The sequence below is a fragment of the Nomascus leucogenys genome, chromosome 14, assembly GCF_006542625.1.
Source record: "Nomascus leucogenys isolate Asia chromosome 14, Asia_NLE_v1, whole genome shotgun sequence".
NCBI classification, from domain to species: Eukaryota; Metazoa; Chordata; class Mammalia; order Primates; family Hylobatidae; genus Nomascus; species Nomascus leucogenys.
In genome coordinates this window covers 20,569,405-20,680,915 of record NC_044394.1, presented here as the reverse complement: position 1 = coordinate 20,680,915, position 111,511 = coordinate 20,569,405, and the positions used below count along the sequence as shown (strand labels likewise).

Here is a 111,511-nt window from a genome sequence, read left to right as displayed (position 1 = left end):
AGTTTAAATGCAATGGAAGTAATGACAAAGAAAAGATCTGTGCTATAACTACCAAAAAATTTTATACATGTATATTTTAAAAACACTTGAGCTATAACTACCAAAAAATTTTAAACATATGTGTATTTTAAAAACACCGAAGCAAAAATTGGAAGAAAAAAACTAAAGGAAAAAAACCCCATTTAAGTAAACTGCTCTAGTAAGAAATGGTTTTTTTTTTTTTGATTAGCAAGAGCAGGCATCTATTCAAATGACTTCCCTGTGAAAAACTTATGGGGAACCTGACTGAGACAAAGTATAGGAAGTATAGCTGTATCTTATGAGAATAGGAAAATGGTTAGGCAGCTACTGTCTCCATCTCCATTCCTCACTGGTCCACATGGTCTCTCTTCTCTGGCCCTGCACACACTTCCTTCTTTCTTTCTCCTGAGGAGAGAAAGAAAACCATGCCTGATCTTCCTCTACAATTTTAGTTTGCATGTGGCTTTGACTGGCTTTAGCGCCAAATCTGGCTCTAGAACCCAGCACCATCTTATTGACCCAGTCCTTCGAGGCCTTAGTCCCAAACTTCTGGGAAGACAATATAATAGGCCCAACTTGGGTGAGGTGTTTACGTATGGTTCAGTTAGGTGTGAACACTGGGGAAGGGGTTGTCCTGTGGACATAGAACTGGTAAGGCTTACCTGCTTCTCAGCAGGTCTGGGTGTAAAGCATCTTCAGTGAATGGGTGTAGGAGGAGCAGACAGCAAAGACACTACACATTTCATGGAATATAATGAAGTTCACATGGAGCTTCATCATAAGAAGTTAAGTAAGAAAGGCCTACTGTAAAGTCTTATGGTCAAAATTCTCTCTGATATGTGGTATGCTAGCCATACTAGACAAGAGTGACTTTTGTTAATCTGATGTATTGCATTCATTTGTACTTTCCAAAGTTTTTGACACAAACATGCAGAACTCTGATAATCAGAAAAGAAATAAAGTAAGAGGCCAGAGGAAGAAAAGTCAAAAGTGTGAAAACTAAGTGCCAAATATACAATTTAGGTTGAGTTCTCAGGTCATTTTTTGTGACATGTTGCAACTTTCAATCCCATTACTCCCCTCTACACTTATGGCTGGACTCCAGACTCAGTTAATGACAGACACTTCCCTGAAGACCCCACCAACACTCACTCCACCGTTCTTGTGGCCATGTTGACCAGATGTCCTTCCAGGCTTTCTCTGTTCAGCGGCTGCTCCTCATCCCTCATGGCAAGAATGAAAGTCAGCCTTCCTCAGTTGCCATTACCCCAACCCAACTCCTTCTCCTCTGTGTCTCTCAGCCCAGTCTTCCTTGGCTGTTTATGCCTCTGTCCTTCCAGACATAGTTGAAGCTGATTTTAGGGAGATAGTCAGTCATATGAATGTTGCTTCATAAAGCAGCTAGCACAGGACATGAGCAAGAGTAGGTTCTCAATGAATGTTTTGCTGAATAAATGTTGAAAGTTTAAGGAATTATTTCTGAATTTCAGACATTTCAAATTGTCTTCATACTAGAAAAGCATTTTACCAAAAAAAAGAATAAGTTTGTGGCATACTGAAAAAATCATGGACTTCAGAGCCCAGTAGATCAGTTTTGAATCCCAACCTCAACTCACTAGTTGGGTAAATTAAGCTTTTCTGAGCTATTTCCTCATCTTTAAAATGCAGGCGACAGAGTGGCATCAGAAACATGATAGAAAAGGAAGCTCCTGACTCTCCCTCTGCCCATGGATGCACCAAATAAACGTCTACCACAGACCAATTCCCTTTAACAAAAGGTCTGGCTGGGCACAGTGACTCACACCTGTAATCCTAGTACTTTGGGAGGCTGAGGCGGGCGGATCACTAGGTTAGGAGTTTGAAACCAGCCTGGCCAGCATGGTGAAACCCCGTCTCTACTAAACATACAAAAATTAGCCAGGCATGGTGGCACACGCCTGTAATCCCAGCTACTTGGGAGGCTGAGGCAGGAGAATTGTTTGACCCTGGGAGACAGAGGTTTCAGTGAGCCAGGATGGTGCCACTGCACTCCAGTCTGGATGACAGAGTGAGACTCCATCTCAAAAAAATAAAAAAGAAAGAAAAGAAAGAAAGAAAGAAAGAAAGAAAGAAAGAAAGAAAGAAAGAAAGAAAGAAAGAAAGAAAGTCCAAGACCAACAGAGAGGCTCCCACCCACTGACAGCTGAGAAAACATCTACACTGAAGCTGAGGCACACTCAGGCATGGACCTGATCCCAGGCACTGCACCATAAAATTTGGAAAGGAATCCCCAACACCCAGTCTCTCCCTATGGAGAGGAGGATCTGGACCCCCAAAATAGGGCTCTAACAGTAAGTTTTCCCATGGTTTGACTCTTAATTTACCAACTATGGGAGCAGAGGGGATTATACACACACATCCCTCTAGACTTAAAAAAAAAAAAAAAAAAAGAGGCAAGTGTACACCAATTCCAGGGACTTCAAACAGCCCTCCAGCAGCCACCTGTTGGCCCTGTTTCTAACTAACTTACATTGGGCAGTTAAAGGGACAGTCAATTATTAAACCACCACCAGCCTAGGATAAGTCTGCATTCACACCAAGTATCCTAAATTTTTTTTTTTTTTTTTTTTGAGACAGGTCATCACCCAGGCTAGAGTGCAGTGGTGCAATCTCAGCTCACTGCAACTTCTGCCTCCCAGACTCAAGAGATCCTCCTGCCTCAACCCCCCAAGTAGCTACGACAATAGGTGCCTGCCATCACATCTGGCTAATTTTTCTATATTTTGTAGAGATGGGGTTTCACCTTGCTGCCCAGGCGAGTCTCAAACTCCTGGACTCATGCAATCTGCCGGCCTCACCCTCCCAAAGTGCGGGGATTATAGGTGTGAGCCACTGTGCCTGGCCTAGCCACCCTAACTCTTATAACATCTACCTAAGGGATTGCATCCTAAATCTCCTAGCTCTGGGAGCAGAAGAGACTGGCATATACACGTATCTCTAAACAACAGGAAAAGAGTTGTGTTTTTAAATGGGTATGCAAGCATCTCCAGGGATTTCATCTCCTTGCAGAGAAGGGGCTTAAGACATAATAAAACTCCCTGTTTCTCCCCAGAAGGGGTTTAGGATGCATATTGAAAGCCCTAATTTTTAAAGCTATCTCCCAAAGGACTCCACCTAAACCTAGTTGCTCTGACAACAGAAGGGACTATGCATATGTGAGTCTCCCTTGATCATGGAACAAAGAGGTGGTTTTAAACAGGCATTCAAACACTTCTAGGGGCTATACCCTCTTGGAGCAGTTCAGAAAAGGGGCAGGAAGGTACAGCTCTCACTTTCTCTTCAATAAGGGCTTATAGCACACACTTTCAGTGGCTCCTTGAGGACTTGGTTTCTAATCAACTTGCATTGAGAGCTAATGGAGCAAACAAAAAATGGCCTTTAGGTAGCCAGAGCCAGAGCATGGTACTTCACAAGACCTTCCTCTGGCTCACTCCAGAGACAAATCCAGGCCTACTCCTTCCTTCTGGAAAGAATTGGCCATGTGGCCAGCCCACAACCTCCATAACTCCCACTCAAGGGACTGTCTCATTAATGACCTAGCTACAGACTTTGCAATTCTAAGTGACCCAAGACCACAGAAAACAAACAAGTGGATGTATAATTTCCCAATATTAGCAACTATCCCTCTAGGATCGGAAGGTAAAGCCTGACTGTGAGAATAGACATTTGCTGCAGATCCTCTCTTCAACTTACTGTACCTGCACCCAGTCACACCATGAAGATACAAAGAACTGGGATACATATCTAACACCCTAAACTTTCCAGCTACATCTTAATAACCTGGCTCCTATCATACCAGTCTCAGGTTACTATCAAGATGTGGCACATCGTAAGCTCCAGCGAGCCACCAAAAACAGAGATAACAGTCTGGACAAACACAAAGATTTGAGAGGCACCTTAAAATCTCTGGCCAGACAGATTGGTGAAAACTCATATACAAAGTCAGTCTAATAACATGAAGAGAGAAGTAGTTATCTAATGCTCAGAAACAAAAACAGAGAATCAAGGAAGTGAAGAAACAGAGGAATATATTTCAAACAAAAGAACAAAGTAAATCTCCAGAAACCAACTTGAATGAAGGGAAGTTTTATGATTTGCCTAATAGGGATTCAAAATAATGGTTATAAAAATACTCACATGATCAAGACAGCAATAAAAGAGCAAGCTGAAAACTTCAAGAAGTGACAGAAAGTATAAATAATTACCAAATGGAAATCATAGATCTAAAGAGTGCTATAACTGAACTGAAAATGTAAATAGAGGGGTTCAAGAGGAGACAAGATCAAGCAGAAGAAAGGATGAGTAAACTTGAAGACAGATCACTGGAAATCATCCAATCTAAAGAGCAGAAAGAAAGAAAAAGAATGAACAAGAGCAAATATAGCTTAAGAGACTTCTAAGACACCATCAAGCAGAACAACGTATGCATTATTGGCATGCCAGAAGGAAAATAAATAGAGAAAGGGAACGAAAACATAATCAAAATAATAATTGCAGAAACTTTCCCAAGTTTGGGGAGGGAATTAGAAAGCCAGATGCAGAAAGCCCATAGCACACCAAATCAGATAAACTCAAAGAGACCCACACCAGGACACATCATGGATAAATTGTCAAAACTTAAAGACAAAGAGGGAGTGTTGAAAGCAGCAAAGGTAAAAGCAAATTGTCACATACGGGGCAGTCTCTATACAAATTGTTACTTACAGGGGAGTCTCTATAAGACTATCAGCAGACTTCCCAGCAGAAATTTTGCAAGCCAGAAAGAAGTGGGGTGACATATTCAAAATCCTAAAAGAAAAGGACTGTCAACCAAAAATATATGCCCAGCAATCCTGTCTTTTGGAAAAAAAGAGGTGATAAAGACTTTCTCAAACAAAAGCTGAGAGAGCTTATCATTACCAGATCTGCATTACAAAAAAATGCTAAAGGAAGTTCTTCAAGCTGAAGGAAGGTATGCTAATTAGTATCATAAAAACATATGAAATTATACAACTCACTAGTAAAAGTAAATACACTGTCAAATCCAAAACACCCTAATACTGTAATGGTGATGGGCAAATCAATTATGTCTCTAGTATAAGTGTCAAAAGGCAAAACTATTAAAAACAATTCAAGCTTCAATAATTTGCTAAGGGATACATATTACAGAAAGATGCAAAGTGTGACATCAAAAACATAAAACGTGGAAGAAGGGGGAGTAAAAATGGAGAGTTTGTGTATATAATAAAAATTAAGCTGCTATCAGTCTAAATAAACTAGTTATACATATAAGATGTATTATGTAAGCCTCAGGGTAACTACAAACAAAAGCCTATGATAGATACACAAAAGAGAAAAAGAAAAAACCAAAGCATACCACTATAGAAAGTCATCAAATCACAAAGAAAGCAAGCAAAAGAGGAGGTAGGGAACAAATGATCTACCAAACAATTAGAAAACAATTAACAAAATTGCAGGAGCAAGTCTTTATCTATCAATAATAACCTTGAATATAAATGTATTAAATTCCTCATTTAAAAGAGATAGAGTGACTAAATGAATTTTTAAGAAGACTCAACTATATGCTACCTACAAGGATACTTGTCTCACTTTGTAAGGACACACAGACTGAAAGTAAAGGAATGGAAAAAGATATTCCATGCAAATGAAAACCAAAGACAGCAGGAGTACCTATACTTCTATCAGATAAAATAGACCTTCAGGCTGACTGTTAAATGAGACAAAGAAAGATATCATACAATGATAAAGAGGTCAATTCATCAAAAGCATACAATAATTACTGGAGCACCCAACTCTATATAGCAAACATAAATAGACCAAAAGGAAGAGATAGACTGCAATGCAACCATAGTAGGAAACTTCAACATTCAACTTTCAAAAACAGATAGATCATCTAGCAGAAAATCCACAAAGAAATATCAAAGTTAAACTACACTCTAGAATAAATGGACTAAGTGACATTTATGGAACATTTAATCCAACAGATGCAGAATACACATTCTTCTCATCAGCACATGGAACATTCTTCAGGATAGACCACATGATAGGCCACAGAGAAAGTTTCAATACGTTTTTAAAAATTAAAATTATATCAAGTATCTTTTCTGACCACAATGGAATAAAACTAGAAATCAATAACAAGATAAACTTTGGAAACTGTACAAATATATGGAAACTAAACAACATGCCCTTGGAAAAGAAATGAGTTGAGTCAATGAAGAAATTAAGAAGAAAATATAAAATTTATTAAAACAAATTAAAAAATGGAGACACAACATACCAAAACCTATGTAGTACAGCAAAAGTAGTAGTAAGAGAAAAGCTTATAGCAATAAATGCCTACATGTAAAAAGTAGAAAAATTTCAAATAAACAACTTAATGATGCACCTGAAGGAACTAGAAAATCAAGACCAAACAAAACTCAAAATCAGGAGAAAAAATAATGAAGATCAGAACAGAAATAAATGAAATTAAGACTAAAAAAAATAAAAGATTAACAAACAAAAATTTGTTTTACTGAAATAAATAAAATTAGAGATGAAAAAGGAGAAATTACAATTGATACCACAGAAATAAAAAGGATGATTAAAGACTACTATGAACAATTATATGCCAACAAATTGGAAAACTTAGAAGAAATGAACAAATTCATGAACACATATGATCTACCAAGGTTGAACCACAAAGAAATAGAAAGCCCAAACAGGCCAATAACCAGCAATGAGATTGAATCAGTAATAAAAATTTCCCCAAGAAAGAAAACTCCAGGACCAGATGTCTTCACTGTCTAACTCTACAAACTTTTTAGAGAATAACTAATACCATTTTTTCTCAAACTATTCCAAAAAATTGAAGGAGGGGGAATTCTTCCAAACACATTCTACGAAGCCAGTATTACCCTGATAACAAAACTAAACAAGAACACAAACAAAAATGAAAACTACAGGCCAACATCCCTGATGAACATAGATGCAAAAATCCTTAACAAAATACCAGCAAACCAAATTCAACAGCACATCAAAAAGATTATACACAAAGATCAAGTGGATTCATACCAAGGATGCAAATATGGATCAACGTATACAGAATCAATAAATATGATACATTACATCAACAGAAAGAAAGACAAAAACCATGTGATCAGCTCAATAGATGTAGAAAAAGCATTTGATAAAATTCAACATCCCTTCACAATAAAATCTCTGAACAAGTTAGGGATAGAAGAAACAAACCTTAAAACAATAGAGGCAATATACGACAAATCCACAGCTAACATCATAATGAAGAGCAAACAGTTGAAAGCCTTTCTTCTAAGATCCAAACAAGACAAAGATGTCTACTTTCACCATGTTTATTCAACATAATACTGGAAGTCCTAGAGAGAGCTATTAGGCAAGGGAAAGAAATAAAAAACATTCAAATTGAGAAGGCAATAGTCAAACTGTTTCTGTTCGCAGAAGACATGATTTTATATTTAGAAAACCTAAAGACTCTCCAAAAAAAAAAAAACTACTAAAAGTAAAAAATAAATTGTATGATACAAAATCAATATACAAAAGTCAGTCCACCTTTCTATGTGCCAATAGTGGACAATCTGAAAAAGAAATTAAGAGAGAAATCTATTCTCGGGCAAGATGGCCAAATACGAAGAGCTCCAGTCTGCAACTCCCAACAAGACAAACACAGAAGGCGGTGACTTCTGCATTTCCAACTGAGGTCCCTGGTTCATCTCACTGGGAATGGTTAGACAGTGGGTGCAGCCCATGGAGGGAAAACAGAAGCAGGGTGGGGTGTCACCTCACCCAGAAAATGCAAGGGGTAGTGGAACTCCCTCCCCTACCCAAGGGAAGCCCTGAGAGACCATGCCATGACGGATGGTGTCATTGAGCCCAGATACTATGCTTTTCCCACAGTCTTTGCAACCTGCAGACCAGGAGATTTTCTCGGGTGCCTACACCACCAGGGCCCTGGGTTTCAAGCACAAAACTGGGCAGCTGTTTGGGCAGACACTGAGCTAGCTGCAAGAATTTTTTTTTTTCATACCTCAGTGGCACCTGGAGCACCAGCAAGACAGAACCATTCACTCCACTGGAAAGGGGGCTGAAGCCAGGGAGCCAAGTGGTCTAGTTCAGCAGAACCCATGCCTATGGAGCCCAGCAAGCTAAGATCTACTGGCTTGAAATTCTTGCTGCCAGCACAGCAGTGTGAAGTTGACCTGGGACACTTGAGTTTGGTGGGGGAAGGGGCATCTGCAGTTACGGAGGCTTGAGTAGGCAGTTTTCCCCTCACAGTGTAAAAGCCTCCAGGAAGTTCGGACTGGGTGGAGCCCACTGCAGTGCTGCAAGGCCTCTCTAGCCACACTGCCTCTGTAGATGCCTCCTCTCTGGGCACGGCATCTCTGAAAGAAAGGCAGCAGCCCCAAAACTCCCAACTCCCTTGGACACAGCACCTGGGGGAAGGGGCGGCTGCGGGTGCAGCTTCAGCCGACTTAAACGCTCTGCCTGCTGGCTCTGAATAGAGCAGTAGATCTCCCAGCAGAGCGCTGGAGCACTGCTAAGGAACAGACTGCCTCCTCAAGTGGGTCTCCGACCCCCATGCTTCCTGATGGGGAGACACCTCCAGCAGGGGTCGATGGACACCTCATACATGAGAGCTACAGCTGGCATCTGGTAGGTGCCCCTTTGGGATGAAGCTTTCAGAGGTAGGAGCAGGCAGCAATCTTTGCAGTTCTGCAGCCTCCGCTGGTGATACCCAGGCAAACAGGGTCTGGAGTGGACCCCCAGCAAACTCCAGCAGACCTGCAGAAGAGGGTCCTGACTGTTAGAAGGAAAACTAACAAACAGAAAGCAGTAGTATCAACAAGAAGGACAACCACGCGAAATCTCCATCCAAAGGTCACCAACAGCAAAGACCAAAGGTAGATAAATCCACAACGATGAGGAAAAACCAGTGCAAAAAAGCTGAAAATTCCCAAAACCAGAATGCCTCTTCTCCTCCAAAGGATCACAACTCCTCGTCCACAAGGGAACAAAATTGGATGGAGAATGAGTTTGACAAATTGACAGAAGTAAGCTTCAGAAGATGGGTAATAACAAACTCCTCCAAACTGAAAGGGCATGTTCTAACCCAATGCAGGGAAGCTAAGAACCTTGATAAAAGGTTAGAGGAATAGCTAATAGAATAACCAGTTTAGACAAGAACACAAATGATCTGATGGAGCTGAAAAACACAGCACAAGAACTTTGTGAAGCATACACAAGTATCAATAGCTGAATCAATCAACTAGAAGAAAGGATATTAGAGATTGAAGATCAACTTAATGAAATAAACCATGAAGACAAGATTAGAGAAAAAAGAATGAAAAGGAATGAACAAAGCCTCCAAGAAATATGGGACTATGTGAAAAGACCAAATCTACATTTGATTGGTGTACCTGAAAGTAATGGAGAGAATGGAACCAAGTTGGAAAACACTCTTCAGGATATTATCCAGGAGAACTTCCCCAACCTAGCAAGACACGCCAACATTCAAATTCAGGAAATACAGAGAACACCACAAAGATACTCCTCGAGAAGAGCAACCCCAAGACACATAATTGTCAGATTCACCAAGGTTGAAATGAAGGAAACAATGTTAAGGGCAGCCAGAGAGAAAGGTAGGGTTATGCACAAATAGAAGCCCATTAGATTAACAGCAGATCTCTAGGCAGAAACCCTACAAGCCAGAAGAGAGTGGGGGCCAATATTCAACATTCTTAAAGAAAAGAATTTTCAACCCAGAATTTAATATCTGGCCAAAATAATCTTCGTAAGTGAAGGAGAAATAAAATCCTTTACAGACAAGCAAATGCTGAGGGATTTTGTCACCACCAGGCCTGCCTTACAAGAGCTCCTGAAGGAAGTACTAAACATGGAAAGGAAAAACTGCTACCAGCCACTGCAAAAACAAACCCCAATGTAAAGACCATCAACACTATGAAAAAACTGCATCAACTAATGGGCAAAATAACCAGCTAGCTTCATAATGACAGTATCAAATTCACACATAACAATATTAACCTTAAATGTAAAGGGGTGAAACACCCCAATTAAAAGGCACAGACTGGCTTATTGGATAAAGAGTCAAGAGCCACTGGTGTGCTGTATTCAGGAGACCCATCTCACATGCAAAGACACACATAGGCTCAAAATAAAGGGATGGAGGAAGATTTACCAAGCAAATGGAAAGGAAAAAAAAAGGGGGGGGGTTGCCTGATAAAACAGACTTTAAACCAACAGAGATCAAAAAAAGACAAAGAAGGGCATTACATAATGGTAAAAGGATCAATGCAACAAGAAAAGCTAACTATCCTTTAATATCCCACTGTCAATATTAGACAGATCAATAAGACAGAAAATTAACAAGGATATTCAGGACTTGAACTCAGCTCTGGACCAAGCAGACCTAATAGACCTCTACAAAACTCTCCACCCCAAATTGACAGAATATACATTCTTCTCAGCACTTCATCACACTAATTCTAAAATTGACCACATAATTGGAAGTAAAACACTCCTCAGCAAATGCAAAAGAATGGAAATCATAACAGTCTCTCAGACCACAGTGCAATCGCATTAGACCTCAGGATTAAGAAACTCACCGAAAACTGGACAAATACATACAACAAATACAAATAAACAACCTCCTCCTGACTGACAACTGGGTAAATAACTAAATGAAGACAGAAATAAAGATGTTCTTTGAAACCAATGAGAACGAAGACACAATGTACCAGAATCTTTGGGACAAATTCAAAGCAGTATGTAGAGGGAAATTTATAGCACTAAATACCCACAAGAGAAAGCAGGAAAGATCTAAAATTGACACCCTAACATCACAATTAAAAGAACTAGAGAAGCAACAGCAAACAAATTCAAAAGCTAGCAGAAGACATGAAATAACTAAGATCAGAGCAGAACCGAAGGAGATAGAGACACAAAAAACCCTTCAAAAAAAATCAATGAATCCAGGAGCTGGTTTCTTGAAAAAATCAACAAAATAGATAGACCGTTAGCCAGACTAATAAAGAAGAAAAAAGAAAAGAATCAAATAGATGCAATAAAAAATGATATAGGGGATATCACCACTGATCCCACAGAAATACAAACTACCATCAGAGAACATTATAAACACCTCTATGCAAGTAAACTAGAAAATCTAGAAGAAATGAATAAATTCCTGGACACATACACCCTCCCAAGACTAAATCAGGAAGAAGTGGAATCCCAGAATAGACCAATAACAGGCTCTCAAATTGAGGCAGTAATTAATAGACTACCAACGAAAAAAAGTCCAGGTCCAGACGGATTCACAGCCAAATTCTACCAGAGGTACAAAGAAGAGCCAGTACCATCCCTTCTGAAACTATTCCAAACAACAGAAAAAAAGGGAATCCTCCCAAACTCATTTTACGAGGCCAGCATCATCCTGATACCAAAACTGGCAGAGACATAACAAAAAAAAGAAAATTTCAGGCCAATATCCCCGATGAACATTGATGCAAAAATACTCAATAAAATACTGGCAAACTGAATACAGCAGCACACCAAAAAGCTTATCCACCACGACCAAGTTGGCTTCATCCCTGGGATGCAAGGCTGGTTCAACATACACAAATCAATAAAGGTAATCTATCACATAAACAGAATCAATGACAAAAACCACATGATGATCTCAATAGATGCAGAAAAGGCCTTCAATAAAATTCAAAATCCCTTCATGCTAAAAACTCTCAATAAACTAGGTATCAATGGAACACACCTCAAATTAATAAGAGCTATTTATGACAAACCCACAGCCAATATCATACTGAATGGGCAAAAACTGGAAGCATTCCCTTTGAAAACTGGCACAAGACAAGGATGCCCTCTCTCACCACTCCTATTCAACACAGTATTGGAAGTTCTGTCCAGGGCAATCAGGCAAGAGAAAGCAATAAAGGGCATTCAAATAGGAAGACAGGAAGTCAAACTGTCCCTGTTTGCAGATGACATGATTGTATATTTAGAAAACCCCATCTCAGCCCAAAACCTCCTTAAGCTGATAAGCAACTTCAGCAAATTCTCAGGATACAAAATCAATGTGCGAAAATCACAAGCATTCCTATACACCAATAACAGAAAAACCGTGAGCCAAATCATGAGCAAACTCCCATTCACAGTTGCTACAAAGAGAAAAAAATACCTAGGAATGCAACTTACGAGGGACGTGAAGAACCTCTTCAAGGAGAACCACAAACCACTGCTCAAAGAAATAAGAGAGGACACAAACAAATGGAAAAACATTCCATGCTCATGGATAGGAAGAATCAATATCATGAAACTGGCCACACTGCCCAAAGTAATTTATAGATTCAATGTTACTCTCATCAAGCTACCATTGATTTTCTTCACAGAATTAGAAAAAACTACTTTAAATTTCATATGGAACCAAAAAAGAGCCCATAAAGCCATGACAATTCTAAGCAAAAAGAACAAAGCTGGAGGCATCAAGCAACCTTACTTCAAACTATACTACAAGGCTACGGTAACCAAAACAGCATGGTACGGGTACCAGAACAGATATTTAGACCAATGGAACAGAACCAAGGCCTCAGAAATAACACCACACATCTACAATTATCTGATCTTTCACAAATCTGACAAAAACAAGCAATGGGGAAAGGATTCCTTTGGGAAAACCAGCCAGCCATATGCAGAAAACTGAAACTGGACCCCTTCCTTACACCTTATACAAAATTAAGCCAAGATGCATTAAAGATTTAAATGTAAGACCTAAAACCATAAAAACCCTAGAAGAAAACCTAGGCAATACCATTCAGGACATAGGCATGGGCAAATATTTCATGACTAAAACACCAAAAGCAATTGCAACAAAAGCCAAAATTGACAAATGGGATCTAACTAAACTAAAGAGCTTCTGCACAGCAAAAGAAACTATCGTCAGGGTGAACAAGCAACCTACAGAATGGGAGAAAATTTTTGTAATTTATCTATCTGACAAAGGGCTGATATCCAGAATCTACAAACAACTTAAACAAATTTACAAGAAAAAACAAACAACCCCATCAAACAGTGGGTGAAGGATATGAACAGACACTCAAACATATGAAAAAAAGCTCATCATCACTGGTCATTAGAGAAATGCAAATCAAAACCACAATGAGATACCATCTCATGCCAGTTAGAATGGCGATCATTAAAAAGCCAGGAAACAAAAGATGCTGGAGAGGATGTGAAGAAATAGGAACACTTTTACACTGTTGGTGGGAGTGTAAATTATTTCAACCATTGTGGAAGACAGTGTGGCTATTCCTCAAGGATCTAGAACTAGAAATACCATTTGACCCAGCAATCCCATTACTGCATATATACCCAAAGGATTATAAATCATTCTACTATATAGACACATGCAAATGTATGTTTATTGCAGCACTATTCACAACAGCAAAGACTTGGAACCAACCCAAATGCCCATCAATGTTAGACTGGATAAAGAAAATGTGGCACATATACACCATGGAATACTATGCAGCCATAAAAAAGAATGAGTTCATGTCCCTTGCAGAGACATGGATGAAGCTAGAAACCATCATTCTCAGCAAACTAACACAGGAACAGAAAACCAAACACCACATGTTCTCACTCATAGTGGGAGTTGAACAATGAGAACATATGGGCACAGGGAGGGGAACATCGTACACTGGTGCCTGTCGGGGGTGGGGAGCAAGAGGATGGATAACATTAGGAGAAATACCTAGTGCAGATGACGAGTTGATGGGTGCAACAAACCACCATGGCACATGTATACCTATGTAACAAATCTGCACGTTTTGCACATGTATCTCAGAACTTAAAGTATAATTAAAAAAAAAGAAAGAAAGAAATCTAATTTACAATAGCTACAAAAAACAAGATAAAACATCTAGGAATAAATTTAACCAAAGAGGCAAAATATCTCTACAATGAAACCTGTAAAACATTGATTTAAAAATAATCGAAGAGGACACACACAAAAAATAAAAAGATATTCCATGTTTATGGATTGGAAGAATTGATACTGTTAAAAAGTCCATAATACCCTAGCTGATCTACAGATTCAATGCAATCCGTATAAAAATACAAATGACATTCTTCTCAGAAATAGAAAAAACAATCCCAAAATTTGTATAGTACCACAGAAGACTCCAAATAGCCAAAGCAATCCTGGACAAAAAGAACAAAGCTGGAGACATCCCACTACCTGACTTTAAAATATAATACAAAGCTATAGTAACCAAACAGCATGGTACTGGCACTAAAATAGATACATAGACCAATGGAACAGAATAGAGAACCCAGAAATAAATCTATGTATTTACAGCCAACTGATTTTCAATGAAGGCATCAAGAACAAAAATTGGGGAAAAAACAATCTCTTCAATAAACAGTTTTGAGAAAACTGGATATCTACATGCAAAAGAATGAAATTAGACCCTTATCTCCCACCATGTACAAAAATCAACTCAAAAATGCATTAAACATTTAAACATATGACCCAAAACTATAAAACTACTAGACAAAAACATAGGGGAAATACTTCAGGACATTAGTCCGGGTAAAGACTTCTTAGATTCATTTCAAAGCACATGCAACAAAAACAAAAATAGGCAAATGGGATTATTTCGAACTAAAAAGCTTCTGCACAGCAAAGGAAACAACCAAGAGTGAAGAGACAACCTAAAGATTGGGAGAAAATATTTACAAACTGTCAATCCAACAAGGGATTAATATCTAGCATATATAAAGACTCAGACATCAGTAGCAAAGACAAAAAAATCCAATTAAAAAATGAGCAAACACTCTAAATGCACATTTTCTTAAAAGAGGCCAACAGGTGTATAAAAAAATGCTCAACATTTTTCGTTGAGGGAAACGCAAATCAAAAACACAATGAGATATCTTACCAGTAAAATGGCTATTATAAAAAAGACAAAAAATTCAAATGTTGGCAATAATGTGGAGAAAGGGGAACTACTATGGACTGTTTATGTGAATGTGAATTAGTACAGCCATTATGGAAAACAGTATGGCTGTTAGCCAAAAAACTAAAAATAGAAATATAATATGATCTAGTCATTCCATTACTGGGTGTATATCTAGAGGAAAGGAAATCAATATGTCAGAGCTACCTGCACTCCCATGCTTATTGCAGCACTATTTACAGCAGGCAAAATATGAAATAAACCTGTGTCCATCAATGGACAAATGGACACAGAAAGTATGGTATATATACACAATGGAATATTATTCAGCCACGGAAAAGAATGAAATCCTGTCATTTGTGACAACACAGATGAGCCTGGAGGACACTGTGTTAGTGAAATAAGCCAGGCACAGAAAGACAAATATCACATATTCTCACTCATGTGTGGGAGCTAAAAAAGTGGATTTTATGGAGGCAGAAAGTAGAACAGTGGTTACGAGAGACTGAGAATGGAAAGAGGAGAGAGGGATAAGAAAAGATTGGTTAACAGATACAAAATTACAATTAGGTAGGAGGAATAAGTTCTAATGTTCTGTAACACAGCAGGGTGACTGTAGTTAACAATAATTTACTGTATATTTCAAATTAGCTAGATGAGAGAATTTTGAATATTCCCAACACAAGGAAATAATAAATGTTTGAGGTGATGGATATACCAATTACCTTGACTTGATCATTATACATTGTATGTAGGTATCAAAATATCACATGTACTCTATAAATATGTACAATTATTATGTGTCACATATTCTCATTTATGGGATCTAAAAATCAAAGCAAATTTTTTAATGCTGGTGATAACATCTTGCAGAACTGGTTTAAGAATTATAGGTGAAATATATACAGGCAAAACTCATTTTATTGCTTTTTGCTTTATTGCACTTTGCAGATACTGTGTTTTTTACGCAGAGGTTTTTTACAAAGAGGTTTGGGGCAACCTTGCATTGAGAAAGCCTATTGGCACCATTTTTCCAATAGCATTTGCTCATTTCATGTCTCCGTGTCACATGCTGGTAATGCTTGCGACATTTCAAATGTATTATTATTATTATTATTATTATTATTATTATTATTATTATGATGTCTGCTTTGATGATGAGTGATCCACAATCTTTGATTTTACTATTATAATTTTGGGGGTGCCACAAACAATGCTCATATCAAGTGCACCATATTAAGATGGAGAACTTAATAAATACATGCTGTGTGTGTTCTGATGGCTCCACCAACTGGCCATTCCCCTGTCTCTCTTTCTTTCTTTGGACTCCCTATTCCCTGAGACACAACCATATCGACATTAGGCCAACTAATAACTCTCAGTGATCTCTAATTGTTCAAGTGAAAGGAAAAGTCACATGTTCCTCACTTTAAATCAAAAGCTAGAAATTATTAAGTTTAGTGAGTAAAGCATGCTGAAAGTCAAGATAGACCAAAGCTAGGCATCTTGCACAAACAGTTCTGAATGGAAAGAAAAAGTTCTTGAAGGAAATGAAAAGTGCTTCTTCAGTGAACACACGAATAATAGGAGAGCAGAGCAGCCTTATTGCTGGTAGGGAGAAAGCTTGAGTGGTCTGGATAGAGGATCAAACCAGGTACAACATTCCTTTAAGCCAAAGCTTAATCCAGAGCAAGGTACTAACTCTCTTCAATTCTGTAAAGGTTGAGAGAGGTAAGGAAGGTGTAGAAGAAAAGTATGAAGGTGGCAGAGGTTAGTTCATGAGAGTTAAGGAAAGAAGCATCTCCATAATATAAAGTACAAGGCGAAATAGCAAGTGCTGATATAGAAGCTGCAGCAAATTTTCCAGAAAAACCTAACTAAGATAATTGATGATGATGGCTACAATAAACAACAGATTATCAACATAGGTAAAACAGCCTTCTCTAGGAAGAAGGTGACAGGTAGGATGCTCATAGCTAGAGATGAGAAATCAATGCCTGGCTTCAAACCTTCAAAGAACAGACTCTCTTTTTAGAGGGCAATGCAGCTGGTGACTTTTAAGTTTAAGCCAATTATCATGTGCCATTCAGAAAACCCTACAGCCCTTAGGAATTATGTTAAATCTACTCTGCCTGTGCTCTATAAATGGAATAAAAAAGCCTGGATGACAACACATGTGTTTATTGCATAGTTCACTGAATATTTTAAGCCCACTGTTGAGACCTACAGCTAGGAAAAAAAAAAAAGATTCCTTTCAAAACATTACTCGTCATTGACATGGTCATCCAAGAGCTATGATGGAGGTATACAAAGAAATGAATGTTGTTTTCATGCCTGTGCACACAACATCCATTCTGTAGCCCAGGGATCTAGAAGTCATTTTAACTTTCAAATTTTATTATTTAAGAAATTCATTTTGTAAGGCTATAGCTGCCACAGATAGAAATTTCTCTGACAGATCTGGGCAAGGTACATTGAAAACTTTATGGAAAGGATTCACCATTTTAGATGCTGTTAAGAACATTCATGATTCATGAAAGGGAGTCATATCAACATTAACAGGAGTTTGGAAGAAGTTGACCCAACCCTTATGGATGAATTGGAGAGGTTCCAGATTTTACAAGAAACACTGCAGATGTGGTGGAAATAATAATAACATTAGAATTAGAAGTGGAGCCTGAAGCTGTGACTAAATTACTGCAAGCTCATGATAAAATTTTCACAGATGAGGAGTTGCTCCTTATGGATGAACAAAGAAAGTGGTTACTTCTGACAGAATCTTCTGGTGAAGATGCTATAAAAATTGTTGAAATGACAAAGGATTTAGACTATTATGTAACTTATTACATAAAATTAGTTAATAAAGCAGCAGCAGGGTCAGAGATGATTGACTCCAACTTTGAAAGAATTCTACTGTGGGTAAAATGCTATCTAATAGCATTCCATGCTACAGAGGAATCTTTCATGAAAAGAAGAGTCAATTGATGTGTCAAACTTATTTGTGGTCTTATCTTCAGCAGCTACCACACTGATCAGTCAGCAGCCACCAACATCAGGACCAGGCCCTCCACCAGCAAAAAGATAATGACTCATTGAAGGCTCAGATGATCATTAGCATTTTTCAGCAATATTTTTAACTGAAGATGTGGTCATTATTTTTTTAAATATAATGCTATTATGCGCTTAACAGGCTAAAGTATAGTATAAACATTACTTTTATATGCAATTGGAAACCAAAAAATTCATGTGGCTCGCTTGTTTATAGTGATCTGGATCCAAACCCACAATATTTCTGAGGTATGCCTGTAAAGTGACTGGTGCACTGGAGGCACTTAATACATGGCAGCTATTATTCATATTGGACCTACTAACTTAATTGATGAAATAGCTAGGGAATACCCAGAGAGTCACGTACTTGTAGAAAATGTGTGATATTTGAATTACTTCTCAATGATGATTTTTAAAAATTTCATCACCAAAAATAACCAGTATATTTATGGATGTACAGAAAAGCTAGCACCTCTACAATGTGCAGGGCTAAAAATATTATGTGAAATCCTAGAAACACTAGGATCTATAAGGGCTATCTGACTACATTTTAGCATTCAACTCATCATTTCAGATTATCTTCTAAAGCTGAAAGGCCATTAATCCATTAAAACACATTATTTTAAACAAAACTCCGATCATCAAACTGCACTACTACTGTGCCATTCTGGTAAGCGGGGTCTGATTTTTTCCTTTTTTATTGGCCTTTTTTCTTGGTTGCTCCAAAATGAAACATGACTATAAAGTAAGATAATGGGCTTCCTTATGTGATGGTAAACAAGTTCCAAAAAGTTCCTAAGATGTCTCACTCAGTACCAGCACAACTGAAATGGAAGCAAAACTTCCAAGAATGACGACTCATGACTTAGTTGTGGAGGCTGGAGGTTCTCACATGTTCATTTTTAAAGACCAATTTCAGCACTTTATAGTTCCATTAACTCGAAATAGAGTCTGAGAGACTCTATTTCTAGAGTGGATCTTATGGAGGCAGTGGGTCTTATGGAGGCAGGTGGGGCAGGGGATTGTAGGGAGGCCTCCTCTAAATTATTCTGGACAGTCCATCGTGCAATAGATTGACCTTCATGTCAGCCTGCAAGTAGACATTTTGAGGGTTCACAGATACAGAGGAAAGTACTTTCAGATGTTAGGAATTAAAAATCCTCAAGATATGCATGTGAATAATACATGCAGACAAATCTATCTTGGTTTGATGGTTTTTTCTCAGAGTCCCAGAAAAGAAATTACTTAGTAAGAAATCCTGGCTTATAATGTGGTCTTTTAGAGTAAGAATATCTGAATCTAATCCTCCTGGAGTCAAAATTGTGCTAAGCACTGTTTATATCTAACAATATCATAAGTCTCTAATCTTTTGTATATGATATTCTATTGCCAGGCCAATTCAGTATTTATCAATTAGAAATTGGGAAGAAGCAGATTTTATTTTGCCTTTAAATGACTCTTTGCATCCAGTTCTTCCTCCTCAACAAAGCTTTGCACTTTGGGGTTAGTTACAAGAAGTATTTCCTCCCTAAAGCTCCACCAGGTTGCCTTCTGGTAGAAACTGTTTTTTCACGTGCCACAGACCCTGGAGGGCAGAACATCCAAGTTACAACAGTTCAAGCCAAGTGGCTGCAGGACCCATACAGCTGTGACTTCTGTCAGCTCTTAAATAAAACATTAGATGTGTGTCTATTGTTTGTGAACTGTCCATGGTCCCTTTTCAGCTGGCTAGGGTTAAAGGGCATGTAGATTAGTAGGCCAGCTGTTTGGTAATTGTCAGAGCCAGTTACTCGGTAACCTATAGGATAGCATTCTCTGGAGGTAACGTCTTTGTTGCTAAGCAATGAATTCAGGTAAAATACCTTTCCCTGGTTCTTTCTGGTCTAGTTTTAGAACACAGGGTATGGTTACATTGTCTTCTCCCACAGCCCATTCACACCTCTTTTGTTTTTCTACCCAGGCCATGAAATGAGTGCGGACAAGTTGGGACAGCCCTGTTTACTGGGACTTATCTACTGCTAATGCGGTCCAAGAGTAAGCAAATGGCTGGGCAGCAGTATTTCTTGGGATGTGCTCTAAGGTAGCCACTGTCATAATGTCCCTTCCAGATCTTAGTTTGGGAATTGGCCAATATATCCAACAGATGGGCACAAAAAAGAGCAAAAACAATGGCAGGAATGTGATGAGAAGAAAGGTAAATGGATGCCTAGTGATGTGTGCCCACATCAGTTACCAACTTTATTTTTATTATTATTTAGTTTACATTTTGAAATACATACTTGCCCTCAATACTTAAGCATAAATATTCTGTTACAGAGACCAAGAGCACTGGGTAAGAGGGGACTCTGGCAGGAAAACCTCAGGTTAGTACCCTCAGAATAGGTTGAGCCATCTTCCTCCTCTAAGGAGTTTGCTGCAGACAAGATCAACAACCAGCTTCTCAACTACATTTCTTCCTACCTTAAAATTTTGAAGCCATTGGGACCTGATGTTACAGGAGATCATCTAAGGTAAGCCCCACTCTCTGTGTTGTTTCCCCGGCAGTGTTTCGGTAGAAGAGATAAAAGAAAGAGTGGTGTTTGTGTTCTCAAAAAAACCTATTAATTCAACTGAGCATTCTTACCGCTTTCTGTGGAAAATCACGGTTCCTCAGAGCAGGGTGTGGGTTCTATCTGGGACTCTCATGTGCTGGGGCCCTGCCACCATCACTTCTTCCATGCATGAGCCTCACATTAGCTAGACCACACCAAATAGTTAGCAGGTAGACATTTTCCTCCCAAAAATGATATTCATGTTCAAAAGTGTTCACAAAGAAATTCCTTTCAATGGCAATCGCCACTAGGAAATTTTAAAGATTTCTTTTTTTTATGGTGAACCAACGTATACACACAGAATATGAAAATCATGGGATACAATGTGCTTCAAGTCCAGCACAGAAGCTATGCTCTTGCTGAAGCTCTTGCTCAAGACTCCCAGCTGGCCAAAAGGGCCGCTGCCAGGCAGCCACTGCCCCACCTCACTGGGTGATGGTTAACAGCAACAGGGTCTGAAACACAACTCCACCTTTGATTTGCAAGGTGGCCTTCAGCAAATTACCCTGCCTCTCTCAGCCTCAATGCCCTCATTTTTAAAATGGGCATAAAAATAAGGTTGGTTAAAAGCAGGGTTGCTATGGGAATTACATGAAATAATACATGTGACCCCCTAAGTGCATAATAATTGCTAGCTTTGGTTATAGTTACCTCTCCTTTGGAGCCCACACTGTACCAAACTAAACAAACAAATGCCTGTTTAGTGTCCACTGTGGGCAAGGCTCTGCTTGTCAGTTAAAATCTTGTTAGAGTGAATGAAAATAAAACATTGAAATGAAGAGCACTTTTGGTATTCATTACTTAAGGTTCATATATGATTTTTCTAGAGAAACGGACCTATAGAGAGTACTAGAGTTACACAGCAGAAACCTGTACCGTGTGTGGCATGCACCTCTGCTTGCGCACAAGTTTTTATGCCTGTGTGTTTGCCCAGTGAGCCCACTGCCTTTGGAGGAGGCATGGGCATTTAGCTCTGCAGCTTCCCCTCGCCCCAGCGAACCACTGGCAACAACTAATGGTCAAGAAACATGTTCAAGTTGTTGAGTTAGGAAAGGATGAGGTAGAGAAAAAGAAAAAAGGTCAGGTTCAAAGTGTTGCCTACAGTTTTTGTCATTTTCTTGTCCGTTTCCTTTTAAATTCAAAGTGCTCAAAGTCCTTTAGGAACTCTTTTGCCATCTAGGTAAGTTGACAGGCAATCTTACTCTTCCCAGTACATGGATATGAGATGACTGACAAAATAAGCAGTGGGCTGGAGCCCCAAACTATAACAAACAAACAAAACAACAAAACATTAATATCTACAAAATTCCATGCAGGTTTCCTAAGGCCTTCTCCCAAATCTTAATTCATGGTTTCCCTTGAAATGGCAATTCAGATAAACCAGCACTTAAATATAAAAAGAGAAGCTCTAGGTGCTTCAATAAAAGGGATTGATAAACAGAAGACAGATGAGTAGTATTCTGTGCATTGAGAGGCTAAACAACCAAAGGGCTGGCCACAGCTTTACCCTGGGTAGCCCCTCGCAGCTCAACTCCACAGAATCCTCTGTTGGGCAGACCTTACCATAAACATGGATTAAGGACCAAGGGCCGCAAAGTAAACTGACAGAACAAAAAGACAAAAAGAATCCTCCAGCACAACTTTTGTGAAGAAAAAAAAGGAGAAATCATAGTCTGACTTCTGAGGCTAGTGACAGTTTAACTTCAATGGACTCTGTTTATGTAAGGAGTAAAGGCTTGGGTTTAAAAGAAATGTTTTAACCTCATAAAGTAGGTTAAAGAAGCCATTGCACTTCTCACTTGCAATTTTTGCATGGTAAATTTATTAGCTGACAGCTCTAAGTAGAACACAAAATACCCTGCCACCAGAGGCTGAAGCGGGCAGATCATGAGGTCAAGAGATCGAGACCATCCTGGCCAACATGGTAAAACCCTGCCTCTACCAAAAATACAAAAATTGACAGGGCGTGGTGGCTCACGCCTGTAATTCCAGCACTTTGGGAGGCCGAGGCAGGCAGATCACGAGGTCAGGAGATCAAGACCATCCTGGCTAACACAGTGAAACCCTGTCTCTACTAAAAATACAAAAACAAAATTAACCAGGCGTGGTGGCAGATGGCTGTGGTCCCAGCTACTCGGGAGGCTGAGGCAAGAGAACAGCGTGAACCCGGGAGGCGGAGGTTGCAGTGAGCCGAGATGGCGCCACTGCACTCCGGCCTGGCAACAGAGTGAGACTCTGTCTCAAAAAAAAGAAAAAAACACAAATACCCTGCCACCTGTGTAACTCACTGAATTGTTTTGTCCTTAAACTTCGCCCTTTGTTAGATTAATAATCAGTTGTAACATAGGTTCATAAAATGAAAGTGGGTTTTTACCATTTTGTCACATCTTATATTAGCACTATCACCTTATAATGATTTCCTCGTTATAACAATTTCCTCATATATTGGGATGCTCCTTTGGACAGCGTTACCTCATAAAGAAGTCATTTTGATATTTCAGGAATAAAACCCCTTTGGATAGAGTCCAAGAGCCACTATCACTTTAAAACAAATGGCTCTTGGTGACAAATATTAAGACTCCTGTGTGTTTTAACTTAGGTTCTGAAGAATTAAATGTCAGAATCCTAAACTAAGACACATTTGCTTTTTTGCTATCTCCCGCCCCTGAGTATTATAAGACACAGTATTTTGACAGTGTTTTACATTTATACTTCACACAAACAAGGCACAATTGCACATTTTATCACCACACAAAATAAACCTAGGCAAACATCTCTTTCTTCCTGTCTTGCATGTTGTCATTTGGCCATGAGGCATCATGTTTGCCTCTTTATTCCTGTTTTGTGAGTGAGTTGTGTTTTAACTAAACTTTCTTTTTTTCCTGGAGTTAGCGGTAATCAATTAGTTGCCTCCTTACCCTGAACAATTAGACAGGATCTCTCTCTGTGTGTATCCTTCCTACTTCCTTAGCCCAGAGCTCTCCACCACTAGAAACAATTCTTATTTTTTTTAATTTTGAGACAGGAGATATTGGGAACATGCAAATAGACAGGAAAAGGCCTCCCAAAAGTATGCTCTTTTTAGAACGCACTTATCATCAGCATGGTACACATCTACCTGATTATTTCTTATCTAGACAAAACTCTGGTCAGGGTTTTTTTGTTTGCTTTGGTTTGGTTTGGTTTTTTCTTTTTCTGTCTCACAAAAACCAAGTGTTCTCCAGCAATGAGGCAACGGAAAAAATCAATACTTGCCATGTACCATGTAACCAATAGAATAAGGGGAATGATTTATGTATGGTTGGATGCAGCCTGAATCAGCTGGGGCCTCGTACAGAGAGCAAGAAAAAGAGAGAAGAAGAGACACAGAGAGAGAAAGAGGGAGAGAAAAAACAGGGGGAGATAGCAGGGAGCTCAACTGCAGTGATTATTTCTACAGTGTGGCCAGATTTTTTTTTTTTCCTGCAACAATAATCCCCCTTTCCGGCACTACAGGACACAGGGAAAGCCTGCAATTTGTGGAATATCTGATGGCTCAGCTTTCCCCTCCTTTCCTCAGAGTCATGATGCCATGTTCATACTAAGGTGCACTGAGAAAGGGAGAATGATGTATGGCCTGCAGTCCTTCAACCTTCCAGTCATCTCCACCCTAAGAAAGGCTAGTGATGAGTCGGCAAGCATTAGTTGACAGAGAGTCAAATTATCAAAAGGATTAAAAATAAATAAATAAAGCGCTCCAGCAACGCTTCCTAAGAAGACCAGCGGGAAGGGCTTACAGACGAGAACTACTCTATACCCCAGGAGTTTCTGCTGGAAATATAGTTTGGTTAACTGGAAATCCAGGGCGCTGCAGCATTTAAAGGTATTTCATCCCGAAGGTAACTTTTAGGGTAGCTGATATTCTTACTCAAAGCTTAGATGTGAACTGTAGTTACGTGCTTGTGGTGGGGAGGTGGAAGTAAAAAGCCCCAAGCCCAGCTACTTCACAGCTGGATACCTGGTACTATTGTATATTGAATTCTAGTAGTTGTGACTTTAAACTGGGTTAATCATTTGCTTCAGGATGACATAATATATATGGAGATATATATATATGTTTATTAAATAACATAATCATTTATAAAATTCCTACTCCCTGCTTCAACCCAGGATGAATCTTGCAGGACTTGATGAGAGGCAAATTTGACTATTTCTTTGGAATATCTTTGTTTTCTGTGGTGTATTTAAATGGATCTAAATTTGTTTTCATGAGTTACCTTCTTTATACATCGTGCTTGAAAATGTAGAAAGGTTGACAGCATTTCATTTCCATCAGTCTGTTGAACAAGACTGAATTATGTCCTTTTATGAGGAACACTGATGCCATATAATTTTTTATGATGTTTTCACATTCTTTAACCCAGACACAGTATTAACACCACAGTTTGATATTCCGCTAAAATATCCTATATTCTATATATGATTCATTACACCACAAATAATCCATGGAAAGATATTTTAAATACTGAGTATGTCAGAATAATGTCACGTCGTTAATGTTTGCTTAATTTGGAGCTGGTAGTGTTAACATCCAAAAACTGTTAAAATAGTTTTTCCCCTTTCAGTTGAAAGTGTCTATTCAACCCAATATTATCATAAACTCTCTTGACAAAATGCCATGCAATTTTAAAAATTTGTATGTTTATCTTATATAAATTATCTTAAACTCTATTGACAAAATAGCATGCTGTTTAAAATATGTAATGTTAACCCTATAAAAATTATCTTGAACTCTCTTCACAAAATGCCATGTTGGTTTTTTAATACGTACATTCAAAGTATAGTGGTTGGCAATTTTTGGCATTTTTCCACACACATATTTATCATCTAATTTTTGCTTTCATTTATGACATAATTATTTTTGTGATTCTTACATTCTATATTTAGCTCCTCATTTACACTGAAGAGTTTGTGGATTTATTTCATAGTTAAGTCTGCACGCATAGAATAAAATATTAAAAATAAAGTGCAGATAGCTACAAAAATATAAAAAACTCTTCTCAGTAGTCCTTGTCTTTTAAATTGCTCATCACACTTTAATACCATTTTTATAGGTGTCATTGAAGAGCAGTTAAGTTGAAGCTTTATTAGTTATAAATCAGTAAATATTCTCTTGTCTGCACTTAAATATCTAGTCATTGAGAGACTTGATCTACCCTATTCCTTACAAAATTATTTTGGGAAGATTTCTATGTAAACTTCACTAAATATATATAATTTTTTTCCTCTGAACAAAATTGAGAACAATAAAAATGTAGTCCATAAGTAAACTGGACATAATTAAATATCTTTCCATAATTATAATACAGAACTGATTATCCAAACCAGCAGAAATTATGCATAATCGTTTTAAATGGGGGAGACCAGGTAGATATCTGCTGCCTCTCTCTATGTAAGGAAAGATTAGCACTGTTTTTTACATTTTGATCTTGATCATCATTCTCCCTTTCATTCTTCTATTGGCCCAAACAGGTAAAACAACAGAAACCCATTACCATCTTTACTTTTGGTTCTGCTGCCTCAGCCAAGCCATCCAGTTGAGGGTTAATAAACAGAGAAAACCTGGAGAGGTTCCAAATAAAGTGAGAACTATAAAGACGAAGGCCAACGCTGCAAACATCTCAGCCAGAAAGAACACTCTTAGCACCCTACAAGCAGGTATGTGCTTACCAGCAAACTAAAGCAAATGGAAATTAAGAAGCATGATCGCCACCAGCAAGGTGCTGCTGAACTATAAGGTAAGTACAACTAGGACCTTATTGTAGATGTATTTTTAGAGCTATGTTGCTGCCACTTAAGAAAAACTATTATCTATAGCAGAGAAAAAGCTTAAAAACCAGCCAAAGGCCACAGAGAGAGTTCAATGAGTCTGGCCAAGTCTATTATATTATTTGAGATGGGCCTTCCAACCACAGGTACCTGGGGGGTTAGCAAACAGAATCCTGGCCCTAACCATACCAGAATCGCACCAAACAAGTAATAAACTAACTGCAGGGAGCAGATGGGTAAATAAGAAGCCCAAGAGCTGGATTTCATTGTTAGTTAACAGAATTTCCAACACATGTCCCTTCATTTAAAAAGTTTATTTCTACTAAATGTAAACTTCCCAAGTTCTAATGAAAGCTGATAATGCTCCCCAGTATAAGATTAATTTCCTATCAACATCTGGAGTTAAAATAAGTTCATATATTCATGGATGAAATGTTGGCATCTTACGCCGTGACAGAAAAACATATCTTCTCATTGTAAGCAAGAGTCTTCAGTGAACGCCTACTATGGTTTACATTCTCCTTCATCGGTGGTTAAAATTTCACTGATGAAATACCCATTAAAGAGAAAATCAATGTCTGAGCTTAACCACCTGCTTTGTTTTAGCACCACAAATTATTTTAAAAACTGATTAACATGAGTAACTCACTATTTAGGAAATACAGCAAACAGTGTTTCATATTGCTATCTGTCATGCAAAAAAGAAGTTAAGTTGACATACATCCTTTGCTCAATAATTATTTAATCCACTTAATACAAATAAATGAAAGAACTGATCAAAAAATCCACATTTTTAAAGTCTAATTTCATGTTCGTATGATGAATAGAAATGAAAACATTCTCATGTTAAAAATAAAAATATTATTACTTTTAAATACGTCTGCTTCTACCTAAGAGATAACTTGTAGGCTCTCCATAAAGGAACTATTTCTCACTCTATTTCTTTTTTCTGCGATTAGTCTATGGCACCCAGAGCATCATGGATTAGTCTAGTTTAATCTGAACATAATTGGATAGCAAGTTTCTATTTTCTAATCTAAACAAGCTCACGTTAAAAATACATAGAACTTGGATTCTCTTTAACAGAAAGGCTAAATAAGCAGAATAAAATATGACAACACATTTCTGTACTGTTAAAATATGATTACCTGTACTTTGCAGACCTTGCCAAGGCATGAAAGCACAGGCAACAGTCTACTGAAAATATAAAAAAGACGTATGTCCAGACCCACACTTCAGCTGGTTCCCCTGATAGAATGAGGTTCTTTGGCCCTCGTCCTGGCTGTTTGCATTTGCATCTTTATAGATTACGAGGAGATATAGATCCTTCCGTCTCTCACAAAGCTGTCCAATTCTCGTCACTACTTAGAATGGTTTTACTATATGGGCTGCTTCATTTATGCAAGTAGAATTTTCTCTGATAAGATCCAATTGAGAACACATCTTCCCTCCCTACCCCCAGGGAATAATCCAAAAGATGGGAGGTTCTTAATAGAACAATTAATTGTGATAAATTTCTGATTTTTGCTCCTTCGTCCAGGGCTATTTCCATGGCAACATCCTCTCATCCTATTGTTGGGTTGTTCTTCATTCACACAGCAGGTTAAGCCCAGGGCAGCCAGGGCAGGCTGATGGTCAGCTTTTATTTTCTCTGGCCCTTCAGCAAAGGTTAGTTGAGGTCACCAGAAGCCATAGGGTAATTACTTTTCCTCCTCAGGGTTAAAGGTACACAGATTGCTATTGGGACAACTGTATGGATGACCTTCAGCTTTTAATGTTCAATCTTCTTTTCTTTCATCAGAGAACGAATAAGTATAACAATCATGATGCAACTCTCATGCCTAAAATTTCAAGTAGAAAGCCAATTTTTTATCGTGTAAAATTACTACATATTAGAATAATATACTCTTGAAATCAGTTTGGAAAACCGAATGCATAAAAAGGTTTCCTATCACTTAAATTTAAAAAAAAATCCATGATAGAAAATTGCAGCTGTTCACTGGTTTTCCTGTTCAATTAATCTGATATTCATAATTTCCCAGGCTTCAATCATTTCCTGAGGGTGTGTTAAGGCTGAGAAGAAAATGGAAGCCTTCCTGGCTCCACTTGGGGGTCTATTTTTTTTTCCCTTCAAACACTAACTGTGGCCTTAGCCCCCTAAACTGACTAAGAGTACATTAGATTAAAATGAGTTTCCTCTCTTTGCTTCTCTATTCTCAGAGAAAGTCAGCCTCTAAAATAATTGGAGGAGGTGAGTGGAATCTTTTGAGATTAAATGCTTAAAACACACTGCCCCACTCACTTGAAGAGCCACTTTCAGATTTCAGTTCTCCATTTCAATCTGGAATTTTAAAGGAATAACTGTTATGAGTTCCAAAAATGGAGCCAGACATCAGCCAGAATGCATGTGTCATTGTTGTACCAACAGGCAAAAGACTCAGCTCCCTGAACATGATGGGTTTCATAATAGTTCATCTCAAAAAAAGATGCACAGAAGGGAGCCTGAGCCCCTTCTGCAGGGAGGGGCAAGGGCCATCTGAAAAGGACCACCTGACCCACTCTAAAGCCTTACCTAGAGGGAACCATCCCACCAAGTCTCTTCATCTTTATCCAAGAAGTTGCCTAGATGAGGGAAATGAGAGCAGACCCTCCACACTCACCCTGAAAGAGGTGGAGACATTATTTCTGCCCACTTTGTCGGACTCACCTGTGTATGGCTGGAGATCAACCAGACACTTTATTTCCCTCCAGTCCCCTGTCTCCCTCAACAGCCCTGACCCAGCTGTCCGCCCAGTGCCACCTTCACAGTCGTTATATGGAGTCATCCTTCTGCCCAGGAGCTTACTGGGAACCCTCCAGATCCACACCAAGGCTGCCCCTACAGATTGCGTGATCAGCTGCTCCCTCCACCTGGCTTGAACTTCACACCCCTAGCCTCGCCTGTTTGGCCACTGTGCCTTGTTCAAGCAGCCTGTAGCCCCCTCGTGTGTGGTTTCCCCCTCCATGAACTTATGCCATCCCCTCTAAATGGCAATTTTCTCTTTCAATACCCGCTTCTTCGAAATGTTGGTTTACAATCCAGTTCCTTCAGAAATTCCTCCATTTTTATCCTCTGCTATATCTAAATTAAATAAATACATGTAATAAATATACATATTTATATGTCATATACCTGTTACATATAACATATATACCTATATACACTGAAGCTATAGAAAATGCATCTAAATATCTGAATCCTATTAAACAGCAACCTTAAAGAAAAAACCAAATACCTTAAATTACTCCCATTTACAAATTCTGGGGCCTCTTACAACACTACTCTTCTACATATTTTACATACAAGAACAACTTAGTATTCATCTTGGTAAGTTTTTTGTTTTTTTCACTTTATTTTTTATTGTCCTTTCTACAGCTCTACAAAGTCCTCTGTGAGCAAAATATTTTGGCGTCTTTGTATCATAATATTCCCAAATTGTCTCCTTTTTGCTCTCAATGACCATCAATTAGTATCTGCTGAATTATTAAGTCATGTTTAAGGAAGATAACAGAAAATAAAGTATGATCACATGCAGCTATATTTCATGTTATAAGGGATTTCTGAAGTCTTCAAGACTCATAGAGTACAATTACAAATGTGGATGGTAAGTGATGGAGATATTTGGAAAAGGAGATCAGAAACTGAAGGAGGCACATGTCAGGGTCTGGCATGTGACCTGGCTGCATATTACCAGGTGAAGAGAGGAAGATCTAGCATTGCCCACAGCTGGTTGGCAGCAATGGCCGACTGGTAAAAGAAATTGCCCTTTCCTCAATCACAGACCAAAGTCAAGGGGACCAACTGTGTCTCTGCTCAGGGTTCTCTGACCAGGGGCATTTGATGAAGGCAGGGCTGTCAACTCTTAAAGCTGGCTCTGGGCTGGTTAGCTGGAGCTTCACAAAGTGTTAGAAAGAGTGATGGATTCACACAAGGTAAACGTTAAGAAAGTTATTATTTTCCTTTCTGCAAAGCTTCCCCCTTTCCAATCTCCACCCCAATATCCCCACATGTTCCAGTTCTCCAGAGTCCCATCTCACAATGGGATTTTAATGTCAATAGGCCGTATTTCCCCAGATCTGCTAGGAAAGATGCCTGGATGAAACATTTAGCCATAAGCAATGCATCTCTAACAATGGCATTTCAGGCATTTTAATGACAGAGATATCTAGAAGTAATTATTACCATTACATTGGTGGGAAAGTAATTGCTGTTTTTGCCATTAAAAGCAATGGCAAAAATCATCTTCCTGGATTCTGCCAGATCACCTTATGAGTGCTCTTTGAGTCACCAACAAATTAAAAGCATAGTACCTGGGATGTATTAGGTCAAAACATCTGGCAACACAACAGGTTGTATATTTTCACTCATTTCAAAGTGGACACATACATTCTTCCTCTTTAGGCGAGAGACTAGACCACCTGCCCTTGGCTGCTTCTGTTTTTTAAAGCTCCTTTCTTTTCCCTTGAAATCCAGAGACATGGAGTTCTGTGTCCATAGTAAGCTTCTCTCTTTCCTATTTTGTAGTAAAAGTGTTACTGGAAGGTTTAACATAGAGGTATTTTCACAATTACAATTGATTCTTCCTCATATTCCAGAAATAGACGTGACTTGTCATCCCTTCTGATCATTGTCTTCACATGCAGAATGTAAGGCTCTTTCCTAAAGAGCCTGAGAACCTTCTTTAGCAGTTGTTGAGTGGTTACAGAAAGTGGTAGGGAAGTGGCATGGCCCACAGCATCAGGCCCCAGTGCCAAATAAGTGATAAGTGCTCAGTTCCTAGCATCTCTGTCCTAAAGCTTGGGCACTTCCAGGGCTAACACAGAATGGGACTTGGGAAGAAGGCTTGTACCACAGTGCTGCTCAAATTTTTGCATGCAGAAGAAATACAGATTTATTGACTAGAGATGTTGAATCAGTAGCTGGGACTACAGGCACACGCCACCATGCCTGGCTAATTTTTAAAAATTTTTTGTCGCGGGCCAGGCGTGGTGGCTCACGCCTGTAATCCCAGCACCTTGAGAGGCCGAGGTGGGTGGATCACAAGGTCAGGAGATCGAGACCATCCTGGCTAACACGGTGAAACCCCGTCTGTACTAAAAATACAAAAAATTAGCCGGGCGAGGTGGCGGGCGCCTGTAGTCCCAGCTACTCAGAGAGGCTGAGGCAGGAGAATGGCGTGAACCCGGGGGGTGGAGCCTGCAGCGAGCTAAGATCGCGCCACTGCACTCCAGCCTGGGCGACAGAGCAAGACTCCTTCCCAAAAAAAAAAAAAAAAATTTTTGTCGAGACACGGTCTCACTACTTTGCCCAAGCTGGTCTCAAACTCCTGGCCTCAAGCAATCCTCCTGCCTCGGCCTCCCAAAGTGTTAGGATTATAGGTGTGAACCACCTTACCCTGCCTTCATTTTTAAATAAAGATAATTCATCTAACCTCCAGGATTGTTATGAGATATAAAAATAAAAATATATAAATTTAGCCAATGACTACTACAAATAGTATTATTATTTGAAATATTGCTTTTTATCCAGCTGTGATATGGAAACTCTACATTTGTTCCAAGTTAGGATGCTATGAAGGCTATTTGAGAGATGTTGTCAGTGAAAGACCAGTGAAAGATCAGACGTTCTCTCCTCAGTGGCCCACGTGCAAGTCAAAGGGTCTTTCTGAGAGACCCTTCCTTCTCCCTGAAGTTCCATGATTTTTTCCCCATTGAAAATACCTGAAAGATTTTGGCATACTTTTCTTCATTTAAACATTTTTACCAAAAGCAAATTATGCTGACTGAATCAACAGAGGACACTGAGAGGAAGTAGAAAGATACTGACCTGGGAGTCAAGAAACACCTTCTAATGTCCTGGCCCTGCCACTGGGCAAATAATTGCCTTGAGCTGGTCAGTTCACCTCACTAGATTTCTGTTTCCTCAAGTGAAAAACAAGTCAGTCAAAGCAGCTATCACGGTGCATATGGTACTTATTACACACAGGTGCTGTTCTCAGGGCATCACATATACAAACTCAAGCTCACAACAATTCTATGAGCTAGAGAGCATTTTTTGCCCCCACTTTATAAATGAGGAGACTGAGGCACAGACAGGTTAAAATAGTCTTGTTCAAAATCATGTAACTATTAAGTAGTGGAGATGAAATTTGCATCTGCTGAATCTATTTCAGCATCTACACCCTTAACCACGATGGTGTGCTGCCTTTCAACAAGGGGAGTTTAGATGGTACTAAAGTCCCTTTCAGTGTTTACATTCTATGGATCTATGAGTTTAAAATAACTCCTAGAGTCTCAGATTCTATATTTTAGACCAGTGGAGCAAAGAGCTTATAAAAAAAACCTGTAACTTATGACTCACACTACCATCTTACACCAGTACCAAAAAAAAAAAAAAAAATGTTGCAAGTGCTTTCACAGATATGAGCACCTTAGATTGTAATTGGATCTTGTGTATATAGGGAAGGTAATAGCACCATGCACAAGACCAGAAAAATGAGGCCCAGATTGGTCAGGACTTGACTATGTCACTCAGTAAAACCAGAGATGAGTCTTACTTCTCTAGTAAGACCAGAGGTCTGCAGGCTGGTGCTCTGGGGTCCATCCAACCTGAGTCACACATTTTTCCTGGGACTTCCTCTTGGACTCAGCAGAGACTCACTAAATTTTGAGGTGTGACAGAGAAAGGAGCCTTCCCTTCTAAGGTTCTCCTCTGTTTCCCCCTAGTCTAACCTCTCATACGGACACCAAGATGTCTGGCCTGATATTAAGGAGGTCAGCTCACACAACCCTTCAAAATTCAGAAGAAAATACATGGGGGTTGCTGCAGAATGAGCTGCCCTGTCCTTCAACCCCATTTCAGGCCTTCTGAAGAGCCATCTGACCTTGCAGCCTCTGCCAGTTCTTTTCCTCCTCCTTCCTTCACTCTTACAGGTGCCTTCTGCCCTGCACTGGGGGAAAAAAAAAAAAACTGCTCTCTCAAACATCACCTGTAACTTCCAGTTCCCAGAACCAGCTGCTTGTTCCCTGGACGCACCTGGTGCTTTCCCACCCAAGCCTCTGCTCACATACTTCCCTCCCTCTGGAATAGGCTTCCCACCATCCTGCCTTCAAATCATATGCTTGTTTACAGGCTTATCTCACACGTCACCTCTTCCAGGAAGCCTCTCCTACTCCTTCCAATCAGATGTTATCTACGTTTCTTTGATCACTCACAGTACCTTTCTTGTGCCTTTCTCATGGCATGCTCAAGTTCTGCTTTTTCCTGCCGTTGGGCTTATACTTTCTTATCTCCCATCAGCTTCTTGATACCCAAACTGCTTTTTACTCCTCGGCAGTGCTGAGAGCAGTGCCTGGCACTGATAAACATCTCCTTGACCTTCAATTAATCTTCAATTAATCTTTTATTCTGTAGGATTCACTTTGTGAGAATATATAGCAAAGAAGCGAGATCATTAGACTCTAGTATCTTTCCCAAATTTCACCAGTTGTTGCAGGAGGTAGGGGGTAACTGTCTTAAGTAAATTTCTGACTGACAGAGCTCATCCCAGAGGCGAGAACATCCTTTCTGTAACTGCCATGTAGCCTGTCTCCAAAGAGGTTTCCAAGTGTGAACACATCAGCCCGAGCCTCTGTTAATTGGATCTTCAGCTGCTCAGGGTCCTCACTGCACAGCTGCTGTTTTAGTCCAGAAATGGAGAGCTGGGGATGAGGAAGCACAGGAGACGGCCTTAGGAAAATCCTCACTCTTCCAGAGAGCTCCATTTTCACTTCTGCTGGTCCTCACCATGGGAGAGTGTGGGATCAAGAGACCAAGGAAAGGCCAACTGATGTGTTTCATTCTTCTTTTTCCCCTTCCACTTTAACATATTAGAGGAGTGTTATTTGGAATTTTGACATTTACAAAGAGTTTAAGGTTAAATTATTCTGGTGGAAAAGAAAAATGCCAATCCTTTTCTCTAAAGACAGCAAAACTGGTTAGCATGAAAATGCTCCCAGGATGTTCAAGTCTTTTGGAGTTTCTCCTTACCAATAACCCTTCATGAACACCCCTCTGTGAAGTAGCTCAAAACACTGCAACTGGTGTCCGAGTTTTTTTCAAATAGGCATATGGATCTGGAGAACTGGAGCTAGAAGATGCCATCTACGAACCAGTGCTTTAGAGATTAGGTTTGGTGGAGAAGAGAGCCTGAGTTGCCCAAGCCTCCCCCATTGCCTGCAACAAGGCAAACACGGGCACCTTTGGGACCTAGACGTGATCTGCCAGCACTAGGGTGTCCATTGTTCACTTGGCCAAATCGGGGGCTTTGGAACGGTTAAGAAAAAAGGCAAAGGGGCCCTCCTTCTCCATCACACAGCAGTATATCTCAACTTTTTAAAAATTATATCTCCCCTGCCTTGAAGTCTTTTTAGCCTTTTTTCTAATTGCTCCCCCTTGAAGTTGTAATGCCACATTGTTTATATATCTGTTTATGTACTGTGACCCTTTGAAAGGCCACAAGCCGTTGTCATGACTCAGATTATTTTGCTCCTCAAACACTGATATTTGTATCCCTTCCCCACTCAGAGGTGGGTGGCAGGGGCAATATCCCTCCATGAAGAATGCATGTTGCAGGCCCACCCAGAGGGTTGACAGGGCACTTCCTGACCACCACCCAGGGTTTCTTTTCATCTTTTCTCTCACTCCCCTTCAGATTTGGTAGGAGCCTGTACCTTGTAGAGCACAGAGCTAGAAGGCCCAGGTTGAGCAGGTGGCTGCTCTATGGAATGCCATGGCAACGTGACAGAATCAGGGCAGAGAGGCTGACAAAAGTCTCGGAGAAATGGTGTGTTTCATGCAGTGAAATATTAGGTTTCACAGTAGTAAGTGTTGAGCTAATAATTATTATAAGACATGGATTTTATGGGTAAAATTTTCAGCAATAAACGTATCCAAAGAATAGCATTATAAGAGTTCAGAAATTAGATATTCCATTACCCCTTTTACCAGCAAAAGGGTATGAAATTGGATTTTTCCTTCAATATAATTCACTTTTCCAATATTATAATTAACTTGACAAATAGACCTCAACTTCTTCACCTTCCCTTTTGCCTGAACACTTTATAGGCACAACATAATGATTCTAGTTATTAGCTCACTTTAGGCTAAAAATAAGAGGACTAACAATACATTAACATTTCCATTACCAATCAGAAAATGGTAGGTCAGCTCCTTGAATGATATGTTGCTCAGCACATTAAATCCTTGAACTCAGCAAAAATATATAAATACTTATGCTCCTAAAGTTATGGTTTAAGAGAGTCATGTGGCAGGATAAATTGGAAATGAGGAGGACAATCAATTTGGATTGGTCTAAATGGAAGAATAATGGATTGCTATTATTTTTTCCTTTATTTAGTATGGAAACTGAGTGCCCATGCTATCAGTTTGGTATCAAAGAGGAAGCAATGAGTAACCAGTCAAAAACAAACTTCTACTTGCTTTTGTGCTGGTACCATCTGCTATACACATATCACCTTGTGACAGGGCCAATGGACATCTACCAACTGATACCATTAAAACAGAGTGAAGAACAAAGTATTCTCCTTTCACTTGGGCACCAGAGGACCTGGTTTTTCTGCTTAAAGCTAGTGCCAATGCTATGTTTCAGTCACTGCAGATTCCACAGATTTATCATCAATCTCCTCCCACACATTCATTACTGCCAACATTTTGAAACTTCAATAGTGCCTCCAGGTAAATCTCCTCCATAACACTAGCTTAATAGTGTCTATAACTGGAGAAAGAATCTAAGAACTGCAGACTAAATCCAATCATGCCCATTTGTCTCCATCTTGTCTCTGGCTGTTTTCCCTACAAGGGTAGTGCTGAGTAGTTGCAACAAAAACTGGCTTTTTGAACTGCCAAAATGAAAAATAATTACTGTCTGGCTCTTTACAGAAAAAGTTTTCTGACTTTGGTAACATGGATTTAAAAAATGAAAAAGAAAAAGAAAAAACAAAAAACCCTTTTCTTCTACAGTTTTCAGAGTTTTCTTAGATAGAATTGAGAGTTTAATATTACTTTTAGAGCAAAATAATATATACTTGTTTTTCTACTCCTAGGAATGAAATTTGGAAATATAAACTCAGAAATGTAGTAAAAGCATTATTGATAATGATATGGATTTTATATTGGCCATCTGCTATTTTTATTAAAAAGTAATATTAAATTTTCTCTTCAAACAATAACTATGGATGTTCATTATAGAAGAGGCTGGCATTTCTCCAAAGCACAGTTTTCTTAAGCAAGGAAGCATATTCAAGAAATGGACGTAGGCCAGGCGCCGGTGGCTTACACCTGTAATCCCAGCACTTTGGGAGGCTGAGGCAGGTGGATCACGAGGTCAGGAGATCAATACCATCCTGGCTAACACGGTGAAACCCCATCTCTACTAAAAATACAAAAAAAATTAGCCGGGCATGGTGGCAGCCGCCAGTAGTCCCAGCTACTCGGGAGGCTGAGGCAGGAGAATGGTGTGAACCCGGGAGGCAGAGCTTGCAGTGAGCCAAGATCGTGCCGCTGCACTCCAGCCTGGGCGACAAGAGCGAGACTCCGTCTCAAAAAAAAAGAAAAGGGAAGAAAGAAATGGGCGTAAAATAGAATTTTCATACATGAATATAAATTTAACACTAATATCTCAAATGACCTCTTAAAGAAGAGTAAGGCAAAAAATGTAATTAGTGCTATATGGTGCCTGAATGTGATATTAGTTAAGGAGAACCAGAAATCAGAGAACATGAATATGGCAATTAGTGATTGCTCTCACCCATATGATAGTATGTTTATATCTAAATTTTTAAAATATATCTGCCCAGGCGCTGTGGCTCACGCCTGTAATCCCAGCACTTTGGGAGGCCAAGGCGGGTGGATTGCTTGAGGCCAGCAGTTTGAGACCAGCCTGGCCAACATGGCAAAACCCTGTCTCTACTAAAAACACAAAAATCAGCCATGCCAAGGTGGCACGTGCCTGTAATCCCAACTACTCGGGAGGCTGAGGCACGAGAATCGCTTGAATCCAGGAGGCAGGGATTGCAGTGAGCCATGATCATGCCATGTACTCCGGCCTGGGCAACAGAGTGAGACTCTGCCTCAGAACAAACTAAATTTTAAAAATGCATCAACATATCAAATCTACTAATCTTTATTAAATAACTACTATCAAATATAATAATGATATTAAATATAAGTAAGTATATAAAATTTCTACTATACAGTACTGAGAAATAAAGCTGTAAAATGCATAGCCCCTGCTCTCAATGAACTTAAAATCTATTAGGTATAATAAGATTTGCAAACAGACTCCTTAAATTCTGCTTTACATAAATTTTTAAATTTCAATACATTATTGAACATTCAATACATTATAGAGGTAAGAAAACCTTCATGCTCGATTTAGACAATTATTTGATTATTATAACTCAAACAGCATGAAAAAAGCCGACTGCGTGCACCTCCCAAAAAAATTACCTTCCCTTCCCAGGTATCGCAGTGACTGAAATTCTACTGAATTTTAGGAAGTCATCCCTTTAGGTTAAATATTGCCCCAATTTCCTTCCAATACCAATGGGTCATTATTTAGATTTTCCTAGGCATATTTAACTGCTGGTATTTTAAATTTAAATATAAGAATCACTTAAATAAATTACTATAATAGATTACTTTTATTTTTCTAGTAATTTTAGAACAGGCTGCCCAACATGGAGAAACCTTGTCTTTACTAAAAATACAAAATAACCTGGGCATGGTGGCGCATGCCTGTAATCCCAGATACTCAGGAGGGTGAGGCAGGAGAATCGCTTGAACCGGGGAGACAGAGGGTGCGGTGAGCCAAAATCACGCCATTGCACTCCAGCCTGGGCAACAAGAGCAAAACTCCATCTCAAAAACAAACAAACAAAAAGAATTACCCCAAGATGATTTAACATGTTGTCATATCATTTATCTGTTAGATCACTTTCCACCATGGGAAATAGTACCCCTTCCCCATGAAGGCATGAGGAATTCGGTGTGAAGGATCACTGATTGGGGACCATTAAACAAAGAAGGAGGGAAATCCCACAAGATAAGCTTAAACCCCTCACAGTCTATCAAGACTGGGCATGTGTAAGGAGTTAATGTTTCCAAGAAAATCGAGAATCAACAACAGAGAGAAGGTGGTCTTCTCAGTTACAGCCACACTCCTAAAAATCAATCACAGTCAATAGTCACATCGAAGTGAGATGATGGCGATAAAGGGAAAGAGAAAAAAGAGATAGTTATTTCCCATAAATTCTGCGTTACTGATGACTGACCACACAGAGGCTAATGTTCACAAAAAGAATGAGCATTAATAAACTCGTATGTTAAAGCCCCGTTACATTCTAATGCAAAAACAACCCTTTGTTAACTTGAGATTTTTATGTCTTGATCATAGGGAAAGCCACATGCAATTATTTACTTTCTATTTTGTTTGCTGTATTTATGCATAGTTGACCTAATACATGTCATAATACATAAATATCTTGCTGTGATTGCTTTTCTTTTGTGTCTTTCTTTGTGTTTAGTTCTGTCCTTGCGTTTGTGTTTAGTTCTATGAAATTTGGTCACATGTAAAGATTCATGTACCTATCATATAGCTATCACAATCAAGATACAGAACTGATGCATCACTACAAATAATTACCCGTTTACCCCTTTATAGTCACACCATGTCCCTAACACCTGACAACCAGTGATCTTGTCTCCGTTTCTATAATTTTGTCATTTCGAGAATGTTCTATAAATGGAATCAAGAAGTACGTAAAATGGAATCATACAGCATGTATCTTTTGAAGATTCATCTATTTTTTTGAATACATATATGGCTCATATACATACAATAACATACATATGTTTAATTGGTATATTCTTGCCTCAAATTTTATAAAAATGTTTTAAGTTCAGTTTGATCCAATCTATAAGACATTAGAGAGAACCCCGGGGGTAAGTTTGCCAGAATGCGAACTGAAGGGTGAATCATTTCATGATGACAGCAGAGCTCTGTGTGTTTAAAAGGGCTCAATAGCTCTTAGGGCTGAATTCCATCTTGAAGCTCAAAAGTAGTCAATATTAGAGTATTTTGGAGCAAATCTCTGCAGCTTCAAACTCTGTCTTTGGGAGGTGTCACTGTAGAGAATGCACAATGGGAAGAAAGGCATCTTTGCTCTCCAGCTGCCACATCCACCTTGCCTTCACTCTGGTTCTCTAGCAACAGAGAAACCCCAGGAGGGATTTTGCTAGACAAGATAAAGTTAAAGAGTTAATGACTCCTATCCAGACCATAAATTAACCTGTATTTTTAAAAATCTGAAGGAAGAGGTGTTCCAGAGGACTAATGAACACGTATGTCTAAAAATAACTCCTTGTTTAATTAACAGCACACTTCACAGTCACTCTAATTAAAACTGCTGGCCAGACTGAGGATAATCATCCACATCTTTCACAGGCATCATAAAGTTCAATGAAATAATTTTAGCTTTATGGGGAAATAACACGTAGGCTACTGTGGAGAAGGGTATCAGAGGGGGATATTAACTTCATTTAACCAAGGAAGAAGCAGTAGACAGGAAGTCAAGCTGTGCAAAAGGTCAGGTGAGAAAGGGAGGGGCCAAGGACAGAACCAGAGTGGCAAAAAGCTGATCTCCGGTTCCAAGTAATTTCTACAGTTGATCTATGAAGTGAGGAGGGCCCCCCACCCCCTATCCACAACAGAGAGAAACCACCTCTGCCTTTGGTAGGCTAAGCCGGGAAGAAGAGTAGTCAGCTGTCTGAAATGGAAGGATTTCAGGACCTTACTCTAAATAACAACAGCCAACACATACTGAGTACTTATTTTGTGCCAGGAATTTCTAACACTTATTATTTTATGTATTACCATAAACCGTCTTACAGATGATAAAACTAACGCTTATAAAAGTTTAGTTACGGCCGGGTGCTCACGCCTGTAATCCCAGCACTTTGGGAGGCAGAGGCGGGTGGATCACATGAGGCCAGGAGTTCGAGATCAGCCTGGCCAACATGGGGAAACCCTGTCTCTACTAAAAATACAAAAATCAGCAAGACGTGGTGGTGCGCGTCTGTAATCTCAGCTACTTGGGAGGCTGAGGCATGAGATTCACCTGAACCCGGGAGGCGGAGGTTGTAGTGAGCCAAGATCATGTCACTGCACTTCAGCCTGGGCGACAGAGTGAGACCCTGGCTCAAAAAAAAAAAAAAAAAGTTAAGTTACCTGCCCAAGGCCCCAGAGCAAGTCAGCAGAGAAGCCAAAAAAACAGACCTGGGCAGACTGAGACACCATGCTGCCTCACTGAACAGGGACAAAACCTACTTCACAGGACTGCTGTGACAGCTCAAGAGAACCTGACACCTGCTAGGTGCTTAGGATATATTCCCCAATAATCTCCCCCAGTGGCCTGCATCAGACCTAATGAAATCTACCAGTGAAATATCTTCTCTTTGGGTAAGGCTTCATGTCTCTAGGAGTACTCTGAAAAATAAACAAACCAACAAAAATACAGGCAGAACATTTTATACGCATATAATATTCCTGAAAACTTCTAGGAGATTTGAAGATGGAAAAGTGGAACAATAGGCTGATACATTCTAAGAGCAGTTCCATTCTGAGAAAGCTAAAATGTTAGAAAATATACTTACTTTTATGGACCTGGCCTTTGATTATTTGTTTCCTGCATTTGACATATACTCTTTAAGTTTCCAGCTTAAATCCCAGTGAATGACTGAACGAGACTAACAAATATTACACTGAGTGACATCAAACTTTGTAACATTGATATTAGCACCTTTCTCACCTCCGTTCATTTTTATAACATTTGAAGTAGAAAAAGCAAAAGTCAGATACAGATTCAAACATTACCCAAATACTGACATACAAAAAGATAGTAATACTCCCAAGTCTACACTGGCAAATAGTACTACTGTGCATCGGCTTGAAATGTCTGTTCATCGCCTTAACCCAGCATGAAAAAGGCAGTTAATGTATGCTAATGCTTAATATATGGGGAATGTGAGAAAGTCACAGGCTACATTAAGCCACTCCACCAATTACTACCTTTTGGGATTTAAATTTATTAGGTCACAAAAGTAAATGATTATAGGGTCCAGACAGGAACGCAAATAATATGGCAGCCTGGTACAAGGCGTGATGGGTGAGGATTATGGTGAACTGGAGCAGCACATGCCTGTCTGGAGAGGACAGCTGCTATTCAGCTAGTGACTGCCATTAGGAAAGGTACGGCCCAAAGACACACACCATTTCTCAGTGTGTGTGTGGGTATGAAATTTCCTGATTTTTAAAACTAAGTAACTAATACTTTTTTTAAAAAAATTAAACATTGTGCCAGTCAAAGACAATACTTCTGAGGCTGGAAGCAACCTGCAGACCAGGAATCTATACCCTCTGGGTAAAAGGCAGCAAAGGGTAAATTCTGATTGGCTGAAAAGAAAGTAAAGGGTCCAGGGAGTGGGAGCCTGAATAGGCAGAGTGGGCAGTGCCAGAGACACAAGCACGAATGTGAGGATATCCTCACTCAGTGTCTCCAAAGAGGGACAGAGAAGGTGAAAGAAATAGGTGAAGAGACAAAGGAAAGGGGCTTTGCTTCCTTCACATTGTGTAAATTGTTAGCAACGGCTTGGGATGTGGAAAGGAAAACACGGAGCAAAAAGGCCTGAGATGTGCGTAAGCGTGTTCAATATTGTGAGACACAAGTCGAACGACTGTGAGTAAGCACTCACTTTCACCACCCTTTGGCGGTGAGCTGACAACAACCACAGTGGTCGATGCTTCTAGACATCATGTGCTGTGTGGTTTACAGGGATGATCACACATTTAATCTTGACAACAAAATCAAATAGTTATACTGTCCCCACTTTTCAGATAAATAAACTGAGTGTTAGAGACATTAGTATCTTGCCCAAGGTCATAAAACCGGTAGGTAGCAGAGAAGGCATTCAACCCTGGACTATCTGACTCCAGTGCTGAGTTCTTAACCAGTGTCCACTGTTGTGTTTCTGCTGCGCTTGATATGGGGCCACAAGTATGAAAAATGAAGTCCTTCGGAAATGTCATGGGTGCTCAACCTCCAGGAGTTTCAAACTCTAGAGAGAGCTAAGGAAGCTCACGTTCTCCTTCTGCTGACAATGGCCTTCTAGTGGTGGCAGAGTAAGGTGGTGGTGAGAACGGTGGACCAACATTTGTGTTCCATTAGTCTCCACTGCATTTTCTGTGCTGCACGTTAGCCAAGTCACCAAAGCTCTCTCTGAAGCTCTCCAGGATTCAGTTCCTCAACTGTACAATGAGGACAATACTACTTCAGCTGCCAAAGAAAGGAAGCACCAAGAGGATTTCTCAAAGCCCCTCCTAGCACGTTTGTTTTCAAAAAATGTTTTCTATGCAATGCCAGCATTGCTAGATTCCTTCAGCATTTTTCTTTTATTCTTGAATGTCCCAGAGAGTTCACTGCAGTGTTCTCAATTCTCAGGCTTATGATCAAGAGCCCCCAACCCAGTCTGTACACATCTCTAAATATGTGGGTTTTAGCTTTTCCCTCTTTTAACCAGAGGAATGGTAAAAAGTTTTACAGAGAAAATAAAATCCCAAGGTCCATGCCCTAAAGATGAAGGCTAACAATAAAGACACATATGTAAAATTGGTTTGTAAAAGTTCCTTTTAAAGTTTTTTGCTATCACACTAACCAACAGCGAAATATTCACTTCACCACACAATGTTTGATGTAAGGGAATGAGATTTTCAGAGAAAATCACTCTTAAACCTTCACAACTGGACCTCAGTGGTAACCGAGAAAAGTGACAAACCTGAGTAAACCCCAAAATAGGAGAATTCTGATAAATGTATGTTGATGGCAATTAGGATAACTAACTCTATAGTTTAATTAATATTAATATATTGTGTTGTATTTAAGCTTGAGTTGAATGAAAGGTCTTGAAGGGAATTGCACAAACCACTCTGAGTGCCTCATGCCAGCCCCATACGTGAAATGACTCAGGCTCACCTATCCTGCTTTGCATTTGGGAGACTTCCATCCTGCAGGCACCTTTCTTCTACATATGGTTGTAATACGCAGATGTGCTGCTGAGTTTTGGAATGCATTACCCTGATTCCTGCTCTTCAAAATTCTGAGACATCTGGTATATTCAACAACATCAGCAGTTTTGGGGAGCCAGATGTATTCAGCACTGCAATTTTAAAAGTGGCTTTAAGGAGCAGAGCCTCCCTTCGAGCCTCCATTCTCCTATGCCTGACAGATGCTGAGCTGCAGATGCTCATTCACAACAGCCCACACATGCATCCCCACCTGAAGGATGCTCTGAAGGCAGAGCCAACTCACCTCCAAAACTGGGCTTACCATTTTTCCAACCAAAACTACTTCCCATTATTTATCTTAGTTATCGCCAGCCCTAGCCACCCACTGGCCCAATCTATAAACCTGAGAGTCATGTTCAAAGTCCCCCATCTCCCTCAATCCTCACATCCACCTACTTGTCATGACCAGTCAATTCTAGGCCAGAAAGCCCCCACCTGTCAGCGCATCAACAATGAACTGGCCTAGACTCTGAGAGCTTCAGAGGAGAAAGGGAGGAGCAAAGGGCCTGCTCCTCACTCAGCCACATCTAAACAGCCGAACCCAGTGCAGAAAGGTGCAAGGACAAGAAACTACAGGGGAGAGCATATCATGGGAAGTATGCCACTTCGAGTGAAGGTATCTCTAGCCTCTCTGAGGGCCATGGAACTATAAGACCAGGTTGAGCATAAGCCTAATACCATCCACCAGGCAGCCCAAGCACATGGTGAGAATGTCTGTCAGCCAGAGAGGAAAAAACCTATCCCACAATAGGACCAAACCACAACCTGCAGACTCCCAAAATAGAAGAAAGAGAAATGCTGAGCTGTTCTAATGGCAAAAGCAGACACCGACAAAATGTAAAAATAACAAGGAGAATAATAGTCATAACTTAATTCCTGCCCACAAACACCATCTGAATCTATGTGACAATGCTACCCATGACTCATCCCTGCAAGTCAAAGTTGGAGCCAAATGGGCAAAAGAAAAAAAAAAGGCATTTGATGGGAAAGATGCTTGCAACACAATTAATTTTGCATAAAGAATGTATAATTTTCCAAGGATTTGACCTAAAGCATTAAGCCAGACCGTATATTGTTCGAATCAATTAGGCCTCCCTGCATCAGCACTTTTGCCTTGCAAACAACTGAGGCCATTATGCTCTCTAATCAGGAGGAAAAAAATCATACTGATTCATTTATTACCATTTGTGTTTATTATTTTTCTAGGGAAAAAAACAGAATAACTCTAAAATAGATTTGAAGGTCTCTGCAGCTGAAAAGCATGTTGTCATAAAATTATACCCATGCGAAGGGAGAAATAGCTAGACGCTACTTAGTGTTTGTCTTGGGGCTTTTTACCATTTTGAGATTTTAAAATGTGAATTTCCCTATATGAGAAATGCCATTCAGAATTATCCAAGTCAAAAATGGAGTCTTCAGTACTGTTCTACTATCTTAGATTTATCAAAATTACAGAAGTGTATACTGTATAGCTAGAATGAGCTTGGATATAATATGTCCCATCCTTTTCAATCTCCCTATGGAAATGTAGCAACTTCTGTGATAGGATCTTTATAAATAATGATAATACTATTAATTGACTATTTATTGAATACTTAGTTTGTGGCAGGCACTATGCAAAGCTCCTTATATATTTTATCTCATCCAGTCATCACCAAATCCTATGATATCGTCACAATTACTAACCCAGTTTCACGGATGATAAGACTAAGGCTACCAATTAACGCATATTCTATTGACTGCCTCAGTGGATGTAAAAGTATAAGGGCACTGAAATAAAGATTCCAGTACAAAATCTTTAGAGAATTGCCTTAGTCCTATACCCAAAAGGAATAACAACCTTCAAGTTTCCATCTCTTAAGCCTGCAGAAAATATCTCTATTTTTAAAAAAGCTGGCCGGGTGCGGTGGCTCACGCTTGTAATCCCAGCACTTTGGGAGGCCGAGGCGGGCGGATCACGAGGTAGGAGATCGAGACCATTCTGGCTAACATGATGAAACCCCATCTCTACTAAAAAATACAAAAAAAAATTAGCTGGGCATGGCGGCGGGTATCTGTGGTCCCAGCTACTCGGGAGGCTGAGGCAGGAGAATGGCGTGAACCCAGGAGGCAGAGCTTGCAGTGAGCCAAGATCGTACCACTGCACTCCAGCCTGGGCAACAGAGTGAAACTCTGTCTCAAAAAAAAAAAAAAAAAAAAAAAAAACTTGCATCCAAATACTTTCCTAAGAAAATTATAATTCAGCATCTTATTCAGTGTTTAGGTTACTTCATTACTTATTAGACTCTCCAGAATGTAAAAATACAAATTTGACTGTTTGTTTAATGTGGAGTGTCAATTATACTAGATATTTTGTGAGTTATTCTATTTATTTTTCACAAGATGATCATGAGATGCTTAGTATCTGTCATATTCCATGGGTATAAACCCAGAACAAAGAGATAGACAGCTGATAAGGGTTGCGACTGGGATTTAGATGCAGGTCGTCTAATTCCTAAAGGAGGGTTAATGGACTAGGAGTCCAGTTAATTGGCTTGCAACTGTGGAAAACATATTTTGTGACAAAAATACATTGAAACAAAGAGCCAAAGGGTAGATAGTTTATTGAAAGCTTTTAAATATTTGTTTGATTCCTGGATCCAGATGACAACACAGTGTATTGTCATGGTCCCACATTTCTTTTGAAAATTTCAACATGGACCACATGAGAAGTAAACCCCTGGAAATAACTGGAAACCCAGTGCTCTTGCCTTCTGAACATGGAATCATCTGCTCCTTGTTTCCATCCAAATCAGCATCAGGAGCCATAGAAAATGGGCCTCACATTTAAAGCAAAGAAAAAAGAGAAGTGGGAAATCACACAAATGGGAACACTCACAATTCTGTTCATCGTTTTTTAATCTGTGATTGTGCCCAACACTATTATCGTGGATTTATAATTCAACCAATGAAGTCGGTAATGCTGGATGATTTACATTCTTGACAATTTGTGGCAATTGAATTCAGCATTCTGCACTTCCAATAGCAGTAGCAGCAAATACTCAGAAACGTATGGCATGAATGTATTCACTAGTATCTTCTCATTCTGAATCCCCTGAATTGCTCTCCCAGTTTCAAAAAGTGTCCCTGAACCCTAAATAATAGGTGAACCATGCAATGTAAATCAATAGATTTTTCACGTGCAATAATTGTTTCTCTCTGGGAGATTCCCATTAGTCCCAGAAGGAAAAATATTTTGATTGACCTCAAGGAACACAGCAGATGTGGATAAGCTGTGTGTGTTTCTGACCTTATCAGAAGAAAACCAGGCCTTGAAAATCACAGGGGAACACCCTGGACATGTGCATATTGGCTGTGGGAAACCAAGTGGCTGGTCAAGTGTGTGTTCTCCTTCAAAACCAACGAAACCAATACATGCAGACTGTGCAAGGGAAAGGACAAAAAATGGTGTATGAATTAACAACATTTCTTTATGTTTAAAACAGTCTCATGAAATAATAATATCAAGGGAAAAAACGGTATGTTGTGAGCATCTGGGAATCTTTGACCCATTAGTAAAAAGATTTTCTACATAAACTTCTGGAAACCGAGTTGCTTAAGCCCCTGGGTACAGAGAAGAAGTTTACTCTGTTACCTTTGAATGCCACATTTCCTGCTCTGCTTGGGGGTTATATGGCCAAATAAGATCACAAGAAGAGGGTGAAAAATCAGCAAAATATGTTTTTCATGGAGCGTTCCAACCCACGGGAACAGGTTAAAATACTTGAGAGAGAGAAGGAAGAAAGGGAGGTAGAATTTAGGGGATACTCGGAGAAGTCTTTACTTTGAAATGGAAGGAGTTCTTAGTTCCACTAAAATCACTTTCTAGCACCAATAAGGCCAGATCAGCCTGGGGTGGGAGAAATTCCTTGTCCCCTGCCAAGAACTAGAATAGAGCACATTGCTAGTATAAAGGAATCTCAGGCCACTGCTCCCTGACATTTCTGAGAAAGCAGCACACTACTGGGCAAAGCACAGTGAGGAGAGTTTGTGAGGTAAGTTTTTACAATCTAAGGTTTAAATTACACCTATTGTGCATCAAAACCAGTGCACTATTGGACAAATGGAACAGATGCAGGAAAATAAAGATAAGCCTCAATTCATATGCCAGGAGAGGACTTAGAAGAAACCCAGGATGCCACCTAAAAACCCACAGCAGGTGTGGCCTAGGGGGAAATTTTAATTATCAATGTTCCTCATATAAACTTCTCATAAATTGGTTAAAGGCCTAGAATAATTTTCATTTATTCATTTATTCAACTAGTATTTAAGTCAAGCCTCCTATGTGCTGAGTCAGTGTAGCTAAATCATTGCGTACAAAGTGGAGAGTGGACAGATGGGCTGGACTGATAGACAGGAGCTAGATTGCGGTGGAAGCCTGATGGCTGGGGGGCCAAATTTGGCAGAAAGGAGAATTTTGCTGACCAGCACAGTGTTTATTACAACTTTGATCATGAATGCCTCCAAACAAATCGTGCACATTTTTCCAGCAAGCACAGGGCATACCATTCCAAATTCCCTTACACTGAGGCAGGTTAACAAATTTATGTTATCTGGCTGGCCTCTGGCATCATAAGCATTTGAGTTTATGATCCCTGAGCCAGGTCATGGCCAAGGGAAATACTACCTTCCCTTACAGGTCTATTGCAAACACATGAGGATGTTTTGAGTCATTCAATAACTGGCAGGTACTACTGGAAGTTGTGACCCAGAACCAAGGAAGCTCAACATCCTGGAATGTCTGTGTCCCCCAAATACTTAAAGCACCTCCTTTGAGAAACACTGGGCCAAGTAACGTCATGGTACAAAATGTGCACTTTAAATCTTAATATTTATTGTCTGGTTGATAATACTAGCCAGTATTATCAATTCAAGTAGAATCCTACTTGAATTATTAACATTTCTAAATTATGAACAAGAGAACACAGATTACAAAAAGAATTCAGAAAAGAATCTTGATTTGTAATTGATGCTGAGAAAGAGGCAACATGTTTTGCTATATTTTAAAAGAAGGCGGTATTTTCTTCCTTGAAATAGTAGCAGTATCTGGCTTCAAAATAGAGTCTCTGTAAAAACAAGATGTTCCTTCCACTGCGATTTCATACAAGAACCTAATTAGAGAAACCATAGGGAGAGCTAACCAAAACCACCTTAAAGGGGTTTAGCTTTTAAATGTGAAATTTCCGTATTACCTTCCTTCGGATGGTAGGAAATGCTATTGGGATGTGAGGGGCTGCTTACTGCACACATCAAGAACCAGAAGTATGTCATGGAAATATTTCCGGTTGGCCTCGCAGGACACAGACCACAATGGGGTGGTTCAGCGCCACCCATGTCAACACACTGACTCTTTCTTTCCATGTTCTCTATCCTGGTGTAATGTCCAGGAAAAGAAATTATAATGCTATAGGCAACTTCAAAGAGTGGTTAGAAAAGGACAGAGGACGTGTTTCCTGGGATTCAAAGCCAATTTGCTGGTACTTTATAGGCTTTCTGACTCCACAGATATTGACTAGGAAAGGCCTGCTCCCCCAAGGATGATCCTGGGAAATTACTACCCAGGAGTGCACACCGGGTGAAATGCATCACGGCAGATGATAATTCTGTGGTCAAACCATTACTCTGGTGTTTAAGCAGATAAAATCGATGAGAAAATGAGCCAGAGATGGGTCTTCACATAATAATAATCATTAAAGAGGAGCAAGGGGGCATTCTTCCATTGCAAAAGAGGAAGGTTCCTGTTAGGTTTTCTGATGAAAGCATAAAACCTTAATTGCTATTTCTCCTGCCCCTGCTTTCCTTACTGTCAACCTTCTTGAAAACTGAGCCTACTTGATGCCCCCATTCCCTTATTCCCACTCTCATCAGTCAGGCTGGTAAGAAGATTCTCCTACCACATTCACCAGGGAGCCATCCTCCAACCCAACAGCCTGTTCCATTTTCACTGTCCCTACTGCGTTTTCTCAAATTCATTCATTCATTCACTGAAGTTTTATTAAGAAACCACTGCATGCACCATTACTCCAGACCTGAGTGGAAAAGGCAGTGAGCAAGAGTCCCTGCTCTCCCGGACCTTAGAGTCTAATGTGGCAGAGGGGTGATAGGCAGATAATAAGTGAGGGGAAGAAAATGAGTTGGATCATTTCAACTAGCAAAACAATGCTACAAAGAAAATCAAATAGGCACAGTAACCAGGAAGCAGAGTATGAAGGAAAAAGGAGACTATCTACTGGGGACAGACCACCTGGGTTCATTTCCCTACTCTGACACTAATTGGCTATAGGGAATTGCATCACCTCTTTGTGCCTCAATTCCCTTGTCTGTGAAAGAAAGGGAAATTGAAATAATAATAAAATGTACATGCCTCATAAGGTTGCTCTAGGGTTAAATGAATTAATAAGTGCTTTCTATACGTGTATAGAACAGAGTCTGACATTAATTAAGAGCTTCTTCTGCATCTGTTGATATGATTATATGATCTTTAAGGCCCTTTCCAGTCCTGCAATTTTGTATCTCTATTGAACTGAATTTCCACTACAGGTGAAAAATGGATCTAGGCCAGTGGAGCTACAATATACTTTATATAAAGCCATATCCTTTCTTTCTTTATCCTGTTAATGGGTCTGCTAATTAGAAAATAGTAACCTTCTCAAGCTACATTGCTATGTTAAAGTAAAAACAACAACCAAAACCTGTCTCCTCTTAAGACTCAGATTTTACCAAAAAAGAAATCTCATATTCTGATAAATATGAGATTCACCTGGGAGGCTTTTCACTCCTTTCTGCGTGCAATTAACAGCAACACCTTGTCACAAACATTTTTGAAAGGTCAAAGATGGCAACAATTTTGCTAAAGAGACAAATAGTCAAATAAAACCCTATCCTGGTAATTCCCAGGGTTCAAAGAACAGCATAACTGATCAATAATGAGACACACAAAAGAGATTGTGGGATAAAGGGCGGGTCTAATTTAAAGTATTAAAAACTTGTGGAAGTCCTTTTTACCCCCAGCTTATCATGTGTTACACAGCAGATACTGAGGCTGTTAACAGTAAATTCATGCTTACAATGTTAGAAAATTCTGATTATGAAACAAAAGGTTGTTTTCAATTGAAGAAGTAAATAATAGTAAGAATAAGGAATTTTGCAAAAGCCAAGGTAAGAATGTTTTGCCTCTGTAATAAGTCAATTATTGAGTTCAAATTTTGAATGTATTTTAATAATATTTTCATTATTGCCTTTTACCCTTATCCTAATGCAAACCGTAAGTGTTTAAAGAACACTTATTTCTAAATATACGTTTATATCTTTAATGTGCCTTAGAAATAGCATTTTTTATATATTTGCTATTGTCATTGTCTTGAGAGTAAATTCAACTTTTCCTACATTGAAGAGACAGGTTTCCTTTCTAAAATTTTCATTGTACAGTTTAATTTTTTTTAATGCAGGCATTTCCAGCCCTTATGGCAGATTGTATATTCCTGGCAAAAGTATTTTATCACTTAAGTTGCATTACACATTGATTATCTATTATCTGCTCATATTAAGAAGCCTCTATCATCAGTTAATGTTTACTAAACAATCAATACAATCTAAGTGAAACAAGAATAGACTCAAATAAGTGGGCTGAAATTCAGAGAAAACTGAGACCGTGTGCACTTTAGAAGAGCAGTCTTTGTGAGAACTCGTTTCTGCTTAAAAGATTTAATTTATCTGTTTTAATGCCATCAAAGTTAATAATGGATGACATGTCTTATAGCTTCAATGATGCAGCAACTTGTCAATAAAACAGAGAATTTAGAAAGCAATTCATCAATTCATGATTTTTAATTGGACCGTGGATGGTTAATTTTAAGTCATTAGACTCTCCAATAATAAAACCCTAGAAAGGGAGAGTTAATTAATACAGAAGTGTGTAACTGTTTCCTGTCTCTTCAGTGAAGAACTGAGTTCCTGTTCCACCCCTATAACAGTGGCACTTTTTAATTTAAGCACCTTTGCGTGGGATGAGGATTAGGTGTATGGAATAGGAAGGAGTAAAGTAGAGAAAGAGAGTGGCCTACGTGTAGTGTGTGTGTGTTTGTGTGTGTGTGTGTGTGTGCGTGCACGTGTATACTTCCCAAATATCTTTCTTCCAGAGACCCAGAATAAGTCCAATATACTCTAGGCAAATAGGAAAGAATACAAATTTCCCTTAAATCTTTCTCTGAATTGTGGGGTAAAGTGGTCAAAGGATTTCCCCACTTCTCAGTCTTGCACTTACTGGTAGGGCTGCATGTTGCTCATGTGTTTGTCTATTGATATTCCATTATCCATTGACTGTCCAAGCTAAAAGGGATCTTGGTGATTATCTGGTCCACCTGACCCCCTTTTACAGCTGGGGAACCAGAGGTTCAGGAATACTTAGAGACCTGTCTGTAGTCACACAATTACAGACAGCTCCAGTCATTCTTACAATTTACACACCCAGCAATTATTCCACTCCACCGCACTTCTCTGATCTCTCCTGCCTAAGAACACAACTTCTCATGCTCACAATGGAGAAATTAATCGGTCTGCAAGTTAAAGATTCATTTTAAACAAATTGGTTCATTATTATTTAATTGAGGAGGCTTTGGAGCAATAAAAGCCTTGCTCACCAAAACTGAATAAGCAGCTCATGAAACATTGAGCTCAAGAAATGCAAAAACTGTCACGAGTCAATATGTTCTGCCTTTCTGTTTGATAAATGCCACCCAATACTTCAGAAGTATCAGAAACTAATGGTGTCCCAGCATTCCACAGGCATACATTAATGGGATCAGGAGCATAAAATATAAACAATAATGTACATATCGATTGTTCTGGACACTTGAAGCCCAACAAACATTTGAAAGGTCAGTCATTTTACTTGCATCAAATTACAGATAAGTCATTTGCTTGAAGCTGGAAACTTGCCTCTCTGTGTAAATTTATCTCATGACCTATAAACTTAATCGTGCCATACTTCCACTAGCTTCCGTAGGTTGTCTGATGTGAAAAATGTACCAGAAGTGCTTAACCCCATAAAGCATATACAAATAAACAATATGCAGGAAGGATATAGTGTAAGAGAAGTCCATTCTATAAGCTGAATAAATACAGTGAAACAGCATTTTACTCTGACAGAACATGTTTCAAGATTTCTGTAAATTACTACATGAGCTTAAAATGAATATGTACGCTTTCAGAATGTTAAAAACTACAAGTTTATGAAATGCAATGTTACAGTTATTTTTACTTTGTTTTTTTTTTGAGACAGAGTCTCGCTCTGTCACCCAGGCTGGGGTGCAGTGACACGATCTCGGCTCACTGTAAGCTCCGCCTCCCGGGTTCACACCATTCTCCTGCCTCAGCCTCCCGAGTAGCTGGGACTACAGATGCCCGCCACCACGCCCGGCTAATTTTTTATATTTCTAGTAGAGACGGGGTTTCACCGTGTTAGCCAGGATGGTTTCCATCTCCTGACCTCGTGATCCGCCCTCCTCGGCCTCCCAAAGTGCTGGGATTACAGGCATGAGCCACCGCACCTGGCCAGTTATTTTTACTTTTACCTAAAAAAAACTAAATTTGGTTTGTCCAGTTTGCATTGGAGTTTATCTTTGGGCAATTTTTTTCTCCAGAGAAAGAATTCTTTCTTTTCAGAGCCCCTCCAAAATAGAATTTAAAAGCTCATTTGAAAGTTGTCTGGATATCCATGTAGAGATGTTTCTTTGCTAACATTCAACACCAAAGGCACCTCTCCCCTAGAGTTGGGCTTCTATCTAGCAGCCTCTCTGATGCTCCTACATATGGACGAACTGGATATCAGGGGATAGTTCACAATCCCACAGCCCCAGTTCCTTCCCTGAAGTGACAGTGTTACTCTTTGAGTCAGTATCCCACTATTGAGTTTGAAAAGGGTGAGTAGGACACTGAAGGGTTGAAAGAAAAGCTTGCAATTTATGTCCCCTTTATGAGAACAGCAATTTTTCCTTTCCTCTGACAATGCCTCTAGCCATCCTAAGCTTGGAGAGTTCCCCCATTCACTACTAAGTAAGACTATCAGAGTAAGAACCAAGCTTGCAGAGATGTCACCCACTGAATAGCCAAAGCAGGCAATGTCCTTCATTAAGAGGGCTTACAAAACACTTAGTAGAATTTCCTCTGGCAGAAGGCATTCCTCTATGTGTAAGTGAATGAAAATACATCTGCCCTTAGGTTGACAGCTTTAATCCTAAGCATTTTCAGCTGTCTTGGTTGAGAGAAGGTGACCAGATATCCTTTTTCTGAATTTTGCATTATAGATCTTTTCCAAGATTCTGCAACAGCTAAAACTAGCCATTTTAAAAATCAGATTTCTTTACTTGTGAATCATAGTGTTTTGAAAAACACTTTTTAAACTCTTGTTCCTTTAGTTTAACAATTAGTAGCCATTGTAAAATCATATACTTGCAATTTACTTTAAAAGACCATAATTGTAATAAGGAATACAACAGAATTAAAAACCACAAAGGAAAATAATGATTTATTTGGTAGCCAAATGACCTGAAGTTAATGTTAAAAATATCATTTTATCATTTTCTAAAAAAAAAAAAAAAAATCTATGGAAAAGATTATTCTACATTATACTATACATAGAACTTTAAATGGACTAAAATAATAAATATCATTTTAGACAAAACCTAATTATTACACTTGGTCAAAAGAGGAAGACCATTTCAAAGACAGACAGCTTGGATTCTTGTTTTTCTGCAATTTAAATTTTTAAGAGCTTCAAAAAGTGGCTCAGACATTTTTTATCACAATCAAAACTCAATTTGGTCAATAATATTAATATTTTGAGTGAAGAAAACTCAGGACCAGAATAGTGATTATGTCTTTGATAAATAAGTTTATTCCAAAACCCAGACTGTAATTTCATTTTGTGCTAAGCTGTTAGGAAGAAGGAGTGTTCATGCTAAAGAAAGACAGAGATTTTTAATTGCAAACACTATATTTTTGGCATATTAAAAATGCACCTTTTATTGTATTAAGTTTTAGTCACATAAGATCTGCAGGCTAAACATTCCCTGAAAAGTAGTTCTCTGTATTTCAGAAGCTATTTTCTGACTTTAAATTTTAAACTGAGACTTTGATGACCAATAAACAAGAGACAAAAGAATCCTACTTCTCTTCTGCTTATAATAAGACAAAACAAAAAAATGTTAAAAGCCATGTCTTTGTTACATTAAAAACCGTTCAAGCATCCTAAAATGCAAGCTTATGGTGACAATTAAGGGCAGAACTACTATCAAGCTGAAGTAACTATATGCAGCAATTCTATCAAGGATATCTTCAGAGCAAAAATAAAAGGACATTTATCGTATTCTCCCTTTGACTGTTTCCTTGAAAGCTAGGCTTTCAAAGCTGAGGCCTAACACACAAACTACTTTTCTTCTACTACTAACCTAGGATTCTTTCTTTCTTAAAATGTACCATCCATCTCTCTAGACAATAACTCCAGAGGACCTAATGATTGTGTTCCAAATCCCACTCGTGGCATTTCATTTTAGAATAATGAAACTAGGCTATCGATGTCACCTGAGTTTCAAAAGACTGTTCTCTGCCACAGTTCCTAAACTCAAAAGATTTCCTTTTGACATCAGGTGTGTGGTGATGTGAAAGGGGAAATGAGAGTCCCTACTGGGATGGTGTATATCCTCACATTTGTGAGACCAACCGCCACACTCCCAGCTTTTCTTGTTCCCTGACAAGCCTTGTCCCGACCCTCTCCTGGGACGCTTTTGACAGCAATTGCAAACAACAGAAGCCAGCAGGAATATGTAAGAACAGGTGCTGGGGCCTCCTGGGGATGCCTGTGCTCAGAAAAAGGGCCTCCACAGAGCTGTGCCAAGATAGCCCACTTCCAAGTTGCCCTCTTGCCCTTCACCATTGCAGGATTCTTGCTCCTTTTCATGCAGCAGATGTTTGGAAAGATTTGCCACAAAGCATTATGGCTTCTAAGGTGCTTCTGCCAAATTTTCTTGGTCAGCTTTTAAGGGACCTTGGTTGGAATCTCTGAGAATATAAGAATGGAAAAGGTCACTCTTGGGTTTGTGTTCAGATAAGGGAAATGATAATAAAAGGCCAGTGCTTTTCCATATTACTCTATTATTCCAGGTGGCTGCTTTCCACTTCCTCCCACATCTCAGGAAAAGGGACATTCCTAGGTTCAGAGGATCTCTAGCATCAAAGAGGAAACAGATCACATAATACTTCCTCCACAAACAGGTCACAATATTCGCATACTCCTGCATATTAGACACCACTTTGGGAGCATCTGGCTGACTACTGTTAATCCCCATTCTTTATCCACTGATTAAAATTGCTCTGTGATTAAGGGTGCTCTGTACCATGGGGACAGTCATCCATGCAACTCAACAACCACTGATACTCAGGGTGGCTGCTTCTAAAAGCATGGTCCCTGGACCAGCATCATCATCAGGATTACTTGGGAGCTTTTTAAAAATGCAAAATCTCAGGCCCACCCCAAATCTGTTGAAACAGAATTTAATGAGATCCAGAATGTAACAAGATCGTGTCTAAGAAGCTCTATGCTACAGCTTCTTAGAGCAACTCAGTGCTCAGGATTCAGAGAGTGAGACACTGCCCTTCTCCAGTGCAGATTTACACTGTTTCAAGAGCACTTTGGTGCATTCTCTAAACCTCAGACTCTCCAGGAAATATGGGCAAGAATCAATGAATCTATGTTATAGTTCATTATTAGTGGTAGCAGGACTCGAACTCAGAACTCCCAACTGTTAGACTTCTGCAGTTTCTGCTACCTCAGCAGAGGAATGCAGAGGAATGGATGATTCTTCCACATCTTAACGTTGGGAAGTTTTTCCCGTTCGCATTATTATTATGGTGTAGTAAAAAGAGGGCTTCAAGTCTTGGGTCTGCCATTACTCATCCCTATGACTTTGAAAACAATCACATCTTTAAAAAAACAGATTAGAAGCCCAAAGACATTAGGCCAGACTCTGTAACCCATGCCTATAATCCCAACACTTTGGGAGGCTGAGGCAGGAGAATTGCCTGAGGCCAAGAGTTTGAGACCAGCCTGGTCTATATAGCCAGATCCTGTAACTACAAAATAATAATAATTTTTAAAAGGACATTTATAAAATAAGGTTAATTAAATAAAAATAGAAAAGTGGGGCCATCATTTAGCAGTAAGTAGCAAATACTACAAAAATATACAAGTTCTAATCTAATTTGTAAACTAATTTCTGAAAATGTTACCTAAAAAAACACCCAAAGAAGAAAATGTTATATGTACTAAAATGGTCACCGGAATATTATTTATAACAGAAAAACTGAAAGCAACCAACAAACTCTGTCATCAGGATATGGCTAATTAAATTATGGAACATTTACTCATTTAAAATGATATTCACCAAGAACTGGTAGCCACATGAAAAATTCTGGTACGATGTCAAGAGGAAAAGCAGGATATAAAATTGTAGTACATTATGATTCCAACTATGTAAACAAAGGTACATATCTAGAAAAAAAGAAAAATATTTGCAAGATGCATCATATTTTATCAAGATAAGTAGAATACAGGTAATTGTTTTATAAATTTTCAGTAGTTGTTAATTGTTTCTATTAGCTCCTTACAAGAAAAAATTTATGAACAGGAAATGAAAACAAATTAGTAACCATGAGACCTAATACAGTTACTATAAATTGTCACTAAATCTGGCTCTGAACTCCATGGATGATGATAACAAAAATGAACAATTATTGAGCACTTGCTCTGTGCTCAGGACTTGTACTAAAGGCTTCAACATTGCTCATTAAATCCTCTGATGTCTGTAATATTATCGCCTGTATTTTACAGACAAAAAGACGGGGCTTAAAAAAAAATCAGGCTTTGGATAAACCACGGAGTAGGCTTATCTGGGTCTGTTTCTTCATCTCTGTAAGGAAGGGTTGGACTAACTGCCCCTTAACATTCCCCCAACTCTGAGATTCTGAGATTCTGAAAATCAAAAGCATAACAATGACAATCAAGAAAGTCTACACAGGCATTATGCAAAGCAAGGCTATGCATGGACACTTCAAGCAGCCCTCCTTAGGTAAAACCTTAAGGAAGACCAAGTTTGCCTCCCTGTCTTCGCCTCTTCTCCATCTGGAGATGCCTCCCGTCCTGCTCTCCTTTGCTTCTCTTTGCTTTCAGAATGACTGTCAGCAAGATTAATTTAGATCCACGTGTTCCCTCTCCCTGGGGCATTTGCCTTTCTTTGAATCTTCTCTCAATGCAGTGAAAGTTGTGTCCTGCCACCTTAAGAAAGGATTTCAGGCATAAGCACACTGGTGGAAGAAGTGTTTACCAACAGGGACCCTGTCTGCCAGCAAAGGCAGCTTCCTTCCTCAGCCGCTCCTGGGCTGAAGGGCAGATGAGGGAAACCAGGAGAAGGAGCAAAGCCCCAACTCAAATAGTACCTATTGAGACTTCTTTCAGATGCATTCACGCATATATACAGCTGAAGTTGTCTTGCAAAACTGATGGACAAAATTCAACCTTGTGATATTAGAAACTATTACTTACGAGTCTAGCCAGTTTTCACATTGCAAATAAACCACCTGGTCACTTTAAATAGCAAAATCACCTTCTGGATGTGCGATTTATAAAAACTATTTCACATAAAGCATTTCAGGTGTTTATGCACAAGGTCTCTCAAATCCCTGCAAAATCTGCACACATGGAACATTCAGCAAAATGTAAAAAAAAAGTACACATTCGTATGAATACAGTAATTGATTAATTTAATAATACTTCTTCACAGTGTCTTCTTGACAATGTTATTAACTACTAAACAATAAATAATAACTTGCTATAGTATATCTAGTACGTATATATAGTATTATTCTCATGAAGTAATATTTTATAACTTTTCAGCATTTGGGAGAATTGGGAAAAAGAAACATTACTATTTCAAGTAGAATAACTAAACATTAAAATTAGGAATAATTCTGCTAAAAAGATCTCAGCTTTTTTCAGCGTTTTAATTCTAAGCTACTTTTTTTATTTGTGTTTATGGAAATGTTCTCTACATTTTTTAAGGAACTGTGTGCTAAAAATGGTATTCCAAATTAATGATTTTTACATTAATATCTAAATTTTTTCATTAAATATATAAAAATTTTAAATGCAAGAAAAATAAATTTGTACTTTAAAAAATATGTAGCATTTTGGTAGTGCTTAGTGGAAAGGAATGCCTTTGTGAGCTCCTTTATGTTTCAGTTGATATACTGTCTTCTACAGAAGTGCAGCATGAGCTATACCACACTTGATTTAATTGATTTTATTATTATTAGGCCTGTTAATGTTTTAGAATTGATTATGCCAGGGAGGAAGGGAAAGAGTGTTTGCTCTGAATGAAATTTATTTTATAAAGCACAAGTTCAACTCATCAAAATCTCTATTTTTTAGAAAGAAATTAATTTGTTGTTCTTGCACATGTTTAATTAAACTACATTAAGAAAAAAAAAAAAAGGCGTTAGAGTTGAGAACTTTCCAAACCATTTATTTTAGCTACAGAATTGGCAAAAACATACAAGATGATGTGCAATTTCCTTATTTTGGAGGATTAGTTGTTTGGAGTGTGGTTATGGAGTTTCTCAACCCACACTTTTTCAATGTTGATAACCATTAAGAAAAAACATAGAATACTCAATTCTGTTCACTCAAATTTGGTAGACTCCGGGAGTGAGTTTCTTACCCCAACATTAGTGTTACAACGCACACGAGTTTAACTGTAGTTAGCTACTTTCATTCAGGGCTCTTGTTAGCATCTTATAGTAAAGGCGTGGATGAGGAGGAGGGAAAATAAAGCTTTGACAGATGGTACTCAGCGTTTGACTCCTGCTGAGCTCAGCAGGACCTGTGGTTTCCAAGGTTAGGGCTGTCAAAATGGCTCTGTCTATCAAGTGAATAACAAAGTGTAGACTGCCTGTCTGTTTCCTATACAAAACTTAGATTTCATTTGCCATTATTGTCAGCCTTTCTGCTGATTTAATAACTTCTAAGGAGAAGAACTAGGGGTTCTGATGCAGCCTCACTATTTAAGAAACTACTTGGAAAGGGAATTCTCAAGGGCTGAAAGAGGTAGGCCACGATCTGATCTCTTTCTGTTTGGTTTCTCTCTAAGGCTTCAAGACTTAAAAAGGATTCAAAAGACACCAAGGTTCACTTTTGGCTAAAAGCTAAACGCGAACCTTTCAAAATGAACTCATTGCTGTCTTCCTCTCAAAAGGGTAAAATTTTTTTTTTATTAAGAATCCTTGGGGTAGTGAATAATTATTCAACTAGAAATATTGAGAATGAAAAGGGAACTGTTTCTATTATGAAATACATGGATCTGTTTAGACGTGTTTGTCAGGGCCTGTTTTTCACCTTTCATAGCTCTTAATATTAAAAATTCTCCCATTTTTTTCACCTATTTCTAAAGCTTTCAGATGGTCAGATAAAGTACCTGATGCTGAAAAACAGGAAATTGAATCATGTCTCCAAAATGTGCCTTTTGTCATGCACTGTTACAGCTATGTTTCTTGGTAAGTCTGATGTTCTCCTTTATGTGTATTTTGTGATTACAAGATTGTTATTGACCTCTTGGGATTTTAATAAAAAGCCTGTGGATTCATAAACCCAGGCTTTCTATTAAGATGATGCTGAAATTAGGATTGGGGTTTTGCTTCTGAATAAAGTAATAATTATATTTCAATATTTATATTAAATATTAATACACTTAAATTTGCTACACTTAAAGTGAAACATCTGATTGTTATTTCAAAAATGTGGCATTTAAAAGTGACAGACTTAGACTTTTGTCCTGTCCCAAAACTAAGAATTTTAGTTGTCATTTTTGAGAAGCTGATAAAGGGAAATCTCGTCTCTTTTTGAAGCTGGCTTGAGCAAACATTTCCACTAGTGTAGTGATTATTCCCAACCAGCATATCTGAAAAGATGACATTCTCCCTACAATATAGTTGAAGAAATTTCTTCTGCAAATATTTAGTTTATATAAATCCCATAATCATAAAGGGAATGTTATTTGGAAGAATGGCCATTTATTGTGATTTTTAGTACAGTTCAGTATTTTGAACATTAAACTTAAAAAAAAAATTTAAGCTTTAAAATATTTACCTTCTTTTAAAACTTATTTTAAAAACCCTAACCCAGTGTTTTTTTGAGACACAGGGCCTATACTACATATTAGATATTCAGTAAATGTTATTGAATTGAAATAAAAAGGATATTGACTATTGAGTAAAAGATGAAAGGAATTCTTGAATTGAAATAAAAGAGAGACAACTTTTATGTCAGATTATTGTAAGAAATTATCAAATGCCAATTTAGCATAAATCCTTTTCCATTTGTGCTTGGGTTTTATCCTGGAAATGTCTGATGCTTTTAATCATCTCTGTAGACAATAATGATAATTAAACAGAAATTTCAAAAAAAATCTAAACTAAAAACCAGTTTTCTTCTCCCATTTTATCTCTTTGCCTTTAGCTTGCTTTCTTCAATAGGGCAGTTTCTAAGCTTCTTTCTAACAGCCTATACTATCACTACACCATCCCTGCCCCCAAAGGAGGTTTTGTTAATGGTAAACTTGCTGAATCAAATTTGCTTTTTATTGTTTGCATTTTTTGAAGAGTCTCTGAGGGGTTTCTTCATGTGTCTATGGGGAAAGTGTGCTTCTGTATTTTCATCCAAGTTCATAAACTATAAGGCTCTGGAAATTAAGTACATCTCTGGCAGGAAATCAGCAATCCTGGAGGAAGGAAACAGAACTAAAACAGATACAATGTTTGAGCACTATGATCACATACCATGCTTAGTCTCCAACCAAATCGTTTCTGGTTCTAACCCACAGCACTGGCCCAGAGCTCTGGGACCAAGAAGTCAAAATATCCACGGCTAACTAATAAAACTAATATGTTCTAAGTGCACTAAGCCCTTCGATCATTTTGTTGTTGTTGTTTTTAACTGTAGTAAAATATACATAACATAAAATTTATCATCTTAATCATTTTTAAATGTACAGTTCAGTAGTGTTAAGTACATTCACATTATTGTGCAGCTAATCTCCAGAACTGTTTTGATCTTACAAAACGAAAACTCTGTACTCATAAACAACACCTCCCCCATTTCCCTCTCTTCCAGGCCCTTGGCAAACACCATTCTATTTTCTGTCTTTATGAATTTGAGTAGTCTAGGTACCTTACATATAAATGGAATCATTACAGCATCTGTCTTTCTGTGCTGGCTTATTTCACTTAGCATAATGTTTTCAAAGTTCATTAATGTTGTAGCATGTGTCAGAATTTCCTTCCTTTTTAAGGCTGAGTAATATTCCATTGTATGTATATGCACCACATTCTGCTTATCCATTCATCTGTCATTTGACACTTGGATTGCATCTACCTTTTGGCTCCTGTCAATAAGGCTGCTATGCACATGGGTGTACAACCTTCAGTCGTTTCAGAATGTGATTACTACATGCTGCAGAGTAAATTAAGACACACTGGAGAAAATACTTGAGAAAAATAGGCAGAAAATTACAATAATAAAAATAATAGATAACATTTATTGAGAGCTTTCTATGTACCGGGCACTGTGGCACACACAGCACTGATCTTAACTTTCTGAGATATGCACTCTTATTACCCTCATTTTGTAGAAGTGAAAAGCACAGAGAGGTTGGTTAACTAATCCAAAGTCACTCACCAAGTAAGTCACTGGAATGCAAATCCGGGAAATGGGGCCAGAGTTTATTCATTTGGAGGAGGAAAGAAATTACAGAATCCGTATTCATGGAGCCACAGCCAAGTACCCTTAGGGAAGAACTCGTTGACCACTGCACAGAGCATGACCTGAGCAAAAGGGCACTTTTGAATAAGAGCCAGAGAAAACAGCTCTGTCACCTGCTAGCTGCAGGACCCTGAACAAGACAACTGCCCTTCTGGGCTTAATGTTTCGTCTGTGAAAGGAGAGACTGAATTGAGTGTTCTACGGCCTGTGATGTTCAGCATCCCTCATTCCACATGAATTGTTATCTAATACTTTATGACTTGGTTATTTTACCTACTCGAAGATAAGAAAGTAATTTAAAATTTTCAAATATATGCTTAAGTCTACAAATTTTGATAATGACTAATTTTCTGATTCTCATTTCACTATATTCAAATTATTCCTTGATATAAAAAATACCATTTTTACTCCTCTAATGAATCTAAAAAGAAAGAATACAATGACATGGTACCAACAGAAGTGTGTGAGGTAAAATGTTTCTCCTTCAGAGGGCCCTGAGCTATGCCTACCACAACAAAAGCAAAGTAGAGAGTTGCAAACAGTGCTCTTTAATATATATTCAAATAATTAGGGTTATGTGACCCCCTCCCCTTTCACCCTGCCACTGAGAGAAACAAGAAGGGTGAGCCTGAATTAATGTTTTCCTCTTCACAGTAAAATTGCATCACTTTATTGTATCTCTAGAAACACGGACTGTACCTAAGTATCCTTATTATAAATAATTCTACTAGCTCTTTTGGTTCTATGGTTATGAGTTTAGGTTATGATTTTTTTGTGTTCACTTTCAGAGCATAACCCTAATTCTGGGTGTAGTGATTGAATTGGATCCAAGGAAACAAAGGAAAAATATTTTTCAAAGAAATGTTTTAAATTTTTTTTAAATTCTGAGTTCCTGGAGAAGAGTATTTGAATGCCACTGATCTAATTTATAAGTAGATGCATGTTTGCAAACCAATGAAGAACACTTACCAGAAAGAACCTTGCAAATCAGGCTAAAGAGAAGACTTGAGTTGCACTTTTGTTGGAATGCTGTACAAATCAAGTGGCAAATGCTTATTTGACAAAAGTCCAAGTGTTTCAAGTAGAGTTCAGTCAAGTGATTGATCAGGTCTGCATTTTTTCAGGGATGTCTGCAGATAAAGTTCAATATTAACTTAAGGGAATGTTTTCATTTTCTTTTAGCCAGCATTTATGGCAAGATAGACAATTTTATTTTAAACCAAATTATTACTAAGCGCCTTCCATATTCCAATACATGAATTTGTTATTCTTCATATAGTAACTACATTCAGCCTCCAGCCAAGATAAAGAATTATGTGATACATACTTCATCTTCCATCTCTGCTTTCAAAAGATGTGAATTCTGCAAACCAGACAGAAGAGGGAGCTATCCATCTGGAAATTAACCAATCCTTTCAAAAACATGTCAAATAAATACAGAAGAAAATTCTAATATAATCAAGTCTTATTTAGTCTTGTATTTTATAAAAACACTATAATTTTTCTGGTGCATTAAAAATGACAAAGAAAACGACCAGTAAAGGGAAAAACATTGAGTTAATTAATGAAGAGGCAAAATATACAAACGATTAAAAGGCCAATTAAAAATACACTCACATTTTATGGTTTGATCTCACATTTTATAGCAAAATGTAGAACCAGAACACACCTCCAAAAAGGGCAAAATAATACTCTGCTGCTATACATATTACTAATATCACCTTCCTATAGATCCTGTTCTTAAAATGGAATGCTGACTTTAAAATTGATAACATCTGGAAATAATGGCAAAAAGGAAAAACTGTTGGGCTGCATCTGCCTTGAAAATGCTATGTAATAAGATTTACTTAATATATTTGAAAAAGGAAAAATGTTTTGTTCCCCAATTTGTTGCAACATCTGAAAGTTCATGAGGTTATGACCCCTCTTTAAGAAAGCATCTCCCACCACCTGCAAATACCCCAGGAAAAGCAGTTGGAAACAATAAAACACGTGCTAGTTAACTGTTACCAGGGAAACGGTTCTGGTTCACCAATCAGAGCGCCTGTGCTTCCCAGTGGCTTTGTCCGGGGGAGACATGCGCCAGCTGTTAGTGAATAACCATTGTTATAGATCATCAGGAAATCACAGTCAGCAGGCAACCCAGCCCCACTGGAAGTTTATTTCTCATATTTGTTCATCACCAGGGCAATTCTCCACCTTTAAAACATCCCCTTAGGCTGGGTTAACTAAATAACACCCTACACGGGTAAGGTCATTTAAAAAAGGCAAGTTGCAAAATGGTCTTTTTGCCAGCAAACAGATTTCTAACTTTGATTCCAAATGCATCACCCTCCTGTCCCCTTCACTTTCCAGTGGCAATTTTAAGATTGATATCTAAAGTCTGTGCTCCTTTGAGTGCTGTTCCTCCTTCACCTAATTGGCACTCCAGGCACCAAGAGCTTTCACACCATACCCTCCAAGACCTGTCAAAGATCATTTGGCAGTTCCCATGCTGGAAAGACCAATGTGATTTGCAAACAGGGAGTTCTGAAGAGGCTGTTTGGGCTGTCATAAGGAAAGGGGCTGAGAGGACAAAACCCTGGTTCCCTCCCTCGCTAACACACACAATTCAACCAGAACAGCCCCACTTTATCAATTTTATTATTTTTATAAATTTATAAATTCATATATTTTTTGAAATAAGATGGCATTACTTTTTAAAGTTTAAAAACCAGCTCTCAACCTATCCAATCATCAGACTCATCTTAAAAAGTAAAGTCATCAAGAGTTTTAGTTTCAGGTCCAGCATGTTAGGCTCTTAAGAAGTCGCCACTCTAACAACAAGTAAAAAAGCCAAACAAACTGAAAAATCAACAACTCTTCTGAGATCTGTCAGAGAAGTGAGGTCACAGGACAAATCACTGTCCCCCAAATTGGAGAGACAGACAGACAAATAGAGAGAATCACAACTTACTGGAGCAGAAGTCTATGAGCAGTCTCTTTCTCAGGAGTCAGTGCCAGGGTTAGAAAACCAGAACTGCATTTGCTAGAAGATCAGTGTGGACAAGTTTAAGAATTAAAAACTCAGGAGGACCCAGACATAGTGGGTCCATCACACGTTACCAATAGAGAAGCAAAAATAAGAATTACACCTGACTGGGCCTCAGAACATGCAAGCAAGAAGAGAGTGGTGTAAAATATTTAAACTATTGAGATAGGAACTACCAGCCTAGAACTCTATACGCTGTGAAATTATCCTTCAAAAGTAAAGAAGAAATAAAGACTTTCTCAGGCAAAAATTGAAAGTATTTGTTGGCCAGTAGTCCTGCCTTGCAAGAAATTCTTCAAAGAAGTTCTTCAGAACAAAAGAAAATTATATAGGTTAGAAACTCAGATCTACATAAAGAAAGGAGCAATGGAGAATGAATCAGTGAAAGTGAAATAAAACTTTTATTTTTCCTATTCTTAATTGATTTAACACAAAACTGTTCAAAATAACAGCAATGATATATTCAATTAGGTACACTTATATGTTTTATATATATGTGCACACACATAAACATACATATGTATGCTAGTGTATGCTTATATGTAAGTGAATGAATAATGGCAATGATACAGAAGAGAGAACAGAGGAGTTAGGAATATTTTGTTATTATAATGTACTTGCACTGCTCATAAAGCAGTATATTGTTAATTGGACTTGAATTCGTTATAAATGTCTATTGCAAATTTTGGGGAAAAACTACTAAATTTTTTTTTAATGTGACTTATGTCCTAAGAAAGAAGAGAAAATGAAATCATATAAAATGCTCAATTAAAACTACAAAAGCAGAACAAGTGTAGAAGACAAAATAGGAATGAAGAGCAAGAAGAACAAATAGAAAACAATAACAAATATGTTACATATTAATCCAGCTATAATAATAATCACTTTAACCTTCAATGGTCTATATATGCCTATTAACTGACAGAGATTGTCAGAGTGGATTAAAAAACAAGACCCAACTACATGTTGTATACAAGAAGCCCACTTTAAATATAAAGACACATAAAGATTAAAAGTAAGCCAGGCACGGTAGCTCACACCTGTAATCCCAGCACTTTGGGAGTCTGAGGTGGGTGGATCGCCTGAGGTCAGGAGTTCGAGACCAGCCTGGCCAACGTGGTGAAACCCCATCTCTACTAAAAATACAAAAAAATTAGCTGGGCGTGGTGGTGGGTACCTGTAATCCCAGCTATTCGGGAGGCTAAGGCAGGAGAATTGCTTGAACGCGGGAGGTGGAGGTTGCAGTGAGCCCAGATCACGCCATTGCACTCCAGCCTGGGCAACAAGAGCAAAACTCCATCTCAAAAAAAAAAAAAAAAAAAAAAAAGTTTAAAAGTAAGGATATGAAGAAAAAAATACCATGTAATATTCATCAAAAGAAAGCAGAAAATCTGTTTTTAAAAAAGCAGGAGTAGCTATATTAATTTCAGAGAGAGCCAACTTCAGAACAAGGAAAGTTAGGAGGGATAAAGAGAGCTATTCCATAATGATGGAGGGGTCAATCCTCTAAAACAACATAACAATTTTTAATGTGTATGCACCCAACAGAGGACCACAGCATGTGAAGCAAAAACTGATAGAAATGCAAGGAGAAACAGATAAATCCACTATTATAATTGGAGACTTTACCACTATCAGAAATGGACAGATCCACGAGGCAGAAAATTAGGAAAGACATAGTTGAACTCAACAACACTGTCAATCATTGGGATATAATTGACATCCATATTATTTCATCCAACAACATATTACACATCCATCTCAAACTCACATGGAACATTTGCCAGGATAGAATACTTTCTGAGCCATAAAATACATCTTAAAATATTTAAAAGGATAGAAATCATACAATGTATGCTGTTAGAATGTAATGGAATTAAAGTAAATATCAATAACAGAATGACAACTGGAAAAGCTCGAAAAACTTAGAGACTAATAAACTTTTAAATAACATATGGGTCAAAGAATAAATCTCAAAAGAGAAATTAAAAATATACAGTTTATCGAAATTTGTGGAATGCAATGAAAGCAATATTTAGAGGGAAACTTATAGCATTGAATGCATATATTATGAAAGAAGAAAGATCTGAAATAAATAACCTAAGCTTCCACTTTAGGGAACTAGGAAAAAAAATTAAATCCAAGGAAACCAGAAAAAAATAAAAATTAAAGCAAAAATCAATGAAATTGAAAACAGGAAATCAATAGAAACATGCAACAAAACCAAATGCTGGTTCTCTGAAAAGATAATAAAAGTGATAAATCTCTAGCCAGGTTAAATAAGAAAAAAAAAGATAAGACTAATAACGATAAGCACTAATATCAGAAATGAAGTAGAGGACATCATACATATACCACAGGCATTAAAAAGATAATAAAGGAATATTATGAACAACTCTATGCCCACAGATTTGATAATCTGGATTAAATTGACCAATTCCTAGACACAACTTGCCAAAAGTCACACAAACAGAAATGGACAATGTGAATGGCCTATATCTATTAGTTAAATTAGATCAATAATTAATAACCTTCCAACACAGAAAGCACAAGCCCCAGATAAGCTTGCCCATGAATTCTACCAAACATTTAAAGAAGAAATTATATTAGTTTTCTACAATCTCTTTTAGAAAATAAAAACAGAGGGAATACTTCCTCACTCATTCCATGAGGCCAGCATTACCCTAATACCAAAGTCAGACAAAGGCTTTACAAAAAAAGATTTCAGACCAATGCCTCTCATGAACAGAGATGCAGAAATCCTCTACAAAATATTAGCAAGTCAAATTCAACAATGTACAAAAAGAATTATACACCACGACTAAATGTGATTTATCCCAGGTATGCGAGGATGGTTCAACATTTGAAAATTCATTAATGTAATCTAGTATATCAGAAAACTAAAGAAGAAAAATCACGTTATCATATCAATGGATGCAGAAAAAGTATTTGACAAATGCAACGCCTATTTATGGTAAAAAAAAAAAAAATCTCAGCAAACTAGGAATAGAAAGGAACTTCCTCAACTTATAAAGAATATCTACCAAAAAAACTACAGCAAACATCATACTTAATGGTGAGAAACTCAAAGCTTTCCCACTAAGATCAAGAATAAGACAAGAATGTCTCTTCTCTTCACTGATTTTTAACACCATACTGGCAGTTACAGCTAATGCAATAGAAAAAGAAAAGAAAATAGAAAATATACAGATTGGGAAAGAAGAAATAAAACTGTCTTTGTTCACAAATGACATGACCATATATATAGAAAGCCCAAAATAATCAACAAAAAAACTCCTGGAAATAAGCAATTATAGCACGGTTGCAAGATATAAGGTTAATATACAAAAGTCAATCACTTTCCTATATACCAGCAATGAACAACGAAATTTGAAATTAACAACACATTGCCATTTATATTAACACCCCAAACATGAAATACTTAACTATAAATCTAACAAAAGATGTACAAGATCTATATGAAAAACTACAAAGCCCTGATGAAAGATATCAAGGAAGAACTAAATAGAGAGATAGCCCATGTTCCTGAGTAAGAAAACTATATTGTCAAGATGTCAGTTCTTCTTAATTTGAACTATAGACTCAAAGAAGTCCCAATCAAAATCCCAGAAAGTGATTTTGTGTATATTGACAAACCAATTCTAATGTTTATGTGCAGAGGCAAAAGATCCAGAATACCAACTCATTACTAAGGAGAATAAAATTGGAGGACTGACACAACCTGACTTCAAGACTTACTGTATCACTACGGTAATCAAGCCAGTGTAGTATTGATGAAAGAATAGGTGAATAGATTAATGGAACGTAATAGAGGGCCTAGACATAGACCCACACGAGCATGGTTAGCTGATCTTTGACAAAGGAGCAAAGGCAATACAATGGAGCAAAGAGTCTTTTCAAGAAATAGTGCTGGAGCAACTGGACATCCACATGCAAAAAAATAATAATAATAATCTAGACACAAATCTTATATCCTTCACAAAAATTACTCATAGTGGTTCATTGGCCTAAATACAAAATGTAAAACTATAAAACTCCTAGAAGATAACACAAGAGAAAACTTAGATGACTTTTGGCATGACATTGACTTTTTAGATATGACACCAAAGGCATGACCTATGAAAGAAATAATTGATAAGGTGGGCTTCATTAAAATTTAAAACTTCTGGCCAGGCGTGGTGGCTCACACCTGTAATCCCAGCACTTTGGGAGGCCGAGGAGGGTGGATCACGAGGTCAGGAGATCGAGACCATCCTGGCTACCACAGTGAAACCCCGTCTCTACTAAAAATACAAAAAATTAGCCGGGCGAGGTGGCGGGCGCCTGTAGTCCCAGCTACTCGGGAGGCTGAGGCAGGAGAATGGCGTGAACCCGGGAGGCGAAGCCTGCAGTGAGCCGAGATCGTGCCACTGCACTCCGGCCTGGGCGACAGCGAGACTCTGTCTCAAAAAAAAAAAAAAAAAAAAAATTTAAAACTTCTGCTCTGCAAAAGATTATGTTAAGAGATACTGAGTAGATAAGCCATAGACTGGGAGAAAATATTTGCAAAAAAAAAACATCTGATAAAGAATTGTTATCTAAAATATACAAAGAACAGTTAAAACTCAACAATAATAAAATGAACCCAATTTAAAAATGGACAATATACTTGAATGGACACATCACCAAAGAAGATATAATAAGTAGCATATGAAAGATTTTTGATATTGTATGTCATTAGGGAACTGAAAATTAAAATGAGGTACCACTAAACACCTAAGAGCGTGGCTAAAATCCAGAACACTGACAACACCAAATGCCGATGAGGATGTGGAAGAACAGGAACTCTCAGTCATTGCTGAAGGGAATATAAAATGGTACAGCCACTTTGGAAGACCGTTCATCAGTTTCTTTAAAAACTAAACATACTTTTACCTTACAATCCATCAATCACGCTCCTAGGTATTTACCCAAAGGAGTTGAAAACTTATGTCCTCACAAAAACCTGCACATGGATGTTTACAGCAGCTTAATTCATAATTGCCAACACTTGGAAGAAACCAAAATGTCTTTCAGTAGGTGAATGGATAAATAAACTGTGATACATCCAGACAAAGGAATATTATTCAGCACTAAAAAGAAATGAGCCAGCAAGCCATGAAAAGACATGGAGGAAATGTAAATGTATGTTACCAAGTTTAGAAGTCAATCTGGAAAGGCTAAATGCTGTATGATTCCAACAATATGACATTCAGGAGAAGGCAAAAACTGTGGAAACAGTAAAAACCTCAGTGGGTGGCATGAGTTAGAGGGGAGGAAGAGATGAATAGGCAGAGGATTTTTAAGGCACTGAAGCTATTCTGCATGATACTACAATGGTAGATACATATCATTATACATTTGTCAAAACACAGAGAACACCAGGAATGAACTCTAATGTAAACTGGATTTGGGGGTGATAATGATGTGTCAATGTAGGTTCATCTATCATAACAAATGTTATCACTATGGTGGGGGATGTTGTTAGTAGGGGAGATTGTACATGGATGGGGATAGGGTATATGGGAACTCTCTATACTTTCCACTCAATTTTGCGTGAATCTAAAACTGCCCTAAAAAATAAAGTTTACTAATTTTTTTCTTAAAAAAGAGACTTCTCCAGTCCACATCTTGTAAGTTCAGGTTCAGGAGGTAGGTCTTGGTTGGGGCTTGGAAATCTGTCTTCTCCATAAATTCAAAATGTTTCTGATGTACAGCCAGGGTTGAAAATTACTGGGTAGATCTTGGCCTCTGATATTTTAAGATGTAACTGTACTGTTCAATTTTTTTTCAGGTCTTTACTGTCTGCTAGAAATAATCTTATAAATTCATCTGTACTAATGTTAATGGCAGATAATGCTTAGATATTAAAAATTTGCATTTATAGAGGGGTCTTTTTCTACCTAAGTGCTTAAACTAACAAGAGCCCTATATTATAGGCTGGCAGCCTCTAAACAGCCTAGTCATAGAGGCAACCAAAATGAGGATTCTGCCTCAAAGCTCTGTTCCATACATGCCTTCCCATGGAGCAAAGGAACAAACAAGATATCAACAATTGGAGAAATGGCAACTATAATTCCATCATTCACAACTTCAGTTTTCCTTCAAGAGAACAAGTGACACTGTTAATCAGGCCCTGCAAGCACAAATAAACAAAAATTATAATTTGAGAAAAGAAAATGAACGATGGCATAAAGAAGTCTAGTGTTTCTTCCATAACCAAGGTATAGTAGTCTCATTCTTTGGAGCTTTAGATGAACAGACTGGGGATCATAGAGTTTCTAACACAAGCCCCTTCTTTCTATGCAACCCAGAATGATGTAGTTCTCTATTTTTAAGAGCAACAAAAAGGATGGAAATGTTCGCCCTTGAAGCCCAGATGTTTTCTATCTTTCTAAGCTGCAATTATTTCAACACATTATTTTAGCTACACTTACATCAGATCAGAGCCACCTGTTATATCCTCTGCACACTTATGAGAGATTTACTGTTAAGTTTCTATTTATGGTTTATTTAGGAAAGTCAGAATGCAATTGAGAGGATGCTTTTAAAGTCATCTTGAGGTCCAAGGATGTGTGTATAGCAGATTAACAGATAATCAAGACACTGTGTTGTGTAGTGTAAACATAATCAACCCTAATTTTGTGATTCATTATTACATAAATTTGGATGTAACACAGGACTAAAAAACTCATCATCTGAAATTCAACTACATGCCTGAAAAACATAATATAACATTGTTATACTTTAAGGAAGTTATTAATCTACTCCTAAACCAAGTATTACAAAAAATTGTATTATAATGCATTTTATTGTAGGAGGAATCTTTATTACCAAGATTTACATATTTAAATATTCTCTCATTTTATCTTGTCTGAAATTAAATGTCACTCTCATATCAATAAAATATGTGAATATATATATCTCCTTTCTAATGGTAAACAAACATTTGCAAAAAACATCCCAAGTAATAGCCAATCATTAATAAATGTTTATTGAGCACCTACTATAGGCCAGGAATTATTCTATGTGCTGGGATATAGAAGAGAGCAAAATATATGAAGTCCCTGTTCTAGGAAAATGTTGGAATAAATTTATAGTTGACATTGACCCAAAAACCGACATTGTAATGTTAATAATATCACAATATTCACAAGTTAGATTTTTGAGCTCTAAAGCAAATATTGCATATTATGCATTATTCCAGCACTTTAAAGATTAGCAGCAGGTGATGGTATTATCATAAGACCATTATTAGGCAGAAGAAAGATGGAGAGAATAAAAGTAAAAAGCACATCTCCTCATTCTAGTCATCTAATCTTGTTATTACTTAGGCATAACTAAATTACAAAAGACTGAGAAACTCAACTGCAAAGTCTAACATTCGATAAAATTGCTTGAAACGCAAGGATATTTACCTGGATTGACCATAAGGCTTTTGGTGTGACTAAAACACTGGTAAAATAAGTTCATTTGAAACAAACAGCATAATTTGAGGAAAAAAAAAATGAATGATGGCATAAGAAGCCTAGTCTTTCTTCCATGACCAAGGTATACTAGTCTCATCCACTGGTTGTGGCTTGGGAAACTTCACTTTTCATCTTTTCCTTCATTCTCTATGGAGATGTGTGACAAAATTAGGGAGTATCCATTCTCATTTATGCACTTATCTGAATCCCAACTATAACTCCTACTTCCCATCCAATTTTAAACTTGAATAAATATAGTTTTAAAATGTAGCAAGACCAGAAAGATCACTGTAGAACAACGACAACTTTTTTCCATCTTAAATACAACTTCAAAGTGGCAGACTGGAAAATCTCTGCAGGCAAATGTGATGTCACTGAAGAAATCACACACTTACCCGTAGAGATTCTACAGTCTGACATCTTCAAGCATCGAACCATTTTATCAACTATGCTTTTGTTATAAGCAGTTCTTTGGCCTGGAATAAATCTAGCATGGCCAAAAAGCCAAGCTATAGCCCACTTACTGAACTTTAACTTCTTCTAAACCAAGGTGACTATATGCCTCGTGATGGTTGAATCCCACTAAATTAAATTTGTAAAATAAGAAGGTTGTTCGTAACATGGCTTAAAGCAGTTGTTGTCAAAGTTTGATTCCCAGACTAGCATCAGCAGCGTCACCTAAGAACCTGTTAGAAATGCAAATTCTTGCACCCCACTAGAGGCCTCCTGAATCAGAAACTCAGAATGGGCCCTGCAATCTGTGTTTCAACAAGCTTTCCAGGTAATTCCGATTCATGCTCAAGTTTGAGAACCACTGGCTTAGAGAAAGCAAAAGATTATAACTGGAACACTAAAATAATCAGACAAAATAATATGTATTCATAAAAATATTGTCTAGAATACATTTCTAAAGTAGTGGTCTTAATAAGTATAAGCATTAATAATAATGGAAAGAAACATTTTCATTTAACTATTTAACTCTTACTTTGCCAATAGAATTGCTCAGATGTACTGATTTCCTTAGAAATAAGGAGTTAAGAAATCTTATTTAAGAGGAGAAAACGTTTTCATGTTTGGGAGGATTAAAAGGGTACTGACATCATTCAAGTCATGAGCCATAATTCTTATTAGATTTTATTGCTACATTCTTCGCACAGCCTTGGAAAGTTATTCCTAAGAGCACAAAATATGCACTTAGACTGCACACAGAGAAGGAAAATGCTTTCACAATGAAATTATTTAGCCTGGCCCAATAATATTTGAAAGACTCAAGACTTGTTCTCTCTGAAACATATCCTGTCAAAATAAGAGATGTTTGTTTAAATTTATATTTTTCAACATCCTTTGTGGTTTTCCCTCTAAACAGTTTAATTTGTCTATAAGCAATCCAATTTCTATATATCAAAAAAAATTATTTTCCCTTCCCCTCTGATATGATAAAAATGTCATGACTAAAAGGTAAAACAAAAAATAAAAAGTATTAAAAATTATTATTGAAATTGGTCTTTAATGACAATGAATAAAAGCCATAATTTGATTTTTATATATTCATAATATAGTATCTGAAACATTGGTATGCCTGTTAGTCAATAACTTCTGGTAGCATGTTAAAAATTCATCTTCAGTGTCATTCTTAGTGAATTCATTTGGATTATTTCTGGACCACACCAATTTCCCATGATGTGATGGAAAAAATTGTAACATTCAAAAATTGAATTAGATCACACACAAAATGTCAACTCACTCAGATTATAATAATAAGGTTTGGCTTGTTCATTGAAAAGTGGAGCCCAACTATGTCCAGAGTCTGTAAACTCAGTGCTGGAGATCAGCAAGATGTTTTAGACACTTCACCACTTCAGGTGACCTGAAAGAAGTACATTTCATTAGATGAGGATAAGAAGGCCCTCCAAATATCAGGTTTCTTTGCTTTCATTGGATTTAAATCAACTCAATATTGATGCAATTGCTAATCAGAAGCTCCAACTAACAGTCTAAAATGCCTTTGATAGTAACAAAAGAAAAAAATTATTAACGATATATGCAATTTATTACACAAAATATTTCAAAACATGAGGTTTCATTAAAGGAAACAATAAAAACATTGCTAGGAATTTAGCAACCTCCCAGGCAGTAGGGGTGTTTTAACTATTTGATAGCAACGACTAATAGTCACTATTGCATGAAGCACTCTATACGTATTGTTTAATTTAGTTTTCTCACAAACCCAGTGAAGAAGGAATTATTGGCACTCCCATTTCATAGTCCTTTTTTTCTCCTAACAAAGAAATTGAAGTTCAAAAAGACATAAATTGGAAGGAAATAAATTATCTAAATGTGCATAATTCTACATCTCAGACAAAATAGCACAAAGGAACAAGCACAGAACTACAAGTCAGGAGACTTAGGTTTTATTTTGTTTGTTTTTGCTTTTTCAAATTTTTATTTTGAAAGAAGTATAGACTTACAAGCAGTTGAAAAGTAATAATACAGAGGTTCTATGTACCTTCACTCAATTTCCCCCAATGGAACATCTTACAAAACTATAGTAAAATATCTAAACCAGGAAATTGACATTTATACAACCCATAGATCTTATTCAGATTTCACCAGTGTACAAGCACTCGTGTGTACATGTGTATCGTTCTACGCAACTTGCCACATGTAGATTCGTGTAGCAACTGCCATAGTCAAGATACACAATTATTTCATCACCACAAATATCCTGGTGTTACCCCTCTCTAGTTACACCTATCTCTTTACCCTCTTGATGCCCCATCCCTAACTCCTGGCAACCACTAATCTGTTTACTATCTCTATAATTTTGTCACTTTTACAATGTTTATAAATTTAATCATATAGTAGGTAACCTTTTGAGATTGAATTTTTTTACTCAGTTTAATTCTTTTGACATCCATCCAAGCTGTTGCATGTATCAATAGTTTGTTCCTTTTTACTATTGAGTAGTATTTCATGATATAGATGCAGCATAGTTTGTTTAATGATTCACCCATTGAAGGACACTTAGTTTGTGTCTGTGTCTTGGTATTACAAACAAAACTACTACAAACAATATAGTCTAAGATTTTTGTGTGAGCATAAATTTTCATTTTTCTGGGATAAATGTCAAGAGATGCAATTGTCGGGTCATATGATAAATGCATGTTTACTTTTTGATTGTTATTACTTTTTTAAAAAATTATTTTAGATTCAGTGGTACATGTCCAGGTTTGTTACATGGATATATTGTGTAATGCTGAGGTTTGGGGCTTCTATTGACCCTATGACCCAAATAGTGAACATAGTACCCAGTAGGCAGTTTTTCAACTCTCGCCTCCCCACTCCTTTTGGGGTCCCCAGTGTCTATTGAGGAAATGTAGGTTTTCAGTATCTGATTCCCCTACTTAAATTAAGCCTCTCTAATTTTCCTGATCTTTACAACAGGCAAATTATTCACTTTCCTGCTTACTTCTCATGGCTGGTAAAATATTTGTCAATAATAAAGAATTGGAAAGATGTAGGATGTAGTCATTATGCTTAGAGTGAATGGGCAAGCTTTGAGGATAGCCTAGTCTCCTGCTGCTGTTTCTCACCCCCACAGTCTTCTCCCATCGCTGTGGAAACTGCAAGAGAGAGGATGCTGGTGGGAGGACTATTTTGCCTCCTAATCGGCCCCTCCTAAGGACACTGGCCATGTATCTCTGATCATTTTCCTTCCCGGGTGCAGCCATGCCTCTTTGCCCTAGCCTTAGTGATACTAAAGACACAACCCTTAATTAAGGCAAGCAAACAGCTTCTCTTGAAGGACTATGCTAGATGAGTCCACATGGTCTTTCTTTCTCTGATGGGGTAACAGGGTTCCCTCTCTTTTCTTTCAAAGGATATCAGGGTTTTCAATAAATGTATAACTAAAATACACCAATGCCCAATGGCCCATGCAGAAGTAAAGCTTGGCTACAATGTGCCATCTCTCAAGGACCTGAAATTCCTTTCTGGATACAATCTTGACAGACATTTCAGAACCTCCACCATTCTCAGAAATCAAATCATTGGATTTGGAAAGGAAAATAGTGGCCACTTATTCCAGCACTCTTATATATTGAGCACTGACTGTATACTGGGCATTTGACATACACGGTCCCATTTAGTCCCCAAAACAATGTTATATGAAGTCAGACTATTACTGGTCTCATTTTGCAGATGAAAAAAAAAGCTGAAACTCCTAGAGGCTTAATAACGGCCTTGAACCAGGTCTACTTGACTCCAAAGCCCACAATTTTAACCACTAGCTGATTTTGAGGCCCAAAAATTAAGTGGCCCCAGGACATATAGCTGGTTAGTGGTAAACCTGAAACTATAGTCCAGTTTACTTTGTACCACATGACACTTATCCCTAAATAATTAACTTGAACAGTCTACATTCTAATAAAAGTGCCTGAAAGAGTTACTCAATTTTTCATGTAAGCCAAATGGTTGACTGAAAATCAAAGCTACTAAATTATAACCCATTGGCTAAAGTAGATGCCAAGGAAGAAAGATTTATATAAATTTGACATCTATTTATACTTTAACCTCAATGGGTAAATGCCAAATGCTGTTGCCGAGAACACAAAAACAACATAAAATGCACATAGTCCTATGAAATAGATGCTTCATCTCTTCCTAATTGTTACTGCCAACCTAAAAATCAAGGCAGAACAAGTAATTAATATATTTTTAGCATAGCAGGGATCATTTGGGGAGTTCCTAAGACCGAGCTTGAGTTTGCATTCACAAACAGGTAAATGTTACCGTATTCATTATTCATCATCAAATGTACATATCATGTCAACTCTGTATCCTGTAAAGTTTCAACTAAAGAATCCATTAAGGATATTATAGTCTGTAAAAGTCAGATAACCCTCCTATTTAGCAAATGTCTTTTTATTTTCTTCTTATCATCACCCACCATGGTGGCTGTCATGTCAGTTCACAAATGACTATCCACTAAAGTACAAATATGCACATAATGGAATCTGATCTAATAAAAGGTGTGGTTAATTGCTATACTAAGTTGTAATATTGACTCCTTGAAGCAAGGGCGTGGTTTTAACTCAGAATTTGTTTTCCTCTGTGATACTTCTGTTTATCTTCTTTCCTCTTTTGAGACAGGGTCTTGCTGTTGACCGAGCTGGAGTGCAGTGATTGATTGTAGCTCACTACAGCCTCAAACTCCTGAGCTCAAGCAATCCTCCTGCCTCCTAAGTAGCTGGGACTACAAGCATGTGCCACCACACCCAGCTAACTTGTTAAATTTTTTGTAGAGATGAGGACTTGCTATGTTGCCCAAGCTTGTCTACAACTCCAGGCCTCAACTTATCCTCCCATCTTGGCCTCCCGAAGTGCTAGGATTACACATGTGAGCGACTTACACCCAGCTTTGCCGCTTATTTTCTTTCCTTATTGATATCTGCAAAACCCAGAGTCTGTGTTTGGTTGTGGAGAAGGATAGAGGTAAAGGGCAAATAATTTCAATCAGTGTATAAAACACACCACTAATACACAAAGAATATTGTCTCTCCTGAGGCCCCAAGCAACAACTGCAGAGAACTAAAAGTCATATATCTTTGCACATATTTTTGCTTTGGGGGCCAAAGATCACCATGTATTATATAAAAAAGGTAACATCACCATTGTCATTATCAAGAAATATTTGCTAAGCACACAATGTGCTTGGGACAGTGCCAAAAGCTGTAATTTCTTGAAGGCTTTAAGCAGCATAGAGCTTTTAAAACAAAAAATGAAAAAACAGGGATTCCTCCTTGGATCTCAATTTTTCAGTACCCTGTTGGATTTGGAAGGTGTATAAAACTGTCTCTTATTTCAGGTTTTAGTTATAATTTATGCAGATTTCAATAGATTGCTTTTATAGAATTGGATGGATTTCAAGTATTTTCTCCAACTCATTTTTCGAACAAGCCACTTTTCTCACTTTATGCATAAAACATCCTAACTGGCCACATTTTACTTTAAATGTCTATGTTAGAAAGACACAAATTTATTTAAGAAACTAAGCATGTGAAAACTCTGAGTAGTAAATATTTATAAAGATAGTAATGTTCCCTTTCTTGACCTGGGTGGTGGTTACGTGAATGTGTTTACTTTGTGATAATTCATCAAATTGCACACTTACGATTTGAGCATTTTTGTCTAAGGGTATTTATCTCAATATAGTAACTTAAAAATAAGTATTTATGAAGACTCCTGGCATTCACTCCCCAAACATATGCAAGCCAATCAGAATAGTTGAGTATGTACTGTCCCTGCCTGAGGGACGTGCATTCTTCAATCTCCATCCTAAAAGATTGTTTTCAGGACCTCAGGCCTTAGGCATCATGTATTATGCCCTTGGCCTTTTTCCCCTATGGGCTTTCTTCCCTAAACTGAGCCCCTGTCTTCTCTAATTGGTCCTGAATTTCCCTTACTATCTCCAAAGCAGTGGAGAAAATATTTCATTCATCTTTTTCCTCACAGTACTATGTCTAGCCACCCTTGCTGTTGCCCTATAAAGATCCAGGTGTCCTTTTGCAGGTGTTTCCTAGGTGGCTTTCTTAGGGTCCTCTTCAAAAGGAGCTCTTAAAATTAGAGAATGACGCTGCCTCCTGGTATCTGTCTCTTTCAGTCTCCTTTTCTCACTATATTGCTGGAACTCATATTTCTGAAAAATGAGTTCCATGTTGCTTTGTAACTCCATGGAAAGGTATTGCTATTGGTTATTCTCCCATATTCAGTTTGATTTCTGTAACAGCCTTCCTGATAGGGTCATTGTCAAGATTAAATGAGATAATCTACATAAAATGCTTAGTACAAGACTAAGAACATGGTCATCCCTAATTAAATAGCAGCTTTTGACACTGTTATTAGTACTGTATGGTTCCATGTCAGGCATTGTTAGGCATTTTATGTAAATATTTTTATTTAAACTCCTAGCAAGCCTATGAGATAGATACTGGGATCCTATTTTTTAGTGAGAAAACTGAGATTTTGTAGGGGTTATGCCTTTTTCCTGGGTCACTAGCCAGTTAAATTGACAATGGGGATGCATTTGCTTCTAGAATAAACACCTTCTTGTAGGATGTGAATCCTGCCAGATTGTGGCATGGCACTCAACTCCTCAAAGAAGCCATTGGGTTCCAGTCAGGCACTGAGAGAATTGCAGAAGAAATCTCAAACTTGGCCCCTGCCTCCAAGAAGCTGACAATGGGTAAGTCAACCCTTTTGCAATCTTGCCCAACATTCTGTCGTGGAGACTTTACAGGCTTACAGGCTGCAAGTATCTACTCATCTTCCATGCTTTCATGTTTGTTGCCTTTAGCATCACTTCCATCTTCCCAAACCAAGTATCCTCTTAGAAAACTCTGACTAACGGCCAGGCGTGGTGGCTCACGCCTGTAATCCTAACACTTTGGGAGGCTGAGGCAGGCAGATTGCCTGAGCTCAGGAGTTCGAAACCAGTCTGGGCAACACGGTGAAACCCTGTCTCTACTAAAAATACAAAAAAATTAGCCAGGCGTGGTGGCAGGTGCCTGTAGTCCCAGCTACTCAGGAGGCTGAGGCAGAAGAATTGCTTGAACCCGGGAGGCAGAGGTTGCAGTGAGCCGAGATTGTGCCACTGCACTCCAGACTGGGCGACTGAGCGAGACTCCATCTCCAAAAAGAAAGAAAAAAGAAAACTCTGACAAACTTAGACTGACATTTCTTCTCTGTTGCAAGAATCTTCAGAGATCTGGATTCTAAACACTGTCTCCTAAATATTTCCAGGAAAAACTTTTCTCCTTCTTTTACTGTGGAAGTACTCTACCAGAGAAGGTAGGTCCAAGCTGATTCAGCCATTAAACTTCAATTCCATGGAGCAGATCAGTGGCTCATGTCACTGAAGTTAATTATTATTATGTCTCTTGTCTGCTGAAAGAGCACCCCCAAAATTTTCTTTTTTTATGAAAGAGAAGGTGGCATAAGTTTAGTCTTAAGGGTTGCAACCCAATAACATATAGGCAGCCCCCAATGACTATTCTAACAGAAACTACTTTATTTCTCTCCAATTACTCATACTATTATCATTATCCAACCTACTAATAATGGCTTTCTCTGAGGAGATTACTTATCCGCTTGGGTCACAGGGATGTAGAATGCACCATGTCTCTTGAAGTGGAGCTGGCTTCTTTTTAAGGCTTTGCAGAAGCTTGAACTAGAGAAGGATAAAGCCTTTTTATGGGAACCATCCTTTGTATCAGTAACACTTATGTTCTGCTGTTAATTGTGACTACCTATTCAAGAATGTCTCTACCATTCAGAATGTGGAAAACATGCCAGTGGGAAGCTCAGCTCAATGGCAGTTCCGGCTTTGGCTTTGGACTCGACACCCACTTATGCACACTATGACTCAAATTCCCTTCTCGTAATGCCTTATCTCTAGACACCACTCTCCATGAATCCCTTTCCCTGTTCGTAATCACTTCTAATCCTCATGTTCCTCTGTCTGACCTTCTTTTCCCACAAAAATCCAGAAAGTATGCACTTAATAAACAAACAAATCCATTGACAAAGATAGATGTATTCAGGGCAGCTTTACCAAAATTCAAACTGGTATTTAACACAATTCCAGCCAAAATGCTCATTTGTAACTCCAGCCAACTATTTTATTGAAATCAATTTGAAGCCAAACATTTTCCAAATGCCTACAAGTCTACAAAAATAATAAATAATGTTTGGCTATTTTTCAAACCTTGGAGGATACAGAGTCCCAGTCCCAGAAATAACAAAAAGACAAGGTAAAAGGAAGCAGACTTTAAAAGAGTTATTGCTTGGATAGTGACTCTTAACCAGAAATCAAAGAGCAGAAGTTCATTTAGGGAATCTTCAGGTAGTTATCATAACTGCTAGGAAATTAGGATACAGAGGAGAGTAACATTGAGTGGATTCCCATGGGTCCTCTCATCTACCAGCACTTTTTCAGTTGATTTATATATATTTTCTACCTTTGTTTTGAGTTAATTTCCAAAAAGTAGGATGCAAAAGATACTCAAATATAACAAAATTAATACTACTTCAGCACTAGCTTGAGTTCGAGTATCCAAAGACTGAGATGTTTCAGAATTCAAGGCTGAAGTTTGAGGGAGGACATGTCTCAGATGATGGAGAGAAAGAAGAGAAAACTGAATTGCAAATACAGCTTGTATCAACTCTAGATACCATAAGGTTCTGAGGAATCAATAACATCATGTAAACTCAGAAGCCCTCCAACTTAGAGGTTGAGATACCTCTTGACCTCTTGACCTATATATTAATTACCCTAGTACATTGATAATAAATCAGTAATTCAAGCAAGATACAGAAATGGATATGAAAAAATTCTAGGAAGGAGGAAAATAACAAAAAAGACACAAGCATAAAAAATGAGTGGGATTCGGATAACGTTCGTAAACTCTGGAGGTTGAAGATTTGTAAAACTAACAGAAAAAGTAATTGAGTTAACCAAAGGTTACCAAAAGTAATTGAGTTTACTCAAAGGAGTAAAATTAAAACAAAATAAAATTAGCATTTATGGAGAATCTGTGTATCAGATTCTGTACTAGTTAGACACTTTCACAAACACTGAATTTAGTTCTAAATCTCATGCACAAGTATTACCAACACAGAAACAGAGGCTCCAAGAAATAAAACAATTTGCCTTAAAGCCCACAGGTAGTAAGTAGTAGAACCAGCAGTCACACCAAGGTCCACCTCACTCCAAAGCTCATATGCTTCCCGACACCCCACACACCATTCCACAGCCAAGATAGCTGCAGGAAGGGGTAGTCCTCCAGGTTTTCAGAAGATATCCAAATAATTACAGCTTTGAATAAATAACACTAGTCTTCAGGAAAATAGGAAAATTGCCACCATCTGAACAGACCCAATGACCAAACTGAAATTCGTTACTCTCAAATACAAATCTATAGAGAGTCTCTAATAGAACCAAGATCACAAATGCATACATTGCAGTGCAACCAAAAGATGCATATAGAGACATCTTAGATAATATCCTCAGAATACTTGAACAGAATATATAGATAGTGTTAGAAACAGCTTACTCTTTGATACTTTGCTACTGTATTTCAGTTTATCTGGCCTGTGGACTATCTATCCACATTAATATAGCTTTGTTGCCAAAACAACTTTCTATCAGTTTCTTCCTTTTTCTTTTTAAATGCCCATCACAGCAACCCAGTAAGGTAGGCAAGGCAGAAAAGTATATGTAAGTATATGTCTTTGCTTCCGTTGAGAGCCTACCTCCCTGTGCAGTTGTGGACATGACAACTTAAGATTAATACAAAGCTGTCTCATCTTCCACATCAACATATGATGTTTCCATTTATGACCTTTTCTTAATGTTTTCTAGCAGAGGGAAGAACTACATACTCCTGTCACTTCTCTATAGTAACTTTTCAGTCTTAAACTTTCTAGAGAGAAAGGAAAATTAAATCTAAGATTAAGAGAAAAGAAAAAACTGAACATCATTCATGTTGCTCTGAGAAGGCCTTGTTTTTTGATTAAGATAAAATCTACTTATTTTTAATCCTGAGCAACTTGACTCCAGAAAATAAACTTAGAACAATATTTAAAAAGTTAAATCCTAATGATGAGACATTCTTATTTTACAAAAGTAGCCTTGTACTTAGGAGTCCATATGAGGCACAAGATTATATTCAGTTGTTCTTTCTCAATTGTTTTGTAACTTTATATTTACCTGACTTTTAAAATGAAAAGCCACTTTTCTAACTCAGTAAATTATCACTCTCTTAATTGTGTCAAGTCTCAATTATTTAAGGACAAGTTATGAGCTGAAATCCATAATTCTTTGCTTCAACAAACATTTGATTTAGTTTGACAAAATTTTTTTGAGCACTTAATTGAACATCAGATGCTAAACTGAGAATAGTATAGTTGAGGATATAAAGATGAATAAGCATGGTGCCAACACATGGAAGTCTGCAGTCAATGAAGGAGAAAGCATGTGAGTGAGAAAACACCATTGTGTATTACAGGTGCCAAAAATGGGAGACTGGGGAGAGAAGGCAGTGTGTGATAGTTTTCTAAGATTCAATGTGTGACTGTCACACAAGGGGTGTGTGTGTGTGTGTGTATGAAAGAGAGAGAGAGGAGGGAGAGAGAAAGAAGAAATAATTCCAAGTATGGGCAAATACAGCTCATTGGATTCTCAGAACTTGTTAGAGCTGGAGTCTACAACGTAGAGGAAGAAATGGTCTAGTATGAAATGAAGCTGGAGAAAGGCAGTGGAAAATCTCCACCCAAGTGCAAATCACAGCCACCAAAACCAGACCTACTGAATCAAAATCTAGAGGTAGGTCCTGGGGATCTACATTTATAACAAGTTCCCGGTGTGCTTCTTACACTCACTCAAGTTGAGATGCCATCCACGGCAGATGGTGGGGAAACTCTGAAGGCGTTTCCTCTTCCCTCTGTTCTTAATTATTATTCCTACCATTAATTAGCCCCACCCAGTGGACTGAGGGGCTTAGATCATGGCTCAGTATCACTTAGCCATGACAGTGACATGGGCAAGAGGGGAGGACAGGAACACCCCCATCTATGAAAGGTAACAGCCACCGCTATTGACACATCTGCCCATTTGGTGAGTATACAGTCATTACTTTTTCAATGTAATTGCTGGTTTTCTTGTCTGAGGACAAATTTTAGAGTGTTTGGCTTTGATGTTTCCAAGTTCTCTATAAAGCTTGTTTAAAAAATCATTTTTAGTGATTGGTTTTACATTCACCTGTACTCCTACTTGACTGTTTCTTACTGTATATGGATTAGAGTAAATCCTTTCTAAATGCAAAGATTATACTTTTATGACGTTACATGCGATATAGCATATGCCAGAAATCTGTGAAAATGAGGTTTCAATTCAGCAAGAGGAGTAGCTTGATAATGTCTCATCAAGAAAAATGCAGAGGGGTACATCAGGGCTTCTGCTGGTGCACTCGATGTATGAAGATGTGCTTCCACCTGAGGCAGCCACGTGCCTCTGCTCATATGCTTTCTCTTGCAGGTTTAACACGGATGGCTGTGAGTTGGCTTAATCTCAGCTGGCAACTGTGAGACGTTCATACAATCCCTCACAGTGGTCTCTGGGATTATGCTAAACAGAGCAATTTCCTTGCCCTCACGAATCAAAAGACTTGCATGGCAAACAAAATTAAATACCAAATTTCTATTTCATGACCAAGGCGGGGGGAAAAGTTTCGATGGTTACTGTTTCATGCTCAACGGCTTTTAATCTTACTAAAGTCTTTTTCTAAAGTGCTGTTGTACTGGAAAGGAAACCAGCCTTGGGAATTAATTTGCCTTTATTGGATTCACTTGCTACTTACTGCGCTCCTTCAGTGCTACTTGGTTTTTTAAAAAATTGCAGCCAAGGGAGTTTGGGTGTTAGAAGCTGAACCCAAAATGTTTTCCCTCTGAAAGCTCCTCCCACTCTCTTTGTGGGTGCTACTCCATCAAATTCCAAACAGTCTAAAAGAGGACGATCTCCTGCCAGGCCCTCCTCAAACTTCAACTCCCCAGATTATCACATTTAGTCGCCCTTCCTCATTCCTTCTGTAAGTGTTTCACATTCATCTGCCCTAAATAATATTGTACTTTAGAACCAACTATGGCTTAGGCTGAGGTTGCCATGAAACTTTTGAGCTGTACCCAACTCTAATTCTCGGTAATCCGTGGAAACAGATAATCCTTTTCCACAAAAAGAATAAGAACAAATGTAATTCTTCAGGGCGAAAAATCAAGGCCAGTTATCTTCCTCATTCACCCAGTAACACAAAACAAATCAGATGAACCAAATTTATAATTAAATGTGGGCTAACTTTAACAACAAAAATTATTAAAATGCTATTTCCAAGGTCTTGACTGGCACATATCCCCTCAGGTATCCTCAGAAAGAGAAGTCTGTATATCTCAGTTTGATTAAATTACATTTCTGGGCCGGGCGCAGTGGCTCACACCTGTAATCCCAGCACTTTGGGAGGCTGAGGCAGGCAGATCATGAGGTCAGGAGATCAAGACCATCGTGGCTAACACGGTGAAACCCGTCTCTACTAAAAATACAAAAAATTAGCCAGGCGTGGTGGGTCACGCCTGTAGTCCCAGCTACTTAGGAGGCTGAGGCAGGAGAATGGCGTGAACTCAGGAGGTGGAGGTTGCAGTGAGCCGAGATTGCGCCACTGCACTCCAGCCTAGGCGACAGAGTGAGACTCCATCTCAAAAAAAAAAACTAAAAAGTAAAAAATAAATTATATTTCTGTATCAAGGCACATTAGTATGACCTATTAGATTTCCTTGCTAGAAACTGATGTTGAGCAGTAGGAGGTAAGTTTGAGAACTAGTTATTCACATACTAATAGCACAAATACTGAACCATAAGCCAGGAAATAACTTACCTCTGGTAAGGAGAGGGCTTCGTATTAATTTTCAGGACTCATTAAAGGCTCTTTTAAGCTGCTGCTGAAACTTTCTAAATGTTGTCTGTATCCTCCTGCTGGCTGAAATAACCATTTTTTCAAACATGAAAAAATTCCCAATTCCAATTTTTGGTGACCATTTTTCAAAAAGAGAAGAAGATAAATGTAATTAAACAGAGTAGGAAATATTTTTTGAAGAGCTGAGTACATATGATGCATCAGGAACCATGCTTGTTGCCTTGCTTGTGTGTACACTCAGTGCACTCTTGCAGTCTCCAGATGTTCCTAGGGCTCTCTGCACATAGAGGCACAGGGAGCTTTTGAAAATGTCAATATCAAGGGCTGTGCCACTGATAAATCAGAATGCCTGGGATGGGATCTGGGCATCACTGTTTAAGAGGCACCCAGGGGATTGTAATGTGCAGCCAAAGGTGAGAATCACTGTATTTGAGCTCAACAGGGAAGCTGTGGTTGGAGTGCAGTGAGAAAAACTGGAAGGAGAGGATTAGAGGGTATAGCTAGGTAGACTATGGTAAGAATTTGGGGTTTTAATGTGAGGGACTCCAGAAGCAATTGGAGAGTTTTAATTAGAGAAGTGGCATGACTTATTTACCAGTAACATAGTTTAATAGACTTTTCTTAGAATCTAACCATGTATAAACTTTAAAGAAAAATAGTTATTGTGGACTGCAAATAACTTCCTTGTCATTTAATTTTAGGAATGTAAGACCACAGGATAGGCAGATTCCAACCAAGAGGAAAGCTAGTATGAAAGAACAAAAAGGAAACTAGCTCAGAAATCAGGAGCCCCAACTCCTTTAGGCAACAGCTTGAGTCACTGTTTCAAGAAAAAAAGAAAATCACTTATCCTTTCAACACATAGACTCTGACTTTTCTTTTAAAGCTTAATAATTTTAGAATTACATCCTGGTAGTAATTAGCATCAAAATAAGTGAAGGATTTGGCATCTCTGTCAATGAGACATTCAAAATATCATTTGTTAGACTGGGTTTATGCCAGTCTTCAGTAAAAATAGAGTACAACAGGATTCCCAGCCTTTTACTAAAGAGGCTTTGTCTTGCTGATGACTGAAGACCTTGTTAGGGCTCCTGGGAACTAAGTCCTCAGCATTCCTAGTTCATCATCTCATTCGCCAGCACCTACAGCATGGCACTTATTATCCCTTTTCCACCTATACCATGAAGACTGTGAAAGTCAAGGTGGAAGCAGCCAGCCTCTTAATCAGAGCAAACAAGCAGAACCTACTGCCAGTCTGCAGGACTAGACCTTAGATGTCTGCTGAATCTGTGATCCTGAGCTTTCATTGAAAACCTGAATTATATTTCTGCCTGGTAAAGATGGCCCCAGGCTCAAAATGTTTGTCTTCTGTGGGAATCCAGATTAGCGTTTTCTGTGGCCCTCCCCCATGCTGTACCACTAAATGATGAACAGTTATTGAATGCCCAGAAAGTCCCACTTTGCCCTCCTTTGGCAGCCTGCCCTCAGCCCAACCAAAACAATAGCAAAACAAAATAAACAAAAATGGCTTTTTTAATGATCACTGCAAGATTCACCATGAAACTCCTAAAGATGAGTCTCTATAACCATCTTATCCAAGCCAGAGCTGTCTATCATTAAGGTAGAGCAGGACAGAAAAGATCTTTTCTGGTTATAGACTTAATTCTATATCAGATAAGCCCCCTCAGGACCAGTAACCCTGCAAGGTACCCAATTTGGGCTTGTCACCTGGCATGGACATACCAGGAGGATCTCTCTGGAAAAACCCTTGAAATACCCTGGAAAGGGTGATCTCTGCTTTTTAGTTCTATTATACACACTTCAATTACTGGGAGATACTCTTCAGTATATACGATGTTCTAAAGATTGCTCAAAACTGTGACCTGAATTTTAGGATTCTGTTTTATAGTGGCCAATCTCAGTTGTATTGCTTACTATCATTTTGCATTGTCTACAGGCATGTTAGTTATATTTCCAAACTCGAGTAGTGATTAGTTGGCCAGAGAAAAGCAGAGTTTCTGTTCTGTGATTTCTCTGCAGTGAAAGGAAATGAAAACAGGAAGTTACAAATGTGCTCCTTAAAGACCTATAATAATATAGAGACATTCAACAAGCAACATTCTTGAACTACAATAATTACTAGGACTTGAACTTCTATAGGTGCTTAATTCTGGCCTTTTTCCTTCTAGATCATCACATTCACTTACCAAGGTCCTGTTTAAGATCACCTGTTTCCAATAACTCAAATAGTCTCTGCCTAGGGTAGGGCACTGGTTCTAAAATTATGGCCCCTGGACCATATCACTAGAGAACTTGTTAAAAATGCCAATTCCTGGGCCCCATCTCAGATTTACTAAATCAGAGACTCTAGGTGTGGGTCTCAGCAATCTATATTTTAACAAGCCTCTGGATTATTGCTCAACTTTGGAACCACTGGCCTAGAGGACTTTTTCACCCACCTTGATGAATCTCTCCTTCCCCATCTGATTCCCTGCAGTAGTTTGTAATGAAAGATGACATTTTAATATCCAGTTATCCCAGCCAACTGTATCCCAGTCCTTGGGACTTTTAAAACTTGCAGTCTTATGCTGGACACTCCAGATAATAGCCAAAAGAAGCCTAAAATTATGACAAGGCTCCTGCCCTGTTATTTTTAATTAATGACACTACCTGAGAAAGATCACATAGAGCATATTTGCAACAATCAAATCTTAAGAAAGCCTATTCTTCACCTACTTCCACTTTCTTATCACAATTCATCCCAGCACACAAACGACACAATAAAAACTGGTTTCCCAACCACCACAAGAGTTGTTAACCCAAGTCCCTAATCTGTCAAATCTTGCTGCAAAACTCAGAAACTATAACTACAGAGAGACAAGGCTAACTAGAGGGGAACATCATGATGAACTGGCTTCTCAGGTGCTCCTCCTGGGGTTCCTTCTCCAGTAAGGAGTCTTTAGGGTTTCTAAGACCACTCTGCTTACAAGTCCTTTGGCTTCATTTGAACACCCTTTAGAAAAGACATACAGATTTTAGGGAAATGTCTGGTAAACAATTGAGATACTGTATTTGATCATATATAAGACCTCTAGAGAGAGAAACAATAAGCTAGAAATTATGTCCCTAAGATACTTCAATGTACTCCAAATTTTCACTATCTGTAAAACGAAACTACGATTAACACTAACTCTCAAGCCTATATGGAATCCAGATAAATGAGACAGAAAGCCAAAAGTGGATTCTTCAGTCTCCATTTCTATGATCTTCACCTCTCAGCTCCACCTCTATTCTACTTCTGAATCCCCTACCCAATTATTTCCTACCCCTTATGTCCAAAATAGCCCATGTAAACTAGAAGTCCCACTGGACAGAATGATGAATTTGCTAAGTAATATTAGAGTCCTTCACTCATTCTATATTTGGGGGCATTCTAGAGGATCAACTAGAATTTTCTAATGAGAGATTCTCCAAAAGATGACCCGCAAAATTATTAATAAGGTAGAAAACCAGTAACACTCTCAGAATTATAGGTTTAGCCACCACATTCTTCAAGTTGTTACGTGCCTCCCAAATGTACTAATTCTAATTCTAACTTTATCATTTCAGTGAGCTAGAATTGTAGTGTGGTTAAAGTAATATAATAAACAAGAAAACTTTTGGACGTGATGAATGTGTTTATTAACTTGATTGTGATAATGCTAATATAAGTGTATATATATATATACACATATATATGTATATGTATATATATACATATATACACATATATATGTGTATATGTATATATATATACACATATGTATATATATATATATAGGGAGGAAAACATAATAAACTTATCTTGAAAATGAAATACAGTGAATCTAAATTTACTCAATGAATCTAATCTAAATCTAATCAACTAAATCTAATCAATGAATCTAAAATTAAACAATTCATCAGAATTTTCTCATTCAAATCCACTTGAGGGCTTTAATATTTTTTAAATTATCATTTAAAAACAGGACTGAGTGGCTTAAGAAAAGCTATTTTTAGGCTTGGCACAGTGGCTCACGCCTGTAATCCCAACACTTTGGGAGGCCAAGGTGGGTGGATTACTTGAGGTCAGGAGTTCGAGACCAGCCTGGCCAACATGGTGAAACCCCATCTCTACTAAAAATACAAAAATTAGCTGGGCATGGTGGCAGGTGCCTGTAATCCCAGCTACTTGGAAGGCTGAGGCAGGAGAATTACTTGAACCCGGGAGGCAAAGGTTGCAGTGAGCGGAGATCGTGCCATTGCACTCCAGCCTGGGCAACACAGCAAGACTCCGTCTCAAAAAAAAAAATCTTTTTTTAAAAAACCCTTTATAAATGCTTATTCACACTAGCACAATAGTTTGCCATGAAATAAATGTTTATGCTAAGTTAGTCATACACATTATATTGTAATATATCTCTCTTGGTAAAATGGGAAAATTATTTGTTAGTATGACTTTGGATTGCTTTATTAAGTGACATTAAAGAGTTTTTTAAATTGCAAATTTCCCATGAAGGAACAAAAGAGAATAAATTTGCTGCATTTGGAAATAAATGATATTTAATATAATTATTACATAGTTTTTGATGTCGCAGATACTGCATCAGGAACTGATTGGATAAGAATCAGTCACCATCAGTTCCTAATGCATTGCCTTCAGCATCTAAACAAGCACCAGTAAATGCCTCAAGTTAGTTTTGCTGTGATTGTTCATGGTCATCCAATAAAATACACAGTCTTAATTTAACCCTGAAGAGAAATGTTTCTTCAAGGGAGGTGATCCCAAGATGCTAAAACACCTATCATTTACCACCATTCTTGTGGATTTATCACTGAAACCAGAAGTACAAATCTAGTTGCATGTTTATGCCTATGATACATTCGTACCTTCCTTGCTAAATACATTACTAAGTAAAACAACCTAAAAGTTGCTGACCATTTTTCTATTTTGGGAGAAAAATGAATAATTTTTTGTTGGTTTATCTTTGCTATTTTTTTTAACTTAAGTGTTTATGGAGATTAAATAGGTATTGCTATTGGAATAAGGATTATTTCCCACTTGTAGCACTAAAATAAATGTTACTATAAGAAAAAGTGCTACAAAGTAATTACTATTAAAAAATACCATAGTAGCTGGGCATGGTGGCTTACTCCTGTAATCCTAGGACTTTAGAAGGCCAAGGCAGGAGGATTGCTTGAGCCAAGAAGTTTGAGACCAGACCAGCCTGGGCAACATAGCAAGACTCATCTCTAAAAACATAATAATAACCAGGAATGGTGGTGCATGCCTATAGTCCCAGCTACTTGGGAGGCTGAGGTGGGAGGATTGCTTAAGTCCAGGAGTTAGAGGTGTCAGTGAGCTATGATCATGCCACTGCACTCCAGCCTGGGCAACAGAGTAAGACCCTGTTTCTAAAAAATAATAATAATAACATGTTAAATTCTACTTTCAATGAGTCTAAATTCACATATATTTCTAGAGTTTTCTGATTGGAAGGTCAACGTGGCTTGACTAGTAGGTTCATTATACTTCACTCACTAATTCATTTATCAAAAATTTATTGAACACCTATTATGTGCTAGGTACTATTCTAAGCACTTGCGATAAAGCAGTGAACAAAACAAAACAGGTACGGTGGCTCACATCTGTAATCCCAGCACTTTTGGGAGGCTGAGGCGGGTAGATCACCTGAGGTTGGGATTTTGAGACCAACCTGGCCAACACGGTGAAACCCCGTCTCTACTAAAAATATAAAAATTAGCCAGGCATGGTGGTGCACGCCTGTAATCTCAGCTACTTGGAAGGCTGAGGCACGAGAATTGCTTGAACCCAGGAAGCAGAGTTTGCAGTGAGCTGAGATCATGCCACTACACTCCAGCCTGGGCAACAGAGTGAGACCCTGTCTCAAAAAAAAAAAAAAAAAAAAAAAAAACCGAAGTCACTTCCTAAGGAACTTTACACACTAATAAAGGGAGTAAACAACTAAAAACTTAATTTATATTATTATTCTTCATAAAATCAAGAGTTTTCAGAGGAGCAATAGTCTTGAAATAAATATGCTTTGACATGGATTGAACATTATTGGATACAAGTAATTATATAAATTGTGTGGATACTTAACCATATAATATTGTTTACCTACATAACTCTCTGAGAGTTATGTAGGTAGGCTCTCTGAAAGAAAATGATATTTATTCAGAAATAGAGCATTGCAATGAAAATACATGTGCCATTGTAAACTATGTGCATATTCAGGGAGGTAAAGGAAGACAAAGGTTTGTAAAGGAAAATTGAGGAGGGTTAGATAATTGTTTTAAGATAATTATCCTTGGCTACAAGGATCAATAACAATGGTGGCACTAGTCCAAGGTTGGGCAGGCACTTATTCGGCAAATGTCTTTAAAGAATTATTTTTTTGTGCAAGTTTCTGGTTTTTGCAAAGTCTTTCATGATAGTTTTTGTTATTAGGCATTTATGAATGAGAATCTTCTCTTCATATTTTTTTCCCCAGCTCTATTTGTCAGGGTAGTTTTTTTTAACATGAGCTACTCTATTTTTATTCTGACAACTTTTACATTTCCCCCTTTTTGATCAATATCTTTCTCCAAAAACAACACTGATCAATTATCCTATATTTAGATTTTGATATCCCTCAGTGCCTGGCCTGGCTGGATCTGGCCCAGGTTGCTGGTCTGGTCTTGTATAGGAGGGTGTGAATGGCAGCTGGGAATCCACGTTAAAGCCCTTTTAAAGCCACATTTGAGCAACAAAAAAGGTTTGAAGGGAGAGGCTCTCAGCCTAAGTCTACCAGGAGTCCATTATTAAGTTCAATTTTGTCTGTTTTGTGGCCTTTGGCTATTACTTCAAAGTGCCGGGACAGCATTATTCTGTTAGAAGTTGTATTTCTGAAAAAATGTAATGAGTAACAGATACAAAATCCGAGAAAGGGAAATTCAAAGTAAGATTAATAGTAATATGACAATCCCAGTTTGCATGTAGTTTAAAGCCATGAAACCTATGCTTACAGGCAACCAATCAAATAAATCAAATGACCATTATCCTGCCAAAAGAAAAAGGTAGACATTAAGAGGGGTAAGAGTCTCATCATAATATGGAATCTTGTTCTGACATCTTCGGAAAAGCTCTCTGTGGTGTAAAAACTTCAACTTCTTGTCCTGGTTTTCAGTTTAAATATCTCTGTTTAAGGAATTGGAGAGTTTGGTGAACTTTTTCTGGGACCCTTACATCAGGCATGAGACTTGTTTCTTAAAATTCATCTAGTTTCAGCTTATGAAGCTTTAGGAACAGAAGTTCAGTTTTTAATAATTTCAAGGAAAAAAGTTGAATTGGAGGGATCTGGAAGAATTCATGATCTAGTCTAGTTTATAGGTTGATAACAAGGACTTAAAATGATACACAGAGCTACAATCTAATAACAGGTGTATTATAACTCTCCTTTAGAAACATAACTTTTTCTTTCTAAATTGGTCACTTAGGAATCTCAGATTTAAAAACCTCTTGAGGCTAGGAAGCCAAGCCAAAGCAGACTTTAGATTTTATCTACAGTCTTCAGGTGCCTGGACCTGTCAGGAAGTGAAATTTTTAATCTATTCACTTTAATGCTGAAAACCCTTGAAGCCAGGCATTCTATGTGCATTTTCAAATATGATATTCCAGTCAAAGCCTTAGTAATATAACTAATGTTGCCAGCTATAAAGAGAAAGCAGATTTTTATTGGTTTAATTTATTTGGAAATTTTCATCAAGACATGTAATTTATGTCTATTAATTCCACATAACATAACTTTAAAATCTCAAGTTATATGAAAATTTATTTATAAACATTTATCTCTTTAACATTACCTAATTTATTTATTTTTAACAATTTTATGAAAATTACTTATGAAAACTGAGATATTAGAAAAAGCTCTAGTCATCATTTCAAGTTATTTTCCTGTTAACCATTGTTTAGCCTGTGAATATCAGGTGCTCACCTAAATAAGAATCTTAAAGTTAAATATATGGATATTTTACTGATAAATACAGCTGTTTATATTAAGCCAACAATATTAAATTAGTCTTATCAAGCAATTACACAAACAAAGATCATTCTGTTTTAGGCTGTGTCAAAACTTGAAACCTTAAAACGTCTAGCAGAGACAAATATGAAACTGTCTGACCAGTAGACCCTGGGAAAAATGTAGTCAGACAATTTTGAAGACATTTTTATTTTTATTTTACCAATGATTTTAAAACTAGCTTATTTAAAGATTTTCTTAAGTCACATGAACTAAAAGGCATTTGGGTTAATTACCATATATTTTATATGAGTGCTCCATTTATCTAAGCCAATCTGAATAGAATTTCCTAAGAGATGTCTGCCTATACCAGATTTTAAAATATAGACACAACATATAACATGATATATACACATATGCATAAACATACCTAAACACATATATACACAAAGATCTTATAGCTTTCATTTTAGAATTTTAGTCACAAGACAGTGAAACATACAAAGTCACCGGTTTATAAAAGACAATTGGATCCATATTACGTTCCTGACAAAATGTAACCCATTTATGTAGCTAAAACTATTATTTCTCTTGATAAGTAATCTAATGAAGTTTATGGACCAAAATTTTGGGTAAAGCAGTTTCTGTAGTAGTTTGATTTATTAAAAAAAAAAAATTTATCTTTTTTTAGTTTCAAATAAGTTTAGGGTTAAATTTTCAATGTTTATATTTTGGCTAGAACTGGCTGAATTGTACAAGAAAAACGGATCTCCAAGTGGCCTTGAATTTTTAGTAACAAATTGCTCTTTTCATTTGCTCTTCTTGTTTGCTTGACTAGTTAATGTGGGTAGAGAAGCATTTTAGCAAGGTTGTTTTTTGTTTTTTTTTTTTGGCTTTTTCTTTTTGGCCCCTGCATGTCAGGCAATGAAATATTTATGCCAGACAGAGACACCTTATTTTATTGCTCTGAGCTCGAGATTTTGACCTGTTTGATCTGAGAGCCTAAGTTTTATATACATTTATGTAGTTACAGACTATCAATCCTTCAATTAACTGCTCCATTGCCCTAAGCAATTGTTAGTCAGACACACCTAAATGTACATTAAAAGGGATTACTCTTAGGTTTAGATTGTTGGTTACCATGAAGCTGTTGTAATTTTTGAAGTCATTAATTTGAAAACCCTCTAAGGTTTTTTTTTTTTTCAGTGTTGTCTAGAATGCTACAATCATTAAGTTTTATCTCAGCACCTGTAGAAAAGTCGGCATATTCAAAATAGGCAGGAAAAAAATAGAGAGAGATAGATAACTTGGAAAGTTCTACATGTTAACTGCATAGTTCTAGAGGTTTTTAGACAGCTTGAACAATGACCATTTGGGCTCTGAATCTTCCCTGATGTAATTTGCTCATCAGTTTAGAAATGTGCACAAGTATAGGCCATTTAGAAACGTGCGTAAGTATGGGCCATAACATAGCTGGCTGGGGTCCCAGAAGACCTCGTATACCTTAATGTTTGAGGATCCCATTCTGTTTCTTATCAGTCTCTGATGAGCAAAGAACATCCTATAAATCCTGTTACAGAATGTCACCAGTTTGGACTGATGTTTTAGATGGTGGCAACTGCACTAGGGGCTTTTAATTAGCTATCCAGCACACACCATTTAGGATGTTTATTTTTGCTCTTGGAAGATTTTTAGAAGTAAGCAAGGGAAAGGAGTGAAATAATTTACAGATGCACATAACCAAGCTAAAATGAAATTAAGATAAGAGTATTCACTAAAATGTTAACCCAGGTGTGCAGATGAAACAAAATATTCAATTAAGCATACAGAAAGAACCAAAAGTAAATTCACCAGGTAAGATGTGCCTCAAAGACAGAATGTAAACTCCACAGAAACAAGATTACTCAAACCAAAAGGACACTTGTCTTTTATACCAAAAATGACTTGTCAGAAATACATATATATATATATCTTATTATCGTAGGAGGCATGTAAGGTCTTTTATGTAAGGTGGCCTTGTAACCAAACCAAATCCTGAATAAAGTCAAGAGTTTCTACCAAAATGAGGGAAGCTCAGCCTGAGAAAAGACTTACCAGGGCAGAAGTAAGCCATGGAAGCAGAAAGCTCAAAGGTCTCAAATAAGAACTGCATACCAGTCCCAGAAATCACCTGTTCCTTCTGATAGTGATCCTTTCTCAGGTCCCACTTCTGGATGCCGTTTATATCAACTTAAATGGCAATCAGAGAGAAGCTTTCTTAAAAATATGATATGAATTTGGGAATAAGTAATTGCATTCCAATGGGAATACATGTGCCATAGTAAACTATTGCATATCCAGAAAGGTAAAGGAAAACAAAGATTTTTAAAGAAAAAATTAGGATTACCTAATTGTTTTGAGATAATATCTTTGGCTACAAGGATTAATAATAAGAGTGACACCAGTCCAAGGTTGGACAGGCAGCTACTGAGCAGGTTGCAGTTTTTGCAGTCTTTTGTGATAGTTTTTGTTTTCTGGCATTTATGAATGAGAATCCTGTCCTCATGTCCTTTCCCAGCTCAGTTAGGCAGAGGGGTTTTTTTTAGCACAGCAACTCCATTTTGATTCTGACAACTATCACACTATATACTGTACAGATGTTATGTATATCTATTTTATGGACTTAGCTGAATATGTTCCCTGAAGGGAGAAAAGGCTACTATGCAGGATCTCTGTATTCGCTTTCCTGCAGGTAATGTGAAACATAAATTTAATGTTTATTATATATAACTCAAATATAAACCATATGGCCCAGTTTCAGTGGAGTGTTGCATTAAAAAGAAATACAGGCCAATGGCCATAAGTCATTCAAAAAATAGTTTCCACTTCTATTTACATCTGAAGAAGAGCATAAGGAAAAAACAATTTATAATCTTCAGCACTACTTCTAGGAATCTCTTCTGGTTCTTAATGCCCCCATATTTGCTCAATGTCTATTTTCTAACCCTTAAAAGCCCCAGCCCATTTGGCTTATCTGTATCTCTTTTCTTCCTCCTTTCCTCCCACCTCTCTGGTTTTCTCTCTCCCTCACTCTCGTTTTTCTCTCCCTACCCACCCTTACAGATCAGACCCTTAGCTTTTCATTCTGTTGGTTCCTTCCATTCTTCCTTGCCTGCCATACTCAACTCTGTTTCATTCTCTAGACATTTACATAGCTAGCTCTTACTTTGTCTCCACGCTTTTTAAGAAACACCTTCTCCAACTGCCCTATTTAAAATATCCCATCCAATCCATCACTTTCTATCCCCTTATCTGGCTTTTTCTTCATAGTATCTAACACTACTTGACATTTGGTTACATATTTGTTTGTTTGGAGTTTTTTATTGTCTGTCATTTCTACCAGAATAGAGGTACCTGAGAGCTGGAACTATATAGTGTTCACTATGTTATCCTTAGTACCTAGACCATTTCCTGGCACATAGTGGGCCGTAGAAATTATTTGGATAGTAGTGGATTAATGAGAAATGAGTGGTTTGTATTGGAAATCATCATTTTAATTCTCCTTTCCAGAGAAATAGTATATATCTGAATATGAAAGTTTAGAAACCCTTCTAGTTAGGTCTTCAGGCCTTTTCTCCATCTACAGTCTCTTCTGAGGGAAAGTAGAGATTGAGTATTTAGTTTCATATCTTTAAATACTATCTATATGTTAATGAATCGCAAATTTATATCTCTAGCCTGACTATTCCTTGTGCTCCAGACCAATATATGCAATTCTTGGATTGGATTGATTGAGAAGGAAGGGGATCCTGAATGTTACAATACCCATACGTAAGAAGACAGTGATAAAGCTGGGGACATTCAGCCTCTAAGTTTTGGTGAGTTTTTGTCCTCTCCACTCTTATCTGAAGAGATTAACCCTGCAGTGCCTGAGGAAAGTATAATGACCTCCCCTGAGGCAGTTGCCATGCAAGACAATGCTGAGTCTTCTCACCACTCACCGCCCCTCCCACTCCTCCTTGCTTCTAGACCTATAATTAAACTTAAGTCCCAGCAGGCATCTAAAGATGAGGTACAAAGTGTGGCCCATGACAAGGTGTGCTGTACTTCAAAAGAACTACAGTACTTAGGTTTTCTAACTTACACAGACAGAAATCCATGGAACATGTGTGGAAAGAAATATTAAGGGTATGGAATAATGGTGGAAGGAACATGAAATAAGATCAGGTCAAATTTGTTGATATGGGCTCACTAACCAGAGATTCTGTGTTTAATGTCTTAGCTTGGGGAATTAGAAAGGGCTATAATTGTTTGACTGGTTGGTTGGTTGATTGGTTGGCTTAAACATGGATCAAAAATAGCCCACCATTAGCAAATTTGAAATGCCCCATATCCCTCAGTTTAATATAGTGGAAGGGGTGGAAAGGCTTAGGAAAATTGGAATGTTGGAGTGGATTTTTCATTTAAGACCTACTAACCCATCCTAGAATGGTCCAGTAAACATATCTTTCATCACAATTAAAAGAAATAAATTTGTGAACAGAGCCCCAGCATCCTTGAAGAGCTCTGTGATTGCTCTTTTCCATAGGCCAGATTTCACAATGGGAACTGCAGTTACTGAACTGGGAAACCTAAATGCAATGGGAATAATTCTATTCTGGGATGGGAGGGGCCAAGTGGCAGCATTCAACCCCCAAAGGCACAGTAGGCATGATTACCAGAATGAACAGCAGAGTCAAAGCAGCAGTTAAAATAACGTGGCTCACACAGACCTATGGCATTGGCTATTTGATCATGGTGTTTATAGACGTGAAACAGTTAGGATGCCTGCTAAGTTCTTACTTGATCTGTATAAGCAGAAAAGTTCTACGTCAAATGAATAAAAGTCAAACCTGAACCATGAAAAGAGTACAGCCACTCAATCGATTCCCAGACTTAAGCTGGTTTACAGACCCAGAACCCCCTGAATGAAGGGGAAGCCAGGTACTCTTGAAGAAAGACTTTGATACACTGCCAAAAATTAATAATATTTCTCTCAGCCTACCCCAAACAGATCCATGGCCTTTTACCAAGGGAACTGTGAATTTGGGAAAAGGAAATAATCAGACCTTTAGAGGATTACCAGACATAGGCTCTGAACTGACATTAATTCCAGGAGATCCAAAAGTCACTGTAGCCCACTAGTCAGAGTAGGGGCTTAAGAGAAATCGGTTTAATTCAGGCCTATCTCACAGTGTGTCCAGTGGGTGCCCAAAGCCATCCTATGGTTTTTTTCTCCATTTTGGAACGCATATTTGGAATAGACATACTCAGCAACTGGCAGAATCCCCACGTTGGTTCCCTGAACTCTGGAGTAAGGGCTATTATGGTGGAAAAGGCCAAACAGAAGCCACTAGAACTACCCATACCTAGGAAAGTAGTCAGCCAAAAGCAATACCACATCCCTAGAGGGATTTCACAGATTAGCACCACCATTAAGGACTTGAAAGATGTGGAGGTGATGACTCCTACCACATCCCCATTCATTTTTCCTATTTGTCCTGTACAGAAGACAGATGGATCCTGGAGAATGACAGTGGATAATCATAAACTTGACCAAGTGATGACTCTAACTGCAGCTGTTGTACTAGATATGGTTTCATTGCTTGAGCAAGGTAACACATTCCCTGGTATTTGTCATGCAGCTATTGATCTGTCAAACACATTTTTTCTCAATGCCTATTAGTAAAGACCCCCAAAAGCCATTTGCTTTCAACTGGCGAAGATAGCAATACACCTTCACTGTTCTACCTCAAAGGTAAATATCACAGTAGTTCATTACGTTATACCATTATGCTGATTGGACCTAGTGAGCAAGAAATAGCAACTACTCTACCACTTATTGATAAGACATTTGCATATAAGAGGGTAGAAAATAAATCTGACAAAAATTCAGGGGACTTCTACCTCAGCGAAATTTCTAGGGGTCCAGTGTTGTGGGGCATGTTGTGATATCCCTTCCAAGGTGCATCTGACCCCACCTACAACCAAGAAAGAGGCATAATGCCTGTTGGACCTCTTTGGATTTTGAAGGCAATATACATTGCCTTATTTGAGTGTGTTATTCTCACTATTTACTGAGTGCCTTTTTGTAAGATATCCCTGAAGGACAGTGGTGAAGGGAAATCTGCCCAGTAAGAAGAATACCTGGTTGTGCACTTTGCTTAGCAAGAAACATGGCCAGATGTACAACTATGTACAATGTGAATGGCTGTAGCTAATGGTTTATCTGGATGCTCAAGAGCTTAAAAGGAACATGCTTGGAAAATTGGTAACAAATTTGGGGAGAGGTATATGAATAGATCTCTCTCAATGGGCAAAAATATGTAAAAATGTTTGTGTCTCATATGAATGCTCATCAAAGGGTGACCTCAGCAGAAGAGGATTTTGATAATCAAGTGGATAAGATGACCTGTTCTACAGACACCAGTCAGCCTCTTTCCCCAAACACCCCTGTCATCACCCAGTGGGATCATGAACAAAGTGACCATGTTGGCAGTATGGGGGTATGCATGGGCCCAGCAACAAGGGTTTCTACTTCCCAAGGGCAAGCCAACCATGGCCACTACTAAGTGCCCAATCTGCCAGCAGAGACCAACACCGATTCCCCTATATGACACCTTTCCCTGAGTAATCAGCCAGCTACCTGGTAGCAGGTTGGTTACACTGGACCTCTTTCTTCATGGAATGAGCAGTGTTTGGTCCTTACTGCAGTTATCACTTACTCTGGATCTGGATTTTCCTCCTCTGCCTGCATTGCTTCCATCAAAACTACCATCTTACAGAATGCCTTATCCACCCTTATGGTATCCCACATAGCACTGCTTCTGATCAAAGAAATCTCTTCACAGCCAATGAAGTTAGTCACCACCGGTGCCTTTCAAATGAAGTAGCAGAAAAAGGGAAGGAAAGAAAACAGTTAATATCCAAACATTGTTCTGTTCAATTGGAAGCTGAGACTCCTTGGGGCTCCTAATACCAGTAGCAGGCAAGGTGTACTGGGCAAGGCCATTGACCTCAGTTACCAAGGGTAAATCAGATTGCTGCAGCACACAGTAGGGGCAAGGAAGACTGTGTCTGGGAGCCAGGGGATTTCGTGGTACACAGCTCAGTAGTCCTATGCCCAAAAATACTGATCAGTGGGAAACTGTGGTAACTGAATAAAGATAAGACCACTAAGAATTTGTATCCCATAGGCATAAGGTTCGATTAACCCCACTAAGTAAAAAATTCTGACCAGCCAAAGTTCTGGCAGAGGGCAAGGGAACATGGAATAGGTGGAACATAGAATTAATGTAATGATTATCAACATAGGACTTATGACCAGCTACAGAAGCAGGGACTACAGCAGCCCTGAATTTAACAGAATTGTGACGTATGTTCCCTGGTAGAAGTCGTCCTCTCTCAGACACCAGGACCTCCAAACCCACCCAGCCCAAGGTTTTAAGGAGAAGGAACAGCTAATTAGTTATTATTATTATTAGGTATTTATTGTTATGATGATTATTAGGTATAACTGTGAGAGAGGCAATTTCCGCCTCCACCCCTCAAACATGAAAACTGCCTGTATTGCCTGAAGAATAAACAGACTCCTCCTCTATAATGTTCTTTCTTCAATCTTTACATTGGTTTGTTTCTGGACTCAGCTCAAATGTGACCTCTTCAAAGTAGCCTTCCATGACCACCTGTCACCTAAAATAATGCACTCTCTCCATCCCTACAATCATTATCTTACTGCATATTTTATTTCCTTCCCAGTATTTCACAGGCTCTGAAGTTATCTTTTTATTTCTTTGTCTAACCCCTTTCTTCCCCCACTCCACAAAGCCTGTGACTTTGTCTTATTTCTTCAGTACTTAGAACAGTTCCTGGTACATAGAAGCTCACAAAATATTTCTCAATAACATAAGGACTTCTGGCCTCCAAGAATATAAGGCAAGAGAAAACCATGTACCAAAATTCAAGTATGAGCCCTTCAAGTATGATTCCTGCCGAGGGGACAATTCTTTTGCTACAAGGAGAAATTCAAGAGGATAGGTGTAGAACTGACAACTATTCTAAAATATTCTGTAATTACCTGTACTTTCTATCTTAAAGTGACAATAATGGAATAGGATTCAGAAGGGAAATATTTAAGCCTGCTGCTTTGACTTAATTGTAGGCACAAAATGAAAATTTGGATTTTTGAGAGAAAGAACACTAGAAGTGGCCCATACTGGCTCTAGTATAGCCCCTCTTTGAAAGAGGCAAAATGAAATTTGGAATGTGTAGTTTCCGAGTGCTGTGTTGGAAGGACTGTAAAGAAATTTGGGAGGACTGTAAGGACAACTGTGTTTTATTCTCTATATCATGCCATCACTCAGCAAAGCTCACAGCATTAAGGATGAGAGGTGGAAGCATTTGAGGAACTTTAAAAATGGTTTTGCATCCACATCGCAGAAGTGAAGCTGGGCTACACCCAGCAACTAATTTCCACAGTGGAAAATGCACCATCTGAGGTGCCTTTCATTTCCTGGGAGGCAAATGACAAATCACAATGTAACTTCTCACACATCTGACGCAACAATCCCAATCCTGTTGTGTTTATCTGGACCAGAGGCACAGGATGGGCATGTCTGTTCCCCATTACTACCTCACTGAACTGGACGGAGGAACAACTTGGGAATGGGGACCATGGCCCATGTCATGTCAATTACAGATAGCAAACCACCCACACAAGTACCCTAGTTTATAAATAATAGGCCCTCTGAGAACCCACATGACATCCTAAGTGCTGGATGGTACATCTGAAAGCACTGAGAGAGCTGAAAATCACAGACAGCCAAGTAAGTCCCTGCTGAATACATATCTAAGGAGCTTTGCATGCATTGTTTATTCCAGCAACTTTATGGAATAAATTACGTACAACAAATTAGTTTCAGATGGTAGGATATGAAGAGCTGATGTGCTGTATAAAGTAAGGTGAACTCCCACTTTTGACCCAACCACTTCCCATCTCGGGCATCTCAGACTCAGAATTCAGATGCAGCTCATTTCTGAAATCCAGTGGAGATCAGAAAGTTAATAAGTGATGAGGTTTAGAGATTTCAAAAAGAAATTTATGAGTATTGTTAACTCATTATATTATCCTATGATTTCTGGTTGTTATATGTGAAACCATAGGTAACATTGAACCCATCCTTCCTTCATTCCTTCGTTATGCACAGCAAGCAAAAATAAATGTCTTCCTGACATTTCCAACGTGCACAGAAATTCCACAATAGATTCAACTCAACACACGTTTAAAACCTCACTGCCTACCATACTGGGATGTCATTAAATTCCTGAAAGAGACATAATGTCTTTCTCTATTCACCCTGAAATCATAGATTATTTTTTAAATTAACACAGTAAAATTGACTTATTTTGGTGTATAGTTTTATGAATCTTACTACATGTATAGACTCATGGAACCAACACTGCAGTCAGGGTAATAATTCTAGCACCCCAAAAATTTTCTGACATTACTACTTTATAGTCCCTCTCCTACTTTAAGCACTAGCAAACCACTGGTCTGTTCTCTGTCACTGTAGTTTTGTCTCGTCAAGAATGTCACATAACTTTTGTCATGTAACTTTTCACTCAGCAAAATGCCTTTGAGATTCATCTAAGTTGCTCCATGTCTCAATAATCTGTTCCTTTTTATTGCTAGGTGATACTCTGTTGTATGGATATACCACAGTTTGTTTATCCATTCACCCATTGAAGGACACGTAGTTATGTTCAGTTTTTAGCAATTACAAATAAAGCAGCTATAAACATTTATGTATGAGTTATGTTGTGAATGTAGCTTTTCATTCTCTTGGGTAAATACCTAGAAGTGGGATTGCTGGGTCACATGCTACACGTATGTCTGTAAGAAATTGCCAAACTTTTTACAGAGTGGCTATACATAATGTCTTTTTGATAAGTAAAAATATAAAAACTACTAAAGTGACCCCCCAACAGCTTGTTTACTTGTGTTGAGGGGATTCCAATAGTTATTCACCATGATAAAATATTATTCTTAACATAATCAGAGGCATTTGACTTCATTTCTTTCTTTTTACTTTTAAAGCTTCAGTTAAGTCTTTCATATTTTAATGTGATTTTTAAAACAAAATTAGGTGCTTAACATTGTAGAAGCATAAGGCCTTGAGGAATCTACTTATACATGAAGAGATTTTAGTGAGAGAGAACCAGGAGAAAATTTCATCATAGCTAGTTTAAGCAATATAACCCAGTGTCACATGTATCAAGTCCAATTTTCAATTCATAAATAAGCCTCCCCCTCCCTTCCTCCAAAAACGTCCACCCCAAGCTAATTACAGAAGAAAAAGGAACATGAACACCAGCCAGAAAAGATTCACAGTTGCCACTCTTTAGTTGCTACTTTAATGGGAAACACATGTGCAAGATACCACCCAGGAGACAACTGACCAATGTGCTCTGAAAAATGGAATATCACAAAAATGAGCCACACAAGATGGCTTACTCTCTTGAATAGGCTGAACACATAAAAATGTTTGATACCATTTTGTTCTTATATAAATATGGGGAGGTCCTGAGATGAGATGCTGAGACAGAAATTAATTTGTAGCAACAAAGTTGAAAGGCAACGACTTAAATTAGCCCTCGCTTCTTATCTCATCCACATGCACCACAATAGTTGACCATCAGGTTTGGAAAGTACTTAGCAAAGTTTACATGAGGAGAAATCCTGCAAAGAAATTGGAAGAAAGGACAGAGTGGCGATTGTCCTTATTAAATAACAACACTAACACTCATTCGCTACCATCACTACAAGTAGCCAGTTCTGTTCTGAGTGCTGTATGCACAGCATCTCATTATATCCATAATTTACAGGGTAGAATTATCTCCACTGAATTAGTCAGCTAGAATTGCCATAAAAAAATACCATAGACTGAGTGGCTTAAACAACAGAAATTTATTTCTCATGGTTCTGGAAGCCAGAAAGTATGAGATCAAGGTGCCAGCTGATTTGGTTCCTGGTAAGGGTTCTCTTCCCGGCTTGCAAACAACCACCTCCTCGCTGTGTCCTCACATGGTGGAGGGGTGGGGGTGGTACAGAGAGACATAGGGTGAAAGGGAGAGTGACAGAGCTCTCAGGTGTTTCTTCTTATAAGGGCACTAATCCCATCATGAGGTCCCCATCCTCATGACTTCATTTAACCCCAATTATCTCCTAAAGGCCTCATTTCAAAATACCAATACAGTAGGCTTTAGGGCTTCCACTCATGAATTGTCAGGGAGGAAGAGTTAAGTCAATAGCATCCACTTTACAAATAAATGATGTTTCAAGAGAACAAGGAGTTCACAACAGCTCACTCAGTTGGCAATCAGCAGAGTTTGAACTTGAACGCAAGGGTATCAGACTCTAAGAGAAAAATATCTACTATTTATTGACTGCCCACTAAGTGTCAGGTGTATCTATACAACATCTCTATTCTCTACGGGAAACCAAGTTTTTCCCATTATTCTTCCCAGTTATAGATATGGAAACTCTGGCCCCAAATACTTAACCAGCTATTCACAACCTATCATCTAAGCCTAACATACTGCATAAAATTTATCCTAGTGCTTATCAAAGTGAGGCCCCCATCATTACCTGGGAACTAATTAGAAATGCACATTTTGGGACCAAACAGCAGATCTACCAAATCAGGAACTCTATGGTGGTGTCCACAATCTGTGTGTTAACATAGCTTCTAGGTAAATCTGATCCATGATAAATTTTGAGAACCACTTGTTTGTTCTATAAATTTATTAAAATAACTAATACTTTCAAAACTCAATAATAAGCGGTATATCCAGAATTCATATACAGGTCTGTTTGGTTCTAAAGCCTGTGGCTTTCTGCTATACTATACTTCTTCCATCCCAACTTTACGAAGGGAAGATCTGTGATTGCAGAGCCCAGTTCTGAATTCTGCTTTGCCGCTGTAATTCCGATCAGTTCTCCTACCTATAAAAATGTGATACAGGGAAATGTGAAAGGATAATCCCTGAGAATTCACAATGCTGCTTAATACTAACCAAGAAACACCTTTGGTTCGAACTAGAAACCAAGCTTTGTGAAATTTTTATTTGGGCCTGACAATTTTGTGTTCCATTTAGTGTAAGTGAGAAACAATCCAGTATATAGAAACAGTAAGTATGGAACAAAGTTACTTCTTTTAAAAAGAAAAAAAAATTGTATCCCTCTTTGACTATTTTTAATCATGTTTAATCCATCTAATTGATCATTGCTTTATCTACATGTCATCACTGTATAATTACGCCATTTTCTCCCTCCAAGGAACAAGACCATATTATATCCCTTTATACAATCTTGATAATTTACACAAAGGAATAAAAATCTGCTTATAATAGAAATGGAGATTTCTTTTTTTTTTTTTTTTTTTGAGACAGGGTCTCACTCTGTTGCCAAGGCTGGAGTGCAGTGGCATGATCTCGGCTCACTGCAAGCTGCACTTCCTGGATTCATGCCATTCTCCTGTCTCAGCCTCTCGAGTAGCTGGGACTACAAGCGCCCGCCACCACGCCCGGCTAATTTTTTGTATTTTTAGTAAAGACGGAGTTTCACTGTGTTAGCCAGGATGGTCTCGATCTCCTGATCTCGTGATCCGCCCGCCTCGGCCTCCCAAAGTGCTGGGATTACAGGCGGGAGCCACTGTGCCCGGCCAGAAATGGAGATTTCTATTTCTAATTTTTGGAGTGGTAAATGAAGGTACCTGATCTCACACCAAGTGCCTTTTAAAATCATTCGCAAAATAAAAGCACTTCGAAAAGGGTTATTTCCAGTGCAAATATAGTCACCTGCTCTTGTGATCAATACACCTCTAAAACATTATATTAATATTTACAATATTAATGAACATGTGCCAGTCACTGCACAGGTGGTAAAACTTATTTAATCATCACACACATGTGAGGTAGCTTTTGGGATTATTCCCATTTCACAGATGAGGAAATTGAGAATCAAGGAGGGTAAGTAACTTGCCAGAGCTCCTTCAGCCAGGAAGTACAGGACTCTGGATATTAAGCTTATGAAAGAGCTCTTGCTGAACATTGATTCAGACACTGACACTTGGCTCTGGATGGATGGGCTCAGTGTTGCTCTGCATCTGGATTACTTCCAAAGGTCCATCTGTGAGCCTGCCTGACCCCCGGGATGGGGCGGCGCAGCCTTTGCAGCCTTGGCACTCCATCTGGAGAGACTGAAAGGGAACAGCAAGGTGGTGACTCAGCGGCCTTGACTGTCCCTCAGTCTTCTGGGAGACAGAGAGCAAAGTGATAAAGGGACAGAGTGGGAACTGTAGTTCTCGTTTCTCTGTTTTCCACTTGATTCTTAAAAACAGACCTATTAATCATTTAGTTCATGACTGGTAATTCCACTGACTCCTAACACATTTGAGTCAATGAAGCAAAAACTAGAAAGTTGTGTGTTCAAACTTCTCAGATGGGAGAAGAATTAAAATCCTTTGAAAACATTTCACCGGCCAGCAGAAAGAGTCACATGTTTTTTTGCTTCAGAGTTGTAGATGGATGTGACTTAAGCCCTAACTGGGAAAAACTTTGTGTGATTTATAACAGCACATAGATATTCTGAGTAAGCTTCTCATACTCTTTTATTCCACCTACCAAAAACAAAAGCTGTTTTCAGCAGAGCCCAATGAAGTGAAAAGGGCTTTCCAAGGAAACTGTTGCATGTGCTTCTTGATTCTGTCCTGGTTTGGGAAGTTCATATAAGCTGAAATTACTTTGTGGAGCTGACAGGAAGTTTGTTCAATGACTTTTGCCTTTCACAGCTCTGCTCTCCTTATCTCTACAGACATGCTTCCCACTTTGTTTCTTTTCTGGCTCCCTTCCTCCTTCCCTTCACACACACCTTCACACCTCCCATCTACTCTGATTGTATTAATTGATACCATAAAGAACACTGTTATAAAGGGAGGCACAAGTGTTGTAATATTTGAGGGGCTTTTAGTGCAGGAATTAAAGGCTAATACTCGGCCTGGCCAGACCTATCATTGCATGCTATGTCCAGACTCTCCAAAACTGTGAGAGCCTACTTTGAGTCCCTCTTTCATATCTTTGTAGCATTTGAGTTCACGGAACATGTTGGGAGCTTCAGATAGAAAAAGACCGTATCCCTCCCCTCAAGGAGCCGATGCTTGCCCAGCAGGGACAGTAGGTTAATGAGTAGCAAAGCTCTCCCTAGTTAATCTGGCTCCAAGTGTAGTGTGATGGGTCCCCTACCAGGTTACTTAAGGGTATACGTCCACTGCCTGAACCTTAAAGGCCGGGTGGTGAGCCGAGGCTGTCGTGCCCAGCCGAGGAGCAGGTGTCTCTGAGAACACAAACACACCAAGGAAAACAGTCCCATCACACAGGCACAGTAGGCAAAGAGCCAAATAATTAGCTTAACATTATTTAACCTAATTAAATAAGTGGATGTGGGATGAATTAAAGTGGGATGAATCTCTAGAGCTGTCCTGCTGCTGCCCAGGAGTGCATTGCATGTAAGTCTTAATAAACCCATCTCCTCACCAAGCTGGACTTGTCCAAGACATTTTGGTCTCCTGATACCTTCCCAGTTTGCGGGGGTGGGGAGGAAATATTACAGTCCTAAGTTTTTCTCATAACACCAAGTGGATTCATTTAGAAGGCAATTTCCTAGCAAACATCAGATTCACAGCTCTCCCTGGATCAAGAGTGGTAAGCTTTCTAGTAAAATGATCGGTTTGGAATCAGATCTACTTAAGTCTAAATCCCTGTTCTACCTTTGGACAAGTCACTGAATCTCATTGAGCCTCAGTTCTCTCTACTATGAAATGCAAATGACATCTACCTCAAGACTCTACATGAGGATTAAATGAGGAAATGTTATACAAAGCACATGGCATAATTCCTGGCAAACAAGAGATACTCAATAAAGGGTAGTTTCCCTTCTTCTTCCTTCTCTCTTCCCAGGCCTCACAAGAAGAGGAGTGTGGCCTCTTAGTGAGATGATATAAAAGTGACTCTAACAATATTAAACACTTCAGTAGCACCTACTACATTCCAGGCACTATTCTAAGCACATCTATATTTCAGCTCATTTAAGTCTTCCCTAAAACCCAATTAAGATAAGAGCTATTATCATCTCTACGTCATAAATGAGATAGCAGGTAACTTTCTGAAGTCACACAGTTAGTATGTATGTGATGGGGCTATGATTTGATCCCAGTTTATCTAGCTCTTAACTATCACATTATTAGGAAACAGATAGTGAGAGAGGTGCTAACTGTATCTGGAACTCAAGTACACAAAACAAGCAGTCCTCAGACAATGAGCTCTGTTTGATTTGCACAGTGTTTTAAAAATCAAGCCTATATTTCTGACTGCTCTCAAAAAAGTTGGAAGATCTGGCACTAGGTAGCTCACATACTGATGTGGCAACAAGCCGTTGACTGGTGGCTGCTGTCTGGACTGAGGTCCCCAGTTCACCAGTCTCCAGTGCTCACAGTTGTATTATAGGGCCTGCTTCACTTTTGACCTGCACATACATTTGAGCTTGTCGTCCAGAATTAGGTAACGATGCTAAACATGGTCTTAGCCGTAAAGACACAAGAATTGTGTTCAATAATGTGCACCCAATGGTTAAAATGTTTGAATTAAATGAAGGAAAAAAATGAGTGTAGGAAAGAGGTCTGTGTGAAAAGCAATCAACAACCAGGTTCAAACACAACCACGCAGAAAATGCCTGGATAAGCCTTTGAGCCCTATGTGCAGAAATTGTAAACTCCTGCTGTTCTCCATATCTCCACACCTAAATAAAAACCTGAAAATGCAAGTTTCCTTATAGTCCATGGAGTGAAGACTCTTGCCTTCAAATGTTAAATGTGCTCCTCTTTGTTTGGCATAGCTAAAAGAGGGAGTTTAAATTTTCATGTACTACTTAACCCAAACAATACTTTTTTCTCTCCCTTTTTTTTTTTTTTTTAGCTCTTTAGGCCTTAATGATTGACATGATCTTGGAAATCAGTTAGGTATATAGCAAAACTCTCCTAGAAACCTGAAAGATGTGGCAAGAAGAAAACGTGGAGCCTTTTCTGAACAAGCCTATGAGAGAAGAAGAACCACTTCAATTTGTAAGTGTGGATTCTGGGGCTAAAGAACTTACCTACGACCACACAGCCAGCAAATTACTGACCCAGCATATTCTGAACCCAGGTCTTTATTCTTTCCAAGACTTCACAGCGCCTTCCTCAGAGCATCTCTACATGAAAATCTGTATAAAGAAGTGATCTGTGGTGTCGCCATTTGTATCAAAATGATATCACAAACCTATTTAAAAGACTTTGTCTAAAAGTCTTCAGATAGAGTTTTGGCCAGGGAAGAGCTCTAATATCACACATTAATAACCTTACCTTTGTAACATGTAAATTATTTTTTGTTTTAACATCTCAGTTTCATTAAACTGAGACCACAAAGAGCCATCATATTTTTACCAATTTGTAATCATTTTATTGTATTATGGACCTGCAGCAATGCTGACTATATTTACACATCTGTGAGTGAAATTTTAAAACCATTTTCCTCTTCTAATCTCTCCCATCCTGCCTTCTTAGAAGCACACAAAGCATCTCAACCACTCCCAAATTCCCTGTTGGAATACCCTTAATGATTCTGAAATATTTTGTTATTCCCCAAACACCGCCCTAAAGACGAATCACTGG

At 38.3% G+C, this 111,511-nt stretch overlaps 1 long non-coding RNA gene across 1 annotated transcript; it reads left to right on the top strand.

Moving 5' to 3' along the window:
* Positions 1-26,373: 26,373 nt before the first annotated feature.
* LOC105738573 lies at positions 26,374-111,261 on the top strand. The gene is made up of 3 exons (XR_001114402.2): positions 26,374-26,478; positions 60,267-60,369; positions 110,778-111,261. It is a non-coding gene; the product is annotated as an uncharacterized LOC105738573 (long non-coding RNA).
* Positions 111,262-111,511: the final 250 nt, after the last annotated feature.